The 127,749-nt window shown below is 38.6% G+C and overlaps 2 protein-coding genes across 5 annotated transcripts; one reads left to right on the forward strand and one right to left on the reverse strand.

The window, feature by feature from the left end:
• The first annotated feature begins 63,160 nt into the window (after window positions 1-63,160).
• On the forward strand, window positions 63,161-76,739 carry LOC133652097 (B9 domain-containing protein 1-like). 2 transcript variants are annotated; one of them, XR_009826523.1, is made up of 9 exons: window positions 63,161-63,356; window positions 63,511-63,579; window positions 64,570-64,681; window positions 64,764-64,860; window positions 65,047-65,109; window positions 67,779-67,846; window positions 67,928-68,117; window positions 75,470-75,604; window positions 76,248-76,739. XR_009826523.1 is itself a non-coding variant. In XM_062050476.1 (7 exons), exons 1-7 carry the CDS (start codon window positions 63,294-63,296, stop codon window positions 68,074-68,076), a joined length of 621 nt encoding a protein of 206 aa, XP_061906460.1. In that variant the 5' UTR covers window positions 63,161-63,293; the 3' UTR covers window positions 68,077-68,162. The 2 variants fall into 2 exon arrangements, 1 of the variants encoding a protein (XP_061906460.1); XM_062050476.1 differs by lacking the exons at window positions 75,470-75,604; window positions 76,248-76,739 and having other exon boundaries at window positions 67,928-68,162.
• On the reverse strand, window positions 66,537-106,263 carry LOC133652096 (epsin-2-like). Of its 3 annotated transcripts, none has more exons than XM_062050474.1 (9): window positions 105,571-106,263; window positions 97,537-97,691; window positions 85,019-85,131; window positions 83,904-84,008; window positions 83,573-83,678; window positions 76,550-76,696; window positions 76,390-76,419; window positions 74,312-74,539; window positions 66,537-71,818 (listed from the first exon to the last, which is right to left on the reverse strand). In XM_062050474.1, the coding sequence occupies exons 1-9, from the start codon at window positions 105,999-106,001 to the stop codon at window positions 71,505-71,507; spliced, it is 1,629 nt and encodes a 542-aa protein (XP_061906458.1). In that variant the 5' UTR covers window positions 106,002-106,263; the 3' UTR covers window positions 66,537-71,504. The 3 variants fall into 3 exon arrangements, with proteins under 3 accessions (XP_061906458.1, XP_061906456.1, XP_061906459.1); XM_062050472.1 differs by having other exon boundaries at window positions 76,327-76,419; XM_062050475.1 differs by lacking the exon at window positions 76,390-76,419.
• Window positions 106,264-127,749: the final 21,486 nt, after the last annotated feature.

Genomic DNA, 127,749 nt, shown 5'->3' on the forward strand with positions numbered 1-127,749 from the left:
ATAAAAAAAACGAATCTGTCTGGAGCCCCGAAAAATAAAAGCCTTACATAAGTGTTATAATAAAGGCAATACATGATGTAAGTGTGCATATTAGCTATATTAGCCTTCTATCAAAATGACTTTAAAAGTCTTATATAAGTGTTATAATGAAGGCAACGCATGATGTAAGTGTCTGTATTAACTATATTAGCCTACTATCAAAATGACTTTACAAGTCTTATGTAAGTGTTATACTGAAGGCAACACATTATGTAAGTGTCTATATTAGCTATATTAGCCTACTATCAAAATGACTATGTGTCGCAGGCTGACTAATGTTGAAATGTAATATTTAATCTACACATTTTTACAACATTGGAAAACATTAGTAAAACTTCACAGAGGGTGAGATAACTCCTGGAAATGACTGTCTTAGAATGGCCAAAGGTATAGATGTGTGTGTCCAAGTTAAAGGAAACACCAGGCCGTCTTCTTCTAATGGATTTATTGCAATCTTTGCAAGCTGGGTAACGTTTGCTGTGGTCTGGAACAACATGGTGCACAAACTATCAGAAATGCAGCCAATATTACATACAGATCATGTATAATGTATAATATAAATTGAATACACAGAGGAGGAAATCAAATGAGCTCAAATATACCTACACACGAGGCACAATGATGCAATATGTACATAAATAGCATGTTAGCATCGATTAGCTTGCAGTCACGATTAGGGATGATGCTCGAAACCGTTTTTCCCGGTTGTTCGATAAGAAAAGACCAGAGTCCTCGGACTCAAATCCCTTTTTGAGAACCGGTATCCTTTATTCAAATACCTGGGAAAGAAACCCAAATGGGCAATGTTATGCCCATTTGATTGTAGACTCTTACTGACACCTTGTGGCCATATGAAAATACTACGCGTCAGTCTGGCGAGTCAGTTCAGTTCAGGAGACAATTGAGAAGTAGACAAGTTGTATTAGCTCTTACAAGCCTAGGAAAAGATAAGTCTGTAAGTAAACTGTTTAACTTGTTTATGTAACGCAATATTAAGGTGGAAAGTGGTTAAATGTTAAACTAAGATGTTTATTGAAAAACGATTTTTGTGCACTGTTTCAATGGATGTTTTGAGGACTTAAAATGGCTGCCAGTCGTGTATTTCCACCATAGAAATAGTTTCAACACTCAGAAGTATTTGTTTGATGATAGTACTGTATATTTGTGTGAAGCTAATATTTACATATGGTGTATTACATTTGAGTATGTTAATTGAATCACATAGCTTATACATTTGTCATTGTGTGTATTTCAGTTTTTAAAAAAAAATAACAGTCCAGTGCAAGACAAAAGTAAAGATAGGAAAAGACAAAGCAAGATCAACAACAATAAAGAGCCTAAATGGATTAATCTGCTTTGGAACTTTATTAGACATCTTGGATTGTTTGTTAACTGTCTGCCTGTGTGTGTAGTTAGTATGTTCCAATAGCAGCAGAAGTGCACTTTTTGGAGAGCTGTATTATTTTCAGTTTTGTGCCCAAGGGACTGATTTTATTTAACACTATAGTATTATTTATACACCTATAGTGATCACAGAGACAGGTTGTTTTTGTGTTACTGCATATATTTGTTTTTCTGAAAAATCCCACTTAATATACTTTGGGTAACAACAGTCAATATGTATTTATTTTATTTTTTTAGGGGGGTAACAGTCAATATGTATTTATTTATTTTATTTTATTTTTTTCTTATAAAATAAAAGTGAGCTTTTGTTAAACCAAATATTGTGTTTTTTTCCATATACAACAACCTATCTGGATTCGATAAGAAAATTGATAAGGAATCGGTTCGATAAGAGGATTCGATAATAGGCTCGAACTTGATAATTTCTTATCAAACATCATCCCTAGTCATGCACTGACTAAATATGCCTGATTAGCACTCTCCACACGACACGCAACATTTAAAACATTGTTAATTACTATGAAAATATATAATGCTTTAAATTCCTTACAGTATTAACACCTTTTAGGGTGCTAAAAAAAATAAACAGCATAAACTATACACTAGTGCCACCTATAACTTGGATTTGCAATTGCAACTTACTGTCATACTTGCAAATGAGACTCAGAAATATAATACAACAAGATATAACTGGACAGCAGTGACCACAAATAGCTGAATGCTGAAATTCAAAGATCATTTTAATATCAATAACAATTAGTACTTAACACACACAAATGTACCAAAATTGTAATTACTTTGAACCGATACTGTACCAATTCCCGGTACCTGGGAATCAAAAGCAGTGCTCAATAATACCAATCCTTGGTACTTTTGTGTGTTAATAAATATAAACAGTTTTTGGTAATACAATTATTTTTTAGTTGCATCATTTAAAAATGAGCTGATTAAAATAACTGCAGTCCAGTTGTTACATTTGGTTTTATTATCACACTTCTGAGTCTCATTTGCAAGTATGACATTAAGTTGCAAGTCCAAGACATTAGATGGCAGTAGTGTGTAGTTTATGGTGCGTTTTTTTGTTTTTTGTTGCGCCCTAAAAAGTGTTAATACTGCAAGTATTGTACTTATTTAGCAGCAGCTGTTTGATTGTAACATGCATCTTAGTTGTAGTTGTCATTAACACATTGGGAGGTGTTAAAGTCGCCATGTAAAATCGCTAATGCTAATCAGTAGCATGTCAATAGCAAAGCCAATGTATATTAGCGTCAAGCTAGCGTGTTTTTGGAAAAACGGGGCCTAACTTCACCGACATTGGAGCGTTTTTTGAGTCAATTTCTTTGTTGGCATTGAAAAGTGCAACGATGCCTAGGAGGTAGTTTGGCTGAGTCCGCTCTCAGTGCTGCTGGAGGGATTGGCAAGTGGGCCGGCAACACGTTTCGGTACCATCCCAGGTACCAAGACATAGCACCGTTGGATTTTACATGAATTGGGGCCCGGCAGGATTTGATCGGAGGCAAAACAAGTACCAGATTCGATACCCATCCCTACGCGGGACTAAAGCTACGTTCACACTGCATGGGATGACCCCTAATTCAGATTTTATTTTGTGTGAAGTCCGATCTTTTTGCGCGGTCGTTCACATTACCCCAAAAAAATGGTACCTAATGTAAAGGATGTGATGTCTCACATGCACTGTAGTGTGTTTAAATCTATAATAGACGTGAATAAGTTAGCGGTCTAGAGAAGCCGGACATTAACTAAGGCTCCACTTTTCCAAAATGTGCTAGCTTGATGCTAATTTACACTGGATATGCCATAGACAGGTTACTATTAGCATTAGTGATTTTAAATGGCGATTTCCACACATTCAAATGTAGTAATGAAAACTGCAACTAAGATGCATGTTACAATCAAACAGCTGGTGCTAAATAAGTACAATACTTACAGTATTAACACTTTTTAGGGTGCAACAAAGAACAAAAAAACACGCCATAAACTACACAACTGCTGCCATCTAATGTCCTGGACTTGCAACTTAATGTCATACTTGCAAATGAGACTCAGAAATGTGATAATAAAACAAGATATAAAAACTGGACAGCACAGTTACCATAATCAGCTTTTTTTTGTAAATGTTACATTAAAAAAAAAAAAAAAAAGATTATTATCAAACATTTAACACACAAAAGTAACGAAAAACGGTACTTTGAGTAGGATTCCAGGTATCGGGATAGGGATAAGTCAGATCTTTTTACACAGTCCTTCACACTACCACAAAAAAAAAAAAGGTACCTAATGTAAAGGAAGTGATGTCATACATGCACTGTAGTGTGTTTAAATCTATAATAGATAATAGACGTGAACAAGTTAGAGGTCTAGAGAAGCAGGACATTAAGTAAGGCTCCACTTTTCCAAAATGCGCTAGCTTGATGCTAATTTACACTGGACTTACCATAGACAGGCTAGTATTAGCATTAGCGATTTTACATGGCGATTTTCACACCTGCAAGTGTAGTAATGAAAACTGCAACTAAGATGCACGTTACAATCAAACAGCTGGTGCTAAATAAGTACAATACTTACAGTATTAACACTTTTTAGGGCGCAACAAAAAAACAGAAACACACCCTAAACTACACAACTACTGCCATATAATGTCCTGGACTTGCAAATGAGACTCAGAAACGTGATAATAAAACAAGATATAACAACTAGACAGCACAGTTACCATTTTTTTGTACATGTTACATTAAAAATAAAATAAAATAAAAATATGATCAAACATCTAACACACAAAAGTAACAAAAAACGTCACTTTGAGTACGATTTGAACCGTATCGGTTCAAATGTGAACGATACACATCCCTTTTTTCCCGACTGACCCTGAACACAACATGGTCTGCAGATGCTAATGACACTATTTATCACCAAGTGCAACACTAATGGTACACAGGGATACACCTGATGTAAGCAGTTGTGTGATATTCCAAGCTTTAAAATCAATAAACATTAACTTGACAGATGCCAAAGGTTACGTACGCATAAAAAGGTCATCCTTGTCGGAAAAATTCAGTTGACTTTGTCAAAAGAAAACACGTCTTGGGGGTGGTAGGGCAGGCCGCTAATGTAAACAAACATTCTTGACTCGCCTTTTAGCAGACGACTGTGTTGTTTTTAAAAAGACAAACTGTAGCAAAAGTGCCACGTGAGTTATTCATGTTTATTCTTCAATATAAATAAATGATAAATGGGTTATACTTGTATAGCGCTTTTCTACCTTCAAGGTACTCAAAGCGCTTTGACAGTATTTCCACATTTACCCATTCACACACACAATCACACACTGATGGCGGGAGCTGCCATGCAAGGCGCTAACCAGCAGCCATCAGAGGCAAAGGGTGAAGTGTCTTACCCAAGGACACAACGGACGTGACTAGGAAGGTAGAAGGTGGGAATTGAACCCCAGTAACCAGCAACACTCCGATTGCTGGCACAGCCACTCTATCAACTTCGCCACGCCAGACAAAAAATTATTTTTGTAAAAAATATTTCATATTTATTTAAGATATCAAAGTATGGTTGATAATGGAACCTTTAACCTTTTCAATGTGTATGGATTACAAAAACTATTTTGTATTGTTTGTAGTATAAAACCTCCTCCCAAATGGAGCGGCCAATTAATAGATTTTTCTCGCTAATGCCCATAATGTTTTGTGCTCAATAAATTTGCATTAAACCCAAGCAGAGGAATGAAATGGTGTGTTGTTTTTGCTATGGCGCCATCTTTTGGACAAGTTGGCTCACTGCGGGTATTGCAAGTTGAAAATGAACTTTCTCATTTGAAGCCGTAAACCGGAAATAAGCGTTCATAGCGTTTTTGCTCCACAGGATTGTTCATTTATAGTTCAAAGTAACGTTTGTAAGTTTTACAGTTTAACTAAAACAATTATTGCTTACTAAATCGTCCCATGAGCGATGTATGTAGGAGTGTTTTCATACCTGCGTGTTGAAAATGTACTTCCTGTTTTGATAACGTAAACCGGAAATAAGCGTTCTTAGCTTAAAAGTATTTTTAATTTATCACTCCAAGCAACGTTTGTAAGTTTCACATTTTAACTAAAACAATTCTTGCTTACTAAATCGTCCCATGAGTGATGTCTGTAGGAGTGTTTTCATACCTGCAGGTTGAAAGTGTCCTTCCTGTTTTGATAACGTAAACCGGAAATAAGCGTTCATAGCGTTTAGCTTGAAATTATTTTTCATTTATCACTGCAAGCAACGTTTGTAAGTTTCCCAGTTTAACTAAAACAATTTTTATTTACTTAATCGTCTAATGTGTGATGTCGGTAGGAGTGTTTTCAGACATATTTGTACGTGCTATCGCAATATAATGAAGCTAGCGTCGTTAGCATTAGCTAGTATGCTAACGCGTATACGAGTGTCTGTGTTAGTATTAATAACTTACAATGGCATTTTTTTTGTATTGTTTGAGTTTCACAAATTCCTCAGTAAATTCACCAAAACGTCACCGTGGAGTTATTGAGTCTGTTTAGCTGATTGGAGAGCTAGCTTGTGCAGCCAATGGGTCCATGACGATGACTTCTGTTTTGTTTGATCAGCCGTTTGGAAACAATATAGGTATGTAATTAAACATATACAGAATATTTTTCTGTAAATAACTCATTTCACAACGTATATATCTGCGGCTTATATGGAAAATGTTTTTTTTTCTTCTAAAATTGTGTGGGTGCGGTTTATATACCGGTGTGCTCTATAGTCCGGAAACTGTTGTACTTTTATTTTGTAGTGTGGAATGTTCGAAAAGGTTTGATCAAGTGAAAAAAATAGGGGTAAAACGATTATTTTTAACAACGATTCGATTCAATTGAAAATTTTTGGTTGCTGATACTATTCAGGGAAGATATTTTTTTCTTTTTTAGAACAACTCAATCCAAAAACAATTCTGTGAGTTAAAATCGATTTGGTAACATTTGAGCAAAAACAAAATAATTTTCAAACAAACTACGGTAACCAACGTTTTTACAGTAGGTTTACCTGCTACTTTTCTTTTGTTTTTCAACATAAAATAGTACAATATTAACATCAAAAATAAACTGCAACCAACGTCTCTTCAGGTTAAATTAATAGATATGCCTGCTATTTGTTACTGTTGTTTTTTACTTAAAAAAATGACACAAATACAAAATAAATATCAGAAATTAAGTTCAACCAAATCTTTTTAGGTTAAATAAGCAGTGGTTTGATCTGCCACTACTCTTGTTTTTAATAAACAGCTACAATAGCAAAGAAAAGTCAGAACAAATACAAACGCAACAATACAAAGTCGAAACATGACAATAAAAAGACAAAATGGAAGTGACAGCAGACAAGTTTCGGCAATTCACCGACCTCCTGAGATGGAAAGTGGAAAAAGGTTTTATTGGACGAAGCTGGAAAACTAAATGACCACTTAATCAGCCAGAAATAACTTTTGCTTTTTCAATAATACAAATTTACTACTTTCAGGAAGTTAGTCATTCGCGTCCTTTCTGGCCTAAAGTTACATTGCGGCTTTATATCATTGTGTTGTGGCGCTTGTATTTGTGGTGGCTTTTGCAGCAGTGCTGTAGCTGAAAGTCGTGTAGTAATTTATGATATTGTCTTGTCCCTTTTCTATTTGTTGTGACCTTTCTCTGCCACCGAAGCTTTCCGCCATTCTTGCTATGATGACTGATGGCGATGACAGACTCAAATAGCGTTTAACGTCCTTATTAAATCTGCTCTTCTTAAATCCAATGTTTTCCTTTTTTTTGTATCGACAAAATCGATCGATTTCCTTTTAAAATGATGTTGGATCGATACCTATATATATATATTTTTTATATATATATATATCTATACCTATAAGGCAAGCTTGCCGAGCACAGATTTGATGTAGTTGAATCTAAGGAATATAAATCGACCGCTAGAAATGAGTCAAACAGAACAACAACGTTTTTAATGTTAACTGATTGGAATGGACTTATGCTGTCTTTAAGTCGAATTGGAGTGGTAATTTTTTTTGGTAACAATAACTCATGACGCAGTAAGCGGAATAATAATCGGAATTTTACTCTGCAAAATGATGACAAAAGTCATAATTTTACTCAAAAAATGTCACTATTTTATAAGAACGACAAAAAAATTGGCAATATTGTGATAAAAGTCAGAATTGTATATAAAGATTTGTATTTAAAACATTAATAATATATACATACTATGAAAATATAAAAAAGCTTGTTGTAAAAAATGAGTTGGAATTTCACAAGAAAAAGGTCACAATTTCACAAGAAAAACTTAGAATGTTGGCAGTATTATAATAAAAAAGTCGTCATTTTACTCAACGCAAGTCAAAATTTTATAAGAAAAACTGAACATGTGCGCAATATTATGATAAAAGTTGGAATTTTACTCAACAACAGTCGCAATTTTACAAGAAAAGCTTCAAATGTGGGCAATTTAACTCGACAAAAGTCACAATTTTTATAAGAAAGCTTTAAAATGTTGATAATATTATAGTAATAATCGGTATTTTACTCTGCAAAATTATGACAAGTCATTTTACTCAAAAATGTTTACTGTTTTACAAGAACAACAAAAAAATGGCAATATGGTGATAAAAGTCAGATTTTTATATGACAGATGTCACCATTTTGCATTAAAAAGTAATACTTTTACATAAGAGTAATAATTTTACGAGAAAATATTACAATATTACAGAAACAGAAAGAATATGAGAAATTGTTCCCAATTTTATAAGAAAAAAAGTCGACACTGAAAAAAAGACTGATTTTAGTTAATGTATTTTTTTGTTGAATTGTTTGTTTGTAATTGGATTTTAATCTTCATTATTCACTTCAAGTTATTACAGTATGTCTCTATATACATATTTATTTTATTTTATGACGTTGATGCGGACACGTTTGTTACTGGATACTTCCCAATACGCTTCTGCTTTGGAGACTCTGTTTGTGTAAGTGTTACAAACGTATTGACTTGACTAATCCCAGAGTTTCGACAAAAGGACGTGGACGAGCACTGGCGGCACCTCCTCATGTGCGACCTTTTACAGACGCCGCCTGTTGCCTTCCCCCCCTCCCTGACGCACGCTGAAAGAGTGCCGAGTGGGCTTTTGCACACAACGAGACAACGTAGATAAGGGAGTCGTAATATTTAATGTCCTCTCATGTTCCCTGTGTCTGACGCCAAGGTTCCTGTAGAGTCTTGATTTAGTGCCAGTCAAATGTACACCAGCTGACCATTATTATGATTCGTGTTGTCACCAGACCAGAATTGCATTCTCAATCCGATACACAAAAAAAAAAACCTGAACCGTTGTTCCTTTAATTCTACGACTTTATTGAAAAGTGTGTAAAAGTGTCTAGTATTTAAGATCAGCGTGCAACAACAACATTTAAATATCAGTTTCTTTTTTTTTTCATTAAATTTTTATTGACATCCAGCATCAGACATTCCTATCCATTACATCATATTTACATACATCATATATTCGTTGTCTGTCCTTAATGTCAAAATATTTTTTTTGTTTATATCCCAGCAATGCCACCCCCTCACCCCCAAAGAATATTTACAGATAAATCAATTAAATAAAGAAAATAAAATAAATAATAAATTAATAATAATAATAATAATCAGAAATAAAATAAAATAATTTAAACAGATAGTAAACAATAATAATAAAATATATATACATATATATATAGACCTATAGGGAGCAATCTTTATTTATTTATTTTATTTTTTTTTTTAAACAGTACAATCAGTAATTCGAGAAATCAAAATCAGGCTTATGGGGCGTGACATAATTAACCCAGTTTTACCAGTATGAAGTACATTTCTCCAAATTATAATTAATAAAAGCAGTTATCTTCTCCATTTAAATATCAGTTTCAGCTGCCAAGAGGTGAATATACTTAGAAAAAAGAAAAGCGGTGTTCTATAACCTTCCAGTACATCAAATTAAAGCAAAATATGATCATAAATAACATTAGAAAACTATTTACGTTCTGAAAAGAACAGCAGTAGTGTGGAGCCTTCAAGTAAATAATAATAATAATAAAACAAACAATATTGTTATTAATATTCTTTCAATATGGTGAAAGTGTGACATTGTCATGCCATTTGTATTGATGGAGGCTATATAAACAATCATCAAATCATTATATTTGCATATTACTTAAACATAAAGAGTCTCCAAGGCATATTACAAAGTATCCGGTAATAAACGTGTCCGCATTTTTTAAGCTTCTCAGGTGGAATTCTTTCCCATTCTTGCTTGATGTACAGCTTAAGTTGTTCAACAGTCCGGGGGTCTCTGTTGTGGTATTTTAGGCTTCATAATGCGCCACACATTTTCAATGGGAGACAGGTCTGGACTACAGGCAGGCCAGTCTAGTACCCGCACTCTTTTACTATGAAGCCACGTTAATGTAACACGTGGCTTGGCATTGTCTTGCTGAAATAAGCAGGGGCGTCCATGGTAACGTTGCTTGGATGGCAACATATGTTGCTCCAAAACCTGTATGTACCTTTCAGCATTAATGGCGCCTTCACAGATGTGTAAGTTACCCATGTCTCGGGCACTAATACACCCCCATACCATCACAGATGCTGGCTTTTCAACTTTGCGCCTATAACAATCCGGATGGTTCTTTTCCTCTTTGGTCCTGAGGACACGACGTCCACAGTTTCCAAAAACAATTTGAAATGTGGACTCGTCAGACGAGAGAAAACTTTTTCACTTTGTATCAGTCCATCTTAGATGAGCTCAGGCCCAGCAAAGCCGACGGCGTTTCTGGGTGTTGTTGATAAACGGTTTTTGCCTTGCATAGGAGAGTTTTAACTTGCACTTACAGATGTAGCGACCAACTGTAGTTACTAACAGTGGGTTTCTGAAGTGTTCCTGAGCCCATGTGGTGATATCCTTTACACACTGATGTCGCTTGTTGATGCAGTACAGCCTGAGGGATCCAAGGTCACGGGCTTAGCTGCTTACGTGCAGTAATTTCTCCAGATTCTCTGAACCCTTTGATGATATTACGGACCGTAGATGGTGAAATCCCTAAATTCCTTGCAATAGCTGGTTTAGAAAGGTTTTTCTTAAACTGTTCAACGATTTGCTCACGCATTTGTTGACAAAGTGGTGACCCTCGCCCCATCCTTGTTCGTGAATGACTGAGCATTTCATGGAATCTACTTTTATACCCAATCATGGCACCCACCTGTTCCCAATTTGCCTGTTCACCTGTGGGATGTTCCAAATAAGTGTTTGATGAGCATTCCTCAACTTTATCAGTATTTATTGCCACCTTTCCCAACTTCTTTGTCACGTGTTGCTGGCATCAAATTCTAAAGTTAATGATTATTTGTAAAAAAAAAAATGTTTATCAGTTTGAACATCAAATATGTTGTCTTTGTAGCACATTTAACTGAATATGGGTTGAAAATGATTTGCAAATCATTGTATTCCGTTTATATTTACATCTAACACAATTTCCCAACTCCTCTCTGAGCTACCACCTTACCGTGGTAGAGGAGTTTGCGTGTCCCAATGATCCTAGGAGCTATGTTGTCCGGGGGCTTTATGCCCCCTGGTAGGGTCTCTCAAGACAAACTGGTCCTAGGTGAGGGATCAGACAAAGAGCAGCTCGAAGACCTCCATGAAAAATAAAAACAAAGGACCCAGATTTCCCTCGCCCGGACGCGGGTCACCGGGGCCCCCCTCTTTTTGAACCGATTAAGAATCGTTACTAATAAGAACAGCCGTAATATTGAATGCTCAAAAGTCCAACAGAACAGAGTGCAGAAGGGATAGCACAGAAAAAGCACAGTGCCTGAAAATGCAAGCTTCAGGGAAAGCTTCCAACAAAAAATAATATACAAGAATCTCCAAAGTATTACTCACCGTGTTTATACCTTCGACCAGGACCAACAAGTCCGGGAACGCTGGTTTCAAAAGCCCTCTAGTTCTCATTAATGCCTGGTGAGACTGTTTAATACTGACAACTGGCAGGTGAGGAGAAGAAACAAACAAAACAGGAAGTGGAACAAAAATAAGAGCGCAAAAAACGAAAAAAAAAAACACCCAAAAACTAAACACAGATTGGCCAGGCCTAAAAGCTAGTAACATATCCAGTAACAAACGTGTCCGCGTCATTCAACTTACTGCGCGACGTCATGTAATTTGTACTGAAATCGGCTAATAAGGACTAAAACATACACTATATTGCCAAAAGTATTTGGGCACCTGCCTTGGCTCACATATGAACTTGAAGTGCCATCCCATTCCTAACCCATAGGGTTCAATATGATGTGGGTCCACCTTTTGCAGCTATTACAGCTTCAACTCTTCTGGGAAGGCTGTCCACAAGGTTGCGGAGTGTGTTTATAGGAATTTTCCACCGTTCTTCCAAAAGCGCATTGGTGAGGTCACACACTGATGTTGGTCGAGAAGGCCTGGCTCTCAGTCTCCGTTCTAATTCTTCCCAAAGGTGTTCTATCGGGTTCAGGTCAGGACTCTGTGCAGGCCAGTCAAGTTCATCCACATCAGACTCTGTCATCCATGTCTCTATGGACCTTGCTTTGTGCACTGGTGCACAGTCATGTTGGAAGAGGAAGGGGCCCGCTCCAAACTGTTCCCACAAGGTTGGGAGCATGGAATTGTCCAAAATGTTTTGGTATCCTGGAGCATTCAAAGTTCCTTTCACTGGAGGTAAGAGGCCAAGCCCAACTCCTGAAAAACAACCCCACACCATAATTCCTCCGCTGACCCCTCTCTGTAAGTTTACGTGGCCTACCACTTGGTGGCTGAGTTGCTGTTGTTCCCAAACTCTTCCATTTTCTTATAATAAAGTCGACAGTTGACTTTGGAATATTTAGGAGCGAGGACATTTCACGGCAGGATTTGTTGCACAGGTGGCATCCTATGACAGTTCCACGCTGGAAATCACTGAGAGCGGCCCATTCTTTCACAAATGTTTGTAGAAACAGTCTCCATGCCTAAGTGCTTGATTTTATACACCTGTGGCTGGGCCAAGTGATTAGTACACCTGATTCTCATCATTTGGATGGGAGGCCAAATACTTTTGGCAGTATAGTGTATATTTAAAGACACATTTGTATTTGTTTTTAATATTCAAATTTCTGCCTCCTTATACCTTTTTACTCCATTTTTCCTGTATAATTTTTTGTGTGTATTTTATTTCTACAATGTGCTATAAAAAAATAGCCGCGTTCATCAAATGGGCCCCAGACCACACCTTGGAGCGCCACTGGTTTACGCCTATCACCAGGGAGGCAAAGCACAGAGGAATGTCTCCTCGTTGTGTTTTCTTCGCACTTATGGAAGTGATCAAGGTTTGCCAGCAACCTTGGAGCTTTATTTGGCTTTAACATTTGGCCTTTGCGCCGTCTTTTTACTTTGCATTTCCACTCTCGCAGCCTTCTCTCACCACCCACAGTCACACACACACACACACACACACACACACACACACACGCACACACACACACACACACACACAATCACACACACACGCACACACACTCTTGTATTTGTTACCTTCTTGAGTCCTCCAAAAAATGCCTCCCTTTTTAGGACCACCCTTTCTAGATATATAAAGATGTGTATTTACAACATTAATAATATATACATACTATGCAAATATAAAAAAGCTTGTTGTGAAAAATTTGTTGGAATTTCACAAGAAAAAGGTTACAATTTCACAAGAAAAACTTAGAATGTTGGCAGTGTTATAATAAAAGTCGTCATTTTACTCAACGCAAATAAAAAAATGTACAAGAAAAACTGAACATTTGTGCAATATTATGATACAAGTTGGAATTTTACTCAATAACAGTCACAGTTTTACAAGAAAAGCTTACAATGTTGTCAATTTTATGAAGAGTCATAATTTTTACTCAACAAAAGCCACAATTTTTTATAAGAAAACTTTAAAATTTTGGCAATATTATTATAAAAATCGGAATTTTGCTTTGCAAAATTATGACAAGAGTCATCATTATACTCAAAAAATGTCACTATTTTACAAGAACAACAAAAAATAATTGGCAAAATTGTGATAAAAGTCAGAATTTTATATGACAAATGTCACCATTTTGCATTAATATGTAATAATTTTACAAGTAAATATTGCAATATTACAGAAACAGAAAGAATATGATAAATTGTTCCCAATTTTAAAGAAAAAAGTCAACACATTGTGAGAAAAAGGCTGCTTTTAGATATTTATTTGTTTATTTTTTTGTAATTGGATTTTAATCTTCATTATTTACTTCAAGTTATTACAGTATGTCTCTATATACATATTTATTGTATTCTCTTTAATCCATGTTGTCCAAAGGGGGCGCATTTCAATATCTTAAACACACTTGTTATTTCATATGTTGACCAGAGGGGGAGCACTTTTAAAAGTGACACACAGTCAATTTGAAAAATCCCTCCTTTTTGGGACCACCCTCATTTTGATAGATTTCACCACCAGGGGTGCAAATGAGACATTCTCTATTAGATGCAATGCTTTTCTGTATTGGGACCATGATTTATGTCATCACTTGTTCACACCTCCTCATATGGAAGCTACTTTTCCTTCTGGAGGTCTCAAAAAGGGTAGAAATACAAGTACACGCACACACACACACACACACACATTCTAGTATCTGTTACCTACCTGAGACCTGAGGAAAATGCCTCCCTCTTTAGGACCACCCTTTCTAGATATATAAAGAAGTCTATTTACAACATTAATAATAATAAATAAATAATGATAAATGGGTTGTACTTGTATAGCGCTTTTCTACCTTCAAGGTACTCAAAGCGCTTTGACAGTATTTCCACATTCACCCATTCACACACACATTCACACACTGATGGCGGGAGCTGCCATGCAAGGCGCTAACCAGCAGCCATCAGGAGCAAGGGTAAAGTGTCTTGCCCAAGGACACAACGGACGTGACTAGGATGGTAGAAGGTAGGGATATAATATATACATACTATGCAAATATAAAAAAGCTTGTTGTGAAAAATGAGTTGGAATTTCACAAGAAAAATGTCACAATTTCACAAGTAAAACTTAGATTGTTGGCAGTATTATAATAAAAGTCGCAATTTTACTCAACGCAAGTCAGAATTTTACAAGAAAAACTGAACATGTGTGCAATATCATGATAAAAGTTTTACAAGAAAAGCTTAACAATTTGGCAATTTTATGAAAAGGGTCGCAATTTTACTCGACAAAGTCACAATTTTTATAAGAAAGCTTTAAAATGTTGGCAATATTATAATAATAATCGGAATTTTACTTGGCAAAATTATGACAAAAGTCATAATTTTACTCAAAAAATGTCACTATTTTACAAGAAAAACAAAAAAATTAGCAATATTGTGATAAAAGTCAGAATTTTATATGACAAATGTCACCATTTTGCATTAAAAGTAATACTTTTACAAAAGAATAATAATTTTAGTAGAAAATATTGCAATATTACAGAAACAGAAAGAATATGAGAAATTGTTCCCAATTTTATAAGAAAAAAGTCGACACATGAGAAAAAGACTGCTTAACTTTTGGTTAATGTATTATTTTTGTTGTTATTGTTGTTTGTAATTGTTTTTTAATCTTCATTATTTACTTCAAGTTATTACAGTATGTCTCTTTATACATATGTATTTTATTTTATTCATTAATTATGGCCAAAGGGGGCGCATTTCAATTTCTGACACACACTTGTTATTTCATGTTGACCAGCGGGGGAGCACTTTTAAAAGTGACACACAGTCAGTTTGAAAAATCCCTCCTTTTTGGGACCTCCCTAATTTGATAGATTTCACCACCAATGAGATCTCTATTTTTTGTTTTTTGTAATGTGCTTAAGGCCGATGACAAAGGAGTCACGGACCACAGATGGCCCCTGTGCCGCACTTTGGGCAACCCAGCTGCAGAAACTAACTGTTGATGGCCACTATAGTCTTAGTACCGTAGTGTATTTGTTCATCCTATGGTCACATATGTCTTATGTCAGCACCGGAAGTCGTAAAATCAGCTGTTCACCTGGCGGGTTTTATTGGGGATGGATAGGCAAGTCCTTCTTTAGCTGCCGTCTTGTTTTATCATATATTGCTGCCCTTGCACCTGTCAATGTTTACTTTCAATTAATCAATCAATGTTTACTTATATAGCCCTAAATCAAGAGTGTCAAAGGGCTGCACAAGCCACAACGACATCCTCGGCTCAGATCCCACATCAGGGCAAGAAAAAACTCAACCCAATGGGATGACAATGAGAAACCTTGGAGGGTTTTGCCCCCCCCCGGGCAACCGGTGCAATGGACGTCGAGTGGATCTAGCATAATATTGTGGGAGTCCAGTCCATAGTGGATCTAACATAATAGTGATAGTCCAGTCCATAGTGGGGCCAGCAGGAGATCATCTTGTATTCAGGCTCAAAAATATGAGGTTCTGAATCATAATGTTTCCAAAAATAATTGTTGTTGACTCTCACAAAGTCTGCTTGTTTAGCATTGTTGTTGATGGGGAAGGTATCTGTGGTTCTTCCTCTCCGTCACAGATCGCGTGACTGGCTTCCTCTTTAACCTTCAAAAATGGCTCGGGAATCTCCATGAGATTGATACTATATTGATCATATCTATTTACTTTACTTTGGAAATCTTTCTATGTCATAAATCAGATACACAGTCAAACCTGTCTATAGTGACCACTCAAGGGAGACAAAGAAAGTAACCGCGATAGACAGGTTAGGAAAATGACCAAAATTGAATGGTCAAATCAACGTCACAACCTGACATTGATTAAACGTTGTCAAAAAGCATGTTGTTTCAACGTTAGGTTTGTGCTGTAGAATATTGGTTGGGGACATGACCAAAATTCAATGGTCAAATCGTCAGAACCCAACATTGATTAAATGTTGTCAAAAAGCATATTGTTTCAATGTTGTATTTGTGTTTTAGTGGCCAAAATTCAATGGTCAAATCAACGTCAGAACCCAACATTGATTAAATGTCATCAAAAAGCATGTTGTTTCAACGTTGTATTTGTGCTGTAAAATATTGCTTAAGGAAATGACCAAAATTCAATGGTCAAATCAACGTCACAACCCAACATTGATTAAACATCGTCAAAAAAACTTGTATTTCAACGTTGTGATTGTGTTGTAGAACATTGGTTGGAAAAATGACCAAAATTCAATGGTCCAATCAACATCAGAACCCAACATTGATTAAACGTTGTCAAAAAGCGTGTTGTTTCAATGTTGTATTTGTGTTGTAGTGGCCAAAATTCAATGGTCAAATCAACGTCAGAACCCAACATTGATTAAATGTGATCAAAAAGCATTTCGTTTCAACGTTATACTTGTGTTGTTGAATATTTGTTAGGAAAATTACCAAATTTCAATGGTCAAATCAACGTCAGAACCCAGCATTGATTAAACGTCGAGAAAAAACATGTTTCAACGTTGTATTTGTGTCGTAGAATACTGGTTGGGGACATGACCAAAATTCAACGGTCAAATCAGCGTCAGAACCCAGCATTGATTAACCGTCGTCAAAAAGCATGTTGTTTCAACGTTGTATTTGTGTTGTAGAATACTGGTTGGGGATATGACCAAAATTCAATGGTCAAATCGTCAGAACCCAACCTTGATTAAATGTTGTCAAAAAGCATGTGGTTTCAATGTTGTATTTGTGTTGTAGTGGCCAAAATTCAATGGTCAAATCAACGTCAGAACTCAACATTGATTAAATGTCGTCAAAAAGCATGTTGTTTCAACGTTGTGTTTGTGTTGTAAAATATTGGTTAGGGAAATGACTAAAATGTAATGGTCAAATCAACGTCACAACCTGACATTGATTAAACTTTGTCAAAAAGCATGTTGTTTCAACGTTAGGTTTGTGCTGTAAAATATTAGTTAGGGAAATGACCAAAATTCAATGGTCAAATCAACGTCAGAACCTGACATTGATTAAACGTCGTCAAAAAGTATGTTGTTTCAATGTTGTATTTGTGTTGTAGTGGCCAAAATTCAATGGTCAAATCAACGTCAGAACCCAACATTGATTAACCATCGTCAAAAAGCATGTTGTTTCAACGTTGTATTTATGTTAAGGAATATTGGTTGGGAAAATGACCAAAATTCAATGTTCAAATCAACATCAGAACCCAACATTGAATAAACGTAGTCAAAAAGCATGATTCAACATTGTATTTGTGTTGTAGAATATTGGTTGGGGACTTGACCAAAATTCAATGGTCAAATCGTCAGAACCCAACCTTGATTAAATGTTGTCAAAAAGCATGTTTCAACGCTAGGTTTGCGCTGTAAAATATTGGTTAGGGAAATGACCAAAATTCAATGGTCAAATCAACATCACAACCTGACATTGATTAAACGTTGTTAAAAAGCATGTTGTTTCAATGTTGTATTTGTGTTGTAGTGGCCAAAATTCAATGGTCCAATCAACATCAGAACCCAACATTGATTAAACGTTGTCAAAAAGCATGTTGTTTCAATGTTGTATTTATGTTGTGGAATATTGGTTGGGAAAATGACCAAATTTCAATGGTCAAATCAACGTCAGAACCCAACATTGATTAAACGTTGTCAAAAAGCATGTTTCAACGTTGTATTTGTGTTGTAGAATATTGGTTGGGGACATGACCAAAATTCAAAGGTCAAATTGTCAGAACCCAACATTGATTAAATGTTATCAAAAAGCATGTTGTTTCAACATTGTATTTGTGTTGTGGAATATTGGTTGGGAAAATGACCACATTTCATTGGTCAAATCATACGTCAGAACCCAGCATTGATTAACCGTTGTCAAAAAGCATGTTGTTTCAACGTTGTGTTTGAGTTGCTCAACGTCAGGACCTAATTCAACAAGTTCTCAACGTTGTTTCACTGTCTTGTGCCCGCTGGGTTACCCTCACATACAACAAATTATTATTCGTGATTATGCGTATTAATTAGAAAGCACAAACATGAATCGCTGTCAAACATTGGTATTTTGGCGAACTTTGATATCGGTTTTGGGGCTGCAAAATAAGTGTTTACCACTACTTTTTTTCTGCGGGGCAAATTTCGGTAATGCCAGCTAGTGACCACCATAGAACGGCGGCCGCTCCCACAGGTTTGACTGTACATGACGATAGCTTCAATATAGAGACGTGTTTCCCCACTCTCCTAATAGCCTTTCTAAAGACTTCTTCAACCCACAATCCTCCATCTTCTAAAGCCGACCATTAAAGTCTGTGAGCCATAATAACGTCACCATTAAATACCACAACTTCTTTGTTATTTAGAATGCATCCTTGGCTGCCAGACGTCCGTGTTATGATGATTTTGTGTGTGTCTACTAAAACCCTGGCTAAAAGATAGTAAAAGTCCTCAATAAAATTTGAATTAGCAGATGAAAGCGCTGCGGTGACTCAGCATGTCCGATGGCGTGCAAAGAGCCAAACAAAGCAGGCCAGGTAAAAACGCCATCGATTTACGGCTGGCGTCTTGAGGTAAGAAGATGCGGTTTGTTGTGGAGTCTCATCAGTGATGTTTGCATATCCGTGTAAGGAAATAGCACCGTCGTTCATTTGGCTCCACCACCCTTAGCCTGAGTGCTTCCGTGACAACGGAATGGCGGTCGCCCCGACAACAGGGTCGCCGATTACCAACATGGCAACCGCTGATGCCGGTGCAGTACAAAGTAGGTCCTCAGGTCCCAGTTGGCCGAAGCGGCTCGGATCTTCTTGCGGAGCGGTCGATAATGTAAGGAGGAGTCGCGGGAAGTGAAAGGAAAAAGGGCAAATGAGGAAGTGGCTGGGAATGAGAGAGAGCGACGTCCCTTGTGACTTCCATCCAGTTACCCTCGACTTATTTGGTTCATTTTTCATGGGCTTGATGAGATTTGCTGATCCATTAGCGCGTGGGAGGCTTTTCCGACCGTGTTTACATTTACTGTAACTCCACTCAAATGGCCTGCGGCGTGAACGCAAAGAGGGTCAAGAATGAGTGGATGGAGAAGTTCAAAGCCGCCCTGCAAAGTGGACGGTCGTGCGGATTGATACAAGTGGACTAAACTTTTCTCAATTGGTGTCATCGTCTTACAGAAATAACTTTGTTTTTGTTTTTTAAATGCAGCTGGAAATTTGACCAAAATGTTTGGGAACAGCTATTAAAGTCGGGAAGATCACAAAAGTCTGAGGTTGTCAAAAGTAACGATAGAGTAGAACAGGGGTGTCCAAACTTTTTGCTAAGTAACACACAAATATATACATGTATACATATGTATACATATATATATATATATATATACATATATATATATATATATATATATATATATATATATATACATAGGTATACATACATATACATATATATATATACATACATATATATATATATATATATACACAGTACATATACATACATACATTCATACATACATAATACATATATACACACATATACGTAAATGATACACATATACATACATACATACATACACAATACACACACACATATATATATATATATATATATATATATATATATATATATATATATATATATATATATATATATATATACACACACACATTTGTACTGTACACACATATACATATACACATTTGTATACATGTATACACACACACCCATCTTTATACACACGCACACACATATACATATATATATATATATATATATACATACATATGTACATACACATGCATATATACATACACATACGTACATGTATATATACATACATATATATATACATATATATATATATATACATATATATATACACATACATATATATACATATATATATACACATACATATATATACATATATATACACATATATATATATATATATATATATATATATATATATATATATATATATATATATACATACATATATATATATATATATATATATATATATATATATATATATATATATATATATATATATATATATATATATATATATATATATATGTATATACATACATATATATACACATACATATATATATATATATATATATATATATATATATATATATATATATATATATATATATATATACATACATATATATACACATACATATATATATACACTTACATATATACACACACATATATATAAATATATATATACACATACATATATATATATACACATACATATATATACATACATACATATATACATACATATATACACATAAATATATATAAATACATACATATATACATATATATATATACACACACACATTGATATATATTTATATACACACACACATACATTATATATATATATATATATATATATATATACATATATATATATATATATATATATATATATATATATATATATATACATATATATATATATATATATATATATATATATATATATATATATATATATATATATATATACATATACGCATATATACAGTCGCGATCAAAAGTTTACATACACTTGTAAAGAACATAATGTCATGGCTGTTTTGAGTTTCCAATCATTTTTACAACTCTTATTTTTTTGTGATAGAGTGATTGGAGCACATACTTGTTGGTCACAAAAAACATTCATGAAGTTTGGTTCTTTTATGAATTTATTATGGGTCTACTGAAAATGTGACCAAATCTGCTGGGTCAAAAGTATACATACAGCAATGTTAATATTTGCTTACATGTCCCTTGGCAAGTTTCACTGCAATAAGGCGCTTTTGGTAGCCATCCACAAGCTTCTGCTTGAATTTTGACCACTCCTCTTGACAAAATTGGTGCAGTTCAGCTATATGTGTTGGTTTTCTGACATGGATTTGTTTCTTCAACATTGTCCAAACATTTAAGTCAGGACTTTGGGGAGGCCATTCTAAAACCTTTATTCTAGCCTGATTTAGCCATTCCTTTACCACTTTTGACGTGTGTTTGGGGTCATTGTCCTGTTGGAACACCCAACTGCACCCAAGACCCAACCTCCAGGCTGATGATTTTAGGTTGTCCTGAAGAATTTGGAGGCAATCCTCCTTTTTTATTGTCCCATTTACTCTCTGTAAAGCACCAGTTCCATTGGCAGCAAAACAGGCCCAGAGCATAATACTACCACCACCATGCTTGACGGTAGGAATGGTCTTTCTGGGATTAAAGGCCTCGCCTTTTCTCCTCCAAACATATTGATGGATATTGTGGCCAAACAGCTAAATTTTTGCTTCATATGACACCCCACGGACAAAGATAAGACCTTCTGGAGGAAAGTTCTGTGGTCAGATGAAACAAAAATTGAGCCAAACAGCTCAATTTTTGTTATTTAAAATTAAAAATTAAAATTGAGCTGTTTGGCTCAATTTTTGTATAAGCCGCACCCACTAAATTTTAGAAAAAAATAATAGTTTCCGTATATTAGCCGCACCTGACTATAAACCGCAGATAAATACATTGTGAAATGAGTTATTTACACGGACAGATTGTGTAAATGTGTATTTACATACCTTAATTGTTTCCAAATGGTGTCTGTAACACGGCAGTAAAACGGCTGATCAAACAAAACAGAAGTCATCATCATGGACCCACCAGCTGCGCAAGCTAGCTCTCCAATCAGCTAAACAGACTCAATAACTCCACGGTGATGTTTCGGTGAATTTGTGAGACTGAAACGATACAAAAAGAATGCCATTGTAAGTTAACAATACTAACAAAGACACTTGTAAACATGTTAGCATATTAGCCAATGCTAACAATGCTAGCTTCATAATATTGTGATAGCACGTACAAATAAGCATGTAAAAACTCCTACAGACATCAGACATGGGACGCATTGGTAAGTAAGAATTGTTTTAGTTTTATTGTAAAACTTACAAATGTTGCTTGGAGTGATGAATAAAGAATGCATACGAGTAGAAACGCTATGGACAAAACGGCACTTGTACTTCCGGTTGAAAGCGCAGTCTAAACAGAAGGGCACCGTAGCACCTGCAGTGAGCAAACTTGTCCAAAAGATGGCGCCTTAGCAAAAACAATAACACACCTTTTCAGTGTCCTTGCTTGTTTTTTTAAAAAACTATTTGCAATATGGCCGTCAGCGAAGAAAAATCCGTAAAGATTATAGGCCACAGGGTTTAAAGCATCTTTAAAAAAGTAGTTATTGTAGTTCAAATGAATTTGACAATGAGCTCTGAGTATGTGCATTTAATCAGCGTGGTATAAAACGAGTAAAATATCATACGGTATCTGTTTTCCCATTTTCTTTCCCAATCCTGAGCTTTTTGAGGCTATGGTCACAAGGAACACTTCAAACATTAACAAATACATACAATTGCAATTTGATTCAATGTTGTTAAAAAAAAATGAGCCTGAAAACATTGCAACTTTAAAAAAAAAAAAAAGCTGTCCTGAATTTCCTAGAGGGGCTGACTCGCTCCATAAATGACAGTCATGTCATGTGACACAACGCTGGGCCAGTCCGGCAGGCAAGAAACGGAAGAAAAAAGTCTGTTTTTCCAAGCAGAACCAACAGCATAATAATGTGGACTCCATCACCAGGGAGCTCAGTAGTCCAGGCTGACCTTAAAGACGGAGTCTACTGATGAATATTTGAATAATCTTCATCCATCTCCTCTCACGTATTCCTCCTAATGGCACTTTTACACCACATGCCTTTTAAACCAATAACTTTGCTCATTTTGGTCCCTGTGACTTTGCCCTCCCGCTTGTCTGCGCCGTGTCTTCTTCCAGCTGAAGGACGAGTGCGGCTAAAGAGATCTATGTACAAATATCATAGTAACAGACACCTTACTACTTGACTGTCTATAGTTGACAGTATATACTATACCCAAAACAAGCTTGATGCCTCAGCACATCCAAGGTGATCCAAATTGTCTATTACATACAAAACCCAAAACCAGTGATGTTGGCACATTGTGTAAATGGTAAATAAAAACAGAATACAATGATTTGCTAATCCTTTTCAACTTATATTCAACTGAATAGACTGCAAAGACAAGATATTGAATGTTCCAACTGAGAATTTTTTTTTTTTGTGTGCAAATAATCATTAACTTAGAATTTAATGGCAGCAACACATTACCAAAAAGTTGGCACTGGGGCATTTTTACCTCTGTGTTACATGGCCTTTCCTTTTAACAACACTCAGTAAACATTTGGGAACTGAGGAGACACATTTTTGAAGCTTTTCAGGTGGAATTCTTTCCCATTCTTGCTTGATGTACAGCTTAAGTTGTTCAACAGTCCGGGGTCTCCATTGTGGTATTTTAGGCTTCATAATGCGCCACACATTTTCAATGGGAGACAGGTCTGGACTACAGGCAGGCCAGTCTAGTACCTGCACTCTTGTACTATGAAACCATGTTATTGTAACACGTGGCTTGGCATTGTCTTGCTGAAATAAGCAGGGGCGTCCATGACAAAGACGTTGCTTGGATGGCAACATATGTTGCTCCAAAACCTGTATGTACCTTTCAGCATTAATGGTGCCTTCACAGATGTGTAAATGACCAATACTGGCTTTTGAACTTTGCGCCTATAACAATCTGGATGGTTCTTTCCCCCTTTGGTCCGGAGGACACAACCTCCACAGTTTCCAAAAACAATTTGAAATGTGGACTCGTCAGACCACAGAACACTTTTACACTTTGTATCAGTCCATCTTAGATGAGTTCAGGCCCAGCGAAGCCGGCGGCGTTTCTGGGTGTTGTTGATAAATGGCTTTGGCTTTGCATAGTAGTTTTAACTTGCACTTACAGATGTAGCGACCAACTGTAGTTACTGACAGTGGCTTTTTGAAGTGTTCCTGAGCCCATGTGGTGATATCCTTTACACACTGATGTCGCTTTTTGATGCAGTACCGCCTGAGGGATCCAAGGTCCGTAATATCATCGCTTACGTGCAGTGATTTCTCCAGATTCTCTGAACCTTTTGATGATATTACGGACCGTAGATGGTGAAATCCCTAAATTCCTTGCAATAGCTCGTTGAAAAATGTTGTCCTTAAACAATTTGTTGACAAAGTGGTGACCCTCACCCCATCCTTGTTTGTGAATGACTGAGCATTTCATGGAAGCTGATTTTATACCCAATCATGACACCCACCTGTTCCCAATTAGCCTGTTCACCTGTGGGATGTTCCAACTAAGTGTTTGATGAGCATTCCTCAACTTTCTCAGTCTTTTTTGCCACTTGTGCCAGCTTTTTGAAACATGTTGCAGGCATCAAATTCCAAATGAGCTAATATTTGCAAAAAATTAAGTTTGGTACCACAAAAAAAGAAAAACAAATTAAACCAACACAAAATGTCAACATGTAAAACTTTTTAAAAAAAAATAATACACTTAAAGAAGAGCAACATGTATTACATGCAAACATGTATAACATGTAAAAAGAAATAACATGGAATTAAAAAATACATAAAAAAGAACATGTATGACATGTAACAAATAGTCAAATAAAATGTAAAAAATGATAATCCCAAGCAACATGAAAAAAATATATATAAAAAATAGTAAAGCGCAACATGTATTACATTTAAGAAAAACGTGAAAAATTATCAAATACAATTTTAAAAATTATAAAAAAGAGCACATATTTCATGTAAAAACATGTTAAAATATATCAAATACAATGTAAAACATGTAGAAATTAACATTGAACTTTAAAAAAATAACAAAAAATAGCAACATGTTTACATACAGTGTTGGGAGTAACGTGTCACAAAGTAACGCGTTACTGTAAAGCCGTTATTTTCGGCGGTAACTAGTAGTCTAACGCGTTATTTTTATATTCAGTAACTCAGTTACCGTTACTACATGATGCGTTACTGCGTTATTTTACGTTACTTTTTATGTAGTATCGGTTAGAAACTGAGAAGAGCTGAGTGTGTTTTATTAGAGAGTTGCAGTGTCGTCCTTCTGATTCTTCCTGTCTCACAAGGAAGAGAAGAGGCGCGCTGTGTGTGTGTGTGTGTGTGTGTGTGTGTGTGTGTGTGTGTGTGGCGGAGCCACAGCCGAGTGTCTTAACATGGAGATATTCTCACTACTTTCCTTTTGTTGAGCACAAAGAAAATAACATTTTAGTTAAATGTAAGTTGTGTCTTGGATCAAAGATCCTATCTACTGCCCAAAACAGCAATTCTAATCTGCTGAAACAGCTACAAAAGCAACATGCTTCGACGAAGCTAGTAAAGAGAGACACGGACTCCGATGCCACTTCACCTCCACCTCTACAACCACCTAAGGATTTTAACGTAGGCACTGCTAGCCAGGACAACATTGATAGAGCCATTGCAGCGTATGTGCTAGAACAGTGGTCCCCAACCACCGATTGGTACCGGGCCGCACATGAAATAAATAAAAAACATATTAATAAAAAAATAAAAAAAAAGAAATTTTTTTTTTTTAAATCAACATAAAAAACACAATATATAGATTATATATCAATATAGATCAATACAGTCTGCAGGGATACAGTCCGTAACTACACATGATTGTATTTCTTTATGAAAAAATAAAAAAATAAAATAAAACACCCCCCCCCCCATAGTGACATGACATATAATCAGTCATGTGTGCCTTCCTTGGGTGAAGCCAGGTTTACAGCTATGTTGTGACATGTTGTGACATCTTGTTATTATGCGGTTTGTTACTTATGTATGTTATGTTGCAGCTATTTAAAATAGTTTTGTCAATTTGTTCTGGCCCAAAATAAATTGGCCCTTTGAAACATATCTTTGTCTTTGTGTGTTGTATGTAGACCACATTGCTTAGCAGAGTTCAGTGATGCAAATGCATGTCAAGTTGCTCAACAGATTGTATTATTCTCCAGTGCAATAACAGTACTGAAATGAAGGCTAAAAGGGCATTAAGGGGAGCCTTAAAAAAATGTTTTAAAAAGAAGTAACTAAATAGTTACTTTTCACAGTAACGCATTACTTTTTGGTGTAAGTAACTGAGTTTGTAACTGAGTTACTTTTGGGGAAAAAAGTAACTAGTAACTGTAACTAGTTACTGGTTTTCAGTAACTAACCCAACACTGTTTACATGTACAAACACGTTAAAAAATAATACAAATAAAATTTAAAAAATTATAATAAAAAGCAACATATAAAAACAAAGTACAATGTAAAAGAGCCACATGTATTAACATTTATTAGAGCACATTTATTAGTTTTCTAATGCCATGAACCGAACAGCATGTCATTCAGAGGTTACTCCTCTAGAAAAAAATAATAACAATAACATAACGCTAAAAGCAACATAAACCCTGAGACTAAACACAGCCATTAGATTGTGGACAGATGAGCTCTTTGGATTGGACTTTGGGACTGGGGCAGAAGGGTCCCAACATGTGGAAGTGAAGGATGAGACATAAAAGATCACGTGTAAGAACCGTAAAGTACACAATAGAATAAAGCCAGGAGAAGGTCTGGGGAACATCAAGTCCTGACCTTCTCCTGGTACCTTTTTAGTCATTGCTTTCTCCCGTCAGCACTTAGTCACTGCTTCTATCTGCTCACCTTCTTGATCTTCTGACGCCTGCTTGTACTACTGAATGGAGACTGACTGTGATGTACATCGCGCATATTTACATCGCATATTTACATTGCATATTTACATCGCATATGTACTGCATTTGTAGTGCTCTGAAACCAGAAGTCAAGATAACAAGCAGATATTTAAGGAACATATTCACTTCTAAAACCACAGCTCACGCTTCCCAAGATGCTCTACAAACTTAAAAAAATACAAAGACTCACCAAGAAATTGATTAATAAAATTAATTAAAACATGGCAGGTTTAATATAAAAATAGCTGATAAAACAAAATATTTAAAACATTATTAAGAAGTCTAGAAAAGTCTAGCTTAGCTTGTTTTAAATAAAAATATATAATAGTTTAAAAAAAACGTAATAATAATAATAATGTAGCTGATAAAAGCAAAAAAAATTATAACATATTTAAAACATTACTAAAAAGTCTAGAAAAGTCGAGCTCACCTTGTAAATAATATCTGAAAAGTTGAATAAAATAGCTGATAAAATAAATTGACATTAGATAAAATACCTAAAATAATACAAAAAAGTCTAGAAAAGTCAACATCAGTTTGTTCAAATAAAAAAAAACACCTGACAAGTATTTTTTTTAAAAGAAGCTAATAAAAGCACATAAGACTGCAGAAAATATTTAAAGCATTGCTAAAAAGTATAAACAAGTCCATCTCATCTTGTTTTAAATAAAAACATCTGAAAGGTTGAAAAAAATAGCTGATCAAATTAGATAAAATACTTAAAATATTACAAAAAAAAGTTCAGAAAAGTCAACAGCTTGTTTAAATAAAAAAACATCTGACAAGTTAACAAAAATAGCTGATGAAAATTAATAAATCATTACTGAGAATTCTAGAAAAGTCCAGCTCTGCTTGTTTTAAGTAAAAACATAACAGGTTAAAAATAAAAACAGAAAACAAATTCATATAGCTGATTAAAGCAAATAAAACTTAATAAAATATTTAAAAAATTACTAAAAAGTCTAGAAAAGTCTAGCTCACCTTGTTGTAAATAACATCTGAAAGGTTAAAAGCAAAGAAAAATATATAAAATAGGTAAAATATTACAAAAATGTCTATAAATATCAACAGCTTGTTTAAATAAATTAAAAAAACATCTGACAAGTTAAAAAAAACAGCTGATAAAAGCACATAAAACTGCATAAAATATTTGAAGTATTACTAAAAAGTATCAACAAGTCCAACTCATCTTGTTTTAAATAAAAACATCCAAGAAGTTTAAAATAAAGCTGATAAAAGCAAATAAAACGTAATAAAATATTTAAAACATTACCAAAAAGTCCAGACAAGTCCAGCTCAGCTTGTTGTAAATAACACCTGAAAGGTAGAAAAAAAATAGCTGATTAAAGCAAATAAAATTTGATAAAATACTTAATATATTACAAAAAAGTGTAGAAAATCAACAGCTTGTATAATTAAAAAAACACATCTGACAAGTTAAAAAAAACAGCTGATAAAAGCACAAAACTGCATAAAATATTTGAATTATCAACAAATCCATATCATCTTGTTTTAAATAAAAACATCTGAGAGGTTAAAAATATAGCTGATAAAAGCGAATAAAACTGAATAAAATATTTGGAACATTTATAAAAAGTCGAGAAAAGTCTTGCTTACCTTCTTTTAAATAAAAAAAAATACATCTAACAGGTTAAAAAAATGGAAACAAATAGCAGCTGAAAAAAGCAAATAAAATAGTTAAAACACTGGTAAAAAGTCTAAAAAATTTTTTTTTAAAAAGTCTACCTGGGCTCTGTACCGAGGATGTCGTTGTGGCTTGTACAGCCCTTTGAGACACTTGTGATTTAGGGCTATATAAATAAACATTGATTGATTTATTGATTGATACCTCAGCTTGTTTGAATAAAAACATCTTAGAGGTTAAAAATACCTGATAAAAGCAATAAAACATGACTAAAAATTTGAGCTCAGCTTGTTTTTAAAGGCCAGTGCATGAACATGTCTTTTAAGAGCTGATTTAAAACATGTCCCGATTAGATATCGATCTGATACCAGCAAAAACACACGTTTAGGATGTTATCAACTTGTAATTAAATGTCCGATACAGGCAGTCCTGCAGCAAGTTTCAACATCGACATTAACATCATCCAATTAACACAGATGGGTTTTTTTTCTTTTTACTAAAGTCATTTACAAAAGCAAGTAGTAGTAGTAAGTGCACATGTGTTCCTGTGTACCTACTACTACAAGTGGGTAGTGGTAGTAAGTGCACATGTGGTCCTTTGAACTTACTGCCATTACTGGGTAGAAGTAGTAAGTGCACATATCTTCCTCTGTACTTAATAATTTTACTGGGTAGAAGTAGTAAGTAAACATGTGTTCCTGTGCACCTACTACTACTACTACTGGGTAGAAGTAGTAAGTGCACGTGGTCATGTGTACTTAATATTACTGGGTGGAAGTAGTAAGTATACATGTGTTCCCATGTACCTACTACTACAACTGGGTAGTGGTAGTAAGTACACATGTGTTCCTATGTACCTACTACTACTACTGGGTAGAAGTACTAAGTAGACATATGTAATTGCACATATATTCCTCTGTATTCAATAGTATTAGTGGGTAGCAGTAGTAAGTGCACATGTGTTCTTGTGTACTTACTACTTTTACCCTGTAATAGTAATAAGTGCACATATGTTCCTCTGTACTTGATAGTATTACTTGGTAGTAGTAGTAAGTGCACATGTGTTCCTGTGTACCTGCTACTATATCTTTAGAAGGAGTAAGTGCACATATGTTCCTTTGTACTTAATAGTATTATTGGGTAGAAGTAGTAAGTATACATGTGTTCCCATGTACCTATTACTACAACTGGGTAGTGGTAGTAAGTACACATGTGTTCCTATGTACCTACTACTACTACTACTGGGTAGAAGTACTAAGTAGACATTTGTAATTGCACATATGTTCCTCTGTATTCAATAGTATTAGTGGATAGCAGTAGTAAGTGCACATGTGTTCTTGTGTACTTACTACTTTTACCCTGTAATAATAATAAGTGCACATATGTTCCTCTGTACTTGATAATATTACTTGGTAGTAGTAGTAAGTGCACATGTGTTCCTGTGTACTTGCTACTATATCTTTAGAAGGAGTAAGTGCACATATGTTCCTTTATACTCAATAGTATTATTGGGTAGAAGTAGTAAGTATACATGTGTTCCCATGTACCTACTACTACAACTGGGTAGTGGTAGTAAGTACACATGTGTTCCTATGTACCTACTACTACTACTGGGTAGAAGGAGTAAGTACACATGTGTTCCTATGTACCTACTACTACTACTACTGGTTAGAAGTACTAAGTAGACATATGTAACTGCCCAAATGTTCATCTGTATTCAATAGTATTAGTGGGTAGAAGTAGTAAGTGCACACGTGTTCTTGTGTATTTACTACTTTTACCCTGTAATAGTAGTAAGTGCACATAAGTTCCTCTGTACTTGATAGTATTACTTGGTAGTAGTAGTAAGTGCACATGTGTTCCAACTTCCTGTGTACATGCTACTACAACTTTAGAAGGAGTAAGTGCACATATGTTCCTTTGTACTTAATAGTATTATTGGGTAGAAGTAGTAAGTATACATGTGTTCTAATGTACCTAATACTACCACTACAGAGTAGAAGTAGTAAGTCTATATGTGTCCTTATCTACTTACTACTACTAATACTACTGGGTAGAAATAGTTATTGAACATGTGTTCCTATGTACCTACTACTACTACTGGGTAGAAGTAGTAAGTACACATGTGTTCCTATGTAACTACTACTACTACTGGGTAGAAGTAGTAAGTGCACATGTGTTCCTATGTACCTACTACTACTACTACTTGATAGAAGTAGCAAGTGCACATCTGTTCCTATGTACCTACTACTACTACTTGGTAGTAGTAGTAAGTGCACATGTGTTCCTATTTACCTACTACTTCTACTTGGTAGTGGTAGTAAGTGCACATGTGTTACTATGTACCTACTACTTCTACTTGGTAGTAGTAGTAAGTGCACATGTGTTCCTATGTACCTACTACTACTACTTGGTAGTAGTAGTAAGTGCACATGTGTTCCTATGTACCTACTACTTCTACCCAGTAGTAGTAGTAGTAGTAAGTACACATGTTTCTGTGTACTTACTACTTCTACCCAGTATTAGTAGTAGTAAGTGCACCTGTGTTTCTGTGTACTTAAGTGGGCAAAAGTGCAGTTTTCCTGTCTAAAAATGTGTTGATATTTCTGTCTTGTCAAGCTAAAAGGCAGTCAGGTGTGTTCCAGATGAAGATGGAGAAGTGTAGCATCTTCTCACATGTGGAATGGCTGCAGATGAAGAAAGAGGTGGAGCCTAAAAAGGAGGATGGATGATGAGAGGAGGGAGGGAGAAGAAGACATCATGGAGGACAAGGGGGAGAGATGGAGGAAAGGAAAAGAACACGTTGAGCAGGAGGAGGAGGAGGGGGAGGAAGAGGATCAGTGCCAGGATGGAATGGAAGGAGATGGAAATAATATTTCACTGCTGGGAGGACAAGAAGACAAGAATGTAACCAAAGAAGGTTCCAGAGAGGCAGCAAACATGAGAAGTGATGGAGGGGGAGGTCAACTAGAAGAACCATCTCATGTGAACTCATTATTGATATGTAAATGACATATTTATTGTTACTATATTAATATTACATATTTAATGTTACTGTATTAATATTACATATTCAATGTAACTATATTCATATTTAATGTTACTATATTACTATTACATATTTATGTTACTATGTTAATATTATATTTTTAATCTTACTATATTAATATTACATATTTAATGTAACTATATTCATATTCAATGTTACTATATTATTATTACATATTTATGTTACTATGTTAATATTACATATTTATGTTACTATATTCAGTACATATTTAATATTACAAACCCCGTTTCCATATGAGTTAGGAAATTGTGTTAGATGTAAATATAATCGGAATACAATTATTTGCAAATCATTTTCAACCCATATTCAGTTGAATATGCTACAAAGACAACATATTTGATGTTCAAACTGATAAACATTTTTTTGTTGCAAATAATCATTAACTTTAGAATTTGATGCCAGCAACATGTGCCAAAGAAGTTGGGAAAGGTAGCAATAATTACTGATAAAGTTGAGGAATGCTCATCAAACACTTATTTGGAACATCCCACAGGTTAACAGGCAAATTGGGAACAGGTGGGTGCCATGATTGGGTATAAAAGTAGATTCCATGAAATGCTCAGTCATTCACAAACAAGGATGGGGCGAGGATCACCACTTTGTCAACAAATGTGTGAGCAAATTGTTGAACAGTTTAAGAAAAACCTTTCTCAACCAGCTATTGCAAGGAATTTAGGGATTTCACCATCTACGGTCCGTAATATCATCAAAGGGTTCGGAGAATCTGGAGAAATCACTGCACGTAAGGAGCTAAGCCCGTGACCTTCGATCCCTCAGGCTGTACTGCATCAACAAGCGACATCAGTGTGTAAAGGATATCACCACATGGGCTCAGGAACACTTCAGAAACCCACTGTCAGTAACTACAGTTGGTCGCTACATCTGTAAGTGCAAGTTAAAACTCTCCTATGCAAGGCGAAAACCTTTTATCAACAACACCCAGAAACGCTGTCGGCTTCACTGGGCCTGAGCTCATCTAAGATGGACTGATACAAAGTGGAAAAGTTTTCTGTGGTCTGACGAGTCCACATTTCTAATTGTTTTTGGAAACTGTGGACGTCGTGTCCTCCGGACCAAAGAGGAAAAGAACCATCCGGATTGTTATAGGCGCAAAGTGGAAAAGCCAGCATCTGTGATGGTATGGGGGTGTATTAGTGCCCAAGACATGGGTAACTTACACATCTGTGAAGGCACCATTAATGCTGAAAGGTACATACAGGTTTTGGAGCAACATATGTTGCCATCCAAGCAACGTTAGCATGGACGCCCCTGCTTATTTCAGCAAGACAATGCCAAGCCACGTGTTACATCAATGTGGCTTCATAGTAAAAGAGTGCGGGTACTAGACTGGCCTGCCTGTAGTCCAGACCTGTCTTCGATTGAAAATGTGTGGCGCATTATGAAGCCTAAAATACCACAACGGAGACCCCCGGACTGTTGAACAACGTAAGCTGTACATCAAGCAAGAATGGGAAATAATTCCACCTGAGAAGCTTCAAAAATGTGTCTCCTCAGTTCCCAAACGTTTACTGAGTGTTGTTAAAAGGAAAGGCCATATAACACAGTGGTGAACATGCCCTTTCCCAACTACTTTGGCACGTGTTGCAGCCATGAAATTCTAAGTTCATTATTATTTGCCCAAAAAAAAAAAAAGTTTATGAGTTTATGTTGTCTTTGTAGTGCATTCAATTGAATATGGGTTGAAAAAGATTTGCAAATCATTGTATTTGTTTATATTTACATCTAACACAATTTCCCAACTCATATGGAAACGGGGTTTGTACTATATTCATTACATATTTATGTTACTATGTTAATATTACATATTTAATTAAATATACTATATTCATATTACATATTCAATAATACTATATTAGTATTACACATTCACTATTACTATATTACATATTTAATGTTACTATATTAATATTACATATTTAATGTTACTATATTCATATTACATAATTAATGTTACTATATTAATATAACATATTTACTATTATATTCATATTACATATTTAATGTTAATATATTAATATTAAATACTTATTGTTATTATATTCATATTTAATGTTACCATACTACATATGTAATGTTACTATATTAATATTACATATTTATGTTACTGTATTCATTACATATTTAATGTTACTATATTATTATTACATATTCAATAGTACTATATTATTATTACATATCTAATGTTACTATATGTTTACATATTTATTGTTACTATATTATTACATTTGTTGTTACTATATTATTAGATATTTAATGTTATTATATTCATATTACATATTTAATCTTACTATATCAATATTACATATTACTATATTAATATTACATATTACTATAGTAATATTACATATTTAATGTTACTGGACGAAGTGGCTGGGGAGAGGGAAGTCTGGGCTTCCCTGCTTGGGCTGCTGCCCCCGCGACACTACCTCAGAAAAGCGGAAGTAGATGGATGGATGGATATTCAATATTACTATATTCATATTCAGTGTTGGGACTAACGCGTTACAAAGTAACGAGTTACTGTAACGCCGTTAGTTTCGGCGGTAACTAATAATCTAATGCGATATTTTTTATATTCAGTAACTCAGTTACCGTTACTACATGATGCGTTACTGCGTTATTTTACGTTACTTTTTATGTAGTATAAAGTGTGTTTTATCGGAGCGCTGAAGTGTCATCGTTCTGATTCTTCTTGTGTCACAAGCCGGAGAAGAGAGACCTGGGGAAAGGGGGCGTGTCTGATCATGGCGGCGCCAGAAGTCGAGTTTGTTAACATGGAGATATTTTCACTACTTTTCAGTAGTGTCGAGCACAAAGAAAATACAATTTTAGTTAAATGTAAATTGTGCTTTGGATCAAAGATCCCATCTACTCCCCAAAACAGCAATTCAAATCTGCTGAAACAAGCTACATTAGCAACATGCTTCGACGCAGCTAGTAAAGAGAGACAGAGACTCCAATGCCACTTCACCTCCACCACCACCACTTAAGGATTACCTCTGCCTCTGCTCATCATTCAGCACTGAAGGTACACACTCTGTCGAGCAATGTTCCCTCTAATTGTTCATGTGTGAGCAAACACAAAAACTCCCTGAGCATTCAGTGGAGCCCATGTGAGCAACATCAGACGTGCACACTGTGGCTACACCAGCAGCACCCCTGTCCCAAACCTGACTAAATAACAAGTTCAATCCCCATCCATCCATCCGTTTTCTACCGCTTGTCCCTTTTGGGGTCGCGGGGGGTGCTGGAGCCTATCTCAGCTGCATTCAGGCGGAAGGCGGGGTACATTCTGGACAAGTCCCCACCTCATCGCAGGGCGAACACAGATAGACAACATTCTCTTATTATTATAATCAAATGACAGCAGTCATTTCCATTTCTAATATAATTGTTTAGGCCCACTTACAATGACAATAACAACAAATATTGTTTTTCATGAACTGTGTACTTGTAGCAGCACGGTGGCAGAGGGGTTAGTGCGTCTGCCTCACAATACGAAGGTCCTGGGTTCGATCCTGCGCTCGGGATCTTTCTGTGTGGAGTTTGCATGTTCTCCCCGTGACTGTGTGGGTTCCCTCCGGGTACTCCGGCTTCCTCCCACTTCCAAAGACATGCACCTGGGGATAGGTTGATTGGCAACACTAAATTGGCCCTAGTGTGTGAATGTGAGTGTGAATGTTGTCTGTCTATCTGTGTTGGCCCTGCGATGAGGTGGCGACTTGTCCAGGGTGTACCCCGCCTTCCGCCCGATTGTAGCTGAGATAGGCTCCAGCACCCCCCGCGACCCCATAAGGGATAAGCGGTAGAAAATGGATGGATGGATGGATGTGTACTTGTATTGTTTGTCTGGGTGGAGGTCCTGCTTTGGAAATAATTTGTACGCCTTTCAGACATTGCATTTAGTTCCCATTAAAACATTCACATGTTGCACAATGAGATGTATGCACGGGATCATGTGTACATTCCTGCAACTTCCGGTTTGTAAAAAATATATTTTTATTAGTATTTATTTAATATACTAACAGCATTTATTGATTAATATTTATAAATTAAGATTCCTAATAAATGACACTAGAATAAGCACACATTTGATTGGTAAATCATAGTGTAAGGACCTGGAATGACACTTTATGTGTGGTGTTGGAGTTGTCCGACTTTTTGTGTGACTGCAAACGCATCACTGGCTGAGTGCCATATGTGCATGTGTTGGCGCAAGTGAGAAAGAGCAAGCGGCTGCTGTTGATATAACAAAGTTGCTTTTGGTCTGGTTTGTACTGCAGAAAATGACCACTTTTGCTAGATATCATTTTTTTTACTAATGTTTTGGTGATGTGTTTATGGCCGACAATAAAGAGTTTCGCTCAGTAAAGTGATGGATGGAATTCATGTCCTCAAAGCGTCTCGACAGACGTTACAATATTTGAACAATGATGACGAAAACTGTTTTCTCTGTCGTGTCCGTGTTGTGTCGAAAATTGTTATGCGCTTATTTTTTTATTTGATTTTGTGCGTGGCATAGATTTGCCGTGCGCAGAGGACGATTGAGCAGTGCGCAATTGCACAGGCGCGCACCTTAGAGGGAACATTGCTGTCAATTCTCTTATATACTCTTTCATTCTAGACTTCTAGAGTGTTTGATTATCACATCAATCTAAATGTATAGACTATAAAGTTCACAAACATAAAGAGGGATCCTAGTGGGCCAGGCCAATCTTTCCTTATCTCTAAACTAAAACTGGGGAAATGTGTAGAGCAGGGGTCACCAACCTTTTTGAAACCAAGGGCTACTTCTTGGGTTCTGATTAATGCGAAGGGCTACCAGTTAGATACACACTTAAATAAATTGCCGGAAGTAGCCAATTTGCTCAATTTACCTTTAACTCTGTTATTATTAATAATTAATGATATTTATCTTTGTTGAAACACTGATCATCTTAATGATTTCTCACAATAAATATATATAGAAACAGATAAATATCAATATGCAACACTTTATTTTTATATTTTCTCTAAGTGCACATTTTTCAAATTGAACATTTTCAAATGATCACTTCTAAGACAGTCTTGTGAAATCATAATATCCCATTTTAACTAGCTAGCCACTAACATTTTTTAATAAATCATGAATTACATTTCACCATGTTTGTACAAATAATAACTCATGTAAAATACAAAAGTAAACTCTCAAATGTTTAAATCATGTCACACTTTGAACTGGACACCAAATCTGTTATCTGTTTCTTTGTCAGTTAGTGGGAAGCCTGGCATTGCATGCTGTTAACTAGTGTGTTGTACTCTGGTGTGTAACTTGACACTGCAACTCTGAGTGAGTCTTGCAGATGTGCATCAGTGAGGCGTGTTCTGTGTTTGTTCTTGATGAAGTTCATGTCAGAAAAGGCTGATTCACAAAGATAAGATTTTTCCTCATTGTTTGCGGAACCTTCTTAATCTTTTGGACATATTTTCACAGCAATCTGGCCTTAAGCTTAATTATGATAAATGTAAAATGTTAAGGATCGGAAATCTAAAGGGAACGTCCTTTCGAATGGAATGCAAAGTGCCTGTTTTGTGGACCGATGGACCAGTTAACATACTTGGTGTTGTTGTCCCAGAAAATTTGGAAGATCTAGGCTCAGTAAATTATGATAATCGACTAAGAAAGCTGGACAAAATTATGCAAAAATGGAAAGGGAAATCCCTAACCTTGTATGGTAAAATGTCTGTTGCCAACTCGTTAATTATTCCTCAATTTATTTATTTGTTTTTGTCATTACCAGCTCCATCACAAAACTTTTTTAAGATTTATGAGCGGAGGGTCTTCGATTTTGTCTGGAACGGCAAACCAGAAAAGATTAAAAGAAAGGTTTTGTACAAAGAGTATGAATATGGGGGCCTGAAACTTCTCAACCTTGAAGCTATGTGTCTGTCTTTAAAAGCATCAATTGTTCCAAAGATGTATTTAAACATTGAGTGGTACACAAATGTCCTGTTGGACAAAAAACATGTACTGTATCAAAAGAAATTGTATCCTTTTTTACAAGTGATCCCCTCCCAGAGAGTCTGCTGGGAAACATGGCGGGGTTCATAAAGGAAACAATCCACTCATAGTGGTGTTTTCAATTTTATGTGCCAGAAAAAAGAGACGATATTTTGCAGCAGTTAATATGGATGAACTCTAATATTGTAATAGATGGAAAGCCTTTCTTTTGGAAAAATATGTTTGAAAGAGGAATCATTTTTGTCAATGATATTATCAATGAGAATGGTAAAATTATGAAGTATGATGAATTTAGAGCTATGTATGGTGATGCTTGCTCAAGCTTTTCATTTTATCAACTAACTGGAGTAATTGGGAAAAGATGGAAACAAATAATTAATTATGGAACTACTAAATTATTAGTTTGTAAACCTCTAATAAGAAATTCTAGTTGGCAAAAAGGAACTAAAATAAATAGAAAAATATATAATTTTTATTTAATAAAGAAATCTTTGAAGGCTGCCTCATACAACACAAATGGAAAATGGGAGGACTTTTTTGACTGCCCGTTGCCATGGGATGCCATATTCAAACTAATCTATAAAACCACTATCGATGTGCAAAATCGTTATTTTCGAATTAAAATTATTTATAACTTCTTACCCACAGGGAAAATGTTAAAATTATGGAATATGACAGAGTCAGATGATTGCCGATTTTGTTGTCAGGAGCCTGAATCCACCCTGCATTTGTTTTGGTATTGTCATATTGTGTCTTTGTTTTGGGTGGAAGTTGAAAAAATGTGTTTAAGGATTGGTTTGTTTATGAAGCTTAATGTGGTTTCTGTTATTTTAGGAGAGTTCATTGACAATCATGATTTAGTCAATTTAATTATAGTACTCGGTAAAATGTTTATTTTTAAGGCCAAAAACAGATATTCACTTAGTATTACTTTCTTTAAAACATTTATTCAGTATTTTCTAACTTTAGAAAGTTACATGGTTGAAAACGATAATGATGCCAAAAAACATTAAAAAAAAGATGAGAAGTCCTCAAAGTCTTTTGATTGATTGATTGAGACTTTTATTAGTAGATTGCACAGTGAAGTACATATTCCGTACAATTGACCACTAAATGGTAACACCCGAATAAGTTTTTCAACTTGTTTAAGTCGGGGTCCACTAGTCGGGCTTATTTTGAAAGTATAATTATGTTTATAGATTATATGATATCTGTTGTTGTGTTCCCTAATTTGAGTGACCTGGACATAATCTGGACTGTACATAAATGCTTATTTTGAAAATGTAATTTTGTTTATAAATTATATGCAATCTGTTGTGTTCCCTAATTTTTTTCTGTGTACATGAATGAAGGTGTGTGTTGCTGAGTCCGACTTGAACATTATCTGGACTGGGCCTGGTTTAAAAAACCCTTTAAACAAATCTAATTTCATTGACAACCTGGTCTGTTGAAGATAAGGCCCTTTTTAAAAAAATAAAATAAAATAAGATAAATAAATAAAAAACATTTTCTTGGATAAAAAAGAAAGTAAAACAATATAAAAATAAATACATAAAAAATAGTAATTAATGAAAATGTTAGTGGACCAGCAGCCTATACAATCTTGTGTGCTTCAGGGACTGTGTCCCTTGCAGATGTGTTGTCTATGTTGTGGGAACCAGAATATTGGTAGCAGAAAGAAATAACCCCTTTTGTGTGAGTGGGTGTGGATGAGTGTGCATGGGGGAGGTTGTTTGGGTTGATGCACTGATTGAAAGTGTATCTTGTGTTTTTTCTATGTAGATTTAATTTAAAAAAAAAAAAAAAAAAAAAAAAAAATGTTTTTAATTTTTTTTTTTTTTTTTTTTTTTTTTTTTAGAACAGGCCCGCGGGCGACTCATCTGGTCCTTACGGGCGACCTGGTGCCCGCGGGCACCGCGTTGGTGACCCCTGGTGTAGAGTGTTCTGAGCTTCAGACATGATTTTGTGTCAGAATTCCTTGAGGTAAAAATGCCTGGTTAGGTTTTGTGTATGTAGTGTGTGTCTTTCTTGCTTTACAGCTATGTTGTTATTATGTTGTTTGTTACTTATGTATGTTATGTTGCAGCTATTTAAAATAGTTTTGTCAATTTGTTCTGGCCAGAAACAAATTGGCCTTTGTAACATATCTTTGTCTTTGTGTGTTGTATGTAGAGCACATTGCTTAGCAGAGTTCAGTGATACAAATGCATGTCAAGTTGATCAACAGATTGTATTATTCTCCAGTGCAATAACAGTACTGAAATGAAGGCTAAAAGGGCATTATTGGGAGCCTTAAAAAAAAAGAAGAAAAAAATAAGTAACTAAATAGTTACTTTTCACAGTAACGCATTACTTTTTGGTGTAAGTAACTGAGTTAGTAACTGAGTTACTTTTGAACGAAAGCAACTAGTAACTGTAACTAGTTACTGGTTTTCAGTAACTAACCCAACACTGTTCATATTACATATTTAATATTACTGTATTAATATCACATATTCAATATTACATTTTTAATATTACTATATTATTACATATTTAATGTTACTATATTATTACATATTTATTTTTACTATATTATTACATATTATTATTCATACCTGCTTGTAAAACACTCAAGTGTGAAAACTGAGTATGATTTCTTCTTGATGCCAACAAAGTCACTTTTTCACTTCCTATTTTCCACAAAAAATCCACAATTACTTCCATAGTTTTCTGAAGTTGTCATCAAGATATTTGATATCAAATGATCAAACCGTAAACAAGCAAATGCACTCGATGTTTGCGACTCACTTTGGTAACTCTGTTCACCTGCAAGTGTCCTGATCCCACTTTGATATCAGCTGAAAACCAAGTATCGGATGGTAGCGACTTTCATCTAAAATGTACGATACAAGCAGTCCTGCAGCATGCTTAACCATGTGTGATATCATGTGCAATACAAGCAGTCCTGCAGCGTGTTTACTTGCGTGTGACATCATGTGCGATACAAGCAGTCCTGCAGCGTGTTTACTTTTGTGTGATATCATGTGCGATACAAGCATTCCTGCAGAGTGTTTACGTGTGTGTGTGATATCATGTGCGATACAAGCAGTCCTGCAGAGTGTTTACTTGTGCAAAGCTGGATAGTTAACATGTAAATGTCCTCCAATGAACACACATATTTTACTAAAATCATTTATAAAAGGTAAACATGCTAGGCTATATGCTACTAGGAGCTAGCAGCTACACAACCTGTAATTATGTCACCAAAAGTGTAATTATGTCACACTTGTGGTGACATAATTACCCTTGTGGTGACATAATTACACTGTTTATGACTCCAAAAGTGTAATTATGATACTAAAAGTGTAATTATGTCACCAAAAGTGTAATTATGTCACCACAAGGGTAATTATGTCACTTGTGGTGACATAATTACACTTTTTATGACTCCAAAAGTGTAATTATGTCATCACAAGGGTATGTATGTCACCACAAGAGTAATTATGTCACTTGTGGTGACATAATTACACTTTTTATGACTCCAAAAGTGTAATTATGTCACCACAAGGGTAATTATGTCACCACAAGTGTGACATAATTACACTTTTGGTGACATAATTAGAGGTTGTGTAGCTGCTAGCTCCTAATAGCTACTGATTACAACCAGGGGCGGATTAAGAAATTTTGGCCCCCTGGGCCTGACATGGTCTTGGCCCCTCAACCCCCCGCGCGTGTGGGCGCACACACACGCACGCACTATGCAAGAAATACTGTATACTGTGAACAGACATGCACACTGTACTGTACAGAAGAGTGCACATACTGCACACACACTATTAGGTATACCACACAGACACTGACAAGCACAGGTTTCACACAGACACAGGGGGAGGGGATAAATGGCCTAAAAATAAACATTTTTGAAAATGATTACGCCCACTTCAGTGATGGTGCATTGGGTCATTTGAGAGATATTATGTATTGGAAGTTGGTAGCTATCATGAAATAAACCCCCCAACCCACCCAAAAAACTAAATCGGACATGATTTTTGCCCCCTTTTCCTCCCTTCTATCATTAAAAATAAAATAATATCTTAGGAAAACACATTGGCATAACGGCAGCTGTGCAGCAAATTGAGGCTCAAAGTCTGTGTCTATTTGTGGTTAAGCTTGAGGAGAAGGAGAAAGGTAAAATGATAACATGCATCGGAGAGCACCACAAAGAAAGGTGTAGGCCAGTTCATGGTACAAGGGCTGCATGCAGGTCAAGATAGCCCATTTCCAAGAATGCTATAGTGGCTGGACAGGCACTGGACATGTCCTGAACTCAGTGTCAGACGTGGCTGCCGAATACTTGGATGAAGTGAAGCAGCTGACAGATCTCATGCTGCCCCATCTGAAGACTGTCCTGGCCAGGCAGAGGATGGATGAGGAGACCTTCCCAATGGACCCTGTCAGTGAACAGGCTAGTAACATTGATGGCACCCCTGTGCACAACATTGGGATGGAGAGACAATGTGGCAAGGTGGACTACAAACTGAAGAAGTTGGGCACACTGAACGCAGTCAATAGGTCAATAATTTTACAGAAGAGCCAGGAGCTTCAGAGGTTTCAAGGCAGCAGCACAAGCAAAAAGGGAGGTTGAACTCAACTGGAGTAAATTCATGAAGGCAAAATTCGAGAGTAGGGCAGATGAGAAACAAGAGATGGCTCAAAGAAAGGAGAGTAAGAGACTAGACATGCTGGACACACTGAAATCTTTTGATGGCCCCTTCACGATAGTGGGGAAGTTGAAAAGTTCCTTGTGGATGAAAGTCTGCACAAGAATGCAAAGCTGCAGAGAATGAAGCTTGAGGTTCAGTTTGCCAGAGAAAGCACCAAGCTTCTGCCTAAAGTCAATCCTATCTTCACAATCCAGGTGACACTTCCCAGAAATGGCAAAAGTGCAATTCTCCAAGTCATAATGGATACTTAGAATTTTATGGTGGTGGTAAGTATTCATGAAAACAGGTAGCCTAACATTAGTGAATGGGTGAATTCTGGAAATAACCTAAAAATCTTACACAGTGCACCTTTAAGCAAGGGGTTTCTTTCGTGCTTTCAATTTTGCAAAATCATCCACCACATCATTGAAGTCCAACTCTCTTGTCAGCTCACTCTCAATTGCCATTAGAGATAACGCATTTAATCTTTTCTGAGTCATTCTTGTGCGCAGCTCATTTTTTACTCTTGACAAAAGAGAGAATGAGCGTTCTCCCTCACAGTTACTGACCGGTAGAGTGAGAAAAATCTGTAGCGCAATGTATGTATTAGGAAACGTAGGCTGTAGTCCAAAATGTATTATTGTTTTGAGCAGTCCTGAAGGGGTCCTCTCCTCATCAGTGTTGTTGAGCTGTATAAAAGATTTGAACTGTATAAGCTCCTGTCCAAGACTTTCATTGAGGTCAGATGGGTATGATTCAGTGAGAATCTTGGCCTTGTGAAGGACTGAAGCATTGGACTCTGTATCCAAAGAGAAAAGGACACTGAACAAATTGTTCAGATGTTTGTAGGCCTCCAGACGGTGATTAAGGCTTGAACTCAGTTGATCAATAGAGGCAATAAATGTCTCTATTTGAAACAGTTGCCTTCCCTCAAGCACAACATCTGGGGATGCTGATTCATCAGCAAACTTTTTACGTTTCCTCGTCCGTTCAGCCCTGTAAGATGGGGTGCCACCCAACATGTTTAAGGCTTTCTGCTCAAAATGATCAAATAGATCTCTTTGGGAGAGAACAAAGGTGCGCAGAGATTCCAGCAATCTAACTGCTGTACCAAGGTCCATGTCTGCTTTTTGAAGTTGCAGACTTGTGGCCTGAAATCTGGACAGAACAGTGTCCCAAAAGCCTGCCATGAAGGCCATCTCAAGTGAATCCAGCTTCCGCACTAGACTGTCAGCTTCAGTTCGTGTGTCTCGTTTCTCTGTGTCATCAGTGGAAATAACCTGTAGTGCTGCTTTTATTTTACTGTAGTTCTGCCACAGTGCTTTGGTAGATTCTGCACGGCAACTCCAACGCGTGTTGGATAAAGCTTTAAGTGTGAGATCTATGTTGGAATTGCCAAATACCCTGTCCCATCGGTGTGTGGATGCAGTTGTGAAGTTGTAAATAGACTGAATCAAGTCAAAATACTTAGAGACTTCATTTCCACATCTGTCAATGCTGTTGACTCCCACCAAATTCAAAGAGTGAGCTGCACATGGAATATAGTGTATTAATGGGTTGCTTTTCTTTAAGTGAGCCTGCAACCCATTATACCTCCCTGACATGTTGCTGGCATTATCATAAGCCTGCCCCCTGCAATTTGACAGCTCTAACCCTAGATTTTCCAACACAGACATGACACAGTTAGCCAAACTTTCACCTGTATGGCTAGTAATGGGCTCAAAACCCACAAAGCGTTCAACAACACTGCCCTCTTTGCTAACAAAACGGAATATGAATGTCAATTGGTCCACATGAGATAAATCTGGGGTTGAATCCACAATGATAGAGTAGTATTTGCTTGCTTGCAGTTCATCTGCTATAGCCTGTTTGGTTTTTGCACCCATCAATTCAATGAATTCCTCACAAATGGTGGAGGACAGATATGAGGTATTACCTCGACCCATCTGCCCAAACTTTCTGATGTGATCCTTTAGAAAGGGATCAAATTCAGCCAGGACCTCCAGAATACCAAGGTAGTTCCCATTGAGAGGAGACCCTAACGATTCATTTTTACCCCTAAATGCAAGGTCCCTTTCTGCAAGGAATTTAATGACTGCAACAACTCTTTGTAACACCTGCCTCCAATAGCTGCTCTCTGCCTGAAACTGTTTGAACAGGTCTGCATCAACTGTGGCACCTTTGGCGCGGTTCAAGACTGCTTGCATGCAGGTTATGTGCTCAGCACTTCGCTCATGTTCACCAAATCTTTCTGAGTGTTTCCAATCACAATAGCCTGTCACAAAAGAATGCGTTTTTGGGGAAAACAGTTTGCATGCAAAGCAGTAAACATTACCAGTAGAGGGAGAGTACATCAGCCACTCTCTTTGTACTCGTTGTCCATTGGGCAAGTGTGAAGTAAAATGTTCATTGTTTAGGCATCGGGTTTTGCCTCCTAGCCCACTGTTCCTCACAGAAGCTGGATAATGGCTGTGACGGTTGTGAAATGATTTTGCACCTCTTTGAATAAGAACTTCCTTCATTGACTCAGTGAGGGTCTCAGCCCATTTAGCGGGATCACTAGGTAGAGTTGTCACTGTAGATGGTGTTGAAGAAAGATTCAGCTCATTTTCTATGCTGTCCAGAGGTGCAGTGACCTCACATTCATCCGAGCAACTGGCTACTGCTGAATTGGTTGAATCATAAGCATCAGAAGCATTTGGTTCAGTGTCTACACTTGTAGTGGTCTCAGGATCTTGGGAGCTACATGCTAGCTCAGGTGCATTGCTAACCTTAGCTGAATTTGCAGTAGCATTTATAGAATTGCTTTCAGCAGATGTCTTTGTACTGAAGAAGCTGGAGATATTTGGAACACTCTCAAGTAAAACTGATTCCTTTTTTTTCTTTTCTTGCTGAATTTTTTTTCTAGCTCCTCCACTTAAACGTTTATGATCCATATTTCCCTTCTTTCTTTGCACATTGGCTCTTTGCCTATCACAACAGATAAACCAACTATGTGTGTGTGTGTGTGTGTGTGTGTGTGTGTGAGTTTGTTTGTGTGTTTATGATCGGTGCTGCTTCCTTCAAGTGTGTGAGGTGATTTAGAAAACTAGCAACCCAGCATCAACACTCCAAAGCAGAGAATAACAGCTTACTAGCATAGACAATTGAGAGCAGAGAATCAACTGATTCGTCTGATAGACAGCAGGAGAGCAGAGTGGTCAGTGATGATCGAATCAAGAAAATGTCTAAATGGCAAGGGAACAGACTGATTTGTACTGAGGAGAAAGAGAGAGAGAGCCAATTACAGTGAAATATATTCCAAAAGAGCCAAGTGACTAGCTGAAGGCAGGGACAAATGCCTTGGAGTGACCAACAAGAGTGCAAAGTACCAAATGGCAAAATGTGGAAAGACCAACAGGCAGATCTGCTTTTACCTCTTATCTTCACAACCAAAAAGTTGCTAAATGATGTTTTCAGTCGCTAGCCAGGTATGGCCAAAAGACGCGAAATCTAGCGGCAAAGTCGGTCAATCACACTGACAGTGAAACAAATATTTTGAAAAGATAATAATTGTACACCTTTGTGCACTTTAGTCTTCTATCTAAATATTTTCACAAAGGACACCAAGGCAGCTTGCTAGCTATGATGGGAGCAACAATGTCTGATAGACAGCAGGAGAGCAGAGTGGTCAGTGATGATCCAATCAAGAAAATGTCTAAATGGCAAGGGAAGAGACTGATTTGTACTGAGGAGAAAGAGAGAGCCAAGTACAGTTAAATATATTCCAGAGCCAAGTGACTAACTGAAGGCAAAGACAACAGCCAGATACCTTAGCAGAGACCAACAAGAATTCAAAGTACCTAATAGCAAGATGGCGAGACCAACACAATAAATTGTATTAGGATTTAATTTATTAACGTTAATCTTAACAGCCAAAAAGTTGCTGAATAATGTTTGTAGTCGCTAGCCAGGTATGCCCAAAACAAGAGTCGCTAAACCTAGCAGCAAAGTTGCTTAATTGCAACACACTCTAGGATTCAGGGGAATTAAGGATAATAAAGATATTAATTGTACAACTTTTTGTACTTTTTTTCTAGTTTTTTGAGTCGCCAGCCATGTATGGCCAAAAGTCGCTAATTGAATGCCAACGTTGCTTAATCGCCAACACACTGGGACTCACTGAAGGACTGACTGAATAAAAAAGATAATTAAGATAATTGTGTACTTTTCTCTTCTGATATTTTCTCTAAGGACCCCAAGCTATCTGCAAGCAGCAATAATGTCTGACAGACAGGAGAGCAGAGTGGTCAGTGATGAATGGCAAGGGAACAGGCTGATTTGTACTGAGGAGAAAGAGAGAGAGAGAGCCAATTACAGTGAAATATATTCCAAAAGAGCCAAGTGACTAGCTGAAGGCAGGGACAAATGCCTTGGAGTGACCAAGAAGAGTGCAAAGTACCAAATGGCAAAATGTGGGAAGACCAACAGGAAGATCTGCTTTTACCACTTATCTTCACAACCAAAAAGTCGCTAAATGATGTTTTTAGTCGCTAGCCAGGTATGGCCAAAAGACGCGAAATCTAGCGGCAAAGTCGGTCAATCACACAGTGAAACAAATAATTTTAAAAAGATAGTAATCGTACAATGTCTTGTACTTTTGTCTTCTTTCTTAATATTTCTCAAAGGACACCAAAATGTCGCTATCTGCAGGCAGCTTGCTAGCTATGATGGCAGCAACAATGTACCTTAGAGTGACTGACCAACAAGAGCTCAAAGTACCTAATGGCAAAATGTGGAGAGACAGACACAATAAATTGCATTAAGATGAAGAGAACTGTTGCTATTATTAATCTTAACATCAACCAGAAAGTCGCTAAATGTCACCAGCCAGGTATGGCCAAAAGTCGCTTAATTGGCCACACACAGTAACAGAGAAACTAACAAAAAAAAGATCATAAAGATAATAGTTGTACAACTGTGTGTACTTTTGTCTTCTTTCTAAATATTTTCCCAAAGGACACCAAAATGTTGCTATCTGCAGGCGGGAGCGTGCCTATGTTCCCCGGGTCCTATGTTCCCCGGGTCCTATGTTCCCCGGTTGTTCCTGGGTCTTTGTATGCGACCGGGGAACTTAGGACCCTTTTTCTAAAAAAGGGTCCTATGTTCCCTGCATTGTATCTGGCGAAATTGCGAAATTGTGCCCTGACCAAAACCATCCCTAAACCTAACCTGTCACAGGGCGTTGTGGAGCACTTTTTTTTGGCGAAATTGTGCCCTGACCAAAACTATCCCTAAACCTAACCTGTCACAGGGCGTTGTGGAGCACTTTTTTGGCGAAATTGTGCCCTGACCAAAACCATCCCTAAACCTAACCTGTCACAGGGCGTGCGGCAGCAGATAGAGCAACTCAAACGCGAACTTCCTTCCTTCGACAACTTAAACGCGTCTCTGTCATGCGTGTCTGCGTGCGTCTTACTTAGTCGCGCATTGGAAGCAGCGGGGAACATAGAACCCTTTTCTGGAAAAAGTGTTGTACGTTCCCCGCAGCGGGGAACATAGAACCCTTTTTTTTAAAAAGGGTCCTTAGTTCCCCGGTAGAGGGGAACATAGGACCCGGGTAACATAGGGACGGGGAACATAGGGATGACCCGCTGCAGGCAGCTTGCTAGCTATGATGGCAGCAACGATGTCTGCCAGACAGGAGAGAGTGGTCAGTGACGATCGAATCGAGAAAATGACAAAATGGGTCAAAGACCAAAAAGTTATTAACTGACAGCAGTGACAAATGTCAGACTGTAAACTTTCTCGAAAGAAAAGGACAAAATGGGAAGATGCTGATAATAACAGCAAAATGGAAAATATAAGAATTTCCAAGTAATGCTCAACTCAAGTGTGTGTGTGTGTGTGTGTGCGCGCGTTAAACTTCTTGTTGAATGATTTCAAATTATCTCTGAGTCTGAACTGAGGGAAAGGAAACCAAATTTTGAGCAGTCTCTCACGAGTTCAAAATACCAAATGAGGAGATTCTAAAAGAACAGACCGGTTTATGAAAGACTTGATGGGGGAGGGGCACAGCTAAGAATACTTGAGTGAGATTCTGTGATCCAAATTCGAGATAGAGCTTTTTGATAATGATAATTTGTCAGAGTAAGGTTGTGTAATCAAAATTTGAGAATGAGCTTTGTCAATCAATCAAGAATATTTGCATTAAGTTCTGTGATCAAAATTCAGAAACAACCTTTAATAATTGATAAAGAATATGTGAGTGAGGTTGTGTGATCCATCCAATTTGAGAATTAGCTTTGATAATAATGATTGAGAGCCTCTGGCCCTCTGTGGATCATGGCCGCGGGGCCAATTTTGCCTGGCCCCTTGGGGCCTCTGTGGGTCGTGGCCGCGGGGCCAAGTTGGCCTGGCCCCTTGGGGCCTCTGACCCTCTATGGATCGGGGCCAAGTTGGCCTGACCCCTCGGGGCCTCTGGCCCTCTATGGATCATGGCCGCGGGGCCAAGTTGGCCTGACCCCTTAGGACCTCAGGCCCTCTGTGGGTCGCGGCCGCGGGGCCAAGTTGACCTGGCCCCTTGGGGCCTCTTACCCTCTATGGATCGTGGCCGCGGGGCCAAGTTGACCTGGCCCCTTGGGGCCTCTGGCCTTCTGTGGCTCGCGGCCGCGGGGCCAAGTTGGCCTGGCCCTTTGGGGCCTCTGGCCTTCTGTGGGTCGTGGCCGCGGGGCCAAGTTGGCCTGGCCCCTTGGGGCCTCTGACCGTCTATGGATCGTGGCCGCGGGGCCAAGTTGACCTGGCCCCCTGGGGCCTCTGACCCTCTATGGATCGTGGCCGCGGGGCCAAGTTGGCCTGGCCCCTTGGGGCCTCTGACCGTCTATGGATCATGGCCGCGGGGCCATGTTGGCCTGGCCCCTTGGGGCCTCTGGCCCTCTGTGGGTCGCGGCCGCGGGGCCAAGTTGACCTGGCCCCTTGGGGCCTCTTACCCTCTATGGATCATGGCCGCGGGGCCAAGTTGGCCTGGCCCCTTGGGGCTTAAGATTATTATTTTTGCAAAAGTAGTTTTGCTTGGGTCGCGGCCGCGGGGCCAAGTTGGCCTGGCCCCTTGGGGCCTCTGGCCCCTTGGGGCCTCTGGCCCCTTGGGGCCTCTGGCCCCTTGGGGCCTCTGGCCCCCTGGGCCTGGGCCCGGTAGGCCCGGTCATTAATCCACCTATGATTACAACAATTACACTTGTGGTGACATAATTACACTTTTTATAACTCCAAAAGTGTAATTATGACACTAAAAGTGTAATCATGACACCAGAAAAGCTCCTAACTTGCCATTGTACTTATGACTAATTCTCCTGGTTTTTACATTCTCTGGCTTGCGTGTTGTTAGTCTGGACCTCAGGATGCAGAGACGGCAGGCGAGGTGCAGGTAAATATTTATTTAATAACTGTAGCTGAGATAGGCTCCAGCGCCCCCCGCGACCCCGAAGGGAATAAGCGGTAGAAAATGGTCCTGTGGCGGCCGGTTTGGGTGGGGTGGCCGTGGGCTGGCCTCGCCGCGGTCTCCGAGGGGGGGATCGTGGGGGCCCGGTTGCCGGTGGGGCGGGGGTGGTCTTCCCGTCCGGTTGCGGGGGGTCTCCGGGCCCCTCGGGCGGGGCATCCCGCCTTTCTGTCCGTGTGGGGTGTGGTCTCTCGCTGGCTTGGGGTCTGGCTGCCCCCTGCTTTTCTCGTGCCTTGTCCTCTGCCGGGTGCGCCTGTCTGCGGCCTGCTGCTGGCCCTTGTGGGCGGCGCGGTGGGCCAGGCTCTGGGGTTCCTGTCGCTGTCCGGCTTGGCTGCGTGGGGGCGGTGGTCCCTGGTTCCCTGGGCACCACACCTACTGTTTGTGGGATGGGCTCTCGGGGAGGCTGGGGCCGTACTCTGGCTCCCGCACACACTGGGAGTCAAATGTATTGTACATGCAAATTCACATATACTCACATACATACATACACACATACATAGGTACCTAAGCTCCCACATACATATACAAATACAGTACATATTTACACACTCAAAGTTCGTACATCCACACGCACGCTCATTATACAAACATACTGTATACACATACTGTACATATACATTCACTGTAAAAACATACATATACACATACTGTACATATACATTCACTGTACAAACACACACATACGTATACTGTACATATACATTCACTGTACACACACACATATACACATACTGTACATATACATTCACTGTACAAACACACATACTGTATACACATACTGTACATATACATTCACTGTACAAACACACACATACACATTCTATACATATACATTCACTGTACAAACACACATATACACATAATGTACATATACATTCACTGTACAAGCACACATATACACATACTGTACATATACAAGTACATATGCACACATACACTCATGCACATAATCACGTTTCATCAAACATATATTGACGTTGTTGCCCTAGGGTAAACTGGGTATAACACATGGCACACTGACAAAGCTTAACCTATTGTTACTATAACAATCTACAAGGTTAATGTAGGTTGCTTCTCTTTCTTCCCCTCCCTTTTTCTGCATTCTTTCGTATCTCAAGTTATCATTACGTATATGTATTGTTGCATTTGAACAATTGTATTGTTGATAATAAAGGTAATGTATTGGTATTGTTTATTATCAATAGCACTATTTCTATTGGTATTCATATTGCTCAATTTTTAGTGTAATAATGCTCATTGTCATTTCTGTATTATTTTTTATTTTCGCTAACTGCTTATTTGCTATTACTTTTACCATCATATTTGTACATGTCGTATTTGCTGATGTTGCTCTGTTGTTGTTGTTGTTGTTGTTGTGTTTGCTGTTGTTGTTTTTGTCTCTCTGTCTAATCCCCCTCTTGTCCCCACAATTCCCCCCTCTGTCTTCCTTTTTTTCTCTTTCTATCCCCTCCTGCTCCGGCCCGGCTGCACCAAATGATAATATAAATACATTTAATAAAGTCAAAATACAAATAAGGCAACAAGAGAAGTATCCTACACTTCTCTTTTGTAAAGTAAATCTGAACAGCCGATATGGGCATCTACATCTACTATATGATTTGCCTGAGAAGCTGGGCAGGACATTATAAAAAAAAAAAAAAAAAAAAAGAAAAAAAAAAAGATAATGAAGGATGAAGTGATTAAGAAATGTTTAGTATATACAGTATATATGCTTAGAATAGGCTGTGCAACTAATCATATCCTCTAAGTTCCAGTTGAAACTGGGTCCAAGTTTCACTCTTATCGCCCACATTCTTGCCACTGTTGACGTGGCTTCTTTGCCGAGGTCTGAAGGACAACACTAGATATGAAGTCTGATTCCAGGAAGGAGAAGGCAGAGGAAGATTCCACGCCTGGAAGAAGACACCTCATTGCATATTCATACATTGTGATATACATTGTAAGAGCGCGTCCAGACAGCCCTGTGTAAGTCACCGTGTTGAATGCTACTAGGAACAGATAGTGCTCAGACAAATTGTATTAGAATTGTATCCTATAGAGAATAAATACTTCTGATTTGAAGTTTATGCATTGTGTCCTTTTTAAACATCTTCTGGCTCCAGATTAAACGAATATGTCGACAGTCAATATCGAATTTATAGACTTATAATATTTAATATGCCTATTTTATATTGTTACATGGAGATTTAGGCTTCCTTGTAGTGACTTATTAGTACCACTAGGGGGCAAATCCCGAGTATCATCTAAATACTGTTCACTGAAAATAATTTTACAGATGAACTCTGCAGCATCGCGTGGACATCGGGGGCGGTACCTCTGGATTGGCAGACCGGGGTGGTGGTTCCTCTCTTTAAGAAGAGGAACCGTAGGGTGTGTTCTAACTATCGTGGGATCACACTCCTCAGCCTTCCCGGTAAGGTCTATTCAGGTGTGCTGGAGAGGAGGCTACGCCGGATAGTCGAACCTCGGATTCAGGAGGAACAGTGTGGTTTCCGTCCTGGTCGTGGAACTGTGGACCAGTGCTATACTCTCGGCAGGGTCCTTGAGGGTGCATGGGAGTTTGCCCAACCAGTCTACATGTGTTTTGTGGACTTGGAGAAGGCATTTGACCGTGTCCCTCGGGAAGTCCTGTGGGGAGTGCTCAGAGAGTATGGGGTATCGGACTGTCTGATTGTGGCGGTCCGCTCCCTGTATTATCGGTGTCAGAGTTTGGTCCGCATTGCCGGCAGTAAGTCGGACACGTTTCCAGTGAGGGTTGGACTCCGCCAAGGCTGCCCTTTGTCACCGATTCTGTTCATAACTTTTATGGTCAGAATTTCTAGGCGCAGTCAAGGCGTTGAGGGGATCCGGTTTGGTGGCTGCAGGATTAGGTCTCTGCTTTTTGCAGATGATGTGGTCCTGATGGCTTCATCTGGCCAGGATCTTCAGCTCTCACTGGATCGGTTCGCAGCTGAGTGTGAAGCGACTGGGATGAGAATCAGCACCTCCAAGTCCGAGTCCATGGTTCTCGCCCGGAAAAGGGTGGAGTGCCATCTCCGGGTTGCGGAGGAGACCCTGCCCCAAGTGGAGGAGTTCAAGTACCTCGGAGTCTTGTTCACGAGTGAGGGAAGAGTGGATCGTGAGATCGACAGGCGAATCGGTGCGGCGTCTTCAGTAATGCGGACGCTGTATCGATCCGTTGTGGTGAAGAAGGAGCTGAGCCGGAAGGCAAAGCTCTCAATTTACCGGTCGATCTACGTTCCCATCCTCACCTATGGTCATGAGCTTTGGGTTATGACCGAAAGGACAAGATCACAGGTACAAGCGGCCGAAATGAGTTTCCTCCGCCGGGTGGCGGGGCTCTCCCTTAGAGATAGGGTGAGAAGCTCTGCCATCCGGGGGGAGCTCAAAGTAAAGCTGCTGCTCCTCCACATCGAGAGGAGCCAGATTAGGTGGTTCGGGCATCTGGTCAGGATGCCACCCGGACGCCTCCCTAGGGAGGTGTTTAGGGCACGTCCGACCGGTAGGAGGCCACGGGGAAGACCCAGGACACGTTGGGAAGACTATGTCTCCCGGCTGGCCTGGGAACGCCTCGGGATCCCCCGGGAAGAGCTGGACGAAGTGGCTGGGGAGAGGGAAGTCTGGGTTTCCCTGCTTAAGGTGCTGCCCCCGCGACCCGACCTCGGATAAGCGGAAGAAGATGGATGGATGGAGATGAACTCTTTCTGGTTTACTAGTGTGATCTGGGATGGCTTTTACTGGGTAGAAGTAGTAAGTACTAGTGTGTACTGTGTCAAGTGTATGGGATGGCGTATTTTATTCACCATTATTTAATACTGGGTATAAGTAGTAAGTACACTTGTGTGTACTGTGTCAAGTGTATGGGATGGCTTCTTTTATTCACCATTATTTAATACTGGGTAGAAGTAGTAAGTACACATGTGTGTACTGTGTCAAGTGCAGTGTTGGGTTAGTTACTGAACACCAGTAACTAGTTACAGTTACTAGTTACTTTATTTCAAAAGTAACTCAGTTACTAACTCAGTTACTTACACCAAAAAGTAATGCGTTACTGTGAAAAGTAACTATTTAGTTACTTCTTCTTTTTTTTTTAAGGCTCCCATTAATGCCCTTTTAGCCTTCATTTCAGTACTGTTATTGCACTGGAGAATAATACAATGTGTTGATCAACTCTACATTCATTTGCATCACTGAACTCAGAAAGCAATGTGGTCTACATACAACACACAAAGACAAAGATATGTTTCAAAGGGACAATTTATTTCAGGCCGGAACAAATTGACAACTATTTTAAATAGCTGCAACATAACATACATAAGTAACAAACAGCATAGTAGCAGCATAGCTGTAAACCTGGCTCACCCAAGGAAGGCACACATGACATACACAAAGCCTAACCAGGCATTTTTTTTCTCTCAAAGAATTCGGAAATAAATTAATGTCTTCAGGAGATCAACACTGTACTGAAGCCCAGAACACTCTTCACATTTCCCCAGTTTTAGTTTAGAGATAAGGAAAGATTGGCCTGGCCCACTAGGATCCCTTTTTATGTTTGTGAACTTTATAGTCTATACATTTAGAGTGATGTGATAATCAAACACTCTAGAAGTCTAGAACGAAAGATTATATAAGAGTATTGACATAGAGTGTGTACCTTCAATGATGAATGATGAGCAGAGGCAGAGTTTGGATTGTTTTCTTTAGCTCGCTTTCCATGTTTATGTACTCACTGTCCAGGAACTTGGAACATGTTTTCCGTGCCATTTGCTGTTTGACGCCGGTATCATGCTAATTAGCTGCCTGAAAGTGGGTGACTCCACTGTAGAAATCGCCTGCATGTCTTCTAGCACATATGCTGCAATGGCTCTATCAATGTTGTCCTGGTTAGCAGTGCCTCCGTTAAAATCCTTAAGTGGAGCTGAAGTGGCATCGGAGTCTGTGTCTCTCTTTACTAGCTTCGTCGAAGCATGTTGCTTTTGTACCTGTTTCAGCAGATTTGAATTGCTGTTTTGGGCAGTATTCTCGGGCGCGGTCACTGCTGCTGCTTACTGCTCCCCTCACCTCCCAGGTATGAACAAGGGTGATGGGTCAAATGCAGAGAATAATTTTGCCACACCTAGTGTGTGTGTGACAATCATTGGCACTTTAAATTTAACTTTAAGTAGATGGGATCTTTGATCCAAGACACAACTTACATTTAACTAAAATGTTCTTTTCTTTGTGCTCGACAAAAGAAAAGTTGTGAGTATGTCTCCATGTTAAAAAACTCGACTTCTGGCTTCGCCATGATGTTTTGTTAGTTGTTATGAGAGTAGCGTATGTGTGTGTGTGTGTGTGTGTGTGTGTGTGTGTGTGTGTGTGTGTGTGTGTGTGTGTGTGTGTGTGTGTGTGTGTGTGTGTGTGTGTGTGTGTGTGTGTGGCCCTTTAAGATATGACAGCATGTGAGGTGAGTGACGTCAGTGAGTGAGTGGGCGAGAGAGATGAGGGAGCGCAACAGTGAGTGCGTGCAGGTGCTCTAGCTTGGTGGATGGCTGTGTGCGAGACAGCAATAAAGTCACAAAGTTGCAACAAACCGCCGGCCTCGTCATTCACCCTCGAGTCCAGAGCTGTAAAGACCCACTGCCGGGTAAAGTGAAGGTTGTTAGCCCCGAAGTACATAGGCCCTGGAGAAACATCTCCCCTGCGCTCCTCGACTACGTATGGGAGCCCCTCCACCCCCACCCACACAAAGCACGCCTTTTCTTTTCCTTGTGACACAGAAGGACGATACCGCAGTGCTCCAATAAAACACACTCAGATCTTCTGTTTCTAGCCGATACTACATAAAAAATAACGTGAAATAACGTAAAATAACGCAGTAACGCATCATGTAGTAATGGTAACTGAGTTACTGAATATAAAAAATAACGCGTTAGATTACTAGTTACCGCCGAAACTAACGGCGTTACAGTATTTAATACTGGGTAGAATGGCTTATTTTATTCACCATTATTTAATACTGGGTAGGAGTAGTAAGTACACTTGTGCGTACTGTGTCAAGTGTATGGGATGGCTCCTTTTATTCACCATTATTTAATACTGGGTAGAAGTAGTAAGTACACTTGTGTGTACTTTGTCAAGTGTATGTGATGGCTTATTTTATTCACCATTATTTAATACTGGGTAGAAGTAGTAAGTACACTTGTGTGTACTGTGTCAAGTGTATGGGATGGCTTATTTTATTCACCATTATTTAATACTGGGTAGAAGTAGTAAGTACACTTGTGTGTACTGTGTCAAGTGTATGGGATGGCTTATTTTATTCACTATTATTCAATACTGGGTAGAAGTAGTAAGTACACACAAAGTTGGCTTATTTTATTCACCATTATTTAATACTGGGTAGGAGTACTAAGTACACATTTGTGTACTGTGTCAAGTGTATGGGATGGCTCCTGTTATTCACCATTATTTAATACTGGGTAGAAGTAGTAAGTACACATGTGTGTACTGTGTCAAGTGTATGAGATGGCTTATTGTATTCACCATTATTTAATACTGGGTAGAAGTAGTAAGTACACTTGTGTGTACTGTGTCAAGTGCATGGGATGGCTTATTTTATTCACCATTATTTAATACTGGATAGAAGTAGTAAGTACACACAAAGTTGGCTTATTTTATTCACCATTATTTAATACTTGGTAGAAGTACTAAGTGCACATGTGTGTACTGTGTCAAGTGTATGGGATGGCCCCTGTTATTCACCATTATTTAATACTGGGTAGTAGTAGTAAGTACACATGTGTGTACTGTGTCAAGTGCATGGGATGGCTTATTTTATTCACCATTATTTAATACTGGATAGAAGTAGTAAGTACACACAAAGTTGGCTTATTTTATTCACCATTATTTAATACTGGGTAGGAGTACTAAGTACACATTTGTGTACTGTGTCAAGTGTATGGGATGGCTCCTGTTATTCACCATTATTTAATACTGGGTAGCAGTAGTAAGTACACATGTGTGTACTGTGTCAAGTGTATGAGATGGCTTATTTTATTCACCATTATTTAATACTGGGTAGAAGTAGTAAGTACACTTGTGTGCACTGTGTCAAGTGTATGGGATGGCTTATTTTATTCACCATTATTTAATACTGGGTAGAGTTGTAAGTACACTTGTGTGTACTGTGTCAAGTGTATGGGATGGCTTCTTTTATTCACCATTATTTAATACTGGGTAGAAGTAGTAAGTACACGTGTGTACTGTGTCAAGTGTATGGGATGGGTTTTTTTTTTGTCATTATTGTTTAATACTGGGTAGAAGTAGTAAGTACACCTGTGTACTGTCTCAAGTGTATGGGATGGTTTTTTTAGTCATTATTGTTTAATACTGGGTAGAAGTAGTAAGGACACATGTGTACTGTGTCAAGTGTATGTGATGGCTTCTTTTGTTCTCCATTATTTAATACTGGGTATAAGTAGTATGTGTACTGTGTCAAGTGTTAAAGGATTCCACTGGCAATAATGAATGCAGTTATCTTTTCTCCACTTGTTGAAATCACAGTTTTCATTTCCAGTTTGCACTTCAAGTATGCTTTTCACAGCTTTTAGTTGTGCAGGTGGAAAACATTCAACAAAAACGTTGAAATAAAATATTTACACAGTTCAAACCCTCCATTGAAGTTGAATTTAGAACAATTTCCCTTGTGGATCATAAAAGTTTGTCTAATAATGTCAACTTCCTGGAAAATGAGTACCAACTTATTGCCAGTAGAAGTATTGCACAAACACATTTCGCACAATTGTTCCTATTTTTTAGACACTAAACACCCGATATACACCAAAAGGTAGATTACACAAACAAAACAGTCCAAAGTATTTTTTGTGTTATTAGTTCAACTGAGAAATGACTAATTAATCTTACATTTATACACAAATAAAATCACAACATGTCCCATTACTTTAGCAGAAGACCAGCTCCTACCTGCAGTCTCTGCGGTCCTCCAGGAAGTTTTCAGTGCACTTCAAACTTTTCTTTGTCCAAGCAGCAAAACATTCGTCTTCCTCCCAGTGCAACTTCAATGTAAACCACCTGTGCCCTGATTGGCCTTCTGTTCACCTGCTCCCAAGTCCTGCAACGGCCTGTGTACTTACAACTATTACGACTGGGTAGAAGTAGTAGGAAGTACACGTATAGTCCAGTGTACTTATCACTTTTACTGATTAAGAGTAGTAAGTACCCATATGTTCTTGTGTACTGCTACTGGGTAGGAGTAGTAAGTACACATGTTTTTGTGTATTGCTACTTAGTAGAAGTAAAAAGTACACATGGGTTGCTGTGTACTTACTACTCCTTCTTGGTAGAAGTAGAAAGCGCATGTGTTCTTTTGTACTTACTACTAGAAAGTTAACATGTGTTCCTGTGTACTTACCACTACTACTTTGTAGAAATACTATGTACACGTGTGTTCATTTGTACTTACTACTACTACTTGGTAGCAGTAGTAAGTACACATGTGTTCCTGTGTACTTACCACACCCACTTGATAGAAATACTATGTACATGTGTGTTCCTGTGTACTTACCACTCCTACTTGGTAGAAATAATATGTACATGTGTGCTTACTACTACTTGGTAGCAGTAGTAAATACACATGTGTTCCTGTGTACTTACCACACCCACTTGGTAGAAATACTATGTACACGTGTGTTCCTGTGTACTTACCACCCCTACTTTGTAGAAATAATATGTACATGTGTGTTCATGTGTGCTTACTAGTACTACTTGGTAGCAGTAGTAAGTACACATGTGTTCCTGTGTACTTACCACCCCTACTTGGTAGAAATACTTTGTACACATGTGTTCATTTGTATTTACTACTACTACTTGGTAGCTGTAGTAAGTACACATGTGTTCCTGTGTATTTACAACTACTACTACTGGGTAGAAGTAGTAGGAAGTACACATATAGTCCAGTGTACTTATCACTTCTACTAGGTAAGAATAGTAAGTACACATATGTTTGTGTGTACTGCCACTGGGTAGAAGTAGTAAGTACACATGTTTTTGTGTACTACTACTTGGTAGAGGTAAAAAGTCCACGTGTCGCTGTGTACTTGCTACTACCTCTTCTTGGTAGAAGTAGAAAGCTCACGCGTTCTTTTGTACTTACTTCTAGAAAGTAAACATGTGTTCCTGTGTACTTACCACTCCTACTTGGCAGAAATACTATGTACACATGTGTTAATTTGTACTTACTACTACTACTTGGTAGCAGTAGTAAGTACACAGGTGTTCCTGTGTACTTACCATCCCTACATGGTAGAAATACTATGTACACATGTTCATTTGTACTTACTACTACTACCTTGTAGCTGTAGTAAGTACACATGTGTTCCTGTGTACTTACCACTCCTACTTGGTAGAAATACTATGTACATGTGTGTTCATGTGTGCTTACTAGTACTACTTGGTAGCAGTAGTAAGTACACATGTGTCCCTGTGTACTTACCACCCCTACTTGGTAGAAATACTATGTACACATGTGTTCATGTGTACTTACTACTACTACTTGGTAGCTGTAGTAAGTACACATATGTTCCTGTGTACTTACCACCCCTCCTTGGTAGAAATACTTTGTACACATGTGTTCATTTGTACTTACTACTACTACTTGGTAGCTGTAGTAAGTACACATGTGTTCATGTGTACATATCACTCCTACTTGGTAGAAATACTATGTACATGTGTGTTCATGTGTGCTTAGTAGTACTACTTGGTAGCAGTAGTAAGTACACGTGTTCCTGTGTACTTACCACTCCTACTTGGTAGAAATGCTGTGTACATATTTGTTCATTTGTACTTACTACTACTACTTGGTCGCTGTAGTAAGTACACATTTGTTCCTGTGTATTTACCACCCCTAGTTGGTAGAAACACTATGTACACATGTGTTCATTTGTACTTACTACTACTACTTAGTAGCTGTAGTAAGTACACATGTGTTCTTGTGTACTTACCACTCCTACTTGGTAGAAATACTCTTTACATTTGTGTTCATATGTACTTACTACTACTACTACTTTTTACTATGTCTGTCATTATTTAATGATGTATTTAGTTATTTCATGAGTCGGTGTGTCAGCGCTTCAGGAATTTAATTTCTACGTCAAATTCATCCGTCAAAGTCTTACACCTGACTGCTTGGTAAAATAAACCCATGAAGCGCTGACACAAGTTATTAAGTAAATAACTAATTATATACAAGTTTTAAAAAAATTATTAAATATTACAATAATTAATTATATACACTACCGTTCAAAAGTTTGGGGTCACCCAAACAATTTTGTGGAATAGCCTTCATTTCTAAGAACAAGAATAGACTGTCGAGTTTCAGATGAAAGTTCTCTTTTTCTGGCCATTTTGAGCGTTTAATTGACCCCACAAATGTGATGCTCCAGAAACTCAATCTGCTCAAAAGAAGGTCAGTTTTGTGGCTTCTGTAACGAGCTAAACTGTTTTCAGATGTGTGAACATGATTGCACAAGGGTTTTCTAATCATCAATTAGCCTTCTGAGCCAATGAGCAAACACATTGTACCATTAGAACACTGGAGTGATAGTTTCTGGAAATGGGCCTCTATACACCTATGTAGATATTGCACCAAAAACCAGACATTTGCAGATAGAATAGTCATTTACCACATTAGCAATGTATAGAGTGTATTTCTTTAAAGTTAAAGGCCTACTGAAACCCACTACTACCGACCACGCAGTCTGATAGTTTATACATCAATGATGAAATCTTAACATTATAACACATGCCAATACGGCCGGGTTAACTTATAAAGTGACATTTTAAATTTGCCGCTAAACTTCCGGTTCGAAACGCCTCTGAGGATGACGTATGCGCGTGACATAGACCGGCGAACACGGGTATGCCTTCCACATTGAAGCCAATACGAAAAAGCTCTGTTTTCATTTCATAATTCCACAGTATTCTGGACATCTGTGTTCGTGAATCTGTTTCAATCATGTTCATTGCATTATGGAGAAGGAAGCCGAGCAAGCAAAGAAGAAAGTTGTCGGTGCGAAATGGACGTATTTTTCGAACGTAGTCAGCCACAACAGTACACAGCCGGCGCTTCTTTGTTTACATTCCCGAAAGATGCAGTCAAGATGGAAGAACTCGGATAACAGAGACTCTAACCAGGAGGAATTTTGACTTGGATACACAGACGCCTGTAGAGAACTGGGATAACACAGACTCTTACCAGGATTACTTTGATTTGGATGACAAAGACGCAGACGTGCTACTGTGAGTATGCAGCTTTGTCTTTTTTTTGCGTATGTACTTAACTTTTTTTAAATATATAAGCTTTATGAACCTTGGGTTAGGTGAACGGTCTTTTGGGCTGAGTGATTGTGTGTGTTGATCAGGTGTTTGAATTGTATTGGCGTGTTCTATGGAGCTAGGAGCTAGCAGAGGAGCTAGGAGCTAGCATAACACGTACCGTACCGTACGTGCGCGTCACGTACGTAACTTTTTAAAAATATATAAGCTTTATGAACCTTGGGTTAGGTGAACGGTCTTTTGGGCTGAGTGATTGTGTGTGTTGATCAGGTGTTTGAATTGTATTGGCGTGTTCTATGGAGCTAGGAGCTAGCAGAGGAGCTAGGAGCTAGCATAACAAACACGCAGGTGTTATTATGCAGGATTAATTTGTGGCATATTAAATATAAGCCTGGTTGTGTTGTGGCTAATAGAGTAAATATATGCCTTGTGTTTATTTACTGTTGTAGTCATTCCCAGCTGAATATCAGGTACCGTGAGTATGCAGCCTTGGCTGCTAAACATTCGATAACTTGACCGTATGTGCGCGTCACGTACGTAACTTTTTAAAAATATATAAGCTTTATGAACCTTGGGTTAGGTAAACGGTCTTTTGGGCTGAGTGATTGTGTGTGTTGATCAGGTGTTTGAATTGTATTGGCGTGTTCTATGGAGCTAGGAGCTAGCAGAGGAGCTAGGAGCTAGCATAACAAACACGCAGGTGTTTTTATGCAGGATTAATTTGTGGCATATTAAATATAAGCCTGGTTGTGTTGTGGCTAATAGAGTATATATATGTCTTGTGTTTATTTACTGTTGTAATCATTCCCAGCTGAATATCAGGTCACCCCCGGCTCTCACAGCATCTTCCCTATCTGAATAGCTTCAACTCCCCACTAGTCCTTCACTTGCACTTTACTCATCCACAAATCTTTCATCCTCGCTCAAATTAATGGGGAAATTGTCGCTTTCTCGGTCCGAATCTCTCTCACTTCATGCGGCCATCATTGTAAACAATAGGGAACTTTGCGTATATGTTCAACTGACTACGTCACGCTACTTCCGATAGGTGCAAGCCTTTTTTTTATCAGATACCAAAAGTTGCAATCTTTATCGTCGTTGTTCTATACTAAATCCTTTCAGCAAAAATATGGCAATATCGCGAAATGATCAAGTATGACACATAGAATAGATCTGCTATCCCCGTTTAAATAAAAAAAATTCATTTCAGTAGGCCTTTAAGACTAGTTTAAAGTTATCTTCATTGAAAAGTACAGTGCTTTTCCTTAAAAAATAAGGACATTTCAATGTGACCCCAAACTTTTGAACGGTAGTGGACATGTTATTAAATAAATGATTGCATATTGAAATAATTAATTAAATCGTGAAATAGTTCATGATTTAATTAAGTATTTAATTAAACCATTAAATAATGAAATTAATTAGTGATTAATTAAACACTTGGAATAATTATATGTACTTTTACATTAAACAAATTAATGACGTATTTAATAACACATTCATATATTCAATTCCATTTTCATCATGTATTCATTTCCGAATATAGTAATAACTACCGATTTTGACATGTTCATCCAAAGTCTTCTGTTTGTGTCACTTTTTTAGTTTATTCCATGCTCTACGCTGCCGCCACCTTGTGGACGTTACCTATATAACACTCCCAGAGGCATGAGAGGCAATCCCGTTCATCTGCCGCCATCTTGTGGACATTAGCGGTATCATGGTCCGTCCTTTTTGCATTTCCGTGAAGTTTGTCCCTCCTGGCGTTTCGTAGCTGGCGTCGCCTTGGCAACAGCAGGCAGGCGTTTGGCTAGCGCGACGAGCGAGCTAAATGTTTCTTCGAAGACGCTCGCCGCTAAAACGTCTTTCGACGTTAAAAACGGAGCTGTGATGGCCGCGAGTAACCCGTCGGTGTTCCTCCTCTCGGTCAACGGACAGATTGAAGGCGCTGACGTGAGTTTTGTTGCCTCGTCTTTGACCCAGCCGCTAACTAGCTAGCCTTAGCATTAGCATTAGCCAGTGTTTGTCTCCAGTGTTCGAAGTTTAAGAAATAGAATTTCCACTTTACTTCTTTAAATTGATGTTTGGTGTTTTTATTGTATTGCAGTTCCCCTCCTATGACAACTTATACTGCAAATACTGCTACGTTTACGGCCAAGACTGGATTCCGACCACCGTAAGTTGGATGACGTCATTTCCTTCTTGTCAATGTTAAGACAATGCAGTGCAATAAAGTTGTATTTTTTTAATTTATTTTTTTTAAAGCATAGTTTTGTATGATTAGGATTATAATTCTAACCATAGCCAGAGATGAGTCCTGCATTTACTCGGATTATAATTATATGTTACTACTGTAACCTATTTTTATGGGCTTGCCTCCTGTTATAAGCTGCTATACAGTATATGCCTTGAGCTCTTATTTTGAAGGCGCTAAGAACGGAAGTGGTGACACGTTGTAGTGGAGCAGAGGTTTTCAAAGAAAGGAAATAAAGTGGTCCTCGTGTAAAACTGGAGCCTCCGTGTTTGTTATTTAATACATTATAGGCGACATATATAAACCCTCGGTTACATTGGTGGCAGGGGTGGAAAAGAAAGACGTCGGATTACCGTAAAGTTCGGAGAGTCAGCTAGCTTCGTCTTGTCAGAAAGCACGAAGACTTCTTTCATCTTGCTGCTGTCTTTTGATGTATGTGGAATAAAGACGAGGACCACTTGATTTCCTTTCTTTCAAAACCTCCGCTCCACTACAACGGTTCACTACTTCCGCTCTTAGCGCCTTCAAAGTAAGAGCTCAAGGCATATACTGTACAACAGGAATTTAACATCACAAAGAGGTAAGCCCATAAAAATGGGTTACATTACCTTAACACTTAGCAGTGGTGCACAAATACATTGCATCATCATGAAGCAGAGTATTAAAATGTTTACATACATTTAACACACCTGATAAGGAGTAGGACAAATCAGAGTTTTTTATTGCAATTAATTTGTTTTATTTTTTCAAACTGCCTTCACATTTTACATAAGTGTGTGTGTGTGGCACACTCACTACATGTATTGACACTGCACTGATCTGTGTTTTTCATATCGGTCAATGGGAATGTCTTTACTTTTTCTTAATAATGACCTAATTAATGACTACCTAATGTTTTGCATCTCTCCGTAGGGTTTGGAGGAGGGCATCACTCAAATAACATGTAAAGGCAGTCAGGCGTCCCACAAGCTGATCTGGAACTTCCCGCTGGATGTAACGTTCAAGAGTACGAACCCTTCAGGGTGTGAGTATCGCACTCGTACGCAGTATGGATCTTGTGTTCATACAAAGTCCTGTTTATGGGAATATTGCAATTATTGTGGAAGGGCCTCAGCTTGTGGTGAGCGTTTATGGACCGGACGTGTTCGGCAACGACGTGGTCCGAGGCTACGGAGCGACACACATCCCCATCACACCTGGACAGTCAGTACTACTCTCTTACTAATGATGCGTCTCCATACACAGTGTGGAGCCGCTCCTCTAAGTTAAAAGTAGCAATTTATTTGCGGTGAAATTCCACACAAAGTTCCGTCATTCAATCATGAATCAACAATTGACGTGCGCCTGTTTACACAACTTTATAGTACTAAGTAGTCCATGTGCATGCAGACACACCAGGACCATGGCCATGTTTGTTCCTGAGCCCACATGGAGACTTCAGAAGTTCACCAGGTGAGTTGATTTACAAAGACTACACCACTACTGACTTTCAAGGTATTGCCATGGCGCCATCTTAGCTAGCTGTTTACCTGTTAGCATGCTAATGGTAACATTTAGATAATTATTTATATTTTAATCTAATAATCATGGATTTTACTATATTGGCTGTTCCTCTGTCACTATGCTAATGTTTTATGCTAGCATTTTAGCTAACTGTACTTTTTTTTTTTACCTATTCATGGTTCTGTCACGCCAATTTTCTTCCCATCACAAAAACCTTCCTAACCCCCATTTACTTCCGGGGTCATTTCCGCTTACGTCAGTTCCTCTTACGTCATTGACAGCGATCGATAGCACTTCGTTTGACTCTTTTTTATAATACAGCGTTAACAAAACGTCTGAATTATCAACAATAATGTTGATTTAAAGTACAGACATTTAACATTATATATTAATTAATACTACTGAAATGTTTCAACAATACTGTTGATTTAAAGTACAGACATTTAACAGTATTATATATTAATTAATATTAGTGAAATGGTTTCAACAATAATGTTGATTTAAAGTAGTACAGACATTTAACAGTATTATATATTAATTCATATTTTTTGCACGTTACCACGAAGACAGAAGTTCGCAGCAGCGGCCCTAACACTCCGCTTGAAATGTTGCGAAGCCTGCTGGTGTTTGACATAAGTCCCCTGGGACAGGTAAAGACGAATATCATCCAGTGACACCACCATTTTCAGGAGATTTGGATTTATCGATCGCTGGCAATGACGTGAGAGGAAATGACGTAAGTAAGAGGAACTGACGTAAGTGGAAATGACCCCGGAAGTAAATGGGGGTTAGGAAGGTTTTTGTGATGGGAAGAAAATTGGCGTGACAGTTCCTGTTATTTGGCGCCATTTTCAAAGTATGCTAGCATGCTCACATTTAATGCTAGCATTTAGCTTGTTGGATGCACCATTCTGTTGCTTGGCGCCATATTAAAAGTATTTTAAGATGTTTCTCCTAATGTCTTATGCTAACATTGTAGCTAATTTATACTTTTAAACCTAATGATCATGGATTTTATTACTTGGTGTCATCTAAAAGTATGTAAGCTGTTCCACTGAAGGTTTTGTATAGAGATTTCCGATAATGGCTTTTTTGCCGATATCCCGATATTGTCCAACTCTTAATTACCAATTCCGATATCAACCGATACCGATATATACAGTCGTGGAATTAACACATTATTATGCCTAATTTTGTTGTGATGCCCCGCTGGATGCATTAAACAATGTAACAAGGTTTTCCAAAATGTGGGAGGGTAGCGGGGGGGGGGGGGGGGGGGTGGTTATTGTAGCGTCCCGAAAGAGTTAGTGCTGCAAGGGGTTCTGGGTATTTGTTCTGTTGTGTTACGGTGCGGATGTTCTCCCGAAATGTGTTTGTCATTCTTGTTAGGTGTGAGCCACAGTGTGGCTCATATTTGTAACAGTTTTAAAGTTGTTTATACGCTACCCTCAGTGTGACCTGTATGGCTGTTGACCAAGTATGCATTGCATTCACTTGTGTGTGTGTGACAAGCCGTAGATATTATGTGATTGGGCCTGCACGCAAAGACAGTGCCTTTAAGGTTTATTGGCGCTCTGTACTTCTCCCTACGTCCGTGTACCACTCCGTACAGCTGCGTTTTTAAAAGTCATACATTTTACTTTTTGAAACAGATACCGATTATTTCCGATATCACATTTTAAAGCATTTATCGTCCGATATTATCGGACATGTCTAGTTTTGTAGCCAATTTTATACTTTTTTTTAACTACTAATCGTAGATTCCGTATTTTGGCGCTATCATAGAAGTATTAGGGGTATGATCTCTTGGGCACTAACGATTCAATCCGATTCCGATTCCTGGGGTGACGAATCGATTTATAATCAATGCTTGATTTAACACGATTCTGGATTCAAACTGATTCTTGCAACATATTATTTGGTGTAATAATTATAACGACACCTTTTCAAAACAGGTTGCAGGTTAGAAAAGCTCCTTTTGGTTGCATGAAGATGGCTTAAAAAAACTTTTGGAAAACTGACTCTTTTAAAGAAAAAATATTTGAAATGTAAAAAAATACTATTTCAAATACATTTCTGAAAACTACGAATCCGATTTAAAATCGGGAATAATATGAATTGCAATTTTTTTGTGCACCTCTAATATCTGCAGCCTAAAACAAAGTAGTATTGGTAATTTATATATTTGATGTAAATAAAGTAGTAAAAAAATATATTTTCTTTGCCTTTTAAGGCACATCATTTGGGTTTCTGTACAGTTCCAAAATAAATACTTTATTTTTAAATGTTATTCTTATCTTTTATATGACATTGTTACTGAAATAAAAATGAACAAAACGAAGAAACCATGCTAACAGTGACATGTGCACGAACATAACTGCCGTGGAACAAGTTGACGTGGACCGATCAAGTAGTGACAGGCGCCATCTTAGATGTATGCTAGCTCTTTACCGGTTAGCATGCTAACATAGGAACAGTTGGCAATGTGGCGCCAAGTAACAGAATCCATAATTGAGTTATGTAGAAAATTTGCTAAAATGCTAGCATAAAACGTTAGCATGCTAAAATACTTGTGTAAGGTATTATGTTAATGATCTAAATCAGTGTCTCCTCCTCAGCTGGCTAATGGGTCGTCGGCCCGAGTACACGGACCCTAAAGTAGTCGCCCAAGGCGAAGGGAGAGAAGGTGCGTGTGCCTCGTAGATCCCAGGCTACAATATCGTCTCTACGGTTACTTTGTATCAACTTGCTTTCATGTGTGTTGCAGTGACACGAGTTTGCTCCCAAGGATTTGTCACCGTGTGCTTCAGCATCATGATGAAGGACCTGAAGAAACTGGGCTACGACTCGGGACCTGCAAACCCCCAATCTCACGCCGCGTCCAGCTGGTCCACAGAAGACCAAAGTAACTTCTGATCTTCTCTGCGAACAACCTTTTATATTTAAACCTCGCTTTTGTAAGTGTCTTTTGTATTTTTACATAAAGTTCAACTTGGCAATGATCTGCTTTGCACTGTTTTCATGTTGAACAAGAAAAGACAAGAGTTCAGAGCAGAAGTGATATAATTTTATTTTGAACCAATGCAGCTACACTCGTCCTCGCTGCGCTCCTTTTTCTTTTAGACGCCGTTAAATTCCACGGGGACTTCTTTTTTTCTACAAAAACCCATTAGACTGATAACAAAAAATAAGGTCAACGGAAGAACGTTATGTTACAATAGTACAAATGATAAATTATATTATACAGTTATAATGCCGACAGCTTGTAAGCGATAAAAAGCAGCCTGCTCCCCAGTACTGTGAGAAAGGAATAGAAAGGTGGCTATTATTAACGCCTATAAAGACAGGACAGTCTGTTAGTAAATACGTAACGACGCATCGCTGCCCCTCTGCGCATAAAAAGTGGTCATTTGCAGTGTCGTCTTTTTTTTTTTCATGTTCACTTGAATATCGAAGTCGAGTGAGAAAGTGTCGCTTCTTAGCTAAATGACTAATTAGCCGTACGATAAAGACTATTAGCAAATCACATCAGGCATCTTTTCTCTCAATGTTTGCATATTATAGTTGTGTTGCAATTCATTCATCCATTCATCAAACCGGCTCTCATTCACTTCACATCCCATTGAAGCTGCGCCTCCTTTTTGCCTGAGAGAAAATAAAAGGTCTGCAATGAAGAGGAAAAATGACATCAAGAGAGGAAACTAAAGTGTAAAAAGAAAATATTGGCAGTGATGGACAAAGACTTATTTATCTCTTCTGGAGACTCAAACACTTTGTCACAAACTTGGGGAAAAAAGTAGCGTAGTGATGGGTAAATGACACCTCAGTGAGCGTGTGGCACACTCACTACCTGGTCGGCCGCCATCTGCTAATTAAAAAAAGTCATCACCTTTGACCTTCAAATAAAACCAATAGTTAGCTAACATTTGTATCTATTTTTTTAAGGAGTAGCTACACAAAAAAAATATGAAAAGTGCAAGGGTGGTCAACGAGCCATAAAGTAGGGCTGCAGGAAAGAAAAAAAAAAATCGCAATTCTAATTTATCCAGATTGAAACTCAATTCATAATTCTCAAAAATTGATTTGAATTTTTTTTTTTATAAGAATTGATTATCAAAAAAACGTTTTTAGACCAGAATTAGCTTTTCCAACGTGTTTTGAATTAATTAGAATTACTACAACAAATACATTGCAAGAATCGGTTTGAATCAGGAATCGATTCTGAATCAAACCGTCACCCCAGGAATCGGGTCAAATCGTTAGGTGGCCAACGATTCACACAAATGGCGCCTTAGTGAGCGCATGGCACACTCACTACCTGTATCGACCCTGCACTGATACTGTGTTGGCGTTTCACAGTTAGATATTATATTTATATTGGGTTTCTGTTTTTTAACAAGCAGCTACACAAAAAGGAATATGTGGTGCACAAAAAAAAAAATTCACATCCGAATGGCGATTCTTATTCTTCCAAATTCTAAATCGATTCATCATTTTCAAAAATCGATTAAAAAAAACAAAACGTTTTCAGGCCATCTCCATGCAACCAGAATGAGCTTTTCCAACATGTTTTGAAAGGGTTCCCTTAGTATTATTACACCAAACACATTGAGAGACTCTGTTTGAATCAGCAATCGATTCTGAATCGAATTGTCCCACCAAGAATCGGATGGAATCGTTAGGTAGCCAACGATTCACACTCCTATTAAATGATGCCTCAGTGAGCGTATGGCACACTCACTACCTGTATTCACAATGCACTGGTGCTGTGTTGGTGTTTATTACTGGTCATTGGGTGTGACCTACAAATAAAATGATCAAAAAATATCTTTTTTTTAACGAGTAGCTACACAAAGAAAATAAAAATGGGCCAAATAGTAAACATTTGGTGCACTCAGGTCAAAATGTTCCCTTTCCTGCGACTTATTTGATTACACGCTGGCTAACACCTGTGGGCCCAAATAAGTTCCCGTTTGTGCTTCACAGTCCAGCGACATGGCAGCTGTATTGGTCACGTGTTAATGTATCGATCATCAGTATCCTTTCACCCATCACTAGCTTTCAACTACGTCGGGGGAAAAAAAACAGTAAGAACGGGAGTGTGCCTCAAAAAAAAATAAAAAATAAACCGCTAGGACTTTGGTAACAGTTGTGCTTCTAAGGGAAGGGCTACAAGAGGCTGTGGTGTAGAAAACACTCCACTAGGGGGCGGCACGGAGTGAAGAACACTTCATTCATGACAGCATTTTGTTTCTTTGTTCCACCGCGCTAGTGTGTGTATAAGTGTGTGTGTGGGTGCGTCCACCGGGTCAGTCACAGCTTGTGACCTACGTCAGAAAATGCGGACATCATCATTGCGGAGCCTAACTCCTCACAAGGGTGATACGGTCTCTTTCTCGTCGCACACACACTTCCCTTTGATCCTAGACACAAAACAAGTCCCACAATGCCTCAGCGTGTGTGTGTGTGTGCCGATACTACTGTCTACTCCTGTCCACACACACACACGCAGCGGGGGATGTAAGGTTACGCGTCACCGTGGATGTTTGAGAAGCGTTCAAAGGGAATCCTGTGACGCCCGGGTGTCAACGTAGAGAGTTGTGGGAGGGGGGTACTGTCATGGGACGCCCAGTAAGTGTGGACAGAGGAAGTCCCCAGTGGGACTTGTTCTAGACCCCTTCCCCGAAGCTAAGGAGTAACGGTGAGCCCAACAGTCGCCAAAATAAATTGTAAGGAAAAAAACAACAAAATGTGCAAAATCCCTGCTTAGTAACACACACGCACACACACACACACACACACACACACACACACACACACACACACACACACACACACACACACACACACACACACACACACACACACACACACACACACACACACACACACACACACACACACACACACGTACACGGAGTATAAACACAACAAATGGTCTTTGTCATTCTAACTCCAGTAAGAGAAGCCCACTGGAAGATCCACAGTGTAAAAGCACTAATATGTGCACACACACACACACTTACTCTCACACACACGTACACACACCAGCTGACAGGGCTTATAAAAGATTAGCTGTGGTGAGGAAATAAGATCCTGGCGTTAGTACAGTCAGGCTTGCACAGAAGGAAGGAGCGTGTCCCAAAACAACAACAAGTCTAAGGTCTGATGTGTGATGGAGGACAACACAACCAGGCGGCGTGTAGAGAGAGAGAGAGAGAGAGAGAGAGAGAGACAGAGAGAGAGAGAGAGAGAGAGAGAGAGGGGAAGAGGTTAAGGTTATAAAAGGGTTAAACGGGACCAGACGCCCTAAAGGAGGGGACAAGATGGCGGTGGGCCCACCTTCACAAAATAAAGGGGTTGGTGGCTCCAGTGGGCTGCGCGCCGGCCTGAGGCGGCATGCTGATCAGGGGTTGGGGTATGGACATGGAGGCGGGGATTCCGGCGCCCGAACTCATGCTGGCCATCGGGTGGTGGCCGGCGGGGGCCATGCCCGCCAGGGGCACCATGGTGACGGGCTGGCTGGACATGGGGTCGGACATGGCGGCGCCGAAACCCGAGGGCATGGGGCTGACGCGCATCTGGTTGAGGGTGGGGGGGGCGGGCTGGCCCACCTGGAAGGGGTTGGCGTGGGCGCTGGAGGCCGGGGCGGCACCACCTGCACAGGAACATGAATAATAAATGTTTTATTATCAATAACAGCTTTATTTTACAATACTGTCCGGGAAAAAAAAATTGAATAAATGTGTTGATTTGAATTAGAGCTGGGCGATAAAAGGATATCAATATATATATTGTCATAGACTTGTACCGTATTTTTCGGAGTATAAGTCGCACCTGCCGAAAATCCATTAATAAAGAAGGAAAAAAACATATATAAGTCGCACTGGAGCCCGGCCAAACTATGAAAAAAAACTGCGACTTATAGTCCGAAAAATACGGTAATTGATATCAATGAAAAATGTGCAAAACATTTAATTTGTTCCATCTTTGTTGGAAGAAAGAGGAAGTATGGAAGCAAGGTTGGTTGCATGAACACTCGCTCTCTGGTAACCGAGCAACACAGGAAGTGATCACTGATCAGTGGGAGTGACACGCTAAAAGCCAATCAGGTAACAGTATCAACTATCAAGTTTGTGAGAAGAGAATGTCAAAAAAAAGAAATTGTGGATACAAGAGGAAAAGTCACCTGGACAGGTTTTGGGATTTTTTAAAAAAAGAGACCGTAGTCAGACCAATGTGGTCTGTGAATGAAACAAGGCAAGACCGCTAATACCACCTAAGCCGCGCTTACTCTTTAGAGCACAGTTGTAACTTCCTAGCACTAAACATTCAATCAATCAATCAATGTTTATTTATATAGCCCTAAATCACAAGTGTCTCAAAGGGCTGTACAAGCCACAACAACATCCTCGGTGCAGAAAATTGTTCTCCAAATTCCAAAACATGCATTTATATAGTATAAAAATGATTTCACAAAAAATAACCACAACGAGTGAAGAGAATCGGTTGTATTAAAATGTATTACTATATATTTTTCAGAGAGTTGGCAACACTCGTGATAAGTTACAGCTAACAGAGGATTGTCGCACGTAAGAGGGTATAATAATGAGGTTATAATTTGAATAGTTGCTATTAATGTAAGTTTTGGTTAATATTTGATGGTTGAGATTCCAATGATGCAAAATATGTATATGCAACAAAACTATGGAATACTCACTTCTGAGGAACAAATGATGGAATCGCCCTGTAAAAGTTAATTTCTAAAGCTAACACATGCATCAGATGAAATGTGTTCATTTGTCTGCAGTTAAAAAGGAGTGTTCACACTTTGGAGGGCTGTTGCAGCAGGTGGATTGACATGAATCATGGCTCCAACACAAGAGGTGTCAATTGAGATAAAAGTTCTTCAAGAAGGTGAAATGTTGCACAAGATGTTGATTGTTCACAGTCAGCTGTGTGTGAAATATGGAACAAGTACACACAACATGGGAAGCTTGTAAGATACTGGTAGACCAAGGACAACATCATCAGAAAACTTCCAGGCAATATGTCTTGAAAAGAGAAAATGCACAAATGAAGAACAAAACTGGCGTCAGCGTCTGTGAGAGAACTGTAAGACAGTGCCTAAAGGAAACAGGATGTAAACAGAAAAACCAAAGAAAAGCCGTCATGAACATGTAAACATAAAAAACAAGGTTCCGATGGTGGACTATGGATGACTGGATGAAAGTCATATTCAGTGATTAATGGTGAATCTGCATTGGACAAGGTGATGAAGCTGCAACATTTGTTTGCTTTGGCTTCCAATGAGATTTATGAAGACAACCGCCTGAAGAAAACGTGCACATTTGCAAACTCATTGATGATTTGTGCTGCATGTCAGCTAAAGATGGTTGTCATTACATTGTCAATAAATGCACACGTTTACTTTATGTCTCCGACTCCATCCATGGAAAGGATGTTTGGGAGTGACAACATCATTTTTCTACACAATAATGCATCTTGATAGAGCAAAAAGTGTAAGAAGTTTCCCTGAAGAAAGATACACGAGGTCAATGATGTCAATCCAATGTAAAATGTGTGGTGGAAATGGCGGATGACAAGACTCCAAGCTGCAATCAGAGAAAGTTGGAGCAAGATTGATGAAGATTTCTGTTTGTCACTCGTTGCCTCAGAGGCTGCAAGCTCCTTTTAAAAGACTGAGGTGGTGCAACAAAGTACTGCTGGAGTGTTTTTCACAATTCCTTAAGTGCTTCCTCAGAATTGAGTAAATCCATCATTTCACTCTGCTTGATCTAAAAATGAAACTATTACTACCACAATTTAAATTCTTGATTTATTTGAGTGTTTCTTAAAGCCAATAAGTTGTCATTTTAAATGACTAAAGTTTAATTAAAGTTTTTTTTACATAATTTTTTTTCTACAAAATTAAACTGAATGAACAGCCTCCAAATCTGATTCCGTAGTTTTTTTCCAGGGCTGGTATAATGTTTTTTTTCTGGCTCAATGAAGAAAACTGTTGTATGTCCTGAAAGAAACTACTGTGATCTGATGAAGTATCAATATTAGTAAATGGGTTCATTTTAGTGTCTGCTAAATATAGTTCCAATTTAAAAGCAGACATGTTTTCTTTTCATCCTCTGCCTACCTGCTGAAGCCAAGAATGGGTTGAACGCTGGCGCAGGTTGAGTTGGTTTGGTCACCAGAGAGTCCAAATTCACCAGGGCAGCATTGGGCCCCAGGAAGGACTCTGGAGTCTTCCTGGTTGAGTTAGTGGAGGAAGAAAAGGAGGTGGGAAGCGGGTCAAAGATGTCCAGGCTGCTACTGCTGGCAAGGCTGGCTTGGGAGGGAATAGACGACGCTATGCCACCGTCACCTAGGAAACACAAGTTGTGGTTATAGCATGTTGCCTGAGTACTATCGTCTGTCGGCTTGACTTGGTGAGCATCCGTCTGCAGGTCAGTTGCAAATAAAGTCATGGGATTATTCTTGTACGGGAGGGAGGACATCAGAGGTAGACAGCAAGCTACGTTATGGAGGGGCATCGAACCCAGCAAGCCTTTCACGACTAAAAACACCTGACCATGTCATCAGGGCAAGTGAGCCTCACATATGGCAGAGACAAAAGGCTAATAGTTTAGCTAACTACCCAGGAATTTGTCAGATTTTAGCCAAAGTTGCTTCAGAAACCGACTGCTTTAAAGAGTGACTTCATTTTTAGCTGACTTTTGCTAGCGTTTATTTATGACTTAGAAGACAAAATAAGAAAAATATGTGTGTTCTTGTCTTATATAAAGATTGTGAATGGTAGAAAAAACAAAACAAAAAAATGCAAATCCCCTTTAACAGACCACACCTCATTTTACACACTGGCTTATCTTTTGAAGAGGATGATCTTCCAAAGTGTATGTTCTGTTCCTTGACTGTATCAAATATGAGCATCACACGAACCACAGAGTCAAACCACAACAAGAAAACACAAAGACCTGTGCCAAACTGTTTTTGACCCGAACAGCCCTACATCGGGAACATTTGAGTTAGTGGGTTTCTAACAAAAAAATGCATGTACCAAAAATCAGATGGCTCATTTTTGATGTTTAAAAAAAAAAAGACTACCATAAATGTCTGACTATAAGCTGCTACTTTTTTCCTGCCCTTTGATCCCTGCGGCTTATTAAACAGAGCAGCTAATTTATGGATTTTTCTTCGCTGACGGCCATAATGCAAATAGTTATTAAAAAAAACAAGCAGAGACACTGAATAAGTGTTGTTGCTGCCATCTTTTTGACGAGTTCTTTCACTGCAGGTGCTGCAATGCTGCAGTGAGCCCTTCTGTTTAGGCTGAGCCTTCAACTGCAAGTAGAAGTGCCATTCCATCTTCTAATTGTCCATAGTGTGTCTACTCCTACGGATTCTTCATTAATCACTCCAAGCAACGTTTGTAAGTTTTACAATACAACTAAAACAATTCTTAGTTACTAAACCGTCCCATGTGCAATGAATGTAGGAGTGTTTTCATGCTTATTTGTACATGTTATCATAATGTAATGAAGCTAGTGTCGTTAGCATTAGCTAATATGCTAACACATTTACAAGTGTCTTCGTTATTATTGTTAACTTACAACAGCATTCTTTTTGTATCGTTTTAGTTTAGTAAATCACAAAAACGTCACCGTGGACTTAGTCTGTTTAGCTGATTGGAGAGCATGACAATGGTCCATGACAATGACTTCTGTTTTGTTTGATCATCCGTTTTACTGCTGTGTTACAGACACAGTTTGGTAACAATTAAGGTATGTAAATAGTCATATACAAAATATTTACTTCACAACTTATATATCTGCGGTTTATAGTCTGGTGCAGCTAATATATGGCCAAAAAAATGTTTCTTCTAAAATTTAGTGTGTGCGTCTTATATACCGGTGCGCTCTATAGTCCAGAAAATGCGGTAGATTCACACCCGAGTGATACCCGACCAGAGTAATCAGATGATGTCATGGGGGAACAAGAACTTGCTGCCATCCTATTACTCTAGTCCGGGGACAAATACATACAAAGACAAGACATGTGTCTGTGCCCTCCAGAAATTGTACCCATCTGAGGACACAGAGGAAAAACAACACAGACTCCGTGTCAATAGAGAGACGAGGACAGGGTGAGTACCAGCAGGGACAGAGGAGGAGGAGCGCAGGCTGTCAAACTCTGAGAAGTCCTCTTTGGACGTACCATTGGATTCAGTGAACAGGTCAAAGCTACCTACAGGAGGACAACATACACATATAAAGCAAACACGCATGGATGGAAACAGACAAAACCAATATGGATATCCTTGGAGACGAAATGAGACATGCATGCAAGGAGGTGAGTACATTTCCATGAGGGTTACCTGTGTTGGAAGCCTTGGGGCGAGTAGCGGCTGATCCCCAGGGGTCAGACGCAGGGGTGGAATTTGAAGCCCAGGGATCACTGCTCTTCATGGGTGGCACAGAGGTAGGAGCCCCCCATGGGTCCGCTGCCCTTTTAGGAGTAGAACCTTGGGAGAAAGAAGGGCTTAAGTAGGGCTGGGCGACAAAACGATAGTACATATTGCAAAAGATACATAATCGATATATCAATAAAGAATGTGTTTGATAAAACGTTCGATAATTTTATTTTTCTTCTTTGTAGGAAAACCAACGTGGTCTGTAAATGATGCAAGGCGCTCGTCCCCACCGAGACCATTAATACCACCAACTTGTTTTATTACCGTTATTATTAAAGGGTTCAATGTGATTTTAGAAATGTGTTTATTTATGTGTTTGTTTTCCATGCTTGTATTGGCATTTCCTTTTCTTTCAATCAATCAATGTTTATTTATATAGCCCTAAATCACAAGTGTCTCAAAGGGCTGCATAAGACACAACGACATACGCGGTACAGAGCCCACATAAGGGCAAGGAAAACTCACCCCAGTGGGACGTCGATGAGAATGACTATGAGAAACCTTGGAGAGGACCGCATATGTGGGTCCCCCCCCTCTAGGGGAGACCGAAAGCAATGGATGTCGAGTGGGTCTGACATAATATTGTGAAAGTCCAGTCCATAGTGGATCTAACACAATAGTGAGAGTCCAGTCCATAGTGGGGCCAGCAGGAAACCAACTTTCTGCCCTGAGAGCTGAGATGATTATAATCAGAGGAAGGTTACACATTTAATATGTTCTCTCCTGCTCCTTATTTTAGATAGGTCATAAAAAATATCAATATATAACGATATTGACCGATATAAAACACTCATGTCGTGATACAGTTTTCAGCTATATTGCCCAGCCCTTGGCTTAAAGGGAAACTGCACTTTTTTGGAATTTTGCACATCATTCACAATTCTTATGAGAGAGGCTTTGAACCCTGCGGCTTATTAAACTGTGGCTAATGACGGTCATTATACAAATAGCTTTAAAAAAAACCAAAAAACTAATACACTGAAATTATGTGTTATTGTTTGTGCTATGGCGCCATCTTTTGGACAAGTTCACTCACTGCAGGTGCAGCATTGCTCTTCTGTTTCGACTGAGCACTTCAACCAGAAGTTGAAGTCCTGTTCGGTATTCTTACCGTCTATGGCGTTTCTACTCGTCTAGATTTTTCAGTCATCACTCCAAGCAATGTTTAAAAGTTTTACAATATAACTAAAACAATTCATACTTACTAAACCGTCTCATGTGTTATGTCTGTAGGAGTGTTTCATTTCTACGTGCTATCGTAATGTAATGACGCTAGCGTCGTTAGCATTAGCTAATATGCTAACACGTGTCTGTGTTAGTATTATTAACTTACAATGGCATTCGTTTTGTATTGTTTCACTTTCACAAATTCCTCAGTAAATTTACCAAAATGTCATCGTGGAGTCTGTTCAGCTGATTGGAGAGCTAGCTTCCGCAGCTAGTGGGTCCATGACGATGACTTCTGTTTTGTTTGATCAACCATTTTACTGCCGTGTTACAGACACCGTTTGGAAACAATTAAGGTATGTACATGAACACGGCACACCAGACTATCTCACGGCGCACAGTGGTTGAAAAACACTGAAGTAGAGTATATCAGACAGATTATGGTGTCACAAATCACTCAACTATCAAACTTTGTCATCACCTTACTGCTCGCCGACAGACAGGAAGTTGGGGCACACCCCAGGCAACAAGCGTTCCGTTTCCATTACAGACTCGACTGCCATGTTTACATAGCAGAAGAGATATGCACAGTAAGTGGAGCACAACAAACTAAAAATCAGCCTCCATTGCATTTCTGTTGATGCTAACGGATTGATGAGGGTTGCACAGAGGTCTTGGTCAAATGTGTCCTGTGTGGAACAATTCACATCCTAACAGATGGATGTGAATGTTTTTACACAGTCTCAGAAATAGGTGTTCCTGAAGGAGGTGGGACAGGGGGGAATTTGAGCAGTAGAAAAGTTTCCCCTGTGTTCTGTGCTGAATGTCACTGGGCCTGCAGAGCTGCATTCCTACTTGACAAAGAATTCTAGTTCTCAGGTAGAGGTGCACTCTCACACGTTTTTATGTCAGAACAGCAAAGTGTTACATTGTTTTGGCCTTTATTCTACATTCTGAGTGTCCTGTGATGATTTTTTTGGGGGGGGATATCAGGTCCCAGAGTGGGAAAATCTTGTCATGTGCACAAGCAAAACCTTTACTTTTGGACAGCAATGATGTCGCCGCCACGTCACATGACCAGAATAACAAGAGAAATCCCCTATGCGATGACAGAGGACTACAATGGCGGACGGCAGAGCTGTCTTGTACAATTACACACGTCTGATGCTTTTACAACCACCAACGTGTCAAAGCTACAAAGTTTGCCCTCACCTTCTTCTTGTGTTTGTGTGTTGTGAAGCAGTTCATCGGCTTTCTAAGTCTAGTTTTGGTGTGTCCGCTGGCTGTCAGTGTCTGCTCAAAGCGCCAAATGCAGGTGTGGCATATTTGAAAGACTTAGCGACGTTGTTAGTAGGAAAATTGACAAATAAGTATATAGCTATTTGAAGTATTACATAATTTTCACTCAGTGATCCTATCCTGTCTGGACTTGAATGCGCATTGTTTCGACACCACAACCCATTAGTGGATATCACTTTAAAGGGCTCATATTTTTTAAATCTACGTTTAACACACTTCCTTGTGGTCTACAGAACATGTGATGGCGGTGCTTTGGTCAAACTTTTGCATCAATTTAGCTTTTTTTCAGGACCCTTTCAGACAGTCTCTTGAAAATAAGCCATTTTGGGAGTGGGGTGCCTTTAAATGCAAATTAACCCTTTCACGCTTCAGGTCCACACGCTGATTGAAACCATCAGCCATTTCAAAGGGAATTTAAACAAGAAACTTCAGAACTGAAATTTAAAATAAAACCACTCCAAGGTTTGTTAGATTTGTCTTTCAACATCTTTCAGTACCAGTTTAATTATTTCATCTGTACTAGTGTTGTAACGATACCAATATTTTGGTACCAGTATCGATACTAAAATTATTTCAGTACTTTTCGGTACTGTTCTAAATAAAGGGGACTACAAAACATTTGCATTATTGACTTTATTTCAACAAAAAATCTTAGGGTACATTAAACATATGTTTATTATTGCCGTTAAGTCCTTAAATAAAATAGTGAACATACTAGACAACTTGTCTTTTAGTAGTAAGTAAACAAACAAAGGCTCCTAATTAGTCTGCTGACATATGCAGTAATATATTGTATCATTTATCATTATATTATTTTGTCAACATTATTAAGGACAAGTGGTGTATGGTATATATATTTTATATATTTTTTTGTATTTCTTTTTTGTCATAAAGAAATACAACCATGTGTGCTTACGGACTGTATCCCTGCAGACTGTACTGATCTATATTGATATATAATGTAGGAAACAGAAATATTAATAACAGAAAGAAAGAACCCTTTTGTGCGAATGAGTGTAAATGGGGGAGGGAGGTTTTTTGGGTTGGTGCCCTAATTGTAAGTGTATCTTGTGTTTTTTATGTTGATTTAATTAAAAATAAAAAATAAAAAAAGTTTTTATATATATTTTTTTAATTTCTTGTGCGGCCCGGTACCAATCGATCCACGGACAGGTACTGGGCCCCGGCCCGGTGGTTGGGGACCACTGCTTTAGAGCACAACTGTAACTTCCTGGCACCAAACCTGCAGAAAATAGTCCTTCTCTGGTTTCTGTTAACATTTTCACACTTTGCACTATTTTCTTACGCTTTATTAAGCATTTCTTACATATTACTTATTTTTGCACTTTCATTTTAAGACCTTATTGTTAAGTGTTTGATGTGATTTTAAAACTTTGTTTACATTGTTTGAGTGTTTTCCATGCTTGTGTTGACATTTCCTTTCCTTTCTGCCTTGATAGTTGCGGAGATTACATTTTGAGGAAGGTTACATTAGAAATACACATTTTTACATGTAATATATTTTTCCCCTAGTCCATATTATTGATAAAAAATATCAATAATTATTAATATCGACCGATTAAAAAAAACACTCATATTGTGATACTGTTTTCAGCCCTATCGCTAACGTATCATTACAAATAAAATCAGTCTGCTGTTTTTAGACGTACCGTTTCCTTGTATCTAGGTACTAGAATTTGATTACGATTACGATTCGGGGCTACTTTTTGATTATGAATCAAATATTTATGCATCTTTCATTATGATATTGAACAATATGTTAGTATATTGTACAATGGCAATATATCGTATAATTGTATTTATCGTGGAGGTATTATGTTTAATTATTAATATGTACAAAGAGCTCCTTCATTAGCTACTAAAATAAATAAACGTCCCTACTTGGTGAACAGACAGACTTGATTTAACTTCCTTGCCTTTGAAACCCCAGAATGTTCAAACACTTTGCTCCAAATCGCCATAACTCTGCGGCTCAAAGACATGTTGTCTATCAACTCATTCATATTTATGGCTCAAAGTGTTGCCGGCCGGCGGCTGTACTCTTCTGAATTATACTTGCTATATTCCTCTTCTCAGCTGGTTACTTTTAGCTGTAACACAATTCCTGTTTTGTTGAAATGTACAAAGTTTATTCTTTTCTTGTTTCACTCATTCACATTCAAGCTAGGTTGACGCTCCTCTCCTCCGTTCTCTGACGAGTGTGCTTGTACTAGATCTGCGTTTTAGAACCGTTTGTATTTCTTTTACATATGGAAATAATTGACATGTGTCCATATTTATAAGCTGCTACTTTTTTCCTACGCTTTGAACCCTAGACCTTATAATACGGTGTGGTTGATTTATGGATTGGAACTTGAAGCAAATAGTAATTAAACACATGCAAAGACAGTGAAATGGTGTATCATAGATTGTGCTGTGGCGCTAGGGCTGGGCGATATGGACGAAAAAGTATATCTCAATATATTTTTACTTAAACTCGATATTCGATATATATATCGATATGTTTTTCGGTAAAAGTATACATATAAAAGATATTCATTTTTGAGCGAGATTCACTGAAATTGAAGTGAATGACAACTGTACTGTAAATAGTCAGTGGCACTTTTATTAACCCACTTAGTCAAGATGGGTATTTACAGTGGCACTTTTATTAACCCACTTAGTCAAGATGGGTATTTACAGCACAGAGAAGAAACAGTTTAAGTAGCACAGAAGTACACAACATAAATAAAATGATCTATCTATGATCTTCCTCACTTCGGCATACATTTTTGACAGCATTTCTCATGTGAAATATGTCCGGCTTGGCAACTGGAGAACAGTTTTGATTTGGGCTTACGTGGTAAACAACTCAAATTAATGTTTTATCCAGACGCATACATTTGTCCAAATGTGGCCAAGTAGACACAGTGTGGGTTTCCTGGACGTCGTCTACATCGTTATAAGAAAAATCTAAGGAAGAGAATTCCTCTGCCATTTTCCACTAGTTTTTTTAATGTATAAATCACCCGCTTGAAAGTTCCCTCTTCTTTTCTACGACTTTCTCGTCGTCTGTTGTGATTCCCCTTCCTGGTTCCATGACCCGCCCTATCTTGCCTCTGATTGGCCTAATCTCAACCAATCGTAACTCATCATATTAAACAACTAACCAATCAGGGATGTTCTTATACGTGCAAGCACGTCTGGGAAGGAGGAAGGGGAGGGGTTTAGTATCCCATGAGAGGGAGTGAGGAGTGGGGGAGAACAAGAAACAACAAATAAGCGGCGTTTGGTCATTTTAACGTGAAATAAATTATATTGATATTACGATATTTTCTTAATTCATATCTTGTTTAAAAATATATCATTATATCTTACAAACTCGATATATCGCCCAACCCTATGTGGCGTCATTTTTTGGAAGAGTTCGCTCACTCCAGGTGCTGCTGGGTGAATGCCTGCAAGTGTTTCCTTCTGTTTAAAGCTTTGAACCAGAAGCAGAAGTGCCGTTCTGTATTCTAATCGTCCATAGTGTTTCTACTTCATTCATCACTCCAAACAATGTTCGTAGGTTTTACACTAAAACTAAAACAATTCTTACCCCACTAAACCGTCTGATGTCTGTAGGAATGTTTTCATGCATATTTGTACATGCTATCGTAATGTAATGAAGCTAACGTCGCTAGCATTAGCATTAGGTTAACAAGTTTACAAGTGTCTGTGTTAGTATTGTTGACATACAATGGCATTCTTTTTGTATTGTTTCAGTTTCACAAATTCTTCAGTGAATTCACCGAAACGTCACCGTGGAGTTATTGAATCTGTTTAGCTGATTGGAGAGTTAGCTTCCGCAGCTAGTGGGTCCATGACGTTGACTTCTGTTTTGTTTGATCCGCCGTTTTACTGCCATGTTACAGACACTATTTGGAAACAATTAAGGTATGTAAACAAACATTTACAAAATCTTGCTGCGTAAATAATTTCACAATGTACATATCTGCGGCTTATAGTTCGGTGCGGCTAACATACGGAAAATAGTTTTCTTTCTAAAACCTAGTGGGTGCGACTTATATAGCGGTGCGCGTGTGCTGTATAGTCTGGAAATTACAGTAGTGATGGGGAATAATCCTTCTGTATATTGTCTGATGTTGATAGCATTTTAGGTTATGAGTCTCTCAAAGGACATTTATGTTTGGACTACAAACAGTTTCTAAAAATAACAATGACAGACTCGCGCAGGTGTCTTCCGGAAAACCTCTGCCATGTATGGAGATTTCCACTGACGTCACTTGTCCTAAATCGTAAACCACTCGTTTACAATAAGGTACAATTGTTTCATAAATATCTTGGCAAAGCCTCCATGGCTTGAATTCACATTTTCAGCACTCATGGAGATCCCAAATACACAAAAGCAGGCAATAAAAGTGGCTTTTGCATGATACAACGTGCATGTGTGTATACCATAAGACTTCCAGGGGTCCCCTTTGGCTACAGCTCCTCCACCCCAGGGATCAGCAGTAGCACCTGGCTCTGGGACATCCATCAAATCCATCAGAGTGGACTGTGGCTTAAAAAAAAAAAAAATTGTTAAAAAATGTGTACAGTAAGAGCTAAAAAACAATGCTAGTTCTCAACTGCACATTTATCCGGTCATGCAGGCAAACAAGAATGGTGAGCTAACTAGGCAGTCCTCATAGATCATAGCTTCATTGCTGCTATTGAGGTTGAGGGGACTGGATTAGGATCATGGGAGACCTGAGTCACTTTTGTTTGTGCTCTGCGGGTTACTTACGTCGTTTTTCTTTCTGGTGAGTTTGCCAGAGCCTGGACCTCCTTTCTTACTCTCCTCCAAGGCCATCTGTAGTCTCAAATCATCGCCCCTGCGTACACGCTCCTCCTGTAAATGGGCAGAAGACCAGTGAGTACAAACTGCAGGCCCAAGCATTTATTAGCACTTCCAATTAAATCTTCAATATAAATACGAATACAAAACTATATACTTTTAGTTGAATATTAAAAGGTGTATTTTCTAGTCAAGTAAAATGAAGAAATTACAACTAATATGTTGTAGCTGTACTAGGGCTGGGCAATAAAACTATATCAGTACATATCACAATAGACACGTAACCGATATCAACAAAAAATGTATTTGATTTATTTGTCCTTTGTCGGCAGAAAGCGTAAGCTGGGAATCAAGGTTGGTTGCATATACAAAGGCACTTGCTCTACAGTAACCGAACAACGCAGGAAGTGATCACGCTAACAGCCAATCAGGTAACAGTTTTAACTATCAAATTTGGTTGTGCCGTCTTGTTCTCTCGCACTTGATTCTTTGCATGAAGTGAAAACGGGGGTAAAAAATAAAGAAATTGTGGCTAAAAGAGGAAAAGTCACTTGGACAGTATGGCCCTTCTGGGGATTTTTTCAAAGGGACGGTAGTCACACCAATGTGGTCTGTAAATGATGCAAGGCGCTCATCTCCACCAAGACACCACCTTAGCCGCGCTCGCCCTTTAGAGCACGGCTGTAACTTCCTGGCACTTAATTTTCAGAAAATAGTTTGATTAGAATTGTTTAATTTTTTTTTTTAATAACAAAACAATTTAAATAAAAGTGTTTACAGTTAAAAATATTTCTCCTGGTCCTTATTTTTGATAGGTCATAAAAAAATATCAATAATTATCGATTTCGACCGACATAAAATACTTATATTGTGATAGATCCTTTTCAGCCATTGTCTTGTGCCTTATTGCCCAGCCTTACTCTGTACTCTGCTCTAGTTATCCTACATTCAAATCTTAAAAGTAGACTGGCCAATCACAGCTATTCCTCCATCCTGTGTAGACACCATCAAGATGGATACTCATCGTATCCATGATCTGCCACGTTAGCACCCGTGTTTCATACCTGCTCTGCAGCCTCTCTGCTCATGGCCAGAGCGAGTTGCAACTGTAGCTCCTCTTCACCACTGGTCTGAGGCCTGGCCTGCTCCAGTTCTGAGCCCGCATTGGGAGATGTGGCTAGTAGACAAAAATCAGACAAAAAGCATTTCCAGGTATTAGGATTATATTTGGAGAATGTAGAAAATGCAACACAAAGTGTTTCTGTGTGTCTTCAAAACTCCATGGACCTTCTTTTTGTGAATTCACATAGATAACATAGAAGGAAAAAAAAGTTGACAATCATCACATAATGCATGTGGTACATACGTGTCTTCCAAAAAGATCACCTAAAACTAAATATGGTAAGTAAATGTATAGTATTGATTAAAAGTGTGACAATGGACCTCTCAGTTTTGTTGTCTTAGAATTTTAAAATCTGAAAAACAATTATTGACACTTTTTTTTATTCACAATCCCTACGTGGGACAAGAACACGTCTTTCTCTTTTTTATGCAGTCGGAAACAAAAAAATCTGTAAGTACGAGGCAGCTAACCATGTACATAGTAGGATTCAAGCCAACAATACTCCATTTACATGCCATGACCTGCATATCAACCAAGCGATAACGACATTGTTATGCTAGGAGCTAACACAGAGGAACTACTTTTAGCAACAGAGTGCCAAAGTCAACCAACTACTGCGAGTATCGAGCTACTGAGATACTACTGCTGCATCGCCTCTGAGTTTGGAAAAGTTAATGGTAGATTATAAATTGTACCTTGCGCGTGTATAGTGGAATGAATGATAGCTGAAGAATAAAGACTAGAATATGTGGCCACAAACCAAGAGATTGTTTTTTTTTTAAATTAGACTTTCAAGACATCTCTGGGAAGACGAGGCAAGATACTCCTTTCCTCACAGCATTTGTACCTGAGGAGTGAGAATTGTGCTAAACGGAGAGCACAAGTATTGTGCTGAAATATACAACCATCCCACCAGTTGTCTTTCCAGTGGGAGCGGACATTGTAAGTCACTGTTTTGTTACTGTGTTTATACATTGCATTTCTTGCTACATGCCATAGTGTTTCACTAGAACTGGATCTGTTTATCATCTAGCTTTGAAAATGTGTAGATCATCCTCTGTATATTCAGACTAAAAAATATAAGGTTCTAGATCAGGGGTGTCAAACAAACCGGTTTTATCCGGCCCACGGGATGAGTTCGCTGAGTATAAAAATGAGCCGAAATTTTTGAATGAAAAAAAACTGCTGTTCTAAATGTGCCCACTAGATGTCGCAATAGCAAGTATTTGTATCTTTGTAAATTATGCTACATATTTAAAAAAATAAATAAACCACATGATGTTAGTGCACCAGTTGAGGAAAATGAGCAGACTACATAAATAAAATCATGTAATTTCATTGATATTTTTGTATCTTGATAGATTGAAAATAAACACCAATGAGTTGACTGATGAACATTATCACATAATTTATAAAGAAAGTATAAATAACGACAAATAAAGATAGAATACTAATAACCGCAACACGTAAGTGTAAAAAAAACAAAACAACAACATTATGATTTGTACATTTTCAGAATGTCCTTGTTCTAATTTTAAACAAAGAAAACAATCTGAAGTTGTCTTTATTTTTAAGTTATCGTGCCGTGATTTTACCAGTCCGGCCCACTTGGGAGTGGATTTCTCCATGCGGCCCCTGATATAAAATTAGTTTGACACCCCTGTTTTAGATCATAATTTTTCAGAAGACGGTCGTCGTTGCCCCAAATGAAGTCTGCCATGATTAGTAGTTTTTAATGTTGACAGAAACAGCGAACATTGCTATGCGCTCTGTGGATTTAATGTGCCCAAAAAAGAAACATGTCATGAATGTGCCTATTACTGCTTTACATGGGGCGGTATAGCTCGGTTGGTAGAGTGGCCGTGCCAGCAAATTGAGGGTTCCAGGTTCAATCCCCGCTTCCGCCATCCTAGTCACTGCCGTTGTATCCTTGGGCAAGACACTTTACCCACCTGCTCCCAGTGCCACCCACACTGGTTTAAATGTAACTTAGATATTGGGTTTCACTATGTAAAAGTGCTTTGAGTCACTAGAGAAAGGCGCTATATAAATATAATTCACTTCACTTCACATATATACTTACAGCATGTATATGAAACCTTGTTGGAGGTTTTTGGAGGGCATTATACACGGAATAGATCGATTGCCATTACCTGTTTTTGTTAGCCGACTCAAACTAGCAGTTTTTTATGATTCAGGATGCACAGAAAGGAGAAAGATGTGTGTTCCTGTCTCACATGGCGATTGTGAATGATAGACCAAACTCCCCCGCAAAATAGTGCAGTTCTCCTTTAAATATGTTACACAAACCATTAGGGGCAGAGGACAGCTCACATCTAAAGTCAGTCACATTGTTTTAAATCACACTCTACCGACGCGTAACACCCAGGGTGCCAACTGGAATCTCAAAAATCCCTCCTGGCAACACCGGTTGTGTTCCTATTGGCTCGACACAGTTTCGCTTTTCTCAAGTGCATGACTCAGCGGCCGGACCTTCCGCCCCAGAGCAGCATAGTGCAGATTACGTGCATGAAGGAATGTGGGCCACACACTCAGACTGATGGCGCACTACATGATCTGGTGCACACACTCAGCAGCGCCGCTGTCTACAAAAAGCCAAACGTCGGAAGGTAAAGGGAAAACAGACCAGGGTTCCTTCACGCATGCATTGCAAATTCTCCTGTGCTTCTGTTTGTCCTTCTGTGTTCGCCCATTTCCTGACAGCGTATCTTTCGAACTGTCATTCATTTCACACTGGGGAGCAGAAGAGGATCAGGAAGTTATCATCATCATCATATAACCTTATCTTGTGCTTATTTATCACTAACAGTGGAACTCATTGCATCACTAAGAAGGCTCAGCAGCGGCTGCACTTTCTGAGAGTCCTCAAGAAGTACAACCTGGACTCCAACCTGTTGCTGACCTTCTACCGCTCATCCATTGAGAGCCTGCTGACATACTGCATAACAGCATGGTACGGCAGCTGCACCGCTGCAGACAAGGAGAGGCTCCAGAGAGTGGTAAAGGCAGCACAGCAGATCATCGGCTGCCCTCTCCCCTCCCTGACAAGATATTTACACCTCCCGCGGCCTCAGCAGAGCTACCAACATTATCAAGGACAGCTCCCACCCTGGCTTTGACCTGTTGCCCTCAGGAAGGCGCTACAGTGTCATCAGGTCTAAGACAAACAGACTCAAGAACAGTTTTTTTTCCTAAAGCCATAACCACGGTGAACTCTCATAGGCACTGATTTTATAGTTTAGCACCTCTCTGTGTGCAATTTTTACTTTCCACCCACAGTTTGATTGCTTCTGTGTATATGTATATAGCATACTTGCCAACCTTGAGACCTCCAATATCGGGAGGTGGGGGGTAGGGGGTGTGGTTATTTACAGCTGGAATTCACCAACTCGAGTATTTCATATATATATATATATATATATATATATATATATATATATATATATATATATATATATATATATATATATATATATATATATATATATATATATATATATATATGTATGAAATACTTGACTTTCAGTAAATTCTAGCTATATATATATATATATATATATATATATATATATATATATATATATATATATATATATGAAATACTTGACTTTCAGTGAATTCTAGCTATATATGTATATATATATATATATATATATATATATATATATATATATATATATATATATATATATACATATATATATATATATACAGTGGGGCAAAAAAGTATTTAGTCAGCCACCCATTGATTGTCAATGGGTGGCTGACTAAATACTTTTTTGCCCCACTGTATATATATATATATATATATATATATATATATATATATATATATATATATATATATATATATATATATATATATATACACATATATATATATATATATATTTATTTTATTTACATAGAAAAAAACAAAAAAAACTTGAATTTCAGTGTTCCGTTGGCTATCCATTAGATGGCAGTATTGTCCTGTTTAACTTCTCCGTTCATTGGGCAGGCAAGCTGTTTATATTGTGGGAAAGCGGACGTGAGAACAGGCTGTCCCCACTCAGTCTCAGGTCCGCATTGAGCTGGAGGGGGCGTGGCCTCCAGCTCCGGCTGAATACCGGGAGTTTGTCGGGAGAAAATCTCTGCCGGGAGGTTGTCGGGAGAGGCGCTGAATACCGGGATTCTCCCGCTAAAAACGGGAGGGTTGGCAAGTATGGTATATAGTATAATATTTAAACAACACATTCAGAACATTCGTTCTCAGGACTGGATAGTGCACCTTACCTCCTTTTGCACTATTTATTTTATTTCCTTCCTATGTTTTGCATATTTATAGACACTGATACTGGAGTTGCTTTTAATCTCATTGTACCTGTGTATAGTGACAATAAAAGGCATTCTATTCTATTCTATCAGTTTTCTTGCCTAAAACTGTAATTCTCCAAGGCGATGTTTTCCCACACACCCCATGAACTTATAAATCTGTTTGTTATTACTATTATTATTAATGTCACGATTCATTTTAACAATGATACCATTGGAATTGGAATATTAGGTTGCCGATACGATATTAGTTTATATAGAAAATACGAGCTAAAACGATTCACTTAGTTGAAATCGATTCAGTTGCCAAAAATGTAACCAGAGTGACTGTGAAGTAAATACAACTAGATGAGGCAATTCCTGAAGGAATTTCGTGTGAATGCTCCAACGCTGAAGTTGAAGTGAAATCCTGGAATTTTTAAAGAATAGTTGAAGTAGAGCACACAATTCCCAAACAGGTTGAATATTTTGAAGTTGGAACAGATTGAATCAGATGACAAATGTGAGAGTTGTGGAACTTTGAAGAATGTCCCATTGATTTCAATGGGAATTTCCAAAAATTTGGGAATTTAGGGAAAAGCGGGATTTTTTCTTTTTAAATAGTAAAAAACTTCAATGGTCTGAATGAGTTGTAATGGTTGATGTTGGAATATTTTTAAATCGGTCGAGAAATGTTAAAGTAGTAACATGTTGAATTGAGAAATGGTATTACGGAATTCCTGGAATTTCAGGAAAACCGGGAATTTTTCCAGTTCAAAAAACAACTTAGTTTTTTGTCCTAATTAAGAGGAAGGTTTTGATGGTGGAATGGTTGAAATGCGTAGAAAAATGTGGAAGGAATAGTCGCCAGAAAAAGGGGTGGAAATAGGGCTTTGGAAAACCAGGAATTCTGGAAAATCCTTGATTTTTTTTTAACTTGAAAAAAGGTAGTTTAAATTTCAAGGATAGTGGGATGTGTTGAAGGTGGAATGGTTTGGAATAGGTTGAAACATGTGGAAATGGTGGAAGTTTGAAAAATGTCCAATTAATTTTGAATGGGACAAATGTCCCGGAAAACCTAGACTTCTTGGAATTTTGGGAATTTCTCAAGGGAAAGCCTGCGATTCTCGAATAGGCTGAACAGTTTGAAGTTGCAACGGTTTGAATTGGGTGAAAAATGTGGAAGGTAGAGCGCGCCAAAATCTGGAGAAGACAAAGAAGTTGAAGAAGTCGAATAAATAGATGAATGTTGGTGTAGAAAACCATGTGTGAATGCTTTGGAGCATTCACACAATGAAACCTCGATTCACAAACACCTCTATTTGCGTTCTTTTCGGTTTGCCAGTTTTACAATGCGCCAACTATTCCTCTGTGGGCAGTTCATGTCTCACACATTTACTCATTCATTCATTTTGTGTCCCGCTGGAAGCCCTATAGGGGCTGCCATTTTGATGACATCACTTCCTTCAACCCTGGGCACGGCCATGTTGAAGAGATGGGCCCCCTGTCGTGATTTGGACCATTTTTGATGTTACAATGCCTTATTGTCAAATGATTGAAGTTGATACGTTCCCGGATCTTAGCAATCACACTTAAGAGGCACGGCCAAAACTCAGGCAAACCCCGCCTTACAGTGCTTCTGATTGGTTTATATTGTGTGGTGCCTTACGTGGTTGGTTAGATTCAGGCTAAAGGGACTGTTGGGATCGGTCTGCTCAGTCGGTCACAGCAAGCTGCGAGGGCCAAAATGTATTATCACGACAAAAATAAATATAGCAGGGTCTCTGCAGGTTTCAACAAGCCAAATTTAAGACTTTTTTAAGACCATAATGAATACAATTTAAGACACGTTTCACATTGATACAGGCAAAAAAGTACAAAAAGACGAAGAAAAATTGGAGGCCCGGAATTACTTGCAAAGTATATTAATTTATTCAGATCTCTTTCACATTGGAATACAAAACACTTAACCTAACTAAATACACCAGAAACCTCTCTGTTGTGAACCAAGATTTGTTTGGAAGTCAGCAATAGCTGGTGATGTTCGATAAATTCTGACCGGGCAGCACGGTTAGTTCCGCTGTGTAGTCACGTTATAGCGTCCTCAAAAATCGAAATATTTCAAAGCGAGACTGAAGTTTACGCATGTTTTAAATAAAAGTAACGTCAATAGATCTTTTAATAGATCGTATTAAAGACCTTTAATGAGATTTTAGGAGAATTTTAGACATTTTAAAGCCTTAAATTCAAATTAGTGGATTTAAGACTTTTTAAAGACTTTTTAAGACCCTGTGGATACCCTGTATAGATTAGTGGTTGGGGAAATGTATGCGTGAGAAATGTCAAGTTTGCCGTGAGAAAGGTTAAATTGCGTGCATGTCTGTGTACGCGTGCGCGGTTTGCGGTTTTTAAAGTGCCTTTTTTCCGCATTGCAAACTGACCCTGCTTTAAAACGTACTTGAATTGATGTGAACAAAGTTTAGCCAGCTGACTTTGGCTCAAATTAAAGCTAAAGTAATTTTTCACACAACTTCGTCTCGATCTTGTGAGCTAGCTAGCAAGGTAGAAGTTCTGACCGAGGCTACGTCCGCATCCTCCCTCCAGATGTCCGACATCATGTCTCCGCTTTAAAACTCTGGCGTAGGGCTGGGCGATATGGCCTTTTTTTAATATCTCAGTACTTTTAGGCCATATCGCGATACACGATATATATCTCAATATTTAGCCTTAGCCTTGAATGAACACTTGATACATATAATCACAGCAGTATGATGATTCTATGTGTCTACATTAAAACATGCTTGTTCATACTGCATTAATATATATATTCATTTTAAACTTTCATGCAGAGAGGGAAATCACAAGTCAATTTAGCAAAACTGTATTTATTAAACAGTTATTAAGCAGTGGCACAAACATTCATGTCATTTCCAAAACAGAAAGTGCAAGATTGTCAGAGACATTTTAAAACAAGCTATAAGTGCACTTTTGTGAATGATGTCACTAAGATGACATTTCAAAACAACACTAAATTAAAGTGCACTTTTTGTATAGAATGCCACTACAATAGTTTAAATCAAAAATAAAGCGCACTTTTGTGCATGATGACACACAAGATATTTCAATAAGTGTCACATAAAAATGAGCTGCATATCAAATAGTATATGTCCTACGGTGTTGATGTGGAAATAGTTGCTTCGGCATTTAGTTGGTGGCACCGAACGGAGATGTTGACATGTAAAGACATATTCCCGCTTGAAGCCAAACCACCGTCAGACGATGGACCCCGTGCTGTTTTTCTTGGGAATTAATTATTCCTCCATTTGTTAATAGATTCGCACCTTCTTTCTCTCGTATTACCACTCAAACCACACCGTTAGCTGTTAGCATCACAGCTAACGTTACCATGTCGCTACCTGTCTGTTCCGCGTGAGCGTGTGACGTTGTTCACGTGACAGTATGTGACGTATGTAAGAAGGTGCGCTTATTTTAAGTCTCTGTGAGAAGGAGAGACAGGAAAGAGTGAGAACGTATACTCGAATATCACGATATAGTCATTTTCTATATCGCACAGAGACAAACCCGCGATATAGGGCTGGGCGATATGACCAAAAAATGTATCACGATATAAGTGTTTCATATCAGTCGATATCGATAATTATTGATAAAAAAAACAAAAACTATTCTAAATAAAGACCAGGAGAAAAAAGGCTGAATTTAAATACTTTTATTTTAAATATAACCTTTAAAACGAGGTCAGCATTATGAAAAACAGTCAAATAAATGAAAATACTGGTCGATGTGCAAATATTGACATTAAATAAATGCTTAATCCAACAAAATGTGCAAGGTATTGTAATTAAGAAATTAGTAGTGTACAACTCAGGCTTTAAAGGCATATTGGTAACAATATATGCAAATAAATAACAGTCACATTAAGCAAGCAGAAATGAAGTGCTAATAACGGATACCATAGGAGTTTATATTATTGTTTACATTCAGAGCAGCCATCTTTGAAGCCAATGCACTGACTTTTTGAGTAGGAAATCTGACCTGCGGGGGCATTACAGTTTAAACTTCCGGCTAGGAACTCGAAAAGTCCGCCTACCAAGTACAAATGGAACGCACCATGAGCTATGAGGGAGAAGACAACTGAGCAATTAAGAGTTATACGTATTGTTACATGTTGCTGTTCCTGCCTCGTCTACACAAGAAACACATTTTGATAAGACAGCAGACGTGTGCTTTTGAAACAAATGGGATTGGCGAAAATTTAGCTATTTACCGTAAATTCCTGACTATAAGCCGCTTCTTTTTTCCTACGCTTTGAATCCTGCAGATTATAAAACGGTGCAGCTAATTAATGGATTTTGCTTCGCTGATGGCCATAATGCAAATAGTTTTCATTAAACACATGCAAAGACACTGAAATAGTGTTATTGTTTGTACTATGGCATCATCTTTAGACGAGTTCGCTCACTGCAGGTGCTGCTGGGTGAACGCCTACAGTGATTTCCTGCTGTTTTTAAAGCGCTGAACCGGAAGTACAAGTGCGGTTCCGTCTTCTAGCCGTCCATAGCGTTTCTACCCGAATAGATTCTTCATTCATTACTCCAAGCAACGTTTGTAAGTTTTACAATATAACTAAAACAATTATTACTTACTAAACTGTCCCATGTGTAAAGTCTGTAGGAGTGTTTTCATGCATATTTGTACATGTTATCGTAATGTAACGACGCTAGCGCCGTTAGAAATAGCTAATATGCTTACACGTTTACGAGTGTCTGTGTTAGCATTATTAACTTACAATTGCATTATTGTTGTATTGTTTCGGTTTCAGAAATGTGTCAGTAAATTATTGAGTCTGTTTAGCTAATTTAAGAGCTGGTTTACGCAGCAGGTCCATGACGATGACTTCTGTTTTGTTTGATCAGCTGTTTTACTGCCGTGTTTCAGACACAGTTTGGAAACAATTAACTGTGTAAATAGATAGATAGATAGTACTTGATTCATTCCTTCAGGAGAATTCCCTCAGGAAAATTTAAATTCCAGCAGCAGTGTACAGAGTTGAGATATAATTTAAAAAGTAAAAAGTAAATAATAAATAATGGGGGTATATGTTATTGTTATGCATCCCCTGTCATCCTAGTACCCCCTGCCCCCAGAGAGGAGTTGTACAGTCTGATAGCGTGTGGGACAAAATAGTTTTTTAGTCTATTAGTCCTGCACTTGGGATGAAGCAGTCTAGCACTGAACAGGCTCCTCTGGCTACTGATAACGGTATGCAGAGGGTGACTGGCATCATCCATGATGCTCACTAGTTTTTCCACAGTTCCAATGAGTCCAGTTTTATTCCGATAGTAGAGCCGGCCCACATGATCAGTTTCTCCATTATGGAGCTGTCCTTCTTAGATGTAATGCTACATCAATAACTCATTTCACAACATATATATCTGCGGTTTATAATCTGGTGCCAATTGATGGGATTGTCGTATCCTTCAGCACAAGATTTGTGATAATGAAATCAGCACAATCCTCACTACTCAGGTAAAAATGCTGTGAGGAAACGAGCAGCTATTCTTTTCTTTCTAAAATTTAGTGGGTGCAGCTTATATATAGCTGCTCTATAGTCAGGAAAATACTGTAGCCAAATTATGCAGGGAAAGTTGCAGACATTGGACAAATTTCAATGCTGCGCATAATTCGCAGGGATTGGTTACATTTGAATAGTGGAGGGACTGCACAGTAGGTCCATGCATGAAAAAAAAAAAAGGTCAAAACAAATTCTAGCCAGTGCGCCTCGATGGACACATCGTGGAGTTATTGAGTCTGTTTAGTTGATTGGAGAGCTAGCTTCCGCAGCTAGTGGGTCCATGACGATGACTCTTCAATCGCAACGCCTGTACTAAAACTATACAAAGAAATAAGTGCAGGAGTAGGTAGTGCTGGGCGATATGACGATACATATTGTGGGCACGATAGAAAAATGTCTATCGTGCCATTTCTATTTTTATCGTTTCAAGCGATAGGCTGTATTTTATGCATAGTGCTGCTCATCTGCTAACACAGCCCCGCAGACGTGAGCACATCACCCCTATATTAGCGTCCCTTCACTGGCTCCCTGTGCGTTACCGAATCAATTTTAAACTCCTTTTATTTGTTTTTAAATGTCTAAACAACCTCGCGCCAACATATCTCTCCGACCTCCTTCAGCCTTACTGCCCCACCCGATCCCTAAGATCAGCCGATCAGCTGCTACTGACGGTCCCTGACACAAGGCTGAAGCTTAGAGGTGACAGAGCGTTCGCCGCTGCTGCTACCAAGCTCTGGAACGACCTACCTCTGAGTGTTAGACAAGCCTCCTCTCTTCGTGTCTTTAAATCTCTCTTAAAAACATACTTTTATTCAGTGGCTTTTAACACTGAGTGATATCCATCCTGCAATGGCGCCCCATAATACACCTGCTGTGAACCTGTTTTTATGTTTTTATGTTTTATTTATTTATTTTTTATCGTGTTCTGTTTGTGTTGTGTTTGCTCGGTTCTCATATTATCTTGTAACCTGCCCATTGTACAGCACTTTGGTTACCCCTGTGGTAAATTTTAAATGTGCTTTATAAATAAAGTTGATTTGATTTGATTTGATTTGATAGGGTTTGTGCCATCAGATGATTCATAGTAACAACAACAATAATTGCACATTCAGTAAGTTCGTGCAGGGTTTCCCGCAGCGCTTTGTTATTAAGGCGGCCGCCTTAACAACAAAGAGCCACCGCCTAAACCAATGTCTTAATAAGCTGCTCCACTTTGTACTGCCTCTGTCAGTACGTCTCTGCAGCATCCAGCATTGTCCCACCCACAAAACCATCTGATTGGTTACACGCAGAGCGGTAACAGCCAATCAAGAGTGCATATTCAGAGCGCATGGAGTCAGTGCTACTGCGGTGGGGTGAGCAAAAAGGTGTTTAGCAGGAAAGCATTGATTGATTGATTGATTGATTGAAACTTTTATTAGTAGATTGCACAGTACAGTACATATTCCGTACAATTGACCACTAAATGGTAACACCCAAATAAGTTTTTCAAATTGTTAATCCACGTTAATAAATTCATGGTATGGCAGCATAAGGCAGCAGACTCTCCCCAAATTATAATAAACACCTCCCAGTCCCCTACAACTTAACTACTAGTAACATCACTATGAGCCCGTTGACGGTCTAGAAACATAGGCGTCAGCTTGCTCGCAGTCCTTGAGGTGAAGGCTAATTAGGTTTTAGCGCAACGTTAGCTCACTGTGCGGTGTGTGCGCAGCACATTAAACGGACAGCAAAGCCCTGTCTGTCTGAGAGAAAGACAAGCATTATTGACCTCCAGTTAACAACAAAGATATTTCACTTAACCTTTTTCTGTGTTGATTGAGCTGTGTTGAAGCAGCAAAAAACGACATTATGTTAAATGAAGGTTTGGTTTCAAAGCGACGGATTCAGAGCAGAAAATGGTCATATGCAAAGTATGCAAGAAAAGTGTTCCGTCGCCCGACGCTAACACAACCAACCTATTCTATTAAGGTTGATGATTCCAGAGACTGCAACTGTTTACACTTGATAAACCACAAGTATTGGTTTAAATTTAATTGTGATCTACTACTGTTCTGACTGCACTAAAGGCTAAAGTTAATGATTCCAGAGACGTGCACTTTAAGATTTTTTATTGAAATTGTTTATATCTGATACCGAAAGTATTTGTTTACTTTTAGTTATGATCTAGCGTTCTGACTGCACTTTAGAGAAACTTGAATACTTGTAAAACATTTTAAAAAAAACTTGAAAAACATGTTTTAAAAACTTGAAAAATGTGTTTTGTTGCTATTGTTGTTTGCTATACCAAATGTATTTGTTAATTTCACTTGCAAATAAAGTGAGAAAAAAGGTAAGTGGTCATGTATGTTGTTAAAATTTTTCATAGAACTGAAAGCGTACCATCGCTATATCGTGGTATATCGTTATCATGATATAAAATGATCCAAATCGTGTAATTCATTTTTTTCCATATCACCCAGCACTAGGAGTAGATCTGGGGATGCTGGACTATAACATAAATTGTAAGAATAAATAACATATGGGAGGAGTGCTTTATTGGTACTCACAGCCATGGTAGGAGGCAGGCGAGCCCTCTGACCTGCCGTACTCTTCACTGTACGAAGTGGAGAGGTTGGGCTGGGATGAACCACGACCAAAGCCCATCTGAGTACTCCCCGTGGACACTTGGGCCATGCGCTCTTTGGTCTTCAAAGCCTGAGACCTTGCAGGACAAAACACAGCAAACTTCGTAAAATAGATCATGGTTCTTAGGATTGTAAGATTATCATCAATGTTATCAGAATTGCACATTTTCCTCTCGGAAAAACTTAGAAAAATTATTTGTTTAAATGTGAGATACGAGTTATAACAAAATACTGCGCCAGTCTAATTGGCAACAGAAATCACATTCCAAATGTTTGCATTACAAAAGAAGCTGGGATCCCACTTGAAATCGACATGCTGCATATCAAGGGCCCAAATAAATTATAAATTGCTCACACAGATGTCAGTGCTATGAATAAATGAGTGTCAGCTGATGTCATGGTTATACATCACATAATAGAGGCTGTAAAAAAAAAAAAAAAACTTTCAGCACTGGAACAAATGATAGAAAAATGAAGCGACTGGTTGACAACAGGGGTGTCCAAACTACGGCCCGCCAGCATCTTCAATTTGGCCCAGGAGACAGCACAAGTCCAATAAGCAATTTGGCTGAGCGCAGTGTTTTCATATAATATACAAATAGTCAGCGGTCAGATAGCGGCCATTTTGTCGCCATTTGTTGGCCAACAAAATTAACTCAGATCGGAGGCCATTAAATGTAAATCAAAGTTAATATGTGCACAGCATGCACTTTTATGGCCCAATCCAAACAACCTTCCCTAATCACGGTGCATAAAAAAAAAATTCAACCAACACACAAATTTAACAAACATGTTGATACATAACATATCCTGCTCATTGAACTTTGTGGATATTACAGCAAAGGCCCAATCATCATTTAAAAAATCCATTACAAGGGAAAATAGGAAATATGCAAAACACTCTCTCCACTCTTATCTATGTTTGGCCCCTTTTTACCTTCTTGCTAGTTCGGATTGATTAAAACAAACTTAAGGAGGTCGTCACGGAAGTAAACAAGCTAGCGGTCAAATTTTCACATACTCTTAATAACCAATTATATTACTAATAACAAATTAATTATATTACTATAATAATACCTTATCGCACGCACGCACGCACGCACACACACACACACACACACACACACACACACACACACACACACACACACACACACACACACACACACACACACACACACACACACACACACACACACACACACACACACACACACACACACACACACAAACAAACACACACACACACACACACACACACACACACACACACACACTTTGCATGCAGACGGCTTTCGGGCTTCGGCCAAATTTTTTAAGCCTAATGCAGCCGCCCAGTCAAAAAGTTTGGAAACTCAAGGTTTAGAATTTAAAACAAATGAACTAAATGCTGGCTGAAAATGTATAATTGAACATTGTCGTTTTTTAAAATAAATAACCTGTTATCAAAAAGTGTTTGCCACAGTTATCTTGTAAAGCTCCTAAAACAAACACAAAGTGCCTCATTTAATTGAAATGAAAAGAAAATGTGGCTCCACGTCTCAATGAAATGCAAAAGCCTGTAATAAAAGGTCGACCGTGTACAATTTGTATGTTTTTTGCAATCCTGTAAGATGATTTACTGGTTTCCATAAACAGCCTTTTCCAGCTAGCATGACCTCAACACACCTTTGTCATTACAGATTAAAATGTAGATTTGCTTCCATCCGTTCTCCTGCATCTCCTTTGTGTTGTGACAGTGACTGTGGATGCGGTGATCTTCACGTCATTTAGCGGTGTGTTCCTATTGGTTGGTTGGCAGACAGAAAGCAAAGCGGCAGCTTGAGATGATTCATCGACATTTCTGACACCGCTCGCTATCTTTTGCAGCCAATCTTTCATTGCAAGACTGTTATATATTTCATCTTTACTGCCGTTGCTCGATGACAGTTTGAACCTGGTTTAAGATTGTTTTTTCCAGCTTAGTGTAACAACATTAAGTCCAGTCTACTGATTTGTGCTGGGGCACAGATTTGTTGACATGCTCACTTTGCAAGGCTCAGAGACTTAATTTCATTCACTCGTCTGGAACGCTTCACAAAATCCACGGTTTTCGCTTCAGTGTACACTGTTGTTCTTTTCAATACCCCAGAAAAACTTATATCTCGGGCTGAAGCTGTCGATTGCTTTGGTAATATACCAATTATTTTGTTCGATTAAGTTATCGGATAAAACACATTTTGAGCCTTATGGTTATGGTAATTATGGTTGAAGTTTATTTCCAACATGAACGTGGTCACAATGTGATAGATCATACAATTTATTCCACAGATTCCACAGTGTTTGTATTATGTATAACGTAGTATATGGATTAAATTCTAGACTCTGATGATGAGATTATTGCAGATCTTCAAGATGCAACCTTTTAATCAAATTGAATAATAGGATATTGAGACTGATTTGGTGGATTTAAAGATTCCTTTTTTATTTATAAATGCAATTGTAATTGGGTATTTGGTGGGTAGATTTTGAAATGTATTGTATTGTATTTTGTATATTATATGATGATATATATTTTAACTGTGGGTCCCTGTTCATAAACTGTGTGCTTCTAAGGATGACCTTTTTGCAGAACGGACTCTGATATTAACAAAAGAAACAATGAAATACAAAACTATGTCTGTCTGTAAAATAAATAAATACATTTACATATTCTCATTTTGTTTTGTTCAAAAAGGAGTAGGAAGAAGCAAATCTTATTTAATCCTACCCCTATTTTAGGGAAAGAAGTTCAAAAACAACTATTTTTCTACTTGCCGCAGCCTTCATTCTTTTAAGATAAATACACATCATCAACATTGAAATTGCACTTTTGACATGTGTGCATTAATATTAAAAAAAAATCCGCTGTTTGCTGCCACACTATGTTTGCATATTTAAAGCGATCCGGAATTGATACATTTCTTTTAGTTAAACACAAAAAAGATGAATTGAAGCAACAGAGTATAAATCAAAGCTTTTTTTAATAGATGATTGAATTGATTAATCTTTGCAGCCCTACATTTATCCCACCATCATTATACAAACATAACTTGTAAAATAAAGCTTAAAAAGGACTCTAAAAGATCTGACCCTTAAAAAAGAACAAACACAAAAATCAGGCCTTTTTGTAGCCACATAATAAACACTCAACATAAAGTCATGCATTTTGGCGGACACTCTGACCTCTGTGTCAGACTTGTGGTGGGGTGTGGTGAGGTTACAAGTACAACTCTCCTTCCCATGTTCTCACAAATCACCATGTGCTTGCTTATTGTCAGAAATACTCATACAAACGCCAAACTTATCAGTAACACAATGAAAAAAGAACAAACGTGATACAACTGACACGTGTTCTGAACTGTGACAGGTCACCAGAACGGTTCAGATTTTTCTTCTTAAACTGTTCCATCCCTAGTCTGTGCTGTAGGTGTACACTTTAGACTTGAAATGTAAATGATCTTTATGCATTGGTTGCCAATCAACGTACAGTGAGTGGACATATACAGTATACGCCACAAAATGAATTTGGTTGATGGCTTCCACAGAAATCCACACGGCCTGCACTTTTACAAAACCCAAAACCAGTGAAGTTGGCACGTTGTATACATTGTAAATAAAAACAGAATACAGTGATTTGCAAATCCTTTTCAACTTATATTCAATTGAATAGGCTGCAAAGACAAGATATTTAATGTTCCAACTGTGAAACTTAATTTTTTTGGCAAATAATCATTAACTTAGAATTTGTTGGCAGCAACACATTGCAAAAAAGTTGTCACGGGGGCATTGTTACCACTGTGTTCCATGGCCTTTCCTTTTAACAACACTCAGTAAACGTTTGGGAACTGAGGAGACCAATTTTTTAAGCTTTTCAGGTGGAATTCTTTCCCATTCTTGCTTGATGTACAGCTTAAGTTGTTCAACAGTCTGGGGTCTCCTTTGTGGTATTTTAGGCTTCATAATGCACCACACATTTTCAATAGGAGACAGGTCAGGACTAGAGGCACGCCAGTCTAGTACCCGCACTCTTTTACTACGAAGCCACGCCACGTGCAGAATGTGGCTTGGCATTGTCTTGCTGAAATAAGCAGGGGCGTCCATGAAAAAGACGTTGCTTGGATGACAACATATGTTGCTCCAAAACCTGTATTTACCTTTCAGCATTCATGGTGCCTTCACAGATGTGTAAGTTACCCATGCCTTGGCACTAATACAACCCCATACCATCACAGATGCTGGCTTTTGAATTTTGTGCTTGTAACAGTCCGGATGGTTCGTTTCCTCTTTGGTCCAGAGGACCCGACGTCCACGGTTTCCAAAAACAATTTGAAATGTGGACTCGTCAGACCACAGAACACTTTTCCACTTTGCATCGGTCCATCTTAGATGAGCTCGGGCCCAGCGAAGCCGGCAGCGTTTCTGGGTGTTGTTGATAAATGGCTTTGGCTTTGCGTAGTAGAGTTTTAACTGGCACTTACAGATGTAGCGACAAACTGTAGTTACTGACAGTGGTTTTCTAGAGTGTTCCTGGGCCCATGTGGTGATATCCTTTACACACTGATGTCGCTTTTTGATGTAGTACCGCCTGAGGGATCGAAGGTCACGGGCAATTCCGCTTACGTGCAGTGATTTTTTCCAGATTCTCTGAATCTTTTGATGATATTACGGACCGTAGATGGTGAAATCCCTAAATTTCTTCCAAAAGCTGGTTGAGAAATGTTGTTCTTAAACTGTTGAACAATTTGCTTACGCATTCGTTCACAAAGTGGTGACCCTCGCCCCGTCCTTGTTTGGGAATGACAGAGCATTTCATGGAAGCTGCTTTTATACCCAATCATGGCACCACCTGTTCCAAATAAGTGTTTGATGAGCATCCCTCAACTTTCTCAGTCTTTTAGGCCACTTGTGCCAGCTTTTTTGAAACATGTTGCAGGCATTAAATTCCAAATGAGCTAATATTTGCAAAAAATAAAGTTTACCAGTTCAAAAGTTAAATATCTTGTCTTTGCAGTCTATTCAATTGAATATAGGTTGAAAAGGATTTGCAAATCATTGTATTTTGTTTTTATTTATGATTTACACAATGTGCCAACTTCACTGGTTTTGGGTTTTGTACAAACTCAGGGAATATTTCACTGGACACAGGAGAGCTTCGAGGGCAAAAACCAAAGGGTTTAAATGATAGTAGAAAGTTGTTTTACTTTTAAGTTATTGTGTATTGCAGACTTTGTTTTGATCAAACAATTATATGTAATAACAAAGAATAAGGAACTACCCAGCGTTGGTGCTAGGAATTTTCAAAATGGGGTCCCAGGGACCCCATCAAGTCATAAAAATGGGGTCCCACAGTAAATTTTTGGCGTCCCACTTTTTTGTAACAGTTTTGAAAACAAATGATAAATGTATGCATTATCCTGTTGTATCTCACATTCTATATTGTGTTTTGGAAAAAGGTTGTCATAAACGTTACTTAATTTATTCAGTAATAAACATTCATCAACTTCAGATCTATCCGTCAATTCTGTTTTTGTTTGTTTGTTTTCTGCCCTTTTTGTCAAAGAAAACTATGTCTTTTTATGGCAAACACAAAATATGCAAAATCTTCCACAAAAAATATTTTTCAAAGTGGATATTTGATGTGAAGTAATCGGAGCCTTGGATAGGTCAATAATTCATAAAAACATTGATTTTGATTCAATATTATGTTTTGAGCATTGACAGTTTTAAAGAAAAAAAAACAGCTTTGTTTCATTAGCCAACATTGCAACTTTTTCTAAATTACATTTCACCTGTAAGCTTTTTTATTCCGCTTTTGTTGTGTTTTTGTTTATTTTGATAGTATTTTTAGAATGTGCCGTAGGCCTTTAAAACATTAGCTGCGGGCCGCAAATGGCCCCAGGGCCACACTTTTGACACCCCTGCTATAGATAATAAAAAATTAAATCTGATTAGTCTATCGATAAAAAGCAGAGCCTGGCGACGCAGTCAGCATCTCTGCTTCAGTAAAGTATGATGACGTCACTGTCAGCGATGCGAGCGACACTTGCTAACTTGTCAGCCACTTCTCCAAGAAACTCCTTTTGAACACTCCTCGCACATCAACACTCCTCGCACATCAACACTCCTCGCACTTTATCACTTCAAAAGGCACATATTTGCCCCGTTTGTTGACCTGCAAAGTATGTTTTTGAGGTGGAGGAGTCTGGTCGGGTGCTGGTTAGCGTGGAGCTAACAGCTAGCCTGTCTCCATCCTCGAACGATGTCGATCCAGCGGGAGAGAAAAATGAAGTTTCCATGGACTCATAAAGACTAAAACAAGTCATTTACTGGAGACATGGCACAGGATGAAGTTAAAAAGGTTGACTTTACACTCACCTTAGTGTTTACCGTGAAGTCTTACTTTTGACAGCCCTCTGCGGTAAAGTTGTCCGAGTGCAAACGGAGGCAGTGTTTGTCATTGATAAAACTTTCGGCGAATCAAAATTTAAGAAATTATACCTGTAAGTTCATTACTTTGAAGACGACCAATAAAAACGGGGACGGAAATTTGACTCAGTTATCTTCAAGTCACGACACTGACATTGTCTTTGTGACAGCGCACTTGCTCCCGCTGTCAGCGCGCAGGTGCGTCCTCGCTCTCCTGGCCTTAGAGAGAGGGAGAGAGAGACGTGCCGGTCCTCAAGTGACGGCGTGATAAGAGCGCACTGTCACAATAAACAAAACAAAACACCGGCGGAAAACGATAATCGATAAAAAAAACAAGCAAACTGGAGTTTTGACCCGGAGAAGGCAGGGTCGATAAAGTTTTTTTTAAAACTCTGCGTCCCAGGGACGCGCGGACTTACAGAAATGTGCGTCCTTTCTGATTTCAATGCGTAAAAAGACATAAAAAGTGTGTTAACGCCAACACTGCTACACTGCTACCTTAAATATTGTGTTGATATTGATCAACTGTAAAGAGCAGAGACCATAAGAAAATGTACAGTTAATATACAGTATATTGCCAAAAGTATTTGGCCACCATTCCAAATGATGAGAATCAGGTGTCCTAATCACTTGGCCCAGTGTATAAAATCAAGCACTTAGGCATGGAGACTGTTTCTACAAACATTTGAGAAAGAATGAGCGTGGAACTGTCATAGGATGCCACCTGTGCAACAAATCCAGTCGTGAAATTTCCTTGCTCCTGAATATTCAAAAGTCAACTTTATTATAAGAAACGTGAAGTTTGGGAACAACAGCAAGTCAGCCACCAAGTGGTAGGCCACGTAAACTGACAGAGAGGGGTCAGCGGATGCTGAAGCGCATCGTGCAGAAAGTATTTGCACTGTCAGTTGCTACTGAGCTCCAAACTTCATGTGACCTTCCAATTAGCCCACGTACAGTACACAGAGAGCTTCATGGAATGGGTTTCCATGGCTGAGCAGCTGATCTAAGCCATACATCACCAAGTCCAATGCAAAGCGTGGGATGCAGTGGTGTAAAGCATGTCGCCACTGGACTCTAGAGCAGTGGAGACTGATGGACCAGTCTGGGTTTGGAGGTTGCCAGGAGAATGGTACATTTCAGACTGCATTGTGCAGAGTGTGAAATTTGGTGGAGGAGGAATTATGGTGTGGGGTTGGTTTTTCAGGAGTTGGGCTTGGCCCCTTAGCTCCAGTGAAAGGAACTTTGAATGCTCCACGATACCAAAAAATGTTGGACAATTCCATGGGATGGCACTTCAAGTTCATATGTGAGTAAAGGCAGATGGCCAAATACTTTTGGCAATATAGTGTATGTGATCGGTATCGGACAATCTCTCTCATGGATGATCGGAATCGGGGACATAAAATCATGATTGGATGCACAAAAAGACTATATCTTTGAGTTAATTAACTATAATATTCTTAAATCAATTTAGGACTGATTAATTAAGCATCCTTGTCTGCTTACCTCTCTCCTTTGAGACGGTCTTCGTCTTTGAGAAGGACCACCAGCTGCTTGCTCTTCTCCCTCACATTGATGCCCTGGTCCTTCCCGTCGCGGTCAATGTACTGGAAGTCCTTCAGCGTCTGGATGGCAAAGATGTTCTCCTTGCATTGCAACGCCACACGCTCTGAACCCGTCTTGATCAGGTAGTCGAGTAGGGTGAGCGCTTTGTAGACATGGCGCCAGTTCTTGCCGTGGTCATTGAGCCGTCTCCAGATCATACTCATGATCTCGCTGAAGGCCACCACGTTGTAGGTTAAGTCGGCAATTTCGGACATCAGCGAGGAGGAGGGCCCCCAAGGGTCGTTGGAGGTGGCCTCTCGGACCTTCTTCTCTGCGTCAGAGTAGTTGTTCACCATGTTCTTCATCTGCCGACGGATGGTGGAGCTTGGCATTGTGGCGGTTGAGGTGGGACACACGGGATGACAAACAAGGGAAGCTCACGGAGGGGACCAACTTTGAATATTCCAGCTACAGGTGAGGAGTCTGTGTCCTTTCTCACAGCGCGTGGGACCAACAATCCTCGTCTAGAAAAGTGTGTGCCGGATAAAGGGTTTATGAGGCTTCTCCAGGCCAGTGCAGTGTTCCTGAGTCCTCCAGAACGTCTGTTAAAACCATCTCCACACGCCAAGTGCCAGCAGTACTTTGGACCATGCCATTACCTAGGATGTACAAAATAAAGGTCAATGAACAAGTTGACTGACATCACGTTACATTTTTGATTAGCTGAGCTGTAAAGATCAGCATTTATACATTCTGTCAATAAATCATTTCAAAACCAGTGAAAAAGTCCTGACTGTAGGGATGGGCAATAAAACATTATCAATATATATCGCGATAGACACGTAAATGATGTCAATAAAACACGTGTTTGACATATTTTTTTTTATTTTTCGTCGGAAGAAAGTGGATATTGCAAAGCAAGGTTGGTTGCATGAACAAAAGGTACTCGCTCTCTGGTAACCGAGCAACACAGAAAGTGATCATTGATCAGTGGGAGTGATGCGCTAACAGCCAATCAAGTAACAGTATCAACTATCAAGTTTGGTTGTCTGGCGGTTGATTCTTTGCATGGAGTGAGAAGAGAAAGTCAAAATTAAGAAATAGTGGATAAAAGACGAAAAGTCACCTGGACAGTATGGCACCTTTTTTGGATTTTTATTAAGGGGACCATAGTCAGACCAATGTGGTCTTTAAATGATGCAAGGCAAGACCGCTAAAACCACACCACCTTAGCAACGCTCCCCCTGTAGAGCACAGCTGTAACTTCCTGGCACTAAACCTGCAAAAAAATAGTCTGCAGGTTTCTCCATGTTTACATTTTGCACTATTTTGTTACACTTTATGAAGCATTTCTTACATATTCCTTATTTTTGCACCTTCATTTTAAGAGCTTATTGTTAAGTGTTCAATGTGATTTTACCATTTTGTTTACATTGTTTGTTTTTCCATGCTTATGTTGACATTGCCTTTACTTTCTGCCTTGATAGCTTGAGGGGATTAAAATCAGAGGAAGGTTACATTAGAAATACAATTATTTACGTTGAAATTATTTTTCCCCTGGTCCTTACCTTTCTTAGGTCATACAAAAAATAAATAAATATCAATATCGACAGATATAAAACTAGGGCTGGGCGATATGGCCTTTTTTTAATATCTCGATATTTGTAGGCCATATCACGATACACGATCTATATCGCAATATTTTGCCTTAGCCTTGAATGAACACTTGATGCATATAACCACAGCAGTATTATGATTCTATGTGTCTACATTAAAACATTCTTCTTCATACTGCATTAATATATGCTCATTTTAAACTTTCATGCAGAGAGGGAAATCACAACTAAGTCAATTTAGCAAAAGTGTATTTATTAAACAGTTATTAAGCAGTGGCACAAACATTCATGCCATTTCAAAACAGAAAGTGCAAGATTTTCAGAGACATTTTAAAACAAGCTATTAGTGCACAAAAGTGCACGGTGTCACTAAGATGACTTATCAAAACAACAGTAAATTAAAGTGCACTTTTTGTACAGAACGCCACTACAATAGTTTAAAACAAATAAAGTGCACTTTTGTGCATGATGTCACAATATATTTCAATAACTGTCAAATAAAAATGAGCTGCATAATAGGAAATCAAATCGCTATGTCGTAGGTTACTGCGGACGTTATCTCCTTATGTTGTGGACTATTTTTTTTATACGGTGTTGATGTGGAAATGGTTGCTTGGGCATTTTGTTGGTGTGGCACCGAATGGAGATGTTGACATGCAGAGTAAACACTCTTCATTCTCTAGCGGGTGACTTTTCAAATGATGCTACATATTAGCAGTAATGCTACGCAACGCAAAGCACCGCTTTAGCCGCATACTTAACAAATTATGGTTGTCTGTTCGATATATTCCCACTTGAAACCAAACCACCGCCAGACGATGGACCCCCTGCTGTTTTTCTTGGGAATTAATTATTCCTTCTTACCAGATTTGCACTTTCTTTCTCTCGTATTACCACTCGCACCACAGCTAACTTCACCCATGCTGCTACCTCTCTGCTCCGCGAGGGCGTATACGTATGTGACGTATGTCGTGACAGTATGTGACGTATGTAAGAATGTGCGCTTGCTGTCTGTGAGAAGGAGAGACAAGAAAGAGTGAAAAAAGCCTGTAGTGTAATGCCAGCAGCTAAAAGCAACTGCGTGAGAACAAATACGCGAATATCACGATATAGTAATTTTCTATATCGCAAAGAGACAAACCCACGATATATCGAGTATATCGATATATCGCCCAGCCCTATATAAAACACTTATATCGTGATATAGTTTTAAGCCATGTCACCCAGCCCTTGCTTATTTCAGAGGCTAAACAGATTTTATTCATCCAAAAGACTGCATTTTGAAGCCAGAGCAGACCTTTACTATATACTATATTAAAATAATATAACAAAACTCCATTCAAATAGCAACAAAAAAAAGCAGCAGCGATAACGAGTTATTACAGAGAATTATTTCAATAACGGTGAATTTAAGTCAAGCCAGTAAAAACAGATATTCCAAATGTTGTTGTAAAAGTGGTTTAAAGCGAGTTTGGGGTATTAATCACACAATATAAGGCATTGTGTTGACAGTGACAGATGTGTGATGGTGCAATTCTCCAGGCTTTCTCAATGGCCCAAAGCTCAGTAGGTTTGTTTTTGTGGTTGGGAGCAGAAAGCGTCCAAAATGCGGGGCAGCAATAGCTGAGTCCATAAAGCCTTGGGCTATGGAACCCGAAACAAACGCAATGCTATTTAGAATAATTGTGATGACTCAGTCCTCTCCTTGCGTATGTGTGTTGTACAAAACACAGGATTACCTGAGGCTCAGTTGACAGGATAGATCACGGTATAGACTTCAACTGAGCACTTTTGTTCTAGCTAACATTCAATAGGCGGATGAGGACATGTCCTATCCGGTAATATCATCCGTTCACTGAACGTGTACCGGCATGCTGATGGCGCCAAAGGTGTAGGGAGAGTGCGGCGCATTCGGAGTTTTACATTTTCAGACTTGGATGGAAAAAAACAGCTTTTGAACGTTGGGATTCATGGGGGCTTCCGGCTTAGCCGTGCCACAGAGGGACAGCTGGAGAGGAAACGAGGATGAGTGAGAATGCTCAGGGAATACGAAAACAACGTACATTCACTTAATGCCAGTAAAGTGTGACTCCTGTGGAGCAACCCACCCCAAACGTTCCCTCATCCCCATGAATACGGCTGAGACCTAATCACACATCTGCTGCAATAATCACCTATTCACTGGCTGCAGACAGGAGGAAGAGAGAAGAGTCTGTCTTGTCCATCGCAACCCCCCCCTCCCCCCTTTACACCCCGGAACAACCCCCACCACAAAACACAGCCGGACCCGTTTTCTTAAGGTCTTCCTTGTGCCGAGCTCACTCAGCCACAAGCCTGAGCGGAGGAATGTGTGTTAATGTGTGAATAATATATCAACTCTCGACGACTAGGTCAGAAAATCAGACTCCTGCCATTACAATAATAGGAAACATCCAGAAACAGCAGGTTGCAGTTCCAGATGAACTCACATGTCCATCAACACAGGCGTTCTGTGGTTGGCCGTGCACCCCGTAGCATGATGCTGCCGTTAAGCGACATCATATGCAAATACTGTGTTAAGTTAAAAGTTAAAGTACCCATGATCGTTACACACACACTACATGTGGCAAAATTATTCTCTGCATTTGACCCATCCCCCTTCATCACCCCCTGGGAGGTGAGGAGAGCACTGAGCATCAGCGGTGGTCGCGCCCGGGAATAATTTTTGGTGATTTAACCCCCAATTCCAACCCTTGATGCTGAGTGTCAAGCAGGGAGGTAATGGGTCCCATTTTCATAATCTTTGGTATGACTCGGCCGGGGTTTGGACTCACAACCTAGCTTTCACTGTTATGCTGACCAACCCGCCACATTGTAGTCACCTGGAGGCGTGTCTTCCAGCAACTTCCTGCATCTTAACGCAAAGAAAACAGAAATGTTGATTATCGGTCCTGCTGGACACAGGCACTTGTTTCAAAATACCACATTGAAATTCAAATATAAATCGTACAAAGCGACTCGGTGAAAAATCTCGATATTATTTTCGACCCAACTCTCTGTGGTTTGAGTCACAAATTAAGAGTGTTACTAAAACAGCCTTTTTTCATCTCCGTAATATTGCTAAAAGCTGTCTTATTTCTGTCCACCACTACCTTGATTACTGTAAAATATTATTTTTGGTTCTCCCAATTGACTGCGTTGACACTTTTAAGAAACATTTGAAAACTTATCTTTTTAGTAAAGTTTGTAGTTAATGCAACTTTTAACTATCATTTGTAATACTTTTTTAATCCTTTATATGATGTTGCCCCTGTTGTTTTAATTGAATTGTTGTTTTACTACACCTATGTTTTGTACAGCTCTTTGTGATTTTATCTGTAAAAAGCACTTTATAAATAAAATGTACTTACTTACCCAATGACCAGCATTAATAGACTACATTTGGTAAACAAAATGCGGCTGCTAATCTTTTGACAAGAACAAGAAAGTTGGATGGTATTACGCCTTTACTGCTCACCTGCACTGGCTCATGATACACTTAAGTGTTAGTGTTTTATTACTTTCCTACACAATATTAAACAGTTTAGCATCATCTGGGTTGGAATTGGGGGTAAAATCACCAAAAATGATTGCCGGGCGCAGCCACCGCTGCTGCTCACTGCTCCCCTCATCTCCCAGGGGGTAATCAAGGGTGATGGGTCAAATGCAGAGAATAATTTTGCCACACCTAGTGTGTGTGTGACAATCATGGGTACTTTAACTTCAACTTAAAGGCCTACTGAAATGATTTTTTTAAATTTAAACGGGGATAGCAGATCCATTCTATGTGTCATACTTGATCATTTCGCGATAGTGCCATATTTTTGCTGAAAGGATTTAGTAGAGAACATCGACGATAAAGTTTGCAACTTTTGGTCGCTGATAAAAAAAGCATTGCCTGCACCGGAAGTAGCGTGACGTCAAAGGTTGAAAGGCTCCTCACATTTCCCCATGGTTTTCAATGCAGCGAGAGCGATTCGGACCGAGAAAGCAACGATTACCCCATTAATTTGAGCCAGGATGAAAGATTCGTGGATGAGGAACATGAGAGTGAAGGACTAGAGTGCAGTGCAGGACGCATCTTTTTTCGCTCTGACCGTAACTTAGGTACAAGCTGGCTCATTGGATTCCACACTCTCTCCTTTTTCTATTGTGGATCACGGATTTGTATTTTAAACCACTTCGGATACTATATCCAGGGTTTCCCACACATTCATTTCAACGTTTGACGTCACGCGCATACGTCATCATACATAGACGTTTTCAACCGGAAGTTTAGCGGGAAATTTAAAATTGCACTTTATAAGTTAACCCGGCCGTATTGGCTTGTGTTGCAATGTTAAGATTTTGTTAAGATCATCTTTGATATATAAACTATCAGACTGCGTGGTCGGTAGTAGTGGGTTTCAGTAGGCCTTTAACTTATCTTGCTGATTGTATTGTACCCGCACAGAAATATACGTTTAAAAAACGCTGGCTTATTAGTGATTCCCAGAGCCCCAAAAAAGTCTGCAGGCTCCAGAAAGTTTTCTACTCGGCCTCAAGTACTCTGCAATGTGCTACCGTTAGAGATGTTACCTCGTTAGAAGCATTTAAGTCCCGCCTTAAAACTCATCTATAGACTCAAGGCTTTAAATAGACAGTTGACGCGCCGCTTCTCTTTTTTGCCCACCTCTCCAGCATGAGAAGGTTAACAGGTGGCCACGTATAATCCCTAGAGAGGTACCAGTTTGGAGGACACACTAGCTGTTCTAAGTCGTGACTCGGGGCGAACCACTTCTTTATGACCTGGATGTAGACCTTCTACAAATCCTCTGCTTGCCTCCAAAGGACTGGACTCTCACATTATCATGAATCATTTGCGATAATTGTACCCACTTGGCACCCAGAAGGGGTGTCCCTACCTCTGTGGCCCCTTCTCAAAGTTTCTTCTTTTTCCCCATTTTGAGCTTTTGAGTTTTTCCTCACTCGGATGTGGGTTCAGATCAGGGGATGTGGTTGTGGTTTGTGCAGCCCTTTAAGGCACTTGTGATTCCCTAAGCTTCAATGCCTTTTCTTAGGGGCACTCACCTTTTGTTTATTTTTGGTGTAAGCATTAGACACCTTTTTACCTGCACACTGCCTCCCGCTGTTTCCGACATTTACAAAGCAATTAACTACCGGCTGCCACCTACTGATATATTACACGGTTACTCTGCCGAACTCTAGACAGCACAGACACTCAACAACAACACATAATTTGCAGACTATAATTACTGGTTTGCAAAAAATATGTCTAACCCAAAAAGGTGAAATTAGATAATCTCCCACAGTACACCAGACTGTATCTCACGGCACACTAGTGTAAAACACTGCTTTAGGGACTAACAATTAAATTAAATATACTTAGTGAGCACTTAAGTGTGGTTCGGTTAGCGTTCATTATTTTTATTGAGGGCCAAATACCTCACTCTGAAAGGAGAAATGCACTATTATTGGAATTCCGCCTATCATTCACAATTCCTATGTAAGACAAGACACTTTTTTTTTTTTTTTTTTTTAATGCATTCTAATTTGTAATATCCGGCTTGTATTACATGGCTGACTTTGCATTTTATTTGGGATTTCTTACATATTCTTTATTCTTGCACCTCAAAGAGGTTATTGTTTAGTGTTCATTAAGATTTTTAAATTTTGTTGACATTGTTTGAGTGTTTTCCATGCTTGTGTTGACATTTCCTTTCTGCCTTGATAGCTGAGGGCATTATAATCAGAAGGTTACACAAAAAAATAACATGTTCACATTTAATATTTGTTCTTCTGCTCCTTATTTTCCATAGGTCATAAAAAATATCAATAATTATTGATATTTACAAATTAAAAAGCTTACATCCTGATAAAGTTTATAGCTGCAGGCCTATGACGACTTCACTGAAATGTAATTGGCAACACAACCTACTGTATTTACGCTTCTGCGCTAACATTTAAAAGATCTTTTTAAACAGATTTTCACTCAGATTTTTATTGGGTTTCACTTGCATTTGGTGACATTTTGTACCGTGTTATGGTGCGCTGGTGCAGTTGACCTTCACACTTGCCTCACTGGGCATGATTCCGCTTGCAGACAGATGGTTCTTGGTCTGCCTGTTTAGTCAGGTCCCGGGTTTCAGAGGACTGCGGACACTTGACCAAACGAACCGTACTAACAGAACAAAACGCCAAAAATGACAAGTATGAACGCACCCAAATAAATCTAGAAACCGTGCCAAAAGACTTTTTTTACAAGTCAAGTGAAAATAGCTCATGTAAGCTAAAAGCAAAATTCTGCCGTCTGTCAGTAGTTTAAATGTGTGAATGGGTGAATGTGGAAAATAGTGTCAAAGCGCTTTGAGTTCCTTAAAAAAAAAAGGTAGAAAAGTGCTATACAAGTATGCCCCATTTACCATAAAAAGGCAGAGTTTCTGTTTTGTTCCTGGTTTTATTATAATTCAAAATCATACCGAATAGTATAATGAAAGAATCGTGTTGAATAGAGATGCAACGATTAGCGAAATGTGTATAGGCGTGACGTCATCACTGGTGTTTTTCGCATGTAAACAACATGTAAAGTGTGATAACATTTCCTCTTATTCTTGTTAAAAACATGAAAACCTTGCTTATTTTTCAAAGCAGACCTTATTTTTACAGCAGTACATGTGTGATACGCCGGCATTTAATGCGGAGGCATGACATCAGTCTGAGCCTCTGTAAGAGTGTTAGCTTGTCTTGTGTCTTGCTGGCTAGCTAACAAGTGTGAGACAAAGTTGTGCGAAAAATAACTTCAACCATCATTTTAGCCAAAGTCAGCCAGCTAAAATTTGTCTACATCAATTCAAATATATTTTAAAGCTGCGTCAATTTGCAAGGCCGTAAAAAAAGACACAGTAACAAACGTGAACTGCGCTCGTAGAGACAGACAGGCACCCATGTGGAGGTATCATAGGATTAATCATTCAATCTATTAAATAGACAACATTTTAAGAATTAATCAAAGATAGAATTCAACACATTGAGTCTATTAGAGTGTTAAAACTGCCAAGGGTTAATCAAGTCAACATACACTATATTGCCAAAAGTATTTGGCCACCCATCCAAATGATGAGAATCAGGTGCCCTAATCACTTGGCCCGGCCACAGGTGTATAAAATCAAGCACTTAGGCATGGAGACTGTTTCTACAAACATTTGTGAAAGAATGGGCAGCTCTCAGTGATTTCCAGCGTGGAACTGTCATAGGATGCCACCTGTGCAACTAATCCTGCCGTGAAATGTCCTCGCTCCTAAATATTCAACTGTCGGCTTTATTATAAGAAAATGGAAGAGTTTGGGAACAACAGCAACTCAGCCACCAAGTGGTAGGCCACATAAACTGACAGAGAGGGGTCAGCGGATAGTGCAAAGAGGTCGCCGGCTTTCTGCGCAGTCAGTTGCTACAGAGCTCCAAACTTCATGTGACCTTCCAATTAGCCCACGTACAGTACGCAGAGAGCTTCATTGAATGGGTTTCCATGGCCGAGCAGCTGTATCTAAGCCATACATCACCAAGTCCAATGCAAAGCGTCGGATGCAGTGGTGTAAAACACGTCGCCACTGGACTCTAGAGCAGTGGAGACGTCTTCTCTGGAGTGATGAATCACGCTTTTCCATCTGGCAATTTGATGGACCAGTCTGGGTTGGAGGTTGCAGGAGAACGGTACCCTGTGGGAACAGTTTGGAGCGGGCCCCTTCCTCTTCCAACATGACCGTGCATCAGTGCACAAAGCAAGGTCCATAAAGACATGGATGACAGAGTCTGTTGTGGATGAACTTGACTGGCCTGCAGAGTCCTTACTTGAACCCGATAGAACACCTTTGGGAGAATTAGAACGGAGACTGAGAGCCAGGCCTTCTCGACCAACACCAGTGTGTGACCTCACTAATGCGCTTTTGGAAGAATGGTGGAAAATTCCTATAAACACACTCCGCAACCTTGTGGACAGCCTTCTCAGAAGAGTTGAAGCTGTAATAGCTGCAAAAGGTGGACCGACATCATATTGAACCTACGGGTTAGGAATGGGATGGCACTTCAAGTGCATATGTAAGTCAAGGCAGGTGGCCAAATACTTTTGGCAATATAGTGTATCAGTGTGCAGTTTTTTTAAACATAACACAATGTTTTTCTTTTTGAGGAAGTTAGATTTTGTGTTTTATTGTTTGTCTTCATTGCTGCTGTTTTAACGGTTTTTAATACATAAAGAAGGTTAATTGGTTTTTTTTTAGCACTTGGCCTTTCCTTTCTTTTGAATGGAAATATTTAAATATTAATTTTAATGTTTAACAGCTGAATGAGCAGGTATAAAAACATATTTATGAATGAATTAAGCCATCTTCGTTGTTCGAAAGCATATGCCTAAAATAACTTAAGCTGCATTTAAAAGTTGATGGAACAATTAGAGCCTTTAAATATGTGTATGGTTCATTATCGGATTAGTCGACTAATTGTTAAGATAGTGGTTGACTAATCGACTATCAAAATTTTTAGTTGCAGCCCGAGTGTTGAAACGAGAATCGCTTCTGAATCGAATCGTCACCCAAAGAATCAGAATCCAACCGTGAAGTGCATAACCAGAGAACCACCTGTATTGCGTAGATTGGGTTTAAAACAAGTGTCATCTCTCCTAAGCATTAAGCTGCACAGGAGCCATGAAAGAGGTAAGTGTGGCTCATATCAGACCATCACACAACCGTCCAAGCACTTCTACGCTTTGCTATGCTGGGAATGTTTATTTCTGCCCGTCTGGAGCGACTTGCCAAAACAAACTCAAGTTCTTACAAGATGGAATGTGACCCGATGTAGGAAATGCACACTGCAAATGTAGCAAAAACCTTTGGGGGTGAAATTGAACTTCTCAGGTGTCGTTCTTCAAGCATAAAAGGAAATCATTCTGTGCAGGTTTTATTTTGGGGGCAGCTTTTTGCAACGTTGATTCCAAAAAGATGAGCCTCAACAGGAGAGAAGAAATTGAATATACACCTGAAGAAACTTGGCCTATCAGTCAAAGCAGTGGTGCTCCTTACATGCCACTTGTCAAAGGTTAGTTAGTTAGTTTCAGTTTATTTCAAACAGGTTGTGTTATTTTAAACATGTGAAACTGGTTAGCTTCTTTTTACACATGTGCAACAGCGAAGACGGTTCAAAAAGTGAGACACATCTGTAATCTTCTGTCATTGCAATTAAAGCAGTTACCGTCAATTCCGGACTATAAGACCCTACTTTTTGCCTCTGCTTTGGACCCTGCGGCTTATAAAACGGTGCGGCTAATTTATAGATTTTTCTTCGCTGGCAGCCATAAGGCAAATAGATATAACAAAAAAACAAGCAAATACACTGTAAAACGTGCTATTGTTTGTGCTATGGCACCATCTTTTGGACAAGTTTGCTCTCTGTAGGTGCTGCAGTGCTCTTCTGTTTAGAGTTTTGAACTGGAAGTACAAGTGCCGTTCCGTCCTCTTAAGTTGTCCGTAACAGTTCCACTCGAAAAGATTCTTCATTCATCACTCCAAGTTTAATTACAGTTAATATAAATAAATAAATGATAAATGGATTATACTTGTATAGCGCTTTTCTACCTTCAAGGTACTCAAAGCGCTTTGACAGTATTTCCACATTCACCCATTCACACACACATTCACACACTGATGGCGGGAGCTGCCATGCAAGGCGCTAACCAGCAGCCATCAGGAGCAAGGGTGAAGTGTCTTGCCCAAGGACACAACGGACGTGACTAGGATGGTAGAAGGTGGGGATTGAACCCCAGTAACCAGCAACCCTCCGATTGCTGGCACGGCCACTCTACCAACTTCGCCACGTTTATCTTAGAAAGAGATAAATATTTGAGAAAATACCGCTGTACCCGTATCTTTTGATGTGCCTTTGTTACGGCCGTAGCTGAAGAAGGGTCCGGCACGCAACAGGTAGGGCTGGGCGATATATCGAATATACTCGATTAGGGTTGTATGATATACCGGTATTAGTATAGTACAGCAATACTAATTAATAATTTTTGGTACAATACCATCTCTGAAAAGTACCGGTCCCGCGTCGAAGTCATGTCGTGTCATTGCGGGTTTGCAAGCAGAGGGGCATGTTCGGCAGCGCATAATCACAGAGTACTAACAAGCAGACAGTGTGTAGACAGAAAAGGGAGAATGGACGCATTTTGGCTTAAAAACAAAGGATAAAGGTGAAGTTATAACACTGAAACACCCTCTGGAAGAGGTGCTTTAAGACATGGCTAGCTAGCTAGCTAGCAGCTAAAGTCCATCTGCCGTCGGGAGTGTTTTAGCTACTTCTAAATCACTAATCCTGGTCTCCATGGCGACAAATAAAGTAAGTTTCACTACACACTATAGCTCACCGGCGTCAAAATGTAAACAAACACCATTGGTGGATCGATACCTAACATCCACTGTAATGATATCAAGTACAAGTACGTATCAAGTCGATACTACTATGTTTATGTCGATATTTTTTGGCATCACAACATCTTCTTTCGTTTTTTCAAAATTTATATTATGTTTATAAACTCAAAAAATATGTCCCTGGACACATGAGGACTTTGAATATGACCAATGTATGATCCTGTAACTACTTGGTATCGGATTGATACCCAAATTTGTGGTATCATCCAAAACTAATGTCAAGTATCAAACAACAGAAGAATAAGTGATTATTACATTTTAACAGAAGTGTAGATAGAACATGTTGAAACAGGAAGTAAGCACATATTAACAGTAAATGAACAAGTATATTAATAATTAATTTTCTCCCCACTTGTCCTTAATAATGTTGACAAAATAATAGAATGATAAATGACACAATATGTTACTGCATATGTCAGCAGACTAATTAGGAGCCTTTGTTTGTTTACCTACTACTAAAAGACAAGTTGTCTAGTATGTTCACTATTTTACTTAAGGACTTAACTGCAATAAGAAACATATGTTTGATGTACCCTAAGATTTTTTGTTAAAATAAAGCCAATTATGCAATTTTTTTGTGGTCCCCTTTATTTAGAAAAGTAATGAAAAGTACCGAAAAAAATTTAGTACTGGTATTGTTGCAACACTATACTCGATATATTGCAGGTTTGTCTCTGTGCGATGTAGAAAATGACTATTTTGTGAGTATTCGAGTATACGTTCTCACGCAGTTGCTTTTAGCTGCAGGCATTACACTACAGTCTTTTCTCAGTCTTTCTTGTCTCTCTTTCTCACAGAGACATAAATGTATTAATGCAGTATGAACAAGAATGTTTTAAAGTAGACACAGAATCATCATACTGGTGTGATTATATGCATCAAGTGTTAATTCAAGGCTAAAGCAAAATATTGAGATATATATCGTGTATCGTGACATGGCCTATAAATATCGAGATATTAATAAAAGGCCATACCGCCCAGCCCTAGCGGGGAAGGGAACTTATTTTTGGTTCACCAGCTAGCAGCTAACTATGTATCTTCATATTAGGAAAGTACAAATAAACAGTATTAATGATAACTATAGTAAAACTCCCAAAATTTCTTAAAATCCTTTTAAAATTAAAATAATTAGCTTGCTAGTTTAAATGCTAACATGAAAACAAAAGACAGAGTGTTTCCCCATTAAGAAACGACATACAGTCATGGCCAAAAATATTGGCACACCTGCATTTCTGTCAGATAATGCACCACTTCTCCCAGAAAATTGTTGAAATTACAAATGCTTTGGTATTCACGTTTATTTATTTTGTTTGCATTGGAACAACACAAAAAAAAAAAAAAAGCCAAATCTGGTATTATTTTACATTGAACTCCAAAAACGCACCCTCAACTTAATATTTGGTAGCACACCCTTTGGAAAAAATAACTGTAATCAATCGCTTCCTGTAACCATCAATGAGTTTCTTACACCTTGCTACCGGAATTTTGGATCACTCTTCTTTTGCAAACTGCTGCAGGTCTCTCAGATTTGAAGGGTGCCTTCTCCCAACTGCTGTTTTTAGATCTCTCCAGGACTTTGTCTTAGGCCATTTTTGTGTGCTTTTTGAAGTATGCTTTGGGTCATTGTCCGGCTGGAAGACCCATGAGTCATGATCTCTGACGGAGACCCAGCTTTCTGACACCGGGCCCTACATTATGCCCCACAATTATTTGGTAGTCCTCAGATGTCATCTTGCCATGCATCACACAGTCAAGGCATACTACCAGAAGCAGCAAAGCAACCCCAAAACATCAGTGAACCACCGCCACGTTTGACTGCAGGGATGGTGTTCTTTTCTTTGAAGGCCTCATTTTGTTTTCTGTAAACAGTGTGATGATGTGCTTTACCAAAAAGCTCCACAGGACATTCTCTCAGAAGGATTTTGGCTTCCTCAGTTAAGTTTTTGCAAACGCCAGTCTTGCTTTTTTATGTGTTTGTGTCAGCAGCGGAGTCCTCCTGGGTCTCCTACCATAGCGTCACTTTTCATTGAGATGATAGTGCCAGATGACACTGTTGTACCCTGTGTCTGCAGGTCAGCTGGAATTTGTTTGGAAGTGGATCCAGGTTCTTTATCCACAATTCTAACAATCCTTCGTTGCAGTCTTTCATTAATTTTTCTCTTCTGTCCACGTCCAGGGATCAGTGTTTCCCATAAACTGCCAAGATACCTGTGGTGGTGGGGGCGTGGCTGTGGGTGTGGCTATAGGCGTGGTCACCATGACATCATCGAGTAATTTGCATAACTTACTATAATGATATGATTTTCTCTAAAAAGGCTCAAAAAATGTATACTTACTAATTAATAATAACAGTTTGGTTTTAAACGTCCATCCATCTATCCATTTTACAATATAATTCAATCAATCAATCAATGTTTATTTATATAGCCCTAAATCACAAGTGTCTCAAAGGGCTGTACAAGCCACAACGACATCCTCGGTACAGAGCCCACATACGGGCAAGGAAAACTCACCCCAGTGGGACGTCAATGTGAATGACTATGAGAAACCTTGGAGAGGACCGCATATGTGGGTAACCCCCCACCCCCCCAATTACAACACTTTATGTACATATTTATATACAGATTTGAACAATAAGTTATTCACTGAAATATATTTATTAATTGTGGTTCTTACAAAAAATATATCTTATAAAAATATCAAAGCTAAAATGTCTCTTAAAGCTCTGCCCCTTTAATTAGTGCATACTAAATAATTTAACTTTAGCCTACTACTACAACCATATTATTTACCAGCAACATAAAGTGAAACAGAGGCAGAGGTGTCCTGCCACAGCCAGCAACAAATAAACAGAAAACAGTAGTGGTGGTAGATAGACACAAAGCTTCATCAAACATCTGATCCACTGAACAAAGTGCTCCAAAAATCTTGATCCTACACTTCTCTTTTGTAAAGTAAATCTGAACAGCCGACATGGGCATCTACATCAACTATATGATTTGCCTGAGAAGCTGGACAGGACAACAACAAAACAAAACAAAAATTGTTTTAATTTAAATAATAAAAAAAAAAAATTGTGGCGGCCTTAAATCTTTCGTGGCGGGCCGACACAAATAAATGAATGTGTGGGAAACACTGGGGATGTTAGCTACAGTGCCATGGGCTTTATACTTCTTGATGGCATTGCACACAGTAGACACAGGAACATTTAGATCTCTGGAGATGGACTTGTAGCCTTGAGATTGTCAGTGCTTTTCCACAATCTTGGTTCTCAAATCTTCTGAGAGTTCTTTGCTCTTCTTTCTTTTCTCCGTGCTCAGGGTGGTACACACAACACAAAGGTTGAGTCAACTTTTCTCCATTTTAACTGGCTGCAAGTGTGATTTCTATATTGCCAGCACCTGTTACTTGCTACAGATTAAAGGTGCATCACATGCTTAGAATAAAACTATTTCTTACAATATTGAAAAGGTGCCAATAATAAATAAATAAACATGTGAATACCAAAGCATTTGTAATTTCAACAGTTTTCTGGGAGAAGTGGAGCATTATCTGACAGAAATGCAGGGGTGCCAATATGTTTGGCCATGACTGTACTTCAATCTAAACTTGTATAAACACATTACTGTCTGAGCAACTAAGATATTTATTTGTGTACATTAAAAATACAAGTTGTGCTCTCTTAAAAACACAGTGATCCTTCTATACGCAGAGGAATACTAGACCCTGTGTAGTAGTACTTTTAACTTTAACTTTTAACATACCTTGATAATATTGACAACCATGACACTTTTGGTTTGCGTTTTTTCCCATTATATTTTAAATTGTAATACTAACCGCTAGGGCTGTGAATCTTTGGGTGTCCCACGATTCGATTCAATATCGATTCTTGGGGTCACGATTCGATTCAAAATCGATTTTTTTTTTTTCCAATTCAACACGATTCTCGATACAAAAACGATTTTTTCCCGATTCAAAACGATTCTCTATTCATTCAATACATAGGATTTCAGCAGGATCTACCCCAGTCTGCTGACATGCAGGCTTGTAAAAAGCTTTTATAATTGTAAAGGACAATGTTTTATCAACTGATTGCAATAATGTAAATTTGTTTTAACTATTAAATGAACCAAAAATATGACTTATTTTAATCTTTGTGAAAATATTGGCCACAGTGTGTTGTCAAGCTTATGAGATGCGATGCAAGTGTAAGCTACTGTGACACTATTGTTCTTTTTTTTTCTTTTTATAAATGTCTAATGATAATGTCAATGAGGGATTTTTAATCACTGCTATGTTGAAATTGTAACTAATATTGATACTGTTGTTGATAATATTCATTTTTATTTCACTACTTTTGGTTTGTTCTGTGTCGTGTTTGTGTCTCCTCTCAATTGCTCTGTTTATTGCAGTTCTGAGTGTTGCTGGGTCGGGTTTGGTTTTGGAATTGGATTGCATTGTTATGGTGTTGCTGTATATTGTTTTGTTGGATTGATTAGTTAAAAAAAAAAAAAAAAAAAATTAAATAAATGCATTTAAAAAAAATCGATTTTTTAAAATGAGAATCGATTTTGAATCGCACAACGTGAGAATCGCGATTCAAATTTGAATCGATTTTTTCCCACACCCCTACTAACCGCCAAGTTTTACCACAGTTGTCACTATTAGCGTTTATCGTTAAAATTCCTACTGTGTAATAATGATGATATTGCAAGTATTCCTTTTAACCGCAATAAACTTTGGTGTCTCATTTTTTTGTTTTGACCAATGCAGTTGGAAAATTAATAATTTGTAATTACCCTCAATAAATTAAGAAACAATAGAAATACAATAGCTCTGAATCTCCATTAGCAAAAGTTGTACTTCAATTAATATCGGACATCTTGGAGTGCAGTTTTTTCCCCAGTTGGAACAACTGGGTCGGGTGGTTTGTTTTGTTGTTTTTTGCCATCACTTTCCAACAAATTAGGCACACTTGCTCATTCGTCCGTGTTGATGAGCTCATTCATTTGAAGAGGACACATTCCCACACCCGACATTTGGCTTTGCAATCATATTTTTTCTCCTCATTTCTATCTTACTAGCGAGTCGTGACTAGCAAGGCCCTCTATTTGTCCATGTGTGTAAGCTAACAGGCCCGCTGCTGCCCACGTAATCGAAATCAATAAAACATCTGTTCGATAAAATGTGCTTTTTTTAGTCTTTGTCGGAAGCGAGGTTGGTTGCATGAACAAAGGCACTCGCTCTCTGGTAACTGAGCAAGGCAGGAAGTGATCACTGATCAGTGGGAGTGACATGCTAACAGCCAATCAGGTGACAGTATCAACTGGCGGTTGATTATTTGCATGGAGTGAGAAGAGACAGTAAAAAGGACAAAATTTGAAATTGTGGCACTCTTTTGGATGTTTTCAAAGGGACCTTGGTCAGACCAATGTGGTCTGTAAATGATGACCAAGACCGCTAATACCACACCACCTTAGAAATGCTTACCCTTTAGAGCTCAGCTGTAACTTCCTGCCACTAAACCTGACAGTTCTTCTCAGGTTTCTCTGTTTACATTTTCACACTATTTTCTTACACTTTATTAAGCATTTCTTGCATATTTCTTATTTTTGGACCTTCTTTTCAGGGATTATTTTAAAGGGGCCTCGAGGGCGCCACCTTTCCAATGTATTTTACACAATATACCCCGCCATCTTACGGCTTCTCGTATGTAACGACGTAATTACAAAAGTACGTAACACGTGCATGCCCATTAGCTTTCGGTGTTGTTAAATTGGACATGACCAACTTGTTTGTTGATGGTCTTGGACTGTTTTTGTACGTGTTGACGAGACATCTACAACATTTACATGAACTAAATTAGTCTGTGTGTGAAGTCCAAATGTCATTGCACTCTCTTTAATGTGACTATTGGTCACACACCGTGTGACTCCCGTACACTGGGGGGTGCTTATTTTCTTTTAGCATGGATAAATGTACTGCCTATGACGTCACACTAGGATTCTGAGGTTCCTTACAAGTTAACAGTCTCGCTTTGTCGTACATTTCCATCGGTCATAAAAAATATCAATAATTATCGATATCGACCAGTATAAAAAAACGTATATTGCGATACAGTTTTCAGCCGTTTCGCTCAATCATATTACAAATATTAGGTCTCTAATGGCTATGCTGATGGCAAATAGCAGAGAGCATCAAGAAATGATCTAGGATTGCGCTACGAACGTGATGCTACTACCAAGAATGTATCGGAAGAGATGCAGGTCTGAAGCAAAGAAAAACTAGCAGGAGAGGTTTTTCGAGAATTTTCAGAGGGAGAATTATAGAAACAAAACTTTCGAATGCCTCGTAGTTCATTCATAAGGCCCTGTGGATTGATGGAAGGAGTTTTAGATCCGAAGGAAAAGACTGTTCGACTGATACTGTTCCAGATGAAGTTTGCTATTGTTCTGGACTATCTTGCCAGTTGTGTGGAATACAGTTATTTTTAATTAGAGTGAAATGCATACATGTCTTGTTTAGAGGTCTATTTTTTATTATTTGCCTTGAAATTTATCGGCTTCATTCTCTTTCATCTCATTTGTATTTTATTCAGGAGTCCGAATTAAGCCAACATTTTCTAATTTCTTTAGCAACCTTTTTAAATAAATCTGTTTATTTTTTTCTCCCATGGATGACTTGAAACGAAGGGTCCCAAATGGCAGCACACACCCCCTGGAGATCTGGTTTTCAATCGCATAACCCAGGTGTGTTAGTCCAACTTTTCAAAAACCGAAAACGATCGGATTACGGTGTTTCCATGGGTTGCGGGAGGCTTCTTTAGAGCCGGACTATTGGAGAAATCGGGCTAATTTAGTGCATGGGCACGTACTGACTGTGAATGACCGCCGTAAACACCAATCCTTTTAGTCGGGCCGGTAAAAAAAAATTATGACATACACGTTGTAATTGTGAGGAATATATACAATCGTCAAACAAATGTGTTCTGGTAAACTACTAATAGTAACATAAGCTAGCCGGTGGTGTACTTATCTTTTTTGCACCTTTGAAGGGGAACTGCACTTTTTGGAATGTTGCCTATCGTTTAGAATCATTACGAGAGACAAGAACACACGTGTCTTTATAAAAAAAATAAAAAAAAGTACTTTAAAAATGATTAAAAAAAACGCTTGGAAGATGCGGCTAATGTGTCACCATTGTAGCCTTCAAAACTCATCAGTTTTTTATACACACTGCAAGTATATATATAATGTACAAACTTCATAACAATATTTAATATGTACAATATCTACTGTATTTTGCCGTGACTAATTTTTTCAGCGCATTGATTTCTGTTTCCATAGCAACGCACTGTGTGTGTTCCTACTTCCGGAAACAAACGCTAGTGTGTTTCTTAATAGTAGACTTGGTAACAGACAACAAAGACGACTATTTTTGAACAATTGAGGATTCACAACCTTATCTTTTTGAAGCTGAATATACTGAGGATGAACTACTGCTTTTAGAAGCGAACACAAAGGAAGGGTGAGACGTTGGAACAGATGGAAGCCGAGAGAGTGAGGTGAAAGGGAATCGAAGCTGCAAAATGTGGAATTTGAAGCCAAGCTATTTCAACATGAATGAAGTGCTTACCCAAATAAACCGTAAAAAACGTCCCCGGCCAGCTGGACCAAACGCATAACTGTCCATCGAGTGAGTCACACTTTCTATTGATCATGCGCGTTAGCACAACTACACAGTACATAAGCTGTCTGGTTAGTTGTGTACAAACTAAACATGAAATAATACTTGACAGATACTGTAATGATTGTTCATGTTTTCACTCAGTACAGATTGTTGTCCTATCACATTGTGTTGTGCATTACAAACTCAAACACATTTCGTGCTGACGTAGAAGCTAGCTTATCTCTTTCCGTAGTTAGCTTTTATGCGTAATACCGAAGCATGCTGATGTATGCTACAAAGAGAGTTCCTCAGTGTTCACTTTTACAATAACAATGTTGCTACAGTTTGGTTATTATACAGGTAACAGAAAATAAATGAAGTATTGTTGACATGCATTTTTACTGTGATTTACAGGTAGACTTGATTGCTCCCATTAGCTGCATTGCTAGCCACCAAGAACGAGCCAATTTTTATACGTTAGAATGCACACAAAAAAACGTTTGTCTTCATGTCTCTCATAATGATTGTGAACGATAGATAACTTTTTTTAAAAAAGTGCAGTTCTCCTTAAGTCAGAGCTGGGCAAATATTTTGACCCGGGGGCCACATTGAGAGAGAAAAAATGTGTCTGGGGGGCCAAGGTGTATGTGTGTAGAAATGATATACACACATTTAGCTGTAAAAATCTGATGGAAATCTGTGTGTTTGGGTCCCTTTTTTTCCAGGAACACTAATACCAAAAGTCACAATGTCCGATTATGACATGTCTGTTAGGCAGACCCCCTAAAAAAACGGAATGGAATTTTATTTTATTATTTTTTTTAAATTGGACACTCAAAATGTACATGAAAATAAAGAAAGTGGGATTTACAATATTAACTATGAATAATAAAAGACTGAATATTAACAACATATGAACGTCGCTCCTCTTTCACTTCTCAGACCAGCTCCTCGATAGTTGTGTATCTTTTACAATCAGGTAAAACACAACAAAAATGTAAAAAAACAGCAAATTATGAATGCAAAGTGTAATAAACACCCACAATATGATATATTATCACGTAAATATGTGCTTCCGCATCGGATTCTGACACATGCGTTTGGGGCTGGCTGCTCTGAAAACAAGCCCCGACCACTCTGCTTTGTTCCTGGTCTGAGTTGCTGTGACGTAGATTACAGTAATAACTCCTATAATACCCAAAAGTGCAGATATCAACCATTGAAATACTTTCTATAGTTCAAGACTTAGGGTCATTTAAAAACAGCACTGCACATCATAATGGCGGATACAGTTTTGATGTCAAAGGTAAAAAAAAAATGATGTAGAATGTCCGGCAGGCCAGATTGAAAATCTTAACAGACCGTATTTTGCCCAGATCTGCCTTAAGTGTTTACTGTGATTTAAAAATTGTGTTTAAATCGTTTGAGTGAATGTTTTCCATGCTTGTGTTGACATTTGTAGATTACAATCAGAAATGTAAAAAATGTTTGCATTCAGTATATTTTTCCCATGCTCATTTTCCATAGGTCCTAAAAAATATCAACTTTTATATCGTGATCCAGTTTTTAAGCCGCATCACTCAGCCCTACATCGCGATATCGATTTTAAGCCATATCACCTATTCCGAGATGCAATTATTACATTCCGACATAAAATACTTTGTGGATTATATGTTGGAGCAGACCTGGGTGGCCCATTAAGATTTTCAATCTGGCACGCCGGACGTTGTACATCATTTTTTTCCAACCTTTAACATCCAAACTGTAGCTGCCATTATGATGTGCAGCGCTGTTTTTAAAATACCCTAAGTCTTCAACTATAAAAAGTATTTCAATGGTTAAAATCTGCACTTTTGGGTGTTATAGGAGTTATTATGGTAATCCACCTCACAGCAGCTCAAATGAGGTACAAAGAGTGGGCGGGGCTTGTTTTCAGAGCAGCCAGCCCAAACGCATGTGTCAGAAACAGATGCAGAAGCAGATTTTTACAACAAATGTCTGCATAAAAGTGATAATATATCATGTTGTAGGTGTTTATTACCCTTTGTTACATTTTGTTTGCTTTGCTTGATTGTAAAAGATGTCTATGGAGGAGCTGGTCTGAGAAGTAAAAGACGTTAATATTCAATCTTTTTATCGTTCATAGTTAATATTTTAAATCCCACTTTCTTTATTTTCATGTACATTTTGGGTGTCCCATTCAGTAAAAAACTGTAAAATGTTGTTTTTTGAGGTGGTCTGTCATAACGTTTTTGAATTTCATCGGACATTGTGTCTTTTGGTATTAGTGTTCCTGAAAGAAGGGACCCAAACCCACATACTGTACAGCTAAATGTGTATATATTTTAAATGAACCTAAG

This window comes from Entelurus aequoreus, linkage group LG06 (assembly GCF_033978785.1).
Source record: "Entelurus aequoreus isolate RoL-2023_Sb linkage group LG06, RoL_Eaeq_v1.1, whole genome shotgun sequence".
Classification (NCBI taxonomy): domain Eukaryota; kingdom Metazoa; phylum Chordata; class Actinopteri; order Syngnathiformes; family Syngnathidae; genus Entelurus; species Entelurus aequoreus.

Coding starts and splice junctions, on each gene's coding strand:
- LOC133652097 (XM_062050476.1), top strand. CDS start 63,294: ATGGCCGCGAGTAACCCGTCGGTGTTCCTCCTCTCGGTCAACGGACAG. Junction 63,580..64,569: donor AAGACTGGATTCCGACCACC/GTAAGTTGGATG, acceptor ATCTCTCCGTAG/GGTTTGGAGGAGGGCATCAC. Junction 67,847..67,927: donor CCAAGGCGAAGGGAGAGAAG/GTGCGTGTGCCT, acceptor TGTGTGTTGCAG/TGACACGAGTTTGCTCCCAA.
- LOC133652096 (XM_062050472.1), bottom strand. CDS start 106,001: ATGCCAAGCTCCACCATCCGTCGGCAGATGAAGAACATGGTGAACAAC. Junction 76,697..83,572: donor GGACCCCTGGAAGTCTTATG/GTATACACACAT, acceptor CTTTCTCCCAAG/GTTCTACTCCTAAAAGGGCA. Junction 71,819..74,311: donor CCCATTCTTGGCTTCAGCAG/GTAGGCAGAGGA, acceptor GTTCCTGTGCAG/GTGGTGCCGCCCCGGCCTCC.